This window comes from Gossypium hirsutum, chromosome A08 (assembly GCF_007990345.1).
Source record: "Gossypium hirsutum isolate 1008001.06 chromosome A08, Gossypium_hirsutum_v2.1, whole genome shotgun sequence".
In the NCBI taxonomy this organism is placed as follows: domain Eukaryota; kingdom Viridiplantae; phylum Streptophyta; class Magnoliopsida; order Malvales; family Malvaceae; genus Gossypium; species Gossypium hirsutum.
The window spans coordinates 2,021,739-2,162,811 of NC_053431.1; the positions used below are offsets into that span (position 1 = coordinate 2,021,739).

Here is a 141,073-nt window from a genome sequence, read left to right on the forward strand (position 1 = left end):
ATGCGCGACAGAGTTGGGAACAAAGGCTCCAAATCATCATGTGGTCATTATCTCACGCCCTAAGGGTAATGAGGTTAGGGCTCAGGTAACACCGAAAATTGTAATCCAGAAACCATCAAATTTCTCTTATAGGGATAACAAAATGGTGTCGTGGAATTACGGGTGTATTGTGACCGTTTGGGAAAAGAAGCAGAAAGAAATCAGGAAACAGGTTCTTACACGCGCAATGGAAAAAGATATGACGCTCAAGCAGAGTCGTCCAGGGAAGAGAATTGGAAGAAAGAACAGAGGAAAGGGAAGGCAGTAGAAGTTGAACCATTGGTAAATGAACCAATAAAAGAAGAGGAGACAAAGGAGTTTTTGAAGTTTTGAAACACAGTGAATACAGTGTTGTGGAGCAACTACACAAATAGCCAGCCCGCATTTCTGTATTAGCTTTACTCTTAAACTCGGAAGTACATCGGAATGCACTATTAAAGGTGCTAAACGAAACATATGTGGCTGACGATATTTCGGTAAACAAGCTGGATCGGCTGATCAACAATATTGGTGCTGACAATTTTATCTTCTTCAGTGATGATGAAATACCATCCGGAGGAAGAGGTTCTACTAAAGCCCTACATGTTACTGTCCGATGCAAAGGGTACACACTCCCGGGGGCCTTGGTTGATAATGGATCGGCACTAAATGTATTGCCTTTGTCCACTCTTAGTCGATTACCAATAGACAGTTCGCACATGAAAGCATGCCAGAGCATAGTAAGAGCATTTGATGGAACAAAAAAGAGGTTATGGGGAGAATTGAGATACCATTAAGGATTGGCCCAGTCAATTATGAGGTGGATTTCTTGGTAATGGATATTAAACCCTCCTACAACTGTCTATTGGGGAGACCGTGGATACACTCAGCAGGGCAGTACCTTCATCATTACATCAGAAGGTGAAGTTGGTATCGGAGGATCGGTTGGTAACAATAGATGCAGAGGAAGATATTATCGCAATGATGACTAGCGATGCACCTTATGTGGACATCAACGATGAGGCACTAGAATGTTCTTTTCGGTCGTTAGAATTTGTGAACGCGATGTTTATTGCGGAGGGAAATAGAATTCCAGTACCGAAAATATCCAGGACCACTGAGATGGGATTGCGATTGATGGTAGGAAGAGGAGCCTTACCCGGGAAAGGATTGGGAAAATATCTTCAGGGAAGGATTGAGGCACCAATGCCGAAGGAAAAGTTTGATAGATTTGGTTTAGGGTACAAGCCAGACATGAAGCAGAAGAAGAAAGAAATAGAGAAGAGACAAGAGAGAAGAAGGGCGCGTTTGAATGGACATGAAGCTAAGTGTGAGCCTTTAACCTTTCCCCACATATCTGCATCTTTTGTGTCGGGAGGATTTATCCATTCTGAATGTGGAGTGTCCGGTAGCGGCATGGGAGGAATGTTGGAAAATGTTTATACCAACGCCATAGAAGCAACGGAAAGGAGGGCTTTGTTGGAGATCTGCCCTTATGAGCCTGGAAGCGAGCTAAACAATTGGACTGCTGAAGAAATCCCTGTAGTCTTTAGGGCTTATTCGGAGTAATGCTCAAAACATTCCTGTTGTTTGTTGGCCTAGAAACAATATGAAATTTTTTGTGAATTAGGCATGGAGCCTAAATATCATTATTTTAATGGAAATACATGTCAACGTTCATCTTGATCAGTTTTTTTTTCTTTTTATATTTTTCATTTGGTTGATTGTCTTACAAATAATTCTTTCATTTGTAATTCTTTTGCACAAATATATTCATAAATTTATATTCTTGGTATATTCTTTGATATGCCTTCATAGGTCTTCAGATATCAATGACATGAGTGACGCTGCCTCAAACACGGAGCCTATTTTTGAGCAAGAGGTGTGTTCAGAAGGACCCCACGACTTTGAAAATGACGAAGATTATGATGCATCTCCGGACTTGTTAAGAATGATGGAACAAGAGGATAAGCATATCCTACCTCATAGGGAATTGTTAGAAATAGTGAGCCTAGAGGAGGGAAAGGAGGTGAAAATTGGAACTGAAATCACCGCAAAGACAAGACAAGACCTCATTAATTTGCTCCGAGAGTTCAAGGATGTTTTCGCGTGGTCGTACCAAGATATGCCTGGGCTAAGTACTAACATTGTGGTGCATCGTCTGCCCATAAAAGAGGATTGTAAACCCGTTCAACAGAAGCTCAGGAGAATGAGACCTGACATTGTGTTGAAAATAAGAGAAGAAGTCAAAAGACAATTCGACGCTGGATTCTTACAAGAGGTCAAGTATTCGGATTGGGTAGCCAACATCGTCCCTGTTCCCAAAAAAGATGGAAAGGTACGAATGTGTGTGGATTATAGGGATTTGAACAAGGCTAGTCCAAAGGACAACTTTCCACTGCCTCACATTGATACTTTGGTAGATAACACGGCGGGCTATTCATTGTTTTCTTTCATGGACGGTTTCTCTGGATACAATCAAATAAAGATGCATCCTGGAGACATGAGAAAAACCACATTCATTACCTTATGGGGAACATTCTGTTACAATGTAATGCCCTTCGGATTGAAGAATGCGGGAGCAACGTATCAAAGAGCTATGGTGACTTTGTTTCACGACATGATGCACAAGGAGATCGAAGTCTATGTTGACGATATGATCGCGAAGTCTAGAACGGAAGAAGAGCATGTTCAGGTCTTCAAAAGGTTATTTTTGAGATTAAAGAAATTTCAGCTTAAGCTTAACCCGGCCAAATGCACGTTTGGAGCCAGATCAGGGAAGTTGTTAGGCTTCATAGTTAGCAAAAAGGGGATCGAGGTTGACCCAGACAAAGTAAAGGCAATACGAGATTTACCTCCCCCGCGCACTCAGAAGGAGGTTCGAGGTTTCCTAGGGAGGCTGAATTACATTGCTCGGTTCATCTCACAACTGACAGAGAAATGTGATCCAGTATTCCGGCTCTTAAAGAAACATAATCCGGGTGAATGGGATGAAGAGTGTCAGAGGGCTTTCGATAGGATAAAGCAGTACTTGGCTAATACTCCAGTCTTATCACCTCCAAGTCCAGATAGGCCATTGATATTGTATCTGACAGTGTTGGAGAATTCCATGGGGTGCGTATTGGGCCAACATGATGAGACGGGAAAGAAAGAAAGGGCAATATACTATCTCAGTAAGAAATTTACCGATTGCGAAATGAGGTACTCATCAATTGAGAAGTTGTGTTGTGCTCTAATCTGGGCAACCCGAAGACTGAGGCAGTATATGTTGTATCACACGACTTGGTTGATTTCAAAGTTAGATCCTTTAAAATATATGATGGAATCGACTGCTTTGAACGGGAGAATGGCTAGATGGCAGATCTTGCTCTCAGAATTTGATATAGTATATGTCAGTCAGAAGGCCATAAAGGGAAGTGCAATAGCCGATTTCCTAGCTAGTAGAGCCTTGGAGGACTATGAGTCTTTGAATTTTGATTTTCCAAACGAGGACTTGATGTATGTGGCGAATACTGAAGAAAATCCTCAAATGGATCACGTATGGAAGTTAAATTTTGATGGAGCCTCAAATGCTACGGGTAATGGAATTGGGGCAGTTTTGGTATCCCCAAGTGGAGATCATTATCCTGTTGCTAGCAAGTTGGACTTCGATTGTACAAATAACATGGCAGAATATGAAGCATGTATTATGGGCATTCGTGCAGCCATTGAACGGAACATCAAAGTACTGAGAGTATACGGGGATTCAGCGTTGGTGATATACCAACTCAAAGGGGAGTGGGAGACTAGAGATCCTAAGCTAATCGGTTATAGAAAACTAGTTCTTGAATTGGCTAAGGAGTTTGACGATATCACCTTCTATTACCTCCCACGGGAGGAAAACCAAATGGCTGATGCATTGGCTACTCTAGCTTCGATGATTCAGGTGAATAGACTTGAGGCAATGAGGCCTGTTCAGATGAGTATCTCTGAGACCCCGGCTAATTGTTGCAATATTGAGGAGGAGGGAAAAGATGATTGTCCTTGGTATCGGAGTATCTTACAATATGTGAAGAATCGGGAATACCCTGATCAAGCGACAGAGAATGACAAAAGAACTCTGAGAAAGATAGCCATTGAATATGTCTTAGATGGAGAAGTGTTATATAAAAGAAGGAAGGATCAAGTACTGTTAAGATGTGTAGATGCGGTAGAAGCCAAGAAAGTTTTGGAAGAAGTCCATGAGGGTATTTGTGGGACGCACGCCAGTGGTTTCACGATGGCCAGACAGATCATGAGATTTGGGTACTATTGGCCCACCATGGAAGGAGATTGCATTGATCATGCCAGGAAGTGCCACAAATGCCAAATTTACGGAGACAAAATACACGCGCCTCCTTCACCTCTTCACGTCATGACCTCTCCTTGGCCGTTTTCCATGTGGGGTATGGATGTTATTGGGCCAATATCACCAAAGGCTTCTAATGGGCATCGCTTCATCTTCGTAGTAATTGATTACTTTACCAAGTGGGTGGAGGCTGCTTCATATGCAAATGTCACAAAAGCAGTAGTCAGCAAATTCTTGAAGAAGGAGATCATTTGTCGATATGGGATGCCTGAGAGGATCATATCCGACAATGCGATGAACTTGAATAATAGCACAATAGCTGAAGTTTGTAGCAAATTTAAAATTAAGCATCATAACTCATCACCGTATCGTCCCAAAATGAATGGTGCAGTGGAGGCGGCCAATAAAAACATTAAAAGGATTGTGGGGAAAATGACTGAAACCTACAAGGATTGGCATGAGAAGTTATCATTTGCTCTCCTTGCCTATCGAACATCTGTTAGAACTTCTACTGGGGCAACGCCTTTTTCTCTGGTTTATGGAATGGAGGCAGTATTACCCATTGAAGTTGAAATCCCTTCTCTACGGGTGTTATCTGAGCTACAGTTGGATGAAGCCGATTGGATCCAATCTCGGTACGATCAGTTGAACCTAATAGAAGAAAAGAGGCTAAGAGCTATTCACCATGGGCAAATGTACCAGAAACGAATGATGCGAGCCTATAATAAAAAGGTTCGCCCCCGAGAATTTCGTGAAGGGGACTTGGTACTAAAAAAGATTCTTCCTATGCAAAAAGATTTTAGAGGAAAATGGATGCCGAATTGGGAAGGCCCTTATGTTGTAAAGAAAGCCTTTTCTGGTGGAGCTTTGATCCTATGTGAGATGGATGGCAAAAGTTTACCAAATCCGGTAAACGCAGACTCCGTCAAGAAATACTTCACATGAAAGAAAGGGGAACCAAAGTGAAAACCCATAAAGGGCGCTTTGCTTCCTAAAAAAAAAAAAAACTTTGGAGAGGCTAAGGTGAAAACCCGTAAAGGGCACTTTGAGACCAAAGAGGGCTTGAGTCGAAAACCCGAAAAGGGCGACTCAAGTACTGGGCAGGATTGGAACATCAGGACTTGAGCGGATCAAATTTTGATCAGGGGCATATGATGATCTTGCTTTACCAATAAGAAAGGATATGCAACGTCTTGGAACATTGACAGAGTATTGCAGATCTCCTGAACACATGTCAAACTTAGAAGGGTCTTCAGAAAGTTTGTACAGAGAAACTCAAGCGGCGATAACTGGGGCACCTAGTTCTTATGTGTATTCTTGAAAATACATTTCTTTTATTTTCTTTCTTTCTTCCTTTCCTTTTGTGAAAACGCACATTCTCAATCCACTTCTTTGTTACCTTTCTTTCGCCATCTTTGATGTTTTATTCGAGTTATGATCAGAACTAGCTTTATTCTTATCCATTGTTATGGTCTTTTTGCAAACATGTTGCATAGGAATAATGATTAACGAACTAATAGAACTTTCAGGAAAGAAGTTTTGCATATTACTCTGAAAATTTCTAAATAATATAGGGACCTAAAACATGACTATTGTTTAGAAAATACCAAGTTTAAAGGGTGAAATAGCTAGGAAAGAAGAGTCTAAGTTAAAGACTCTCCTTTCAGATTTCGTTGAACAAGATGACAAGCTGTTGTGTTAATTACAAAGCTTAAATGAACAAGCAAGCAATGATCATCAGGCAATAGGAAAAGGTTACCTCGGAGAAGAGAGCCTTCACTTGCTCATAAGACTTTGGTACGACACCTTGAGAATGGTGTAGGAAACCAGAACGGTTCAGATCCTATATCCCCGAATTGTGATAAAGGAGGACAGAGGAAAAGCCACACATTTCCACCCTTAGATTGCTGTGAGAGAATGATGGTACAAATTTTGGCGTCCCAGTGGATATAACTTTGAGGTTTACAATAGGGACAGTCTGGCTAAATGTTTCTTCAGAAAAATCAGTCAAGCGAGAAGGCGTTGTAGCACATCAGTCACAAAACCTTGATAAACTTCGAGTAGTGATAACCTAAGCGAGATCATTCTCAGAAAAATAAAATTCTGCATTCATGCAAACACCATTCACATATGTCTAGTTAGGAGCATTTGTTTCATTTTGATCATGTCATCCTAATCATTAGGCATAATTAGGTTTATTATACAGGTCTTATCTCCCTGAGATTACAGTGGAACAGACCAAAGAATTTCAGATCTTATCTCCCTGAGATTACAGCGGAGCAGATCAAGGATAGTAATCCTATCTCCTTGAGATTACAATGGAGCGGATTAAAGGATCTTATCTCTCTGAAGTTACAGTAGAGAAGATCACATCAGGTCTTATCTCCCTGAGATTACAGTGGAACAGACCAAAGAATTTCAGATCTTATCTCCCTGAGGTTACAGTGGAGCAGATTGAAGCCAGAGATCTTATCTCCCTGAGATTACAGCGGAGCAGATCGAAGACACTATCCTATCTCCCTGAAGTTACAGTGGAGCGGATTAAAATAAGAGATCTTATCAGCGGAGCAGATCGAAGACACTATCCTATCTCCCTAAAGTTACGGTGGAGCGGATTAAAGGATCTTATCTCTCTGAGGTTACAGCAGAGTAGATCGCATCAAGTCTTATTTCCCTGAAGATGCAGTGGAACAGACTGAAAACAATAAGGCGTGTCTCCCTAAAGTTGTAGCGGAGCGGACAGAAGATAGTGATTCTTATCATGTCTAATCTTATTCCCCTAAAGTTATAGTAAAATAGATGGAAGCGAAGTCACAAATCTTGTCTCTCTGAAGTTGCAGTAAAGCAGGTTGAAGTCACGAATCTTATCCCCCTGAAGTTGTAGTGGGGCAAGTTGAGGATATGAGTCCGATCTCCCCGAAGTTGCAGTGGAGCGGGTCAAAATGATGGACCTTACCCCCTGAAGCTACAATAGAGGGATTGAAGCTACAAGTTTTGTCTTTTGGAAGTTACAGTGGAGTGGGTCGACGCAACAAGACACAGTGGACTAGAATAAAGTTACTTGAAAAGAAGCGTCAAGAGAAGTCGAGACTCGACGAGACCGGGCAAAATTGGGCTTTCTTAGTCTTTGCTCTGTTATCGTTACACGACAACGAGCAAAGAGGGGCAGCTGTACAAGCCCAATCTGAACTAGCCCAAACCCAAGACCCAAAACAGACCCAAACCCAATCTGAACCAGCCCAAACCCAAGACCCAAAACAGACCTAACCCCTAACCCTAGCCGCCGCACCCATCACCTACCCTCTGCCACCGCCACCAACTCCCTGCCACCGCCGCAACCACCACTAACCACTCCCATCAAAACACCTGCAAAACACGCAAAGAACAGCAACCAAAATGAAAAGAAAAGGCATGTAATGTTGGCTATAAAAGCCATGTTTATTGACTGTAAAAGGGGTTCGGCCCTTGTTTTTCCGGAGAGAAAAGAAATAAAAAGGTTGAACACTAATCTTTGACCGGTTTTCCTTTTTTTCCTATCTACTGTTGCCATTTTTTACGATTCTATTTCTTTCATTTTTTTTACACAAAAATATAAAGAAAAGATTAAGAAAGAAGCTTATTACCCTTTTCTTTACGTCGCCGGAGTGCTCAGGAGGCCGAGGAGAATCATCGGAGAGAAAAAGGGAGACTTTTGGTCTCCCCGCCGCCGTACACGGTGGCGACGGCGCCGGAGGCGGCGGCCGGTGCGGTGGCCCTCGGCCGGACCCTTGGCCGGCGCTCAGAGAGAAAAGGGGAGGGTTGAGAGGTTTTGGGTTTTTTTTTGAAAAAAAGAAAGAGGAAATGAAATTTTTTGGGAAAATTTTGAATATATAGGCGTGTGAAACGACGCCGTTTTGGCCCAGCTCCATAACGCCCAAAACGGCGTCGTTTTGCTTTGGATCGGGCCAACCCGACCCGCTCCTGGAGGATCCGCGTGTTTTCGACGGAAGGGCTAATTGCACCTTTAGCCCTTCCTCTTTTTAATGGTTTTATAATAAAGTCTTTTATTTTTTTTAATTTGGCCCCGCGTTTTTTATCTTTGTTTCGAGTTGGTCCACTGCTGCGCTGTGTTTTGGGGGCTTTGGGTTATTTACTATTTTGATCCCCCTCTTTCGGCGCGTCACAATTTAATCCTCTTTACTCTTTTTTTTATTTCGATTTTGCCCAATACTTTTGTTTTTTATTGCTATTTAGTCCATCTGTTTTATTTTTGTATCTTATTTTTTTACTCATCTATTCATTATTATATTTCTATATTATATTATTATTTTTGTATTATTATTATTATCATTATTATAGTTGCTCTTATATATACACGTATATTTCTTTTATATATAAATATATTTTTCTATATATTTACATGCATACTTTTTGTACTATATATATACATATACACTTATTTTTATACTTTATTTGTGCATGCATATATGTTCATAATAATCGTACATATTTCTAATCTTCGTAAATAGTACATATTTTTACATATATATATTTGTATTACTTCTATTTTCGTAATTTTTATGTATATCTATACACATATATATTTTTATGAATATATACACATACTTATGTGTCCCCTTTTTTATATATATGTAAATCTCCATATATTTTACATATGCATATAAATTCATATTTTTATATATTTTATAATACATACACGTACGTATACTTTCATATTTTATAATTCTCGCATACATACATACCTATATTTATAAATATTATAATGTTATTCATTAATCATTGTTTCATTTGATGGTAATTTATTCATTTATTTACATGCTCTTTATTATTTTACATAAGTGCTTTATTTATTTTATTTTATTTTATATTGTTTCACATATTATTGATTTGTTTTTTATTTATTTTATTTAGTTGTTATGGCCTGTACTATTTTTATATACATTTTCGTATCTATCATGGTGTTACCACGCATATCGATAATGGAATTAGTTTCCATCCCTTTTTTTATAACGACTATATATGTTGTTTTGCTCGGTATGACAAAATTTGTTTTTTTTAAGATGGCATTTCGTGTTTAGATTCGTGAGGATCGTACCCTAACTTACTGGGTTTCAATTTTCACGATAAATCTAAATGCACGAACCCTTTTAAACTCAAATTTTAAATGATCTCGGGATTAAAAAAAATCGCGTCCTAACTTACTGGTCGTGATCTCGTTTTTTAAAATCCGAGATGGCTAAATTTTTTTAAATAAGTATTTTTTCATTCGCGTATCGGGAATTCGAGACATTGTGTCCTAACTTACTGGATATGATTCTCTTTCTCGAATAACGTGAAATATGTTTCTTTTCCAATTTTTTTATTTTATTTTAACACGAGGATCGTATTTTTAATTTTTCCAAGGTTCTCAATTTTTGACATTAAGACATTAAGTAATCAACTAGGTACCAATTTTGGGCGTATCGAGGGTGCTAATCCTTCCTCGTGCGTAACCGACTCCCGAACCCGTTTTCTGAATTTCGCGGACCAAACTTGTTGTTTTAATAAAATCAAACCGTTTATTAAAAAAGACCGCTTTTCGAGGTGATCCAATCACACCTTATAAAAAGGATTGGTGGCGACTCCTGTTTCATTTTTTTCAAAACCCAAGTCGACCCCGTTTTCATCAAAAAAATGGTGTCAATAACTGTTTCAAAAGAAACATAGAATAGCTTAAACTTTGTCTGGCCTGTAAGCCTAGTAGATCTGGAATTTATAAAGTGGTTTACCTGTATTGTTTCAAATAGCAGTATGGATATCTGTCGTTCTTTTTTGTGTACCATCTGGGCTATCTGGTCGGCCAGAAATAAATGGATTCATGAAGGTAAAAAAATGTCAGGAGCAGAGACAGCACGATTCGTTTCAAAATACTTACATGATCTCAACAACGTTAAATGAGGTAAGCTTGCCTTTAGCCCGATAACTGCAGAATGGAGGCCACCAGACCAAGGTATCTGCAAAATCAATTTTGATGCAGCAGTAGATCTCAAAATGCAAAAATCGTGTTCGGGACTCATAGTCAGAAATTGGACAGGGAAAACTTTAGTCACTAAAACTACAAACCATGAGAATATACTTACGGGGTTTGCAGCCGAGGCCGTTGCATGTTTACAGGCAGTTATTTTGGGAAAGGATCTGGGATTACAGGGTGTTATCATCGAAGGGGATTCCTTGACGGTGATTAAAAAAGTCCAGAACAAGAACAACGATAAGTCGGTACTAAACGCATACATCCAAGACATTCAGGAACTATGCAAGTTTTTCCATGAGATTCGATTCCATTATGTAAGAAGAGGAGCAAATGATAAAGCACATGACCTAGCATCGAAAGCTTTAAGAATGGTAGGAAGTACTTACCTTACTCACGACCAGTGGTTGCGGGAGTCACTGAAGCAGAGGTAGTTCCGGGATGGGGGTGAAGCATACCAACAGTCTCTATGTTACAAGAGAAAATTTCTTGGGTTACCAGTCTTTTGTTCTTCTCCGAGAGCTGTAAATGAAAATGAAGATATTATTAGGGAGATTTCTAGGAAATAACAGCTCATAGATGCTGGGTTGTCATTCATGTTTTATTTTATTTTGCATAGTTTGGCGGTCCATTCATTGGGCCGATTGTTTAAAGATTTTATTTGGTTTATTTTATATCAATACAACCCAGTTCCTTTAAAAAAAAAGGTTTTTTGTGGTCTTATGTTAAAAGTTAGGCCTTCCATCTACTATCAATTAGTTTTAATCTGGATGCTAAACGACTTGCATAGCATGTTGATTTCATTGGTGTGCTCCGCAGTTTTACAAGGTGTTTGTTGCCTTCGACTATGCTGACTGCCCCTTATTTTCCCAAATTATGAACTATTTTAAGTAGCTTTTGCAGCATCTATAATCTTTTTTCTGCTTTATTTTCATTTTAGGAACTATCCCTGTGGTGATTTTAGTTTTCTTCTACCATCGTTTTTGTATCACCATAATAGTAAATTCACTGATATCTGGTTTTTTTACAACAGTATGGAGTTCCTTCCTTGGTTAGCTACGGGCGATAGTCCTCTTGTTGCTTTTGGTGGATCTGATGGTGTTATTAGAACCCTTTCAATGATGACATGGAAGGTTTGGCCTTTATTTTTCGTCATATCTAGCTAATATGTTGTTTATCCCTTTTTAGCTTAAAGTTCTAGTAGGTTTTATTATGGCATCATCATTATTTTGTTTTAAATTCAGTTTATTTTGGTAGCTTGCAGCAAGATGCATGGGGGGGCATAAAGGATCAATTTCTTGTATGATGACATTCCTGACTTCTTCTTGTGAGGTAGGTCATAGTTTTCAGAGCAAAATCAATGCAGCTATTATTTGTTTTGGAAATCCTTATTGTTAATGAATAACAAATTTGCCCAACTATGAACAATAAGTGTTAGTTAATTGTAACTTTATCATGATGTTAACACTTAGGTGGCCACAAGGTTATTGCAAATCTTATCCTTGATATCAAATCGAGATAGCCATAAAAAAAAGAAAATAATAAGAATGCTGATTTATGAATGAATAAAAATATATGTAATTTGGGATGTTTTTGAAAGTTTCCAAGAGAGCTTTTTGATAAAACTATTCTATTATTATTAACTAAAGAACTGAACTTAAATAGAGAAAACAATCCTAATCCTAATTCAGAAAATAGTTCCCTTATTCTAATAAACTACTAAAACATAAGGGAAAATAGTTTCCCTTATTTTAATAAACTACTAAAACATAAATAAAAATATTCTTAGAATATGAATAAAATTTATCTACCTAAATAAATTAAAAATGTATACATATTTCAAGACCCTCCCTCAAGTTGGTGCATATATATCAATACACTTTGTTTTTTGCTTCGCCAAGTCACAAGGTTTCCCCAAACAATGTACAGTATCTTGATGTAGATTTTCTATCTCTTTTTTAGCCTGCCCAATCTGCATCTGTATAAGCTTCAATTCATTTTTTTTCGGATTTCTTGAAGAATAAGCCTTTTCCAGGTGAACTCTTCAAGTATCTTAGAATTCGAAACACTGCTTCTTCATGTTCCTCCATTGGAGAGTGTATAAATTGACTAACTAAGCTCATTGCAAAAGCTATGTCTGGCCTTGTATGTGATAAGTAAATTAACTTACCAACTAATCTTTAGTACAACCCTTATCAACTAATCGACCTTTTTTATTTTTGAATTTTACATATGAATCAATTGGTATGTCAGCTGGGCAGCAACCACTCATCCGAGCCTCTTTTAAAATATCAATCACATATTTTCTCTGAGAGACTACAAGACCCTTCTTTGATCGAGTAACTTCCATGCCAAGAAAGTATTTCAAAAGACCCAGGTCTTTGATCTCAAACTCCAATGCTAGATGCTCTTTGAGACGCCTTATTTCATCCACATCATCTATTGTAAGAATGATATCATCGACATAAACTATAATAACTGCTATTCTACCTTTTTGTGAATGTCGATAGAACATTTTGTGATCAGCTTGCCCTTGTGAGTAACCTTGTTTTTTAATAACTTGAGTGAACTGTTCAAACCAAGCTCGAGGAGACTGTTTCAGACCATACAAAGATTTCTTGAGTTTACATACTCGAGTTCTAAATTTTTCTTCAAAACCTGGAGGAGGATCCATGTAAACTTCTTCTTCAAGTTTCCCATTTAGGAAAGCATTCTTCACATCTAGCTGCTGTAAAGACCAATCAAGATTAACAACAATTGATAAAAGAACTCTAACGGAATTTAATTTGGCTACTGGAGAAAATGTTTCAAGATAATCTATCCCGTATGTTTGAGTTCACCCTTTAGCCACCAACCGAGCTTTATATCTATTTAAAGATCCATTTGATTTGAATTTGGTTGTGAACACCCATTTACAGCCCACTGTTTTTTTTCCTACAGGTAATTCCATTGTTTCCCATATACCTGTTTTTTCAAGAGCGCGCATCTCTTCTAAAATAGCCTCCTTCCACTCAGAAACCTATAAAGCATCTTTCACATTTTTGGGTATTTTTACAGTATCGAGACACGAAACAAAGATTGAGAATGTCGAAGATAAGGCTTTATAGGATACAAAGTTAGACATGAGATATTTGACAATATTTTTCTAACACATTTTCTTTTGCCAATTGGGATATTTAAATCAGAAAATTCATTGGCTGAATTATGAGCTTTACATGGACTTTTGACAGGATCTTGCGGGTCAGATTCTTGGTGATGAATCTGATGGATTCCACTTTCTTGATTTCGATTTTTTCTTGAGTAAACAATTAACTCATTTGTTTGTTATTTATTCTCATGATCAGACTCTACACCTTCATACTCATTTTCATTAGCATTAACATTATTAATTTCTGTCTTAATCATAAATTCGCCTTCCCCATTATTAGAATACCTATGTTGTATATTCCTAGTCTTTTCTTGATCAATTATAGAATCTTCCTTAGTATAATTCCCTCCCTAAAGATTAGAATCAAAATAAGATTGTGTTTCAACAAATGTGACATCCATGGTAACAATAATCTTCCTATCAATTGGATCATAACATTTGTAACTCTTTTTATTAGAAGCATAGCCAACATAGACACATTTTTTTGCTTTAGGATCTAATTTACCTTGGTTGTGAAGATGAACAAAAACACTACACCCTAAAACTCGGAGGGATAAATCTGTAATCAATTTAAAGTTAGGAAAGTTATCTTTAAAGAGACAAAAAGGAGTTATATAGTTTAGAGTTTTACTGGGCATTCTATTAATAAGATATGTAGCTGTTAACAAGGCTTTGCCCCAAAGGTAACGTGGTACCTGACTAATGAACATCAAGGCTCTAGTTACTTCCAAAAGATGTCGGTTTTTTCTTTCTGCAATCTCATTTTGTTGTGGTGTATTTGTACAAGAATTTTGGTGGACTATTCCATGTTAGGTTAAGAAAACACCTAATTGGTCGCTAAAAAATTCCCCACCATTGTCAGTCCGAAATACTTCTATTTTCACACCAAATTGTGTTTCCACCATAGCATAAAAAGACTGAAACACATTTTTAACTTCAGACTTATCTTTTAATAAAAACACCCAACAAATTCGAGTATGATTATCAATAAATGTGACAAACCAACGTTTTCTTGAAAAAGTTGAGACTCTTGAAGGTCCCTAAACATCACTACGAATTAACAAAAAAGGTTTGGAGGCTTTATATTTTTGAGGTGGAAAGAATGACCGATGATGTTTAGCCAATTCACAAAATTCACAATGATATGAAGAAGAACTTTTATTTTTAAATAGATTAGGTAACAAATATCTTAAATAATAAAAATTAGGATGTCCAAGCCTATAATGCCAAATCATAACCTTATCAAAATCAGAAACAGAATTTAAACATAAAGTAGTTGTTGGTTGACTTAGATGGTCGTCTTCAAGAAAGTAAATTCCACCAAATTCTTTAGCATTGCCAATCATCCTCCCCGAGACCATGTCCTGAAACTTACACATAGAGGAGTCAAATATAACAGACAATTTGAGGATTGGGATAATTTACTGAACGATATGAGATTACAAGCTAGATTTGGTACATGTAAAACATCATGTAAAGCCAAGGAAGACGAAATTTTAATAGTGCCTTTCCTGGCTATTACTGAGAAGGACCCATTTGCTACTTTGATCTTTTTGTTTCCTGCGCAAGGTGTGTATGTTGAAAAAAGAAAATGACAACTAGTCATGTGATCACTAGCTCTAGAATCAACGATCCACGTGTTTGTTTTATAAGGCTTGATACTGAAAAAACAGAAAAATCAGTACCTAATTGGGCAAAAGAGGAAGAAGGATTATTGGATGAGTTAGGAATAGAAGAATTCATCCGAAATTGTGGTGATTAAAAAAACTTGTGTAGATGCTCTAATTGTTCCTTAGTGAATGAAGACCCTTTCAGACAACTTTGGCCCTCATAATTTCCATTAGTTGTTTGGAAAGCTTTGCTATCCCCTGATTGTGAACCACGACCATTGCCACTCTTTTTCCTTCCATTTGTCGGTTTCTCATGGAGCTTCCAACACGTTTCTCGAGTGTGCCAATATCTTTTGCAGTGATCGCACCAAGGTTAACCATGATGTTAATAGAGATCTAACCTAGCTCAAATGCCATGAAAATTTCCAAGAGAGCTTTTAATAAAACTGTTCTATTATTATTAACTAAAGAACTGAACTTAAATAGAGAAAATAGTCGTAATCCTAATTGGGAAAATAGTTTCCTTATTCTAATAAACTGCTAAAAGATAAAATAAAAATATTTCTAGAATATGAATAAAATTTATCACCTAAATAAGATTTATCTACCTAAATAAATTTAAAATATATACATATTTCAATAGTTTTTGGATTTGATAAATTCGAGTGCCGTACCAGTGTAACATGACATGACATGAAATTGGTATAAGAATGAAATTTAAATCTTTACATTAGGTGATATAGCATAGGATAAGGATTTACTTCTTTCTACAACATAACATTAACTAAACGTCTACATCCATTTCTAAAAACACTAAAAATGAAAATCCAACAATTTGACATTCAATGTTAACCAATTTCTTCACTCGTTGGTGCGGATCAGCATGTTGTAGGCTCAAAAATTGGGTCAGATTAGCTGTTTCAAGTCTGGTCAGGTTATGAAATATTTGCTGGGAATTACCTCTTTTATCAAATAGTACCTTACCAAGGCTGATAGGTTATGAATAAGACTTTCAAAGACCTTATAACAAGTTGAATGACATTATCAATCGAATAAACCTGTTGTTGGTAAAGATCTTAATGCTAATCCAGAGTTAGAATATCAATAAAAACTAGGTATAGTAATAATTTCCTACGTGATAAATAATAAAATAATACTTCATTCTTAGGTTAGACAAACTATATAAAAACAATAATTAATAGGCATATAAAGAAGAAGTCCATTTGCTTATTGACAACACGATCAAGATCAAGACAAAAGCGGTACAAGTTGTTGTTACATTTCTACTATTCGATTGGAACTTAGAAAATGAGTAGTAATTCTGGCGCTAATTCTATTCATTGAGTCAGGAAATAGTAAGCAATAATCTAAGAGCAACTTGACAGTCATGGATGGGAAGAGGAAAAAGAGGTAGACAGAGATAGACACATTAGGTGAAGATTGACTCATTTGGTGGTGGATCTAAAACATTGAAAATAATGGAATTCTTGGTAGAGAAAGAAATTAACCATGTTTTCAACGGATGAAATGGAGAAAGAGAAATAGGCAAGATCGGTAAAAGAAATGCTTTAATAGCATTTAGCAATGGTTTAATTTTTATCCACAGGTTAAAAAGAAGTGTCAAAACTTTTAAATTTGCATTGGTGTTATTCTCATTAGTGCCAGATTATTGCTTTGAGATCTTTAATTTTTTTTTTCGAGGATTAGATAAATTGAGTCTCTATTGTGTTTCAAGCCAACATGTAATTTCATGTTTAAAGATATTATATAATAGTTTCACATATCATATAAAATGAATTAAACACATTCTTGTCTACTTTCTATCTTCTCTAAAATTTGGTTCTTAAATAATTTCAAATTAGCTTGTAACATTGATATTGGAGTTATAGTGTGGTTGAATATGATTTCTCACTATCATGCAATATATTATGTATTTTTTTCATTATCAAGCAATAAATATATATTGTTTTGCCTTCGATCTTGTATATCTGAAGTTTGGTTGAATACAATTTTTTATTATCATGCAATATATATTTATCGTGTAATTTAAAAAAAAATCAATTGCAGGCACTTCTTATTTCAGGTGGTAGTGATGGTTTACTTATAATTTGGAATGCACTCGAAACACACCATGGTCATGGTGTGCGAGATCTTGTAGCCAAGCTAAGCATGAAGGTGCCTCCATCTTTAATTATTGACTCACCTACTTAAATGTTAATAATCAACACTAGAAATTAATCATTCATTAATTTAAAAAATCTGAAAGGAATAGCATTCTAATAGACATTAAGAGCCAACCTCAATTAAAGTTGCCAAACAAAGAATTATGTATGGTATGTATGTGTATGTGTTTGTGGTGTATATAAAATATGAAATTCTTTTTTTCGGCCGATATGCCTGATTTCCTTATGATCCTATCTTTTTTGTTAAATACTCAAAAATGGGAAGTAGAGTTTGATCCTTTAGGGTACATCAAATGAGAAGGAAAAAAAGGAAATTAAATAAATTTCTTGTATCATATTAATAAAATTTATGTTTATACTGATATCGTTGGGAAGATAGACGAATCCTGAACATGAATGGAACGAAGCTTGCGCCTCACCTGAGAGGGTTTGAAGCACTTTTATTGTCTAGCTCTAACGTGCAAGTACAGGCTCGCGTAGGCGTACCGATTAAGAATAAGGTGTTTTTTTTGGATTGTATAGGTTTCTGTTCTCTCCTTGTGAACTGCTGGAATGTTAATGCTCTATAATAATAAATGTTGCTTATAGGGTTACTTTTTCCTTCCTTAAAAAAATTCTTCAATCTATATATATTTTCTGTATTCACTTAAAACTTTTGGTACCTATTTTGTGTGCATGTTTTCTGGATGCACCTTCCATAGGAAACTTTTCATTTCTATATGATATCAAATAGGCACACGACGGTGGAGTTGTTGCTATTGAGCTTAATAGAGTGATTGGAGGCAGTCCTCAACTTATTACAATCGGTGCAGACAAGACATTGGTTATATGGGATACAAACAAATTTAAGGTTTTATACCGTCTCTTGAGAAGTTTTAATAGTTGTGAATAGCAGTTCCTCTAACCGAAATCTCCATGGTAAAGAGTTGCCATGTTTTCTCTTTTCATTCCTGTTAACTTCTCTGCTACAGGAGTTACGTCGAATGAAACCTGTTCCAAAGCTTGCCTGTCATAGTGTGGCATCTTGGCGTCATCCTCGAGCTCCGAACCTTGATATTTTGACTTGTGTTAAAGATTCATATATATGGTACGCTAAGTTTTTGGTTTTCTCAATGGTACCCACTTAATAGATTCATGTCTTCTTTCTTTTCTTTTTTTTTCCACTCTACTGCGGCTCTTTTTGTTACAGTATACTGGTGGAGGCTAAATGCTCTAAATAATGACAATTCAAGGCAGTATTATTTGTTTAGTTATTTCAAGGATATCATACTTTTTTGCAGGGCTATTGAGCACCCAACTTTTTCAGCACTTACAAGACCATTGTGTGATCTGTATTCACTTATTCCTCCTCTTCTAGTTGCAACGCATAAGAAACTCAGGGTATATTAGAATATACCCATACCCCATACCTTGCCCATACCTTTCCCATACCTACCCATACTTTGGAAAGGTCAAAGTTATGGGCACCAAATATTTTATTTAGTGTTGGGCATGGGAAAATAGCAATTTTTGGTCCCTAAGTGAATAGTGACTTTGCAAGGTGGCCCTTGAATCTCAACTATAAATAGGCCAACCATTGCTCATTCTCATCATCCCACATTTGCCATTCTCTACTTAAGGCATTGTTCTCTCTCCCTATTTGTAAAGTTTCACTTGTATTTTTGGAGTGAAATATATTTGGTAGTGCCCGAGGACGTAGGCAAGATTTGCCGAACCTCGTTAAAATTCTGGTGTTCTTTACTATTTATTGTTCATATTTTGTGAGTGTGATTGTAGTGATTTATTGTGCTATTAAATTACGATAGAGGGATATTCTGGCTAGGAAAGACTTGGTACTTAAGTGATCCTCGTGATTCACCTCTCTTTCCTGGGAATTGAACTTAGTGTGATTTTTTAGTACAATAATTTTACTCTTTCACACGCTTCCGCACAACAATTGGTATCAGAGCCAAATTCGTACTTGGGGAATACGACCGTTTACGGTACTATTCACGTATACGGCACTATTCACGTATACAGTACTATTCACATATACGGCACTATTCACGTATACGGTACTGTTCACGTATACAGTAGTTGGGATTGAGGAGAAAAATGGCAGCAGCATCGTCATCAGCAAGGACTACTGTGACAAATGCAAAATTTGAAGTAGAGAAATTTGACGGTACCAATAATTTTGGTATGTGGCAGTGTGAGATCCTGGATGTCTTATGTCAGCAAGAGCTGGATATAGCCCTTGAAGAAAAACCTGACAAGATGGATGACAAGGAGTGGGCCAAGATCAATAGACAGGCGTGTGGTACAATCTGCCTATGTTTGGCCAAAGAGCAGAAGTACTCCGTCATGAGGGAGACATCAACGAAGAAGCTGTGGGATACATTAGAAGAAAAGTTTCTAACGAAAAGTCTTGAAAATAGGCTTTATATGAAAAAGAAACTTTTTCGGTTCACGTATGCACCCGGTATGTCGATGAATGACCATGTGAACTCATTCAATAAAATTTTAGCAGACTTGCTAAATTTGGATGAGAAATTTGAAGATGAAGACAAGGCATTATTGTTGTTGAATTCCCTTCCTGATGAATATGATCATCTTACCACCACATTGCTTCATGGGAAGGACACGATCACATTTGATGCAGTTTGTAGTGCGTTGTATAGATCTGAGACTCGGAAGAAAGATAAAAGAGATCACAGAGATACAATTGCAGAAGTCTTAACAGTAATAGGTCGTTCACACAGCAGCAAACCTGGTAGAAGGGGTAAGTCCAAAGGGAGACCCGCCAAAGATGAATGTGCCTTTTGTCGTGAGAAAGGGCATTGGAAAAAGAATTGTCCTAAGTTACAAAAGGGCAAGTCTATTTCTAATGCATGTGTAGCGGAGCATGATGAGGAGTCAGACTTTAGCTTGGTTGGCATGGCAATGGCATGTCAAACGGATGAGTGGATATTGGATTCGGGATGTACTTACCATATGTGTCCTAATAAGGACTGGTTTTCTAGTCTTGAAGAACTAGAAGATGGAGTTGTTTTTATGGGCAATGATAGTGCCTGTAAGACAATGGGTGTAGGTACAATCAAATTGAAGAACCATGACGGCTCAATCCAAGTTCTGACAGATGTTCGCTATGTACCCAGCTTGAAGAAAAATCTCATCTCATTAGGGGCCCTAGAATCTAAAGGGCTCACAATCACTTTGAGAGATGGATTACTAAAGGTAGTAACTGGGGTATTGACGGTGATGAAAGGCACTAGAAGAAATAACTTGTACTATTTAAATGGAAGTACAGTTATTGGATCAACATCAACAGCTTCTGCGAAAGATGCAGATTCAGAGGCTACCAGGTTATGGCATAGGCGATTGGGACATGCTGGTGAAAAAGCTTTGCAGACTTTGGCGAAGCAAGGCTTGTTGAAAGGTGCAAATTCTTGCAAATTGGAATTCTGTGAACATTGTGTTCTGGGCAAGCAGACGAGGGTAAAATTTGGTTCAGCAATTCACAATACGAAAGGAATTCTGGACTATGTTCACAGTGATGTGTGGGGACCTACCAAAGTGGCTTCTTTGGGAGGTATGCACTATTTTGTCACTTTTCTTGATGATTATTCAAGAAAAGTATGGGTGTATCTAATGAAAAGAAAAAATGAAGTTTTGGATGCATTTCTGAAGTGGAAGAAGATGGTGGAGACTCAGACAGGTCGAAAGGTCAAACGACTTCGATCAGATAATGGTACTGAGTACAAAAACGATCCATTTCTACAAGTATGCCAAGATGAGGGCATTGTGCGACACTTCACTGTTCGAGATACACCACAGCAGAATGGGGTGGCAGAACGCATGAATCGGACTATACTGGAGAAAGTTCGATGTATGTTGTCCAATGTTGGATTGGGCAAGGAATTTTGGGCTGAGGCAGTTACATATGCGTGCCATCTAATTAACCGATTGCCATCAGCTGCAATAAATGGAAAAACTCCTATGGAGATGTGGACTGGTAAACCTGCTACTGATTATGATTCTTTACATGTTTTTGGTTCCACTGCATATTATCATGTAAAAGAATCTAAGTTAGACCCAAGAGCAAAGAAAGCATTATTCATGGGTATAACTGGTGGTGTAAAAGGATACCGTCTCTGGTGTCCTGATACAAGGAAGATTGTTTTCAGTAGAGATGTAACTTTTGATGAATCAACCATGATGAAGAACGAGGATTCACAAAAGGATGACAAAACCAGTAGTACTTTGCAGCAGGTGGAGTTTGAAAAGGTTAATGATGATCCAGCTAATATTGAAAGAACAAATGATGAAGAAGTTTCGACCCAAGAACTTCTACAGCAACAAGATTCAATTGCATATAGGAGGCCAAGAAGAGAGATTCGTAAGCCTGCTCGCTTTGACGATATGGTGGCCTATGCACTTCCAATTGCAGATGATGATGTTCCTTCCACTTACACAGAAGCAATAAGTAACTCTGATGGTGTAAAGTGGAAGCAAGCTATGAATGAAGAAATGCAGTCTCTTCATAAAAATAGGACTTGGGAGTTGGTGAGACTGCCCAAGGGAAAGAAGGCAATTGGATGCAAATGGGTATATGCAAAGAAGGAAGGATTTCCTGGTAAAAATGAAATTCGATACAAGGCTAGATTGGTAGCAAAGGGTTACGCTCAGAAAGAAGGAATAGACTACAATGAAGTGTTTTCTCCAGTTGTGAAGCATTCGTCTATTCGGATTTTGCTAGCCTTGGTTGCGCAATATGATCTTGAACTAGTTCAGCTTGATGTGAAGACCGCGTTTTTACACGGTGATTTGGAAGAGGAAATCTATATGACTCAGCCAGATGGATTCAAGGTTGCTGGAAAAGAAAATTGGATTTGCAAACTGACAAAGTCGCTTTATGGATTGAAGCAATCTCCGAGGCAGTGGTACAAGCGATTTGATCAGCTCATGAAAGGGCAAAGGTACACAAGAAGTAAATTTGATCATTGCGTGTATTTTCAGAAGCTACAAGAAGGAACTTTCATATACTTGCTCTTATATGTTGATGATATGCTAATAGCATCTAAGAGCAAAGTTGAGATTGAAAGATTGAAGACTCAACTCAATCTCGAGTTTGAGATGAAAGATCTAGGAGAAGCTAAAAAGATTCTCGGCATGGAAATATGTAGAGATAGAGCTCATGGCAGAGTTAGCTTGTCTCAGAAGCAGTATTTGAAGAAAGTACTACAGCAGTTTGGTATGAACGAGCAGACCAAACCTGTAAGTACCCCGTTGGCTTCTCATTTCAAGCTTTCTGCACAACTATCTCCTTCGACGAATACGGAACAAGAATACATGTTGCAAGTTCCGTATTCTAATGCAGTGGGTAGCTTGATGTATGCAATGGTGTGTACAAGACCCGACATTTCACAGGCAGTTAGTATAGTGAGCAGGTATATGCATAATCCTGGAAAAGGACATTGGCAAGCTGTGAAATGGATTCTACGGTATATTCAGAAGACCGTGGATGTTGGATTACTGTTCAAGCAGGATAGTACACTTGGTAAATGTGTTATTGGGTACGTTGATTCTGACTATGCCGGTGATTTGGACAAGCGAAGATCAACCACCGGTTATGTTTTTACACTTGCTGGAGGACCAATAAGTTGGAAGTCTACACTACAGTCTACAGTTGCATTGTCAACCACAGAAGCCGAGTACATGGCTGTAACAGAGGCTGTAAAGGAGGCTGTTTGGTTACAAGGTATGGCTAAAACCTTGGGGTTGGTTCAGGAGCATATTAACGTGTATTGTGATAGTCAAAGTGCTATTCATTTAGCAAAGAATCAAGTCTATCATGCACGTACAAAACATATCGACGTACGATTCCATTTTGTGCGGGAAATTATTGAAGAGGGGAAAATTTGTCTTCAGAAGATCAAGACTGCAGATAATCCCGCAGATATGATGACCAAGGTGGTAACAGCAACCAAGTTCGAACATTGTTTGAACTTGATTAATATCCTGCAAGTTTAACAGTTGAAGAAGGCACTATTAAGTATTGTTGTCAAAAGCAGAAAGAATTGTGTGAAGATAAGATTATCCTAATCAAATCTTCAAGGTGGAGATTATTAGAATATACCCATACCCCATACCTTGCCCATACCTTTCCCATACCTACCCATACTTTGGAAAGGTCAAAGTTATGGGCACCAAATATTTTATTTAGTGTTGGGCATGGGAAAATAGCAATTTTTGGTCCCTAAGTGAATAGTGACTTTGCAAGGTGGCCCTTGAATCTCAACTATAAATAGGCCAACCATTGCTCATTCTCATCATCCCACATTTGCCATTCTCTACTTAAGGCATTGTTCTCTCTCCCTATTTGTAAAGTTTCACTTGTATTTTTGGAGTGAAATATATTTGGTAGTGCCCGAGGACGTAGGCAAGATTTGCCGAACCTCGTTAAAATTCTGGTGTTCTTTACTATTTATTGTTCATATTTTGTGAGTGTGATTGTAGTGATTTATTGTGCTATTAAATTACGATAGAGGGATATTCTGGCTAGGAAAGACTTGGTACTTAAGTGATCCTCGTGATTCACCTCTCTTTCCTGGGAATTGAACTTAGTGTGATTTTTTAGTACAATAATTTTACTCTTTCACACGCTTCCGCACAACAGGGTATGTAGATGTTTTTGTAGTTGTGATCTTAGGACCTCCATTGGTTGGGATTTTTTTCATAAAACGTAAGTTTTAGGTTTAATTCGATGTTATGTGTTCTTAATGTTATGTTGAGTGTCAATATCACTGAAGCCCTAATTAGTAATCGAATGAGCCATAGAGGAAAGAAATTTACATAGATAACAAAAATGGTCAAGCGCTTTGGGTAATTTACTAGTTTCCATTTGCTTGTACTAGATCCCAATTAAGGGTATAGAGGAATGTGTTGGATCCCCATTGATATAACCTTTGGTAGCTAGACTAGGCTTGTGCAGATGTGTTAAAATTCCTTGCGATTATCTCTGAAAATTCAGAAACTATAGTACTAGAAGCATTAACATATCATCTACTTACTCTATGAAGAAATTAAATGTTATACCTATTCTTTTCCCTTGAATGAAATTGGCCTTTATATGATTGTCATTCTTTTCACTTAGTATGATGTTTCTTTTCCTTTGTTCTTCCTCCTCACCTCCGAATATCTTTCCAAAGATATCTGTTTTGACTATTATAAGTTTCTACTGCAGGTTTATTGCATGGTTGCACATCCTTTACAACCTCATCTTGTTGCTACTGGGACCAATGTTGGTGTTATTGTCAGTGAATTTGATCCAGAATCTCTTCCTCCTGTTACTCCTCTCCTAATGTCAGCCGAAAGTCGAAACCTTTCTGCTGTCTGCATTCTTGCCAAGGAGCTGAAGCTATTAAACTTTCATTTGTCCAACACAACGGATCCATCGCTTGGAAATAATAGCTCTTTATCCGAAACAGGAAATTTAAAGGGAGATTCACTTGAACCATTGCATGTGACTCAGACTAGAAAGCGCATTAATGCACCTGTTCCTCATGATTCATATTCAGTTCTTTCAGTAAGCAGTTCTGGAAAGTAAGTACTCTTTACTTTTGTTTCGATTTGATTGTTGATTTGTTGTTTCTTTACTGAGTGCCCGTTTCAGCAATAAGTGTAGTAGATGATTTTGGATGCGGACATGCATTAAACTTTGAGGTCTGTCTACATGCTATTTCATCTCCAGTTTGGACAAGTGTTTCCTATTCTTCTCTCCTCCCAGCCTGGAAGAGAAAAATAGAACACTATGCCCTTGTCCCAGTCAACTATAAATACATCCTACTTTGCCTTGTGCATACACACATCTTATGAGTGTAGACAGATATTTCAGCTGGAATATGCAGCTCTTTAACCATACTGTTTATAGTGAGACGTCATCTTAGTGAAGAACTTCCGTGCAGGTATGTTGCTATTGTGTGGCCTGATATTCCTTATTTCTCAATCTACAAGGTTAGCAATTGGTCCATTGTTGATTCAGGGAGTGCAAGGCTTCTGGCTTGGGATACATGTTGTGACAGATTTGCTATATTAGAGTCTACTTTACCTCCTAGAATGCCCATTATTCCCAAAGGAAGTTCATCAAGAAAAGCTAAAGAAGCAGCTGCAGCTGCAGCTCAGGCAGCAGCAGCAGCAGCTGCTGCTAATTCTGCTTCTGCTAATGTTCAAGTCCGCATTTTGCTAGATGATGGAACATCAAACATATTAATGAGGTCCATAGGTAGTCGCAATGAACCGGTATTTTAATCTCCTTGTGTAATGTATCTGTTACTTCATTTCGGTAGAATTTGATTCATTCAGGATGCATTGGTTCTTCAAATATGAGAGATGATTTCTTAGCGCCAGTGTGTATGTAACAAATTTTTTATACAAATTATGTTTTCCTTCAACAAATCAATTTTTTTTTTCTTTTAACTAGGGGAGAGATTCTGATCATGTTAGTTGTGTTTATTATATGTGAAAAATAACTGGATAGATTCTTTGCTGCTGCCGACTATTTCTGGAAATTTCAATGACTTGCTGAAAGAATTTATACTTCCAGCATTAAACAACACTGATAAGATTTCGTATTGTTAGATTTGGATGTGTTTCTCAGAACACTCCATTTTTGCTGCACAGCACAAGGTTAGACTCCTATCATAATTTGCAAATTTCTCTACTAGGTCGTTGGCCTGTATGGAGGGGCACTATTTGGTATTGCCTATCGAACATCTCCCAGGAATACCCTTGGTTCTGCAACAACTATATCAACAATTCAGTCTATGCCGGTGTCCGGATTTGGTTCTTATGATGATGGGTTTTCTTCTCAGAGATCTACTGCTGAGGCAGCGACTCTAAACTTTCAGTTTTTCAGGTGAAAATAGTTATTATCATTCCTGTATGCCAGTAACTTGATTTTGTCTGGTATAATAGTACAACTTTTGGTTGGGTTCCAAGCATAAAGCGTTGAATTAAGATATTTGAGAGACTAATTTTGTAGGGATTTGAATAATTTCCACTCATACTAAAAAAGATGATTACATAAGTTTTTATACAAAGAGAAAAATAAGGCATGAAATAATATACAATCCCTAATATCAAGTATATCTAATCTCTAATTTACAGAGATTGAAAGAATCTCATGGCTATCAATATTGCTGTCGTCAGCTAGTATTTAAAGTTGTCAACACTCCCCTTCAAGTTGGTGCATAGATACTACATATACTCAACTTGCAAATCAGGTTCAATTACTTAATCCTTTAGTGAACTGCTTGTCTGATGTCACATGAACTAAGTCTAAGAGATTGAGTTCAATTTTTCTCTGATGACGTGGTGATCTATGTCAATATGTTTTGTTCGATCATGTTGGACTGAGTTTTGAGCTATGCTAATGCAGCCTTATTATCACAGTGCAATGGTAATTTTCCTTTACTTGACAGTTTCAACTCCTCCAACCTTCTGTAGCCAAATAAGCTCACAAACACCTTGAGCCATAACCTTGTATACACCTTCTGTAGCCAAATAAGCTCACAAACACCTTGAGCCATAACCTTGTATTTTGCCTCAACACTCGATCGAGCAACTACATTTTGCTTTTTATTTCTCCAAGTGACTAAATTTCCCTCCACAAGTGTGCAATAACCAGTTGTAGACCTTTGATTGTTTAAAAATCCAACCCAATTTACACCTGTAAAAGCCTCTATCTAGAGGTGACCATTTTTAGAGAAGAAAAGTCTCTTTTCTGGAGTAGATTTTAAGTAGCATAGTATGTGAAAGACAGCCTGCATATGGGGTTCTCAAGTGTCATGCATAACTTGACTCATCACACTAATCGAGTATGCTGTATGCTCTGTCTGACAGATTTTAAGAGAGCTTTGAATAAAATTGTACTTATCTTATTAACTAAAGAATTGAACTTAAATAGAGAAAAGAGTCCTAATCCTAATTGGGAAAATAGTTCCCTTATTCTAATAAACTACTAAAACATAAAAAGAAAGATAAAATAAAAATATTTCTAGAATATGAATAAAACTTATCTACCCAAATAAGATTTATCTACCTAAATAAATTTAAAATATATACATATTTCAACACCCTCCCTCAAGTTGGTGCATATATATCAATCATGCCCAACTTGCTTACAAGAAAATCAAAGCTTGTCTTTGTGAGTAACCTTGTTTTTTAACAACTTGAGTGAATCATTAAAACCAAGCTCGAGGAGACTGCTTCAGACCGTATAAAGATTTCTTGAGTTTACATACTCGAGTTCCAAATTTTTCTTCAAAACCTGGAAGAGGATCCATATAAACTTCTTCTTCAAGTTTTCCATTTAGGAAAGCTTTTTTCACATCTAGTTGCTGTAAAGACCAATCAAGATTAACAACAATTGATAAAAGAACTCTGACAGAATTTAATTTGGCCACTGGAGCAAATGTTTCAAGATAATCTATCCCGTATGTTTGAATGTACCCTTTAGCTACCAACCGGGCTTTGTATCTATCTAAAGATCCATTTGGTTTGAATTTGGTTGTGAACACCCATTTACAGCCCACAGTTTTTTTCCCTACGGGTAATTCCATTGTTTCCCATGTACCTGTTTTTTCAAGAGCACGTATCTCCTCTAAAATAGCCTCCTTCCACTCAAGAACCTGTAAAGCATCTTTCACATTTTTGGGTATTTGTACAGTATCGAGACACGAAACAAAGGTTGAGAATGTCGAAGATAAGGCTTTATAGGATACAAAGTTAGACATTGGATATTTGACAATATTTCTAACACTTTTTCTTTTGGCAATTGGAATATCTAACTCAGAAAATTCATTGGCTGGATTATGAGCTTTACTTGGACTTTTGACAAGATCTTGCGGGTCGGATTCTTGGTGATGAATCTGGTGGATTCCACTTTCTTGATTTCGATTTCTTCTTGAGTAAACAATTAACTCCTTTGTTTGTTCTTTATTTTCATGATCAGACTCTACACTTTCATCCTCCTTTTCATTAACATTAACATCATTAATTTTTGTGTTAATTATAAATTCGCCTTCCCCATTATTAGAATCCCTATGTTGTATATTCCTAGTCTCTTTTTGATCAATTATAGAATCTTCCTTAGTATAATTCCCTCCCTGAAGATTAGAATCAAAATAAGATTGTGTTTCAACAAATGTGACATCCATGGTAACTATAATCTTCCTATCAATTGGATCATAACATTTGTAACCCTTTTTATTAGAAGCATAACCAACAAAGACACATTTTTTTGCTCTAGGATCTAGTTTACTTTGGTTGTGAAGATGAACAAAAACACTACACCCAAAAACTCGGAGGGATAAATCTGTAATCAATTTAAAGTTAGGAAAGTTATCTTTAAAGAGACTAAAATGAGTTCTATAATTTAGAGTTTTACTGGGCATTCTATTAATAAGATATGTAGCTGTTAACAAGGCTTCACCCCAAAGATAACGTGGTACTTGACTGGTGAACATCAAGGCTCTAGTTACTTCCAAAAGATGTCGGTTTTTTCTTTCTGCAATCCCATTTTGTTGTGGTGTATTTGTACAAGAACTTTGGTTGACTATTCCATGTTTGGTTAAGAAAACACCTAATTGGTCGCTAAAAAATTCCCCACCATTGTCAGTTCGAAATACTTCTATTTTCACACCAAATTGTGTTTTCACCATAGCATAAAAAGTCTGAAACACATTTTTAACTTCGGACTTATCTTTTAATAAAAACGCCCAATAAAGTCGAGTATGATCATCAATAAATGTGACAAACCAACGTTTTCCTGAAAAAGTCGAGACTCTTGAAGGTCCCCAAACATCACTATGAATTAACGAAAAATGTTTGGAGGCTTTATATTTTTGAGGTGGAAAGAATGACAGATGATGTTTAGCCAATTCACAAAATTCACAATGATATGAAGAAGGATTTTTATTTTTAAATAGATTAGGTAACAAATATCTTAAATAATAAAAATTAGGATGTCCAAGCCTATAATGCCAAATCATAACCTTATTAAAATCAAAACAGAATTTAAACATAAAGTAGTTGTTGGTCGACTTAGATGGTCGTCTTCAAGAAAGTAAATTCCACCAAATTCTTTAGCATTGCCAATCATCCTCCCCGAGACCATGTCCTGAAACTTACACATAGAGGAGTCAAATATAACATGACAATTTGAAGACTGGGATAATTTACTGACCGATATGAGATTACAAGCTAGATTTGGCACATGTAAAATATCATGTAAAACCAAGGAAGATGAAATTTTAACAGTGCCTTTGCCGGCTATTGTCGAGAAGGACCCATCTGCTACTTTGATCTTTTTGTTTCCTGTGCAAGGTGTGTAAGTTGAAAAAAAGAAAATGACTGCTAGTCATGTGATCACTAGCTCTAGAATCAGCGATCCATGTGTTTGTTTTACAAGGCTTGACACTGAAAAAAATAGAAAAATCAGTACCTGATTGGGCAAAAGAGGAAGAAGGATTATTGGATGAGTTAGGAATAGAAGAATTCATCCGAAATTGTGGTGATTGAAAAAACTTGTGTAGATGCTCTAATTGTTCCTTAGTGAATAAAGACCCTTTCAAAGAACTTTGGCCCTCATAATTTCCATTAGTTGTTTGGAAAGCTCTGCTATCCCCTGATTGTGAACCACGACCATTGCCACTATTTTTTCCTTCTATTTGTCGGTTTCCCATGGAGCTTCCAACACGTTTCACGAGTGTGCCAATATTTTTTGCAGTGATCGCACCAAGATTTTTTCTTTTTTTCACTATCATCATTATTTTTAATAGTTACAAGAGCAGAATTATCATCATTAGCTTCAAACCCTGGCTTTAACATTACTTTTCTCCTTGTCTCCTCCCTTCTAACCTCAGAAAAAATTTCACGAAGTTTTGGAAGCGGTTTTTTCCCTAGGATTCGAGATCTCACTTCATCAAATTCTTTATTTAAACCAGCCAGAAACAAATAAGCTCTTTCATTCTCTTCTTTTTTCATAGCTTTTACAACATCTCCGGGACACTCTCATTCATCATTATAACACTGATCCAGTTCTTGCCAAAGAGACATCATTTCATTATAATAAAGAGTAACTTCTTTTTCCCCTCGCCTAGCTTTCCACAGTTTTATTTTTAACTCAAAAATTGAAGCGTTTTGTAAATCTGAATAGGTGTTTTTCACAGCGTCCCAAACATCTTTAGCAGTTGGGAGAAAAAGAAAAGGTTTACCTCCGGATGCTTTCATGGAATTAATAAGCCATGCAATTACCATAGAATTTTCTGACCCCCACTTGCTCATCTTTGGATCGCCCACCTGTAGTTGCTGAACTTCTCCATTTAAATGACCCAGCTTGCCACGCCCATCAATTGTTAATTTTACGGACTGCGACCATTCCGAATAATTCTTGCCATTCAACTTGTGAGATGTCAGTTGAAAAGAAAGGTGAGACGCCTCTGTCCCTTGAGTCATTGTACACTCGGTAGTTGTTTCAACTGTAGAACTTTCTTCCTCTGTTTGATTGCTGGATCTCTTATCTCCAGTGAAGGCTGTTTTAACCATGATGTTACTAGAGATTTTAACCTAGCTGTGATACCATGAAAGATTTCAAGAGAGCTTTGAATAAAATTGTACTCATCTTATTAACTAAAGAATTGAACTTAAATAGAGGAAAGAGTCCTAATCCTAATTAGGAAAATAGTTCCCTTATTCTAATAAACTACTAAAATATAAAAAGAAAATAGTTCCCTTATTCTAATAAACTACTAAAAGATAAAATAAAAATATTTCTAAAATATGAATAAAACTTATCTACCCAAATAAGATTTATTTACCTAAATAAATTTAAAATATATACATATTTCAACACTGTCTGGTCTAGTTTGTGAGAAATAAATCAAATTCGCCACTAATCTTTGATACCTCTATCCACTGTTTCTCTGATCCCAACTTGCAACTTATGATGCTCTCTATGGGTGACTCTACAAGTTTGCAACCCACCATGCCCGTTTCTGTCAAGAGATCAATGATGTATCTGTTTTAGGAGATGAAGATTCCTTTATTTGATCAGACAAACTTCAATTACCAAGGAGTACTGTAATTTCCCTAGATTTTTTATTTCAAATTCTTGGTCAATCGTTGCTTCAGTTGAACAATTTTTTCCTCGTCATTTCCTATTACCACTATATATATCATCAACACAAACAATAAGAATGACGATCTGATCTTTATGATGTCTTATAAAAAAGGTATGGTCCGCATCACTCTGCCGATAGACAAAAGAGATATTGACTTTATTGAATCTGTATAACCATATTCTAGGAGACTGTTTTAGCCCATATAGGGTTTTTTTATTATTGAGATTTAAGGGTAACTCACCAGAAGAAGAAGATTCTTGGCGCATAGTAGGTTGCATGATGACATTTTTTGTTCCATGCCTCCTTGAATACATCTTCAAATCCGGTCTATTGAATCACCCAACAATCTCCTCCTCAACATCAATCTCCATTTCTTCTACAATAGCCTCTTCTTGACCTTCTGGAGTTTGATACTCCATTCTTTCTCTTGAGACAAGTTCTTCCAAGGTTATTGAGCTAGGTATCACTTTTTCTCTATCATTCTCCCCCTAAAGAGGTGATTTGTGTAGATCATAGTAAGCCTTAGTTTCTTTGAAAGTGACATTCATACTAACAAAGACTTGTCGTGAAAGAGGCCGATAGCACTTGTATCTTTTTTATGTTGGGGAATACTCAATGAACACACATTTAAGTGCTCGTGGGTCTAACTTTTCAGCTTTCCGATCATGAACATAACAAATATATCCAAACACTCTTGGAATAATATATTCATTTTTACCTTTTAAGATTTCTAAGGGACTTTTGTAATCAAGGGCCTTTAGAGGCATTTTATTTATAAGGTAACCAGTTACGAGTATTGCATCACTCCCAACATGGTTTCGGCAGATTTATAGTGAAGATGAGAGATCTGACTCCCTCAAGCAAATGTCGGTTCTTCCTTTCCCCTAATACATTTTGAACACTAGTTCTTGGACAACTAGTTTGATGAATTATCCCAAAACATTCCAAATAGTCATCAAAGTTGTACTTTGTACCAAACTATATTTTAGCATCAAATTGAGTATACAACATTTTATGAAAAGATTGAAAGTATACAAACACATTACTTTTCGACTTCAATAAATATATTCAAGTCATTCTTTTACAACAATTAATAAAGATGACAAACCATCGATTACTAGACAATGAGGTATGCCGAGTTGGTCCCCAAACATCAAAGTGAATAGTAATAAAAGGAATGATACTTCTGTTATTTCTCAAAGGATAAGAGTTCTTACTATATTTAGCATACTCACAAACTTCACAAAACAACGAATTAAACTGAGTCTTTGAAAATAACTTGTTGAGCGCTTGAATAGGCTAATCATGTGCAATTGCTAACATTGCCCGTGACTTATAACTTGTTAAGGACCATGAGTTGGACCTCAACATATCTGGATATTGTTTTTGGTGGGGTTTTTCTCCTGTGAGCCTGAGTATCTGAGGAGATGGCGATTCATAGAGTGAAGTGCCTTGTTGGGTGGTTATATAGGCTAATCATGCGCAATTGCTAACATTGCCCACATGTTGACAACCTCACCTAGGGTTGTTGACCTCGTATGCTGTCAGGCAGGAAGAACAACACAATATAATTTGGAATCTAATCCCTAGTTAAAGCATCCAACTTAAAATCGATCGGTATTGAATGGAGGGCCCAGCTTTAATATAAAATGCTAGAAAACCCATAATAGATGTGGGATAACACCACTTGAACAATACTCCCGAATCGACTACCTAGAAGTCTTGTTTAACTTGAACTCCTGAACCAGCCTTTGTATGTGTATTGTATGTTTAGTTCCAAATTTTCTGTTACCCTTAGTCCTGAAGTAATTGCTTTGAGATATTTATGTTACCTAATATCCACTTCATTTTTATGCATATTTTAATTTTACCATAAGTTGACAAAAAGATAGAATGCCATTTCTTTTTCTTTAACATAATAATTATTGAAGTGATAATGTACAGTTGGGAAACTTGTCAACCAGTAGGTAGTTTTCTCCCTCACCCAGAGTGGACTGCATGGGACCAAACCGTTGAGTACTGTGCTCTTGCTTATCAGCGTTATATTGTCATCTCTACATTGCGCCCCCAGTATAGATACCTTGGAGATGTTGCAATTAGTCATGCCACTGGAGCAGTTTGGCAGCGGAGACAATTGTTTGTGGCTACACCAACTACTATCGAGTAAGATAAGGTTCCTTTTTCAGAAATTTTGTTTATATTAAGTTGGAGGTTTGTGGAAAGTTACTTATTTCAGTTGAGATTTACATTCTTTGCTGGATAATTATCCCCTTATTTCCTTCTTTGAGCAATATAATGAAATTGATGCCTATTTCAAGCATTTATGTCAGTCAAAGCACTGAAAATTATTCATAAAGCTCCATTTCTTTCTGGTTGATGCCCTAAGGCCTAATACACTCCCCCCCCGGAATGCTACACGGGCAGAGTAGTAGTTTTGCAGTGCGTATCTAATATGCTGCATTTTTCAGATGTGTTTTTGTGGATGCTGGAGTTGCACCCATTGACATAGAAACAAGAAAGAGAAAAGAAGAGATGAAGCTAAGAGAGGCACAGGCAAGAGCACTTGCTGGTCATGGAGAGTTGGCTCTAATCAATGTAGATGGTCCCCAAGCTGCTAAAGAAGAAAAAATAACACTGAGACCACCTATGTTACAGGTCAGAATTCTGATATAACTTTTTGTAAATTTTCTGTTGGTTGTCATTAGTGTAGGTTGTGCTTTGCACACTCCCTGTCAATGTTGTCAAGGTACATGCAGAGGCACTATGGCACAACATGAACAATCCTTCAGATGAGGCAGCTTTAATTAGGCACATGCTTTTTGCGCCTGGGTACATTTTTTAAAGTCAAAAGGTGCAGAAAATTATGCTTGACTTAATTTGTCCTTTGGTTTCATTAGGTTCTTTTTCTTGTTGTAAATGGAAGTAAAGAAAACTTGGAACTTTGTTTGATGATGTTAGTTGTGATACTTCTTGATCTTTGGAACATTAAGCTGTGTAATGTTGTACAATATGTAATGTTTATTAACAAAATCATATACTTTTGGATTTTAGCATTTTAGATATTTTAAATACAATATATTATTATTCTTAGAAATGAGCACCTTACTTCACTCGGGCAAGCACCTTTTTGCATCTTCCCCCTTTACCGTTGTAAGGGTTCTAGCATGTTAGTCTGCACCATGCACCTTTGACAATGATGCTCTGTCATGCTAAAGATATTCCAAGCTAGTCAAAAGAACAAATTACAGGAAATACACTCTTAATAGCTAGCACTCAGTTGACTTCTTATTGCTGTAATTAATTATCTCTTATGGTCTCTAGATAGTGGATTATTCAGAATGCTATGCCTTAATGTCTACAATTTGATTAAGGTTCTTTATTTTGCATCTATGTTTTTTCTTGTCAGGTGGTTCGACTAGCTTCTTTCTAACATGCTCCTTCTGTGCCACATTTTCTGTCGTTGCCAAAGAAATTTCAAGTTGGTGGGGATGACATGGAAGAAAGAAAGGTTAATGGGATAGCTGTTGGTGGTGGAGGGGTCTCAGTAGCAGTTACTCGTTTTCCAACTGAGCAAAAGCGACCAGTCGGACCAGTAATTGTGGTTGGCGTGAGAGATAGAGTCCTTTGGCTCATTGATAGGTAGCTTGTCCTGCAACTCTGAGATATTTAATGGCTTGCTAAAGCATTCATTACTTTACTTTTATAGGTACATGACCGTGCATGCCTTGTCCCTAAGCCATCCAGGAATTCGTTGTCGGTGTCTCGCTGCTTATGGAGATGCTGTTAGTGCGGTGAAATGGTATAGCTTTCTTTTATATTTCAAATGAGACCAATTTTGTGCAATCTCATTATTTTCCTTTGCAGGGCAATTAGGCTTGCCAGGGAACATCATGATGATTTAGCACAATTTTTGCTTGGAATGGGCTATGCGAATGAAGCACTTCATTTACCTGGCATATCTAAGAGGTTTGCCTTACCTGTTTGTATTTGATTTCTTTTATGGTTGTTGTGTCTGTTTTTTTTTTTTTCATTTTCAAATTTGAAATTCAAATTTGACATGAGCTTTTAGTTCAGTCATAATAATTTTCAATGTTAAGATTTTCTCTCCCTTTCACATACTCACATGCCTTTGCATTCTTGCTTTCATATTTGCTATCGTTTCATGTGGCTATCTGTAAATTAACCTGCAGCAATGCCGCTGCTTGCTAAAAAATGTAGGGAAGGAAGTTGATGGTGGAAGGCCTGTACCAGTTAGAGTTTAGATTAGATAATCAATCTTGATACACATATTAAGCCGTCATCCATGTTTGTGCCAATTAGAGTTCACCAAGAACCACATGTTATTCTTGCATTGCATTCTGGTCCATGTTTTTTCAATTACATTGCTATTCTATGTTTACAGGTTAGAGTTTGATTTAGCCATGAAGAGTAATGATTTGAAACGAGCTCTTCAGTGTCTTCTTAAAATGAGCAACAGCAGGGACATGGGACAAGATAATCCAGGACTCGATAAGAATGATATCCTTAATCTAACAGCTAAGAAGGAAAATTTGGTTGAGGCTGTTCAAGGCATAGTAAAATTTGCAAAGGAGTTTTTGGACCTTATTGATGCAGCTGATGCTACTGCCCAGGTTGACATTGCTGGTGAAGCTCTTAAAAGGTTAGCTACTGCAGGTTCAGTGAAAGGAGCTTTACCGGGGCATGAGTTAAGAGGACTGGCTCTTCGCCTTGCAAATCATGGAGAGTTGACACGCTTGAGTGTAAGTTGGTGATATTTATAATAATTCTTGCTATCCAAATATATATCTCCTATGTTATTTAGGATCGGGTGTGAATGTCGGAAATAAGTATGTGTCCAACACAGGAATGTTCACTTTTTCTGTCTTTTTCATGTATTTGGAGTGACCTTTGAGGACCATAATCCACAATCATGTCTGAATGTGTTAACTGTGGGTTATAGACATAGATACTTTAAGAAAAATGAAGAGTCGATGCAACATTTTTATATCCATATCCTTGTTTAAAGCAATTTTCTAGTTTTAGTTTTCACTTATGAGAAAGGTCTTTAGCAGTTCTGTAATAGTTCGAATGAGTTTACTAATTTTTCTGTTTACCATTATCATCTTTGCACTTGGCGTTCTTGATTTGATCACTGTTTGGTAAAGATATTCTATGTTATTGCAGGGTTTAGGAACTAACTTGATATCACTCGGATTGGGACAGGAAGCGGCGTTTGCAGCTGCATTATTGGGAGATAATGCTCATATGGAAAAGGCATGGCAGGATACTGGGAGCTGTTTTACATGCACATGTATGACGTGGTTCATGTCGACAATTTGTTACTCATCCGAACCATATTTCTTGCATTTCCTGACCAGTCTAAAATTTGTTTCAGGCTCATGGACGATCAACATTGAAGAACCTGGTTGAGGCTTGGAACAAAGCGTTACAGAAGGAGGTGGATCACATTCCAACGGCAAAGACAGATGCTACTGCTGCATTTCTGGCTGCTCTTGAGCTGAAACTTTCGAGTTTGTCAGAAGCAGGGAAGAAACCACCTATTGAAATCTTTCCTCCTGGGATGTCAGCACTCTCTTCTTCAATTGTTATTAAGAAAAATCCTGCTCCTGCAACGCAGACTTCCCAGCAACAATCGAACACACCATTGGCAATAGAAGGACCACGTCCTAGTGGACCAATTGGAGCACCAATAGGTGCACCATCTCCCAGTGCATCAGCTGCAGTACCAGGCACTCCAATAGGAGCACCAACTCCAAGTGCACCAGCTGCAACACAAGGCACACCAGTAGAAGCAGCACCTCCTGGGGAAGCAGCTGCAAAACAAGGCACACCAATAGGAGCACCATCTCTGGGTGCAACAGCTGCAACATCGGGCATGCCAATAGGAGCACCACCTCCTGACACAGCAGCTGCAACACCGGGCACACCAGTAGGAGCGCCACCTCCTGACACACCAACTGCAACACCAGGCATGACAATAGGAGCACCACCTCCTGGCACACCAGCTGCAACAGCAGGCATGGCAATAGGCGTACCATCTCCTGGTACATCAGCTGGAACACCAGGCATGGCAATAGGAGCACCACCTCCCAGTACATCAGTTGCAACACCAGACATGCCAATTGGAGCAACTCCTACCAGTGCAGCAGCTCCAGCAGCACGCACACCTATAGAAGCACCACCACCTGGCGCTCAAGCTGAAACATCAGCAACACCATCAAGAGGACCACCTACTGATGCATCAGCTGCAACTCCAGGCATGGCGACAGGAGCACCACCTCCAGCAGCAAAGAAAGGCACAACAACAGGAGCATCACCTCCAGCAGAAACATCAGGCATGACAACAAGAGCACCAACTCCTGATGCACCAGATGCAACACCTGGCAAGCCAATAGAAGCACCACCTCCTGGTGCACCAGCTTCAAGACCAGGTACGCCAATAGGTTCACCACCTCCTGCTGCGCTAGCTGCAACAACAGGCATGCCAGTAGGAGCACCACCTACCAGTGCACCGGCCGGAAAACAAAGCACGCCAAACTGAAGCACCATGTCCCGCTGCACCAGATGCAAGACAAGGCTCACCAATAGGAGCACCAGCAGCAACACCAGGAATGTCAATTGGAGCACCAGCTGCAACCTCTGGCACACCGATAGCAGCATCAACTCCTGGTGCACCAGCAGCAACACCAAGCACATCAATAGGAACGCCACCTCTTTGTGCACCGGCCACAACACCAAGCACGCCAATAGGAGCACCACCTCCCAATGCACCAGCTGCAACAGTAGGAAAGCCAATTGGAGCACCACCTCCTGGTGCACCTGCTGCAGCAGCAACAGGTGCACCACCACCCATATCAGGAGCAAGTGAACCTGGTTCAGATGATAAATCTGCTATTTCCTCATCAGGCAATCAACATACGACTGCTTCAGTAGAAAGTAATCCAACAAAGTCTATCAATGACAAACCAGCAGATGCAACACCAACAGATAAACCATTGGCAGATGTACCATCTCTAACACCAGATAACCAAGAAACAAGTGTTCCAACTACAGACCCAACAAGTGAACCACTTGCTTGAGTCTGTTAGGACTAGGACTAGCACATAATGAGTTCATAGTAATTCAAGTGATTCCAGACAACAACAATTTGATTTCATTCATATGAACTACCGTGATCCTTGATAGGATTCGGAAAAAGAACCAGCAGCAGGAGCCCATTTTTGTGAATGCATCAATGTGAACATATTTGATTTATCTAGACTTCGGTTTGGCTTGATCGAAATCTGTAAGTAGGGATTATATTTGTTCTTGATTTGGCTTTTCCACTCAAGAGCTGCCCATATGAGTAGTTTAATAGGATTTGTTGTAGAATTGTGCTGTAAGCCTTGCTTGTTATCGAAATTTTATCCAGAATGCATATTAAAGTGCAGAGCTTGCAAAATGATGATGTTATTTAATCGTCGTGGGGCTTTGTTTATTGTTTTTTCTTTTGTTACACTTAAATTTACACTTCCATCTCCGGTGGTTGATCTAGTGGTTAAGGTTTGAGCATCCAAGGAGTAACTCATATGTCTTTTTTGAGCAACTCTCTTTAAATGTAGTGTATGCATGTGTAATGAAAGTATGTTCCTATCACCACAATCATCTTATAAATAATTAAATATTTAATTTGTTAAAAATTTAATATATAATTGTTCTTTTGTATGTAAGTATTTGCTCGGCTCACAGAAAGTGATCCTTTTTTAAGATGAACCAAGTCTGCCGTATTGGCACATTTTAGTCTGTCGCTTTTGACACGCTCTTTTTTTCTTTTTTCTTTTTCCTTTTAATCTTTCGTTAGGGTACTGTTCCTTCTATTGTCTCCGTTCTCTGCGGTTTTGTGTTCGTGGGTGCTTTAGCCATTGAGTATATTCAGTTGCTTTACTGTTGAATAAAATATGGAGAGAGATATGGCAGGTTTGAGTTTGGATGATGGCGAGGAAGAGGCGTTATCGTTACTGAACGACGCAGAGGTTAACTGTGATGTGTATAGTTTTTGTTTGGTGGGATGTTTTCTTACTGCCAGCGTCGTCCATTTTCCAGCAATGAGAAATACAATGACAAATATTTGGCATCCTTTGGGAGGTGTGCAAATCACAGATAATTTTTTAACGAGGTTTATATTTCAAGGGTTATCAATGGTGCTCCTTGGTCCTTTAATAATCATCTCTTGATTTTACATAGGAATGGGGAAAATGAAGATACAATGTCTGTTCCTTTGGTGTATTCTAACTGGTGGATTCAGATTCATGATTTGCCCCCAGGTCTCTTTAGAGATTCCATGGCTGTGCAATTTGGTAACTTTATTGGAAGATTTCTGGAGTATGATACGAAAAAACTGGCAATTGGTAATATGAACTATATGCGCATACGTGTTCAGCTTGATGTTCGAATGCCCCTGCAAAAACGTAAAAAAGTTATGATTTCGGCAAATAAATCCACTTATGTCAAGTTTAAGTATGAAAAATTAACATTATTTTGCTTTTTATGTGGATGTCTTGGGCATGGGGATAGCTTTTGTCCGAGGAGGCTTCAATATGGATTGCAGGAAATTGAGTTGGGATTTGTCGCTAAGGGCACAAGGGAGTAAAGCTTCCATTGCAAACAATATCTGGTTGCGGGGCAGTGAAGACGATAGTAATTTTGGAAAGTACGGATCTCGGCATCAATCGAGCCAACACTCCAGCTTTAATCGTGGAAGAAATTATGGAGTAAATTTTAATTCTAATTTGGGAATTAATCTAGAACGTTCCAACTTTTCAGCTACTTTAAATGAGTCTCAGAAAGGAAAAAATTTCAGTATTAATGATAGAGAAGATTTGACGGGTGGAAAATATCAATTACTTGGAGTTTCAATGGACGGTGCTGTCCCAAAAACAATTTCTAATGGGCTGGGCTGTTTGCAAGGTTTGGGGGTGGCACATATGGACTGTGAATTGGAAGAGGAACCTTTCTCTCATAAAGACGGGAAAAAAAGACAGCGGGTTAATATTTTGGGTTCTAATGTTTCTACGAGTCGGGATTCATTAGAGGCTGTGGATGGGCATCTCATTCATTTTAATCAGATGAAGCGACTAAATAGGAGGCTGGAGGAATTAAATCGTAAAGAGAGTTCGGAGGAGATTTTAGGAGAGATTGTTGAGGCCAAACTCCATCTGAATACGGAACTGGATAAGGAGGAAAAGTATTGGCAGCAGCTACCCCGTGCCAACTGGTTAAAAATGGGTGATAAGAATACTGCTTTTTTCCATAAGCATGCATCCCAGAGAAGGCGTATTAATCAAATTCGGGACCTTCAACGAAACGATGGCTCTTTTGCTTTAGGAAGTAAGGATGTAATGACCCGAATTTTGCTGAATTCGTAAATATTTATTTAAAAATATTTACGAAGTAAAATGATTAATTAATTAGATTTTAATTAAGTGAATTTAGCTTAATTAAAAATAATTAAATAAAAAGATTAAATTGAATGAAGAGCGAAAGTTTAATTATAGAATAAAAAAAGTAAAGGACTAAAAAGGCAAATAAGCCAAAAAAAAAGTGCCAAGTGTATGGCAAAAATAAAATACATGTATAATTAATATAATACATACATTTGTAATCATGTATGTATTAACTTATTATTTAAGTAAATAATTAATGTATTTATTATTATTTAATTAATATTATTTGATAAATAAATTAAATATAAGACAAGTGTATGATAAAAATAATTTATGTGTACCAATAGTATACATATACTTGTAATACACATATATGTTTGCTTATTATATAAATATATTATATATTATTATATAAGTATATTATATATTATTATTAAAAGTAAAGTAAATAAAAAAAGAAAAAAAATAAAGAATTAGAATGAAAAAGAAACAGAATGTGTAACGAAACAGGGGAAGGAAGAAAGAAAAAGAGAAAAGAAAGAAGAAAAGAGAAAATTCAATGTTTGATGCTTGAAAGTTTAATAGTTAAGTCAATTTAGTACTTTTTTTTTAATTTTGATGTTTTAGAAGCTTTGGAACAAGATTTTGATGAAATTAAGTTGATATTTTAAAAGTTATTAAATTTCTAGATAATATTCATGTTGAGTAAAATGATGAATTAAGGACTAAATTGATACAAATTCATTGAATTGTAAAGTGATTCATAAGTTTTATGCTTTAAGGACTAAATTGAAAAAATTTTAAAATTATAGTTTTATGATGAAAAATAGATAATTATGTCTAAATTTGGTTAAAAATTGAGTAGAAATAAAGTATAAATTAAGATTAAAAAAGTAAGTGAGTTTAGTTAGGATTAAATTGAAATTAGAAGTAAAAAATCAACATTTTGCTTATGAACAGCAGCAGTACTCTTAAGTTTGAAAAATCTCCAAAAATTGTATAAATTGAATTAGAGCCTAAGACACATTTCGCAGGGGAGCCGGGAGGTTTTTATAAAGGCCGTTTTGCAAGCTATTCCTACTTACATGATGGCTTGTTTTCTATTGCCAAAATCTCTGTGCATGGAATTGGAAAATATCATGGGGACTTTTTGGTGGAGGAAAAATCAGGGCAAGCGAGGCATGCATTGGTGTGATTAGAAGTCTTTGTGCGCGCTAAAAGAAGACGGCGGTATGGGTTTTCATAATTTGAATCATTTTAATATTGTTTTATTGGCCAAACAGGGCTGTCGTTTATTACGTAATCCTAATTCTTTACTAGGGCGTACTTTGAAAGCCAAATATTTTAAAGAGTCTGATTTCTTAAACTCAAGGTTAGGGAATTTACCTTCCTTTACCTGGCAGAGTATTTGGGCGGCCAAGGGATTACTTCTGAAAGGTTTGGGCTGGGGGATTAGTAATGGCAAGCATGTCTCTATTTGGGAAGACGCTTGGATCCCTGGTAATGAGGATTTCAAAATTCAGCATACAAATGTTAATATGAGCATATTAAAAGTTGCTGATTTAATTGAGGCAAATGGTAGAAAATGGAACTCTGAGTTGATCTGTAATACCTTCTCGGAGCAGGAAGTGGAGCAAATTCTATGCATTCCTTTGTCTTTGTATGAGCATGAGGACTTTGTTATTTGGCGGGGTGAGCCGACTGGAGAATATTCGGTGCAGAGTAGGCATAAACTTCTCTTATACAATGATCAGAATGACTTACAGACAAATTACAAACAATTTTACAAAAAGCTATGGAACTTAGATCTACCCTCTAAAATAAAGATTACAGTTTGGCGTGTTTCACGTAATTTCTTCCCTGCTTTCAGTAACCTACAATATCGGAGATTGAGAGGATCTGCTACTGTAGTTGGTGCCAAAACGGTGTGGAATCGAGGGAACACTTGTTCTACGAATGTCCTACAGCAAAAGAAACATGGGAAAATTTGGGCATCAGATGGCCTCTCCCTGAAGATAATACTGATTTTAGAGACTGGTTAAAGCTTATTTTTCAATCTAGCTCTACGGCTTTTTGCAGAATTATTGTCTGTACTTTATGGGCGATTTGGACTTCCAGAAATAAATTTATCCATGAAGGTGAAGTTAAAACAGGTTCTCAAATTACTGTTTTTGTTAAAAATTTTATGCTGGAACTGGATGGGTTGAAATTGTTCATACCTGTTGAACGTCTCTGTGTAGGAAGTTGGGTTGGTCCGGTTGGATCGAGACAAAAAATTAATTTCGATGCCGCTTTCAACAAACAACTAAAGGAATCGTGTTCTGGGTTAGTTATCCGAAATGATAAAGCGCAGATTATTGGTTCTAAAATAGTAATGAACTCGAACATACCATCCGCCTTTGCTGCAGAAGCGGTGGCGTGTCTTTATGCGCTGCAACTTGGTTTACATCTTGGCTTGAAAGAGGTGGAGATCGAGGGTGACTCCCGGACGGTAATTCGTAAGCTGCAAATGGAGCATGAGGATAGATCAGAGGTTGCTGTGTATATAAATGATTCTAAAAAACTAAGTCTGGGTTTCCAGACTTGTGTTTTCCTTTTCACAAATAGGGATGCTAATAAGGTTGCACATCTCATTACTTCAGAAGGAATAAGAAGGAGAGAGTCAACTTATCTGGCGAATCAAGTATTTTCTGGCGCGGTGGAGACGGTGGCTGAGGATCGAAGGAGGACAGAGAGCATGAGGGACTTGAGGAGTCGGAGGAGAGGTGAAGAAGATGGAAATGTTTCTTTGAATCTATCTGTAGAAGATTTTTCAAGAAGGAGGGAGTAATCAATGTCGTTGTTGGGTTTTGAAACGGTCAGAAGGTAATTTATTGTTGACATCTTATTTACTGACTGCTGCTGCTCACACGTTTTGATGTTTTGAAGAGGGGTTTTTTGGGTGGATTCCAGCTGGAGTGGAAGGCTCTAGAGCACCCCTTTTGTTGTTTTACTGGTTATATGTTTGGGCTATTTTTCTTTTGTTTGGACCTGTTAGTTTTTTTATTTCCTTGGGTCTTTCTATTTTTGCTTTGTTTTCCTGCGTTTACTTTGTGCTGGGCAAGTTTTGGGACTCCCATGTTTTGGGCCCTTCCTAGAATTGTTCTGTTTTGGTTTTTGTTTTGCTTGTTTTAGACTTGTTTTAATATAACCAGTGAATATTTCTTCAAAAAAAAATTTAACATATATAAATACAATTTAAATAAATATGACATAAAATATCAACAGAACCACATATGTAGTGATAAAATATTTGTGTTAAAATTTTTAGTTGACATGCCTCGAGTTTCCTCATATAAAAAATCTGGCATGAAATATAATAAATAAATTATGCAAAGCTTAATACCTATTTCGGTCCTTGTACTATAGTGAATTTCTCATTTCAACATTATTTTAGGTCACTTTATCTCCTATTTTCGTTTCATCCATCATGTTAGCCTCTTGATTATTTCCATTAAAAAAATACATGGCTATTAAAGCAAATTAAATGTGAACACGTGGACAATAATAAAAGGGTTAAGGTGAGAATTTCACTATAGTACAGGGGCAAAAACATGTATTAAGCCTATTTTCAAAGGGCGAACATGTGAGATTTTTTTGAACGAAAATGGTCAAGGGACTAATGTAATGGATAGAATGAAAGTAGAGGGGGCAAAGTGACCGGAAAAATAGTTAAATGGTCAAATTGAGAATTTCACTATAGTACAAGGGCCAAAACAAATATTAAACCATTATACAATTATAAATTATACTTAGATTTTGTACGTATGAATGGATCGTAATTTGTAAAGCCCAAACTTTAAAGAGCCCAAACCCGAAAGGTTCCAAAATACCCAAAAGTAAGTCCTTTACTAGTAAGGCAAAACTGTGAAATAGAATCACAGAGACCGGCAATGGCGGCCGATCCCACAGCCACAACTATGACAAGAATACATGTTGGAGGTTTGGGGCAAAGCGTTAACAGCGATGATCTGCGGAAGATATTCTCCGCCGTGGGAACGGTGGAAGGAGTGGACATCGTAAGGACCAAAGGTCGCAGTTTCGCATACGTCGATATCCTCCCATCTACCTCAAACTCCATCTCCAAGCTATTTAGCACGGTGGGAAATCTTTGAACACTGTATGTTTAGGGTTACTGCTTTAGAAATTCATGGTTTGATTTGTTTTTGAAAATTAATACAGTATAATGGGTGCGCTTGGAAAGGGGGCAAGTTGAAGCTTGAAAAGGCTAAAGAACACTTTCTTACTCGCCTGAAACGGGAATGGGCTGAGGCAGAAGCTGAAGATGAAGCTAATGAAGGAAGCCATCAAGCTAAGCCTTCTTCTTCAGATAGCAACAATAGCAAAAACAAAGTTCAGGTTTCTCAAAACAACCAGCTTCGGATCTTCTTTCCTAGATTATCAAAGGTTAGGTTTCTTTTTAATTTAAATTTTCAATTTTGTATTGCAAATTGCTCTCTTAAATCGGTTGTTTGTGTTGTTGCTCCTATATATGTGTGTGTAAATTGTAAAAAAATTAAACATTCCCATTTCCTTGTGTTGGATATATACCAGTCCCAAATTCAAGTAACATTGTTCTTTGTTATGTTATAGGGAATTGTTTAGCTTCAGCTGAAACCATAGATGTCATTATGGAACCGGATGATTCTAACCATAATTACCTGAATCCAAACCCAATTTGATAATAAAAAGTCAACTGAACTAAGGGTGAAATCTAGCTGAGCCCGGGAGCTCAAGCTCTGCTCGAAATTTAGAGCTCGATACTTGGCTTGAGTTCAATTGAGCTTGAGCTCCGCTTGAGATATATTCAAGTTACTTGAGCTTGATTAAGGTCATTTATCAATTTTCATACTCAAACTTGAACTCAAGCTTGACTAAGCTCATATGTGTTGAAGCTCGAGCTTGGCTTGATAATTAAGCTTAGAGTTAATAATATATATTAAGGACAATAAAACAAGCTTGATAATTTGGCTCGATTGATAGCTCAAACTGCTTGAGCTCCAGTTCAGCTCGATAATTACCAAATTGAGTTTGAGTTCTATTCGTGTTGAGTTTGATTAGCTTGTAAGCACCGGTATCTCATTTACATTTGAAACCATCCAACCCAAATCCATATTGACTTTAACAAATAGCCCAAAATGACAAAATCCAAAGTGATCCAAACCGGTAATAATTTGATTGGCAAACTCAAATGACCCTAAACCAAAACAACCCGAACATGAAATGACCCAAACCCGAAACAACATGAACATGAATTGACCTGAATTTGAAATGGCCCAAACTCAAAACTAACCAGGGCTAAAATGACTTGAAAATTTTAAAAGTGGAATTAATCCGATCCAAAACCAACTCGACCAGCTCAACTGACAGGTACTTTCATGTTGTGCAGATAAAATCGTTGCCATTTAGTGGGACTGGAAAGCATAGATACAGTTTCCAACGTGTTGAAGCCCCTGCTTTTCCTCTACATTTTTGTGATTGTGTAGAGCACTCTGGTCGTTTCAATGCTGTGAAACAAAAAGAAGTTCGACATCATGGGGAAATAAATGATGGCATGAATGAGGAAGAGCTTAGCTTGATGAGCTCAGTAATGAACAAGCTTTTTGAGAGGGAAAATATTTCCAACATTAGCAGGTCCGCCATAGTAAAGGAAAGAGACAATTTCATTGAACCAGTTGAGGATTCACCCTCCAATGAGGAGGAAAATGACGACGACGATGATGATCTCATAATTAATGTCGTTTCTAATGCAAAAAAACGAACAGCTATGTCTGGGATCAGAGAGTCGAAAAAAGTCTCCACTGAGGTATAATCTGATGTTAGTTACTGCAAAAAGCTGTTTGATTTCATGGTGTGTTAGTGTTTTGTTCTCCTTGTAATTAATTTCATTCTCTTGCCATATTTGACACACAGAAAACTAGACTTAGTGAAAACAAAGTTTCGAAGGATGGAGCAATTCCGAGTGCAAGCAAGTTGCAGAAAAAGAATGCTTTGCATGCTGAAAAGAAGAGGAAACCGAACAGAGATGATAAACATGAAATCCCTTCTCTTTCATCTCAACTGAGAATGAATTCGCAGTGTGATGAGATTGAAGCAGGTTTTGAGGAGGATGATGAAACTGATGATGACCTCGTAATTAATGTGGCGTCAACGGAAAACAAAGGGAAGGCTTTGTCAGGAAGCACAAAGCGTGCTAAGGTATCACCAAAACAGGTATACCCTCTCTCTTGGTTGGTGCAGAGTAGATGCTTTCTTATATGCTACTAGGATCATGTATATACGTACTATCGGGTCCTAATTTCTTCATATTTCTATGACACCTAGAATTTTAAACTGAGTGAGACACAATCAAATGAGAATGAGTGCGAAGAGAAGAAAGATCGTTTACTTCCTAGAAAGAAGATGAAACTAATTTCTACCAAAGAAAGGGATGGAAATGAAGCTGTCTCCACTGTACCTGCTGAGAAGGGACCCCTCATTGCTCAAATGACTGAACAAGATTGTAGTCTCAAACCGTCGAGTACTAGTTGTTTGTGGTCTCAAAAGTCTTCATGGAAGGCACTTGTTGGAGGTAGAGGCGACAGTGCATTCAGTCTCTCCAATATTCTTCAAAATGCTGATACCACTGAGGAACAACACGTTTTTGATGATCCCAAAGTGGACAACACTCTTGATAGCAAGAATGACAAGTTGTCAACACCTGAGAACTCGGAAGGGATGTCAGACAAAATGGAAATAGCGAATGCGATTGCAGAAGCCCAGTCAAATAAACCTAGCATGACTTCAAGTAATACAGGAAGAGGTTCTTCATGGCTCCACAAGTCTTCATGGATTCAATTGGTAAGTGATAAGAGCAAATCCTTTAGTATCTCACAAATTTTGCCTGGCACTACTACTTCACAAGAGCTTGCAAAGCCCACTGGTGAGGATGTGGTGCAGTCTGCTGATGGAAATTATACCAACGAAATGGACCAATTTACGACTGAAGGTGTTGGAAAAGGAGACTTTGTTGAGAGTATTCCGGAAACCAACCCTCAAACTCTTGAGGGCAGTAACGATACTTCTCTCCCAGCTGTTGAGAATATAAGCAACTTTGAACCAGTCAAAGGTTTTGCTGTAGATACTAGCACAGTGGGGACATGTTCATTTATGAGAAGCTCTACTTCATTGAAAGAATGGGCTAAAACTAAGGCTGCCCTAAAAGGGTCACGGAAGAAGAAAACAAAAGGCGATTCAATATAGTAGCATTGAGGTATGTTGTTCGGATTTAAGTCTCATTGATGAATACATGTATGCTTGGATTTTTTTAAAGTTTTTTCATGTATTTGGAGGATCCTTGAAGGGTCAAAATTTCATACTCAGATATGGATTTTGAAAGAAAAAAATGAATAGTCGGAACAACATAGGTGCTGTGGTTCTAGTGAAATGATTTTGTTCTGATTATTGAATGACATTGTGTTCCATAGAAATATACCTAGAAAAACCATCTAAAGTCTTTTGTATGCTTTTGTTGGTATCAATTAAACCAAGGATTTCATCATTTTCATTTGTGATATTTGTTCATTTCTTCAAATATTCTCAAATCCATTGCTTTCTATTCATTTATCGTCCTATATTGAAGTCCTGTCCACCCTAATTACAATTTATTTCTTTACAATAAAGACACTTACAAAAGAAGTCTTGCATCTCTTCTAAACATTATCAATTCTCATCACAAACATGACCAAAATTATCAAAAAAAAAAATTGACAGAAATACTAAAACAAAAGCAGGAACTGTTTTCAGTCATTGCAAAGATTTTTAGCGTAATGAAAACTGTGGAGGGATTTCTGACTCTTTTGGGAGAAATCTTCTAAGTATTGTCCGTCCAGAGCTAGCGGACTTCCAACACGTTCAGTATTGTTACAGGTGGGGGTTTTGTATCCCAATTTTGTCGAGAGCCCGAGCTGGAGGCAGGATTCACGGAGCGGGAGTGTTCAATTTGATGAGGTACTCTCACTCTCTGAGCCCTTCACCACCCTCGATGAAGTCAAGAGACAAAACCCTGGTTTAGGACAATACCAAACATGTTGAGGAGTCCGCCACTCTAGGTGGACAAGACTTAAAAAGACTTCTCTCAACGTGTTAGAAATCTCTCAACAAAAACAAAGAAAGTATTCTTATTCCTATTTGTTTTGGGATGTTGGTTTTTAGCTGCTTTCTCCTCTGTGCCGCTTTTGACAGTGTTCAGATTCAGTAGTTTCAGAGGCTTTATGTTTGGGTGAATGAGTTGAAGAAGAACAATCTGTAATGGACTTAGCTGATCCAGATTTCTGGAAGAAGCTGGCAGTTTCAGATGAAAATAAAAATGGATTTTCACTTGGAAACATTTTCTTATTGGCCGACCCAGATTTGTGACGACGTTCATCCATAAGCTTTTTCAAGAGCTGTCCTTGTTGCTGTATTTGCAGCTGAAGCTCCTTTTGCACCTATTGAACCCCAAAAGAGAAAAACACCGGTAAAAAGTGTTTGCAAGAGCATGACCTGTCGTTACTCGGATTCGAGTGTAAGTGTTGGATATACATATAGAAAAAAAACTCAAATGGAATAACTATGAGAAAACATTAACACACCTTCAGCTGTTCATGCAACAGCTTTTGAACTTCAATTTGCATTTTCAAGGTCTCTACTACATCCACTTCCCTGCAAATAAATGCCATTGAAAGGATGATATTAGTGCTTAATTTTGTGCCATAAATTAATGACTCAAAAACAATTATAAGTTACTTGAATTTGGATCACACCTTTCTATGTTGCCATCACTTTGATGATCATCACTCTCAATTAAAGTTGCTCTCTCTTCTTCAAATCTGGAACTTCCTTTATCTACTAAGTGTAAAAGCAGTAAGTGTTGATCTTGGCATATGCTTAATCAGCAGATTGATTTATGAAAATTTTAAGGGGAAAAAAAGTAAAATGGGAAATGGTTTGTGTGCAATATATGTTATCAGGATTCTTTATTTTCTCTTAAGTATCTGTGTTTGGGATTCATGACATTTTCTTATGTGTGTGAGTTGAGAGAATAATCTTCCAAATATGTGAGAAAATTTAAGTGAAAAGTCCATATATTTATTGTTGGAAAAGCTGTATCGAAACTCACGTGCAAATATTCTTTAAATTATATTCTAAATACTTAATCAATCATTTTAGTCCACATCATTATTCTTATTTAAATTCTAATCCTCCTAAAATTTATCCAAAATCTACTACAAATATTATAATTATCATCATATCTAGAAATCTAGTTTAAATGAAAAACTACTTACAACTATTATAATATTTTAACCAATAAAAGAACATTATATTCAACCCTGCTCGTTAGCTACACTATAGTGGTTTGGTACCTCTCATAAAAAACTTTCCATCTAAATCTTCAACATCATCTTCATCATGTTATCGAGGAAGAGCATTGCTAATATGTTTGGTTTCTTTAAACCGCCTAATTCCGTGCAATATAAAAAATTCTTCAAATTACTATTAAGTGTTGAGTGCATTGATAAATCGTATTGCATCTCTAATAAGAGAACTTAAATTCAAACTTTAAGAATAATATAAAAAAAACTACTCTTCAAATTTATCCAAGGTGTCCTTATTCCTATTGTTTGATCTAATTAGTAGTACCCCTTCAAGTGATGAACAAGATGAATATTTTCTCTTTCCACCATCTTTTTCACGGTCTTCGTCTCTTCCTTGTTTCTCTCTCTTATCACAAAAATTCTTTTTTTTTCCTTTGTTAGAAAGACATCCATCTTTTCTTGTTTGAAAGACTCTTTTAGCATGCTCTTCTTGTTTATTTGCTCTTTAGTGTAACCAGTATTGATTAACTTTCATAATGAGATGTTGGCTAAATATTTTGAATCTTCAAAAGGTGAAATTTTCGACTCATATCAATCTGGTAAAGTTATAATAACTTTTCCCATAATCCTCTTATCACAAAACTCATCTTTAAGTAACGTAATATTGTTAAGAGTGACCATAATCTTATTTGAATACTATTTGACAATTTCATTATTTTTCATCTTAGATTCTCCAGAATCTTTTGATTTAGTTTGTGTTGAACCTTAGAACTCCTCTTTTTGCTTATCTTAAGTTTGATTTGATATCTAACAAGTCGATCCTTGTGAAAAAAACATAATAAATTCCATTTTACAGACATGACATTACCTTATATATTTTTTTGTCACACTAATTATGTTGTTTGACCTGAACTATAATTGGATTGGTCCTCGATGGTGATTGATCTCTACCAATTTCCACTACTTCCTAGAAGACATGTGCATTTTCACCAACCAATAAAGGAGGTGGAGAAAAATTGTTTGAGCTCACAATTCTAGAATTTGACAATTTAGGGTTGTGTGCTAACAAAGAAGATAAAATTTTCTTTCAAAAACTCCCAAAAAGTGCATCTAAGAGCTTAGGTCCCCAAAGCTAATTGTTTTGATACCAATTGTTGGGCTTCAGAGAGAGAATATTTATAAGGGTATTATAAACTAGTCATTTTAGTTTTTTATGTTAAAGTTTATTCAAAATTCGCTACAAAATTTATGATTGGTCGCCAAAAGATAACTACAAATTTAATTAAAATAAAAAAAGCCGATCAATATAATATTTTAACCCGAAAAACAACATTATATTCAACAAATATACAACATAAAACATAATTCAGTTTTCTTCAAAGAATAGTTGGATATTTACCATTTTTCAGCTCTGAAACACCCTTGGCAAGTCTATACTTCTGCAAATTAGATATACAAAGAAACATTATATACAATCACCACTATATATATACACACACATTCATGAAGATCCCATCATATATACACAATTTACCTCAAAATTACCTGCAAATGGCTCTTGACATGATAGATACTCAAACCCTCAACATTCATAAGTTTCAAAATATTCTTTGGTGTAGCACCTATATATGATTTCATAGAGAAAAAAATTGTTAAGTTTAAAAACAAAAGAATACCCAGATATCAGCTCATGATGATTAATCAAAAGATGGTTTATATATATGTTCTCACAGTCAGGGCCACCAAGTTGATCCACTGCATTTAAGAAAAGTTCATGAAGCTCAGGTATCCACCTTATTCTTTGTTTATGTGCAGCCATAGCATCAGTATATTGTTGATTCATTGAATGTATATAACCATCCATGTTAACAACTGAGGTAACATGATTTCTTTTAAATCCCAATTGATGTATCCCTTGATCTGAAGAAACTTGTGGAGTTTCTTCATGTATTTCCTAATTATATAAGATGGATGTTAGATTTCGAATACATGGGTAATATACCATGGAGTCCTCATCTACTCAAGAAATGAGCAAATTAGTTCATATACGTTAGTTTGAAAAGCAATTAAATCTTTTTTTTTTTTGGTTAAAAATTGGTGTGACCAACAAAATAACTAGACAGTGACACGTGGCGCACCATGTGTATCTCATGTTGATATAGAAGGACTAGTTTTGCATTGTGACCCATCTACTCAAAAAATGGCCAAATTAGTCTTTTTACGTTAGATTAAAGAGCTAATTGATCTTTTTGTTAAAAATTCTATCTATTTTTACTGTTAAAAATTGGTTCCTATATGTTAGCATGAGGTACACGTGACATGTCATGTGTTATTGTCTAGTTATTTTCTTAGCCATGCCAGTTTTTAACAAAAAAAAGATCAATTTATCGTTTGATGTAACTTACAAAGACTAATTTAACAATTTTTTGAGTTGAGGGAGATAACATGCAATCTAAGGGCCTCCATGGTACTTATATTGTTAAACATGATATATATATATACACATTTACCTGATCAAGGCCAAGAGGTGAACTTTCACTCACATCAATCTCAAGCTCTTTAGTCAAATATTGCAATTGCAGCTTCTCTTTCAACGTTAAACTCTGCTTTGCGTACATTGAACCTTGAGACATTGAACCTTGAGGGCTGCCACAAGGACTTGATGCTGGTACATGAGTAAATGCCATGAAATCATCTTTTTCACCACAAAGAGATGGGTCACAAACTGCAACTTTTTGATTATATCTTCGATTTCCATCATGGTTTCCGGTCTTTGAATTCGGTAACCATGACTGGTTTAAACCGGTATTGAACCTATAAGGATGGGGCTGTGACATTGATGGTTGTGATATTGGTGCAAGGGCTTCTTGTTGTTGGTGCTCTGGCATAAAATAAGGACTTGGTGAGTTCTCATATGCTGAATAAAGCGCTATTGGGTCACTATTGAGGAACTTATGAACAGAAAAAGGTCCAGGATAGCTTGTTTGCATTGCTCCTTTTACACTTGTGATATACTGCAAAAGAACAAAATACCATGACTTGAATTAAGCATTTTGGATTATCATATATATATGTGTAATACATGAACATATATTATTGATTTGATGCTTAACAAAAAGAGAGAAAGAGAGGAAAACAGACCTTTGAAGTTGAAAGCTTAATTTCAGGAAAAAGCACAAACACAGATTCTTCAGCTTCTGCTACAAGGTTTTCAGGTTGAGGTTATTTATTGAATTATAAAAAAAAACGCAAATGGCATACACAGGATTTGATGATTGTTTTGTATTTTAGGGGCAAGATAATATTAAATTATATATATATAAAAAAGTTAAAATATACTTTTTAATTTATGTATTAAAAAAATGAGTTGTAATGAGCTTAAATTTAACAAAATAATCAAAGGCAAATTTAACTAATTTTTTTTTCAATTCATTTCTCTTATAAATAAAAAAATATAAACCCTAAAAATGAAAAAAAAAATTGTTTAGCCCTTCAAAAATAATAAAATTATAAATTAATACATGATAAACTTATATTTTGATCTATTAAAAATTTATAATCAAATTTCTGAATTTGCCCCTAAAAATATTTTAACGATATTAACAGTTAGACCTAAATTTTAAAATTTAAAAATTCTTAAAATTAAAATTACATCAAATTTACTTAAGAATATTTTAATTCTATAAAAAAATGATGATGAATAATAAGGATATAGGTTGTATAGGTCCACACGGTTGTTGATTAGATTAGTGTGGATAAATAGTAATGAAGTAATGAAGTAGTTTCCCATGAAATTTCACAAATGTTTGTGATTTGTCTTTTTTGTTCAATTGAATCCTCAAATATTTAAAGTACGTAGGCGGAGATTCTAATGCCAGATTCAGAAGCTTTTCATTGGGATTCTTTTTATAAGACATAAACAAACGGCCATTGACTATATATATATGGTTTCAATAAACAAGTAGAATAATATTGTTGCAATATTGCAATTGCCATTTCCCAACAGGTCATACTCATAGGTGACAATGACTTATATCGCGGCTTTTTATTTGTTTCGATTCGTTTTAATTTTTATATTTTTTATTATATTTTTATTTGTATTTTTATTTTTATTGTAATATTTGAATTTAATTTTTTGAATAGTTTAGTAATTTAAATGAAAATTTTCGAATAATTTAGTGATCAAATTATAATTTTTTAGTTAAGTGACTTAAACAAAAACTTATCCGTTATTTAATGACTAATAACATAGTTTACCCTTAAGAAAAATGTCTACAACTCTCATTTAGAGGTTTTTATAAGTCAAGTCCATACATAATATCAGTATCATATATAATTATCCAAATCTCACCCAACTTGAAATGACTATTTGAGATATAAGACTCAATAATAGAATAATAGCAAAACAACAACAAAGTAGCAACAAAATAGTACTAAAAACAACACCAAAACAGTGACAAATTAAACAGCAGCTTATTTGGGTTGAGATATTGACTATAGGTAAGCTTACTTGAGCTCTGGTGTAATGAGTTTAATTATTCTTGAGTTTGTGGCTAAATAGAAATATTTATATTATGAATATTTTATCATTAAGTCTTTCACTCATTGTTATAAACCTTGCGTATAACATTATTATAGAGAACATCGGTATAAACCTTAACCGACGGTAATGTATACACTTTCTTCGTCACTAAAAGTGTTGTCGGCTATTTTTATCCCATCATTGTTAATAGTCTTTTTGCCGATGATTTTACTACTTTCAATATATTACTATATAATTTTGTGACAAACATTTAACTCAGTTGATATAGCCTCTGTCTTGGGGTAGTAACCACCATAATAATAATAATCACAATCAACAGAAATGGTGGTTTTAAAATGGAGCAAAGCATCTCTTTGGTGTGGGAGACATAAATGAGAGGATGGAGGGGAACAGAGGAAGACAAAGCCCATTAAATTAAATTAAATTAAATTAGTAAAAATAAAATTATACTTTGACTATAAAAATTTTAAAACAAATGTAAGTTGTACCACAAAATTCTATCCCATTTTAGAAGTTAGGACTTACATATTTTCTTCATTTCCCATTTCATTCTCTACTTTTCATTTTGCACCAAAAAGTAACTTATTTAACTTTTTTTTAATTGAATTAAACTATTTAATTTAGTTAATAATAATTTATTATTTTTAAAACATTTTTATACATTTCTATTTATTTGATATTTAAAATTTTAAGTATAATAACGCCCCTAGTCTTTGTACACTTTAATTTTTTTTAAATTTAACCTCCCTGCTTTTAATTTCAATAATTTAATTATCTACTAGTATGATTTAAAAAATTAAAATCCAATTGTATCAATGTTAATTGATTTCAATTAAATTTAAATATGTTATGAATTGGACCTTAAGTTTTAAATCAGATCTATGAATACTTAAATACCGCATATTCAAATCTAATGGAAGATCATTGAGTGTTTTTAATTAGACTTTAATTTTCAAATTAGAAAAATAGAGGTACTAATTTTCAAAAGTCTGAAGAATACAAGGAGTGGGGTATAATTAAACTAAAATTTTAATATAATTTTCACCTTTATTTTCTTTTATTGAAAAGGATCATAGGTTTTTACTGCGACTATCGCTTGCAACAGGGAAAAAAAGGGGGGGGGGATGACCGGAGAGAATAGGTCCAAAAGAGCTGACAAACAAACTACCGGCAAATTCACTACCAAGGAGGGGCCAAAGCCTAGGACAGAGCCACCAAGACCATCGTCACCCCTCGACAGCTGTAGATCCAACGCCTTAGAGAGGGTCCAGTGCAACTCAATCAACATCACCATGTTCGAGCCTTTAAGGTCAAACAGAAACGGCGCACCACCTTGTGCAGTGACCTTGCCAAGCATTCAAAACAAAAGTCGAAGAAAATTAGAACCGATCCAGCAACAAGAGAAGTGGAAGAGCACCCGAGGAAGCAAGCCGCCGCCTTTCGCCAACAAAAAAAAAAGGCACAAAAGAAAGGACGACTACTCGATTTATTTTGCCAAAGAGAAAGGCAAAGGGAAAAAAATACTGACTACAACAGTCGAGATGTGAGCAATACCAGCCCCAAGGTCGAGGGGCCACTTAGGAGAAAAAAAGCAGGGCTTAAGAGGGAAGGGAGAATAACTTTTCCTGTTTGTTACGGATCTTAACTTCCATGGAAGGGGATTCTTGGTTGAATTTTACTCATGAAACAATTTAATTTGCAAATTAAAGAAGATGAAAAAGAGAATTTTTTCCAACAAATTGAGCATTTCTCTCAAAAACCGATTCAATCCAAATTGATTTACCGATCAATTCCCAATCTAACCGACTGGTCCAATTCCAACAACAGATGAATCTAAGTGCAAAGAAAACATACTATGAAAAATATGTGGAGGATTTCAATTAAACAGCTACCATTGCAGGCAAGCAAATACTATTTTTTGATCTAAACATTAGTGGCACACCTAAACCATATATGAGCGAAGCCATTTGACTCCTCAACAATCTTATGTCCCGTTACATAAAATTCCAATAAAATGCAGTCGCTAACAACAGATGACAGAATACAGTTACAGTTACAGTCTAATAATAAATTTCAACAAAAACCAAAGTTTAAATGGAACAGAACTCGAACCCTTGCTACCGATCTTTGAGTTCCTGCTCAAATTGAAGCAATTTCTCCCGGACAGGCTGCAAAAAACGCTTCTTCAAGTCCTGGATAATCTGCTGCTTGTCTTGCTGCACGTAATCCTTTTCTTCGCTAAGCTGTACTGCCATCTATCGTTATCCAAAATGGAAACATTTTAGTTAGCTTCAGTCATTTCTGCCGAGCTCTATAACGGTTCTAAAAGTCGATAGATTACCAATGCCTAACATATAACTATGGAACGAAAACAATTGCCCTACCCTAAGATTGGTTTTAGGGTTCAAAATATCATGTTCTCTCCTGAACCTGCACCTACAAATCATGTACTCTTATTGCATTCTAGTCATAATCGTGACATATTTATACTATATATTTTATCATGTTAATAATTCATTTATATAGCTATTGACGCATTCCTATATTTATATAATGTTAATGTTATTTGTTTATAGGTTAAAATATGCCATAACTCCTTGTAATCTTCACAAATTTGGAATCTAGTCGCTATAATTTTATTTCCAAAAAATTAATCTGTCAACTTTTCAGATTTCAAAATTCAGATCTAGTAATTAACTCTTTTTTTTTTTTGTTAAATTTGATGATGAGACATTTTGAAAAAAAAAAATACTCACTTGGTAGTCAAATAACTATAACAATAATGATGTAATGAAAGTGAATTTAACAAAATAATTTTAGCAGTGTTAACAACTGGACCTAAATTTTGAAATCTGAAAAGTAGGACTGAATTCCTAAAAATATAAGTATAGGGACTAAATTCTAAATTTACAAAGACTTATGGCATATTTTAACCTTGTTTATATTGTGTTGGGGTTTTAATTGTAATCTACTTTTTTTTAAATCAAGATTAAGTGTAGTATCCAAATATTTTAAGCGTACCTAAAACAGTAAATTCTATCAGTTAGAATTAATATTTGGTCAAATTATATTTCAAATTCAATAGTATACTCTACTGGTTTATTGTTTCAACTTCTCTCATTAATTCCCACCATTATGCTTCTCACTATTTTGTTACAACCTCTTTTCTACAATAAACACCAAACACCAATTCTTTGGTTCATCATTTTATGCCATTTTTTGCAACTTGGCAGTATTCATGTAAAAGACATATTCTACAGTAAACACTATCCTAGCACTGGCAGTCATTGAATTTATACCGAAGGCCTATCCATCATAACATGTCATAGAATTTATACGATAGGCCCATGCATCATAACATGTTTGCAATTAGTTATACCAAGAACTATTCAATAAGTTTATCCTCTTATCTCTTCTACACCAAATAGTTATCTCTAAAGTGGCACTCAATTCAAGCATACCTGCAAGTCGTCGAGCTCGCCAAATGAAAATTCTGGGATATCAATATGGCCATTAACCGTCTTCTTCTCTTCCCGTAGATGCCACTCCCCTGATTTCCATTTAGATCCCAATTTGATCAAAAAAGCGATAAATAAGCTTAGAAAGAAAAAGCATAACACCATATTTAGACCCACTTGCCTTTGATTTTTAATGTCAACTCATACGTATAGCCAACACGCTTCTTGTTTCGTACAGTCACCAAAAAAGCCTGCTCAAACAAGAAATATCCACCATAAAATAAGGTAAATATCTATGTATACAGCCATAGGTGTAGTTTAGTTAAGCTTACATCAATGGTGTCCAATAACATTATAAGACAAAAACACAAATAAAAGTAAGAAAAATAACTCACATCGCCAACACACTTGGTTACATCAGAAATTTCAGCCTTGCCACAAGATAAATCCAATGAACCCACAGATTTAAGCAATTCCTGGAAAATAAAACTGGGTTTTTCAGTACATCTCAAGCTTTTAAACATACATATTGTTGAGGGGAAGTTGGCCTCAGACCTTCAACGAAAGGTATTGTCTTCCTAACTCTGTGAAGCCCTTTGGGCTCTCCTTGGATTGCAGGAGACAGAACTCCACCACAGGACAATACCTTCCGTTGAGGGTCCGAGACCAACCTCCACTCAACACATATACATTACATATATCAAAAATCAGGGTTTTGCATATAGACCTTTAATCTTTGAGTAGCCCAGTTATTAAGGTTTTTCTCCTCCCAAGTTCCAGCCTATGGTGAACAAGGACCAAAAAAACATTAAACGAAATAATTGAAATGTACGAAAAATCTGAAATACCCATTAATAAAACCCTAGATCAGATCACAAACGTGAGCATAAAAAACAAAAATTTAAAAAAAAAAAAAGCATTACCTTATTCCAAACAGAACCAAGAGATGTAGGCTGAGATTGAGTTGAAAGGATGTCTTGAGCAGTGAGTTTCTTAGGAACAGGGAGCGGAGCAGCGTCCGCCGTCGTTTCTCTTACCCAATAAGTATACGACGCAGCCTGCCCATTGCCGTTGCCGTCGCCGTGGGCGTTCTCTACTCCTCCGTTCTCCATCTCTTTATATGCTAATGGTATGGATCCAATCAACTTCTCGCCGAATTTAATTGAAAATTTGCTGGATGGAAGGATGAATGGGAGAATGGAGAAGAAGGGAAGATTTATTTATTATTTAAAATTCAATCAAATAAGGATTTTCTGGAAGCTTCTTCCAATATTATGGCTTTTGAAGTTGAAACCTAGAGTCTTCCTCATGCTTTTCACCTTCTTTTATTTATTTTTATGGAAAATCTCACCATTCTTATTTTTAGGGGAAACTATTTTTATACTCTATTTTCTAACACCCACAACGTGGGTGAAAAGGAAACAAAATAGGTTAATAAAAATAAATAGATAATTTTTTAAGTGAGGATAGCTTCTACAATTTATTGATTAAATATTTTTATTTTTATTTTTTATTAGGAGAAATAGGGGTTTGTTTTAGATTTTAAAAAATTAAATTTCTTATTAAATTCGAACTACACATAATCAAACCGAATCAAATTTCATTATAATAAATAGTTAGTGATATCAATTGAACATCGAATTATAAAATTTGAATAATTATAAAAAAAATAACTATAAATCTAAAAAAATTAACTTAATTTGAATAATTACAATTTTCAACTTAAATCAAAAGAAAATACATATTTAATTACACTTAAACTTATTCCAATTAAAGAATTATAAAATTTTAAGCTTTCGTCGGTTTAATTATAGCAATTTTAGTGATGCAAATTGAGGAACATTGAATTAATTTTCTCTATCTTTTTACTTTGTCTTAATTTTAAGGAAGTTAAAAAAAATATTTATTAAATCTCGAATAGATTTATTTTATGTGATATCAATTTTAAAAAATATTAGTATAAATATTTTTATAACCAAGATCATTTATTCACTTGTTAACCGAATTCCAATTCTATATGTAAAACTTTAAATTTATACAAACAATATATAATGCAAAATATGCAATCTAATAATATAAAAAAATTTAAATTGTCTTGTAATTTTTATAGTACATTTTCATTAATTCTTGAAAATTAATTCATGCAGAGATATATTTATTACATATTTCAAAAATAAAAATCAATTCTTTCTATTTTATTTCATTTTTATATTATCTTAAAATAAAGAAAGAATATCCATTTCTATTTTCATTTTACGATCCATAAATATTAATATTTTCAAAATTTGTAATTTCCCTCACAACAATATTAAGATTTGAACCTAAATTCCTTTGATGGTACATAATTCTATTAATGTGTGCCAAAAACAAATTCTAAATCGAGCTACAACTCAAATCGATTTTTGGTTTTTTTTTTTTCTCAACCCTAAAAGCAAGTAGAGGAAATCTCATTCTACCAACCAACCAACCATGTCATTCATTCCCTACGGCAATTGGAAAGCTTAAAGCAGCTGAAATTGACTGAAGAAGCAGACAGTATTGACTTTTCAACTTTGTATTTCATGTCAAACTTTGCCTTCAATACTCAAAACAAAGACCTAACACTAAATGCTCCCACAATTTTCTGATTTTTAAACATCATCCATCACCAATAACCAATCACTATAATTTGGTCCTCTAATCCCAATTTTCAGATCAATATACTCATTAAGAACAGTACAACAAAACCTTACAACTACATCAAAATTCAGTTTTCTTAATATAGGACCTCCATGGTACTTTTACCAATAAATAGAAGAGGTACGAAATATAATTTTCCCATTACATCAAAGTTTAAACCTCAACTTGAAATCCCATTATTATTTTCTTTTGTTTTTGTTTGAAGGCAATCAGACCTAGAAAGCTCATAATAATAATAGTAATGATAACACACAATGCATGTATGGAGTGAGGGATATTATCAGCAGAAGATAATTGAATACTAAACAGCTGACTTGAAATCCCACCTCGGCTCGGCTCGTTTCATCTCATCAGGTCAGGTAGCTGACGACAAGGGTTGAATGGCAGCAAGCGGATTAACTTGGTATGAAAATGCAAGTTCCCATAAGTCTACCAAACACTTCTTCACAAACAAAGCTTGTCTCTTAACAATCCTATTAACAACAACAAATATATATCATATACAAATATACATGCATTCATTGTCAATAGAATATATATATATAAACATTTCCCTTTCTCTACCAGAAAGGCATTCATGAACTTCTAACCTAGGACCGTAATTAAGAACATTAAGTAAGCTTCAACAATTGAAAGTTATGAACAAATATTTCAGGGTAAAAGAGCAAGAAGAAAATCTTACCTCTGTAAAGAAATTCCTCTCCTTCTAAGGATGTAGTATACGATTAGGACCAGACAGCCAATCAAGATTTTACCATTTGATATGACCACCCGATGATTACCAAACTTCAAAGTGATATTAGAAAACCAAGATAGAAAGCCGTGGGGTTGTCTGTACAGTTTCAAATTTGCCTGCTTTGAATCTCTCTCTCCATTAAGCAGGCTGCTGGTCTTTAAGCCTTTTAGTGTCCCCTCAGGCACATTTGGACCCTTATTGGAAGAATGAGAATCATGGTTTGCCAGAGGCAAATGTGACGAGGAGCCTTGTGGTAAATGAGTTACCTTTGTGGAATATAGGGAGTGCAATCTTCTCAAAAGATCCTAGAATAATACATGTAAAGATGGTAAGTTGGTGCAATACTCATATATTCCAAGAGAAAACAAAAATTATTCCCTCATAATTAATTAAATCAAGCACCATCAAGACCATGACACGCAAAGTACAAGAAAATAAATTGTTCTAAAGCTTGTCTGGTGTGAAATTGCATGATGTGAGAGAGAACCCCCTTGTAGATGCAAATATATCAGTAGTCTACCCTATGAAATAGATTGCATTTCAAAGGAATAAAAGATACATGCATATAAATAGTTGTATGAACTAGGAACCTAATGATTCAATTAGGAAATGCCCAAATTTGACTTAAAGCAAAGCCTAACTAAACAATGAAAAAATGTTCAAGACACTGGACTTAATTTTGCAATTTCAAGATGACAGGAAATTTTCAATGTACACGACTCTTAAAACAAGAAAAAAAAACGATCTTGAAACTTAAACCTAGAAGTTAGGACTGAAAAACAACAGATAAAGCCTATTCAAGCACCCAACTAAGATACTCAGCAGTGGAAATGTGCCAAGTTACAGTCTGGGCATGAGGACCAGCCTTAGCCCACCATTTAATGTTAAGCATGAACCTAAAACCAATCAACAATATATTGAAAGGCAGAACCTAAAGATAATGCCATAGCAAATCCAAAACTTAGCCAATGTGAGATAACATAATTTAAAAATTCCCTCTTTCTCGTAGGCCCATTGTTAACAAGTAAGCATAAGACTTAGCATCAATAAATAAGGTAACAAAGAACTAGGGCTCTAATACCATGTTAAGCGCAAAAGGCCACTGGCTAATTCTAAATTAACTGATGCAGAGTGACGCCGTCATACTTAACACTGTGTAAAGCTCTTCTAACAGTGCTCCACCATCAACACAAATCATGCTGAATTTCAACTACCAAAAATTCGTAAACAGCTAGATGAAGTATATTTATGTACACAAAAGGCACAGACTCAATCTAACAGTGTCCTAAGACATTTCTACTTAAGCATATATTACCTGTCGGTTTTTCTCTGGCAAAGCAGCTTGCTCAACCCAAGAGATTGCAAGATCGACATCACTGGAAACTGTTCCCAGAAGCATGACAGCATACAACTCAACAACTTCAATATACTTATCAACTCCCAAGACAGAATAGCTATCACTTCCACCCTTGAAATTCGAACTTGTTTCAGCACTAGCAAGAACATAGTATTGTTCATCCACATATCTCCACTTGCTAAGAAACTCCTCAAGAAACTCTTTGCCGCCTAAAGCTGAAGCTTCTGATATTTGGAAACATACCCTGAAGATTCAATAATGGAAGGAAATTTAGCACCACTGTCCTAGAGGTTCAGATGCCTATCCCAAGGCAAAATGTTATTGTAGCATTGAAAGTAGAACTTATATAATATAATACGGGTAAGCCTGGATATTCATCTTCCATTCAGAAATGAGACCTCAGCAACACTAGCCTCAGAAAATAAGAAAGAAGGGACGAAAGCTGTATACCCATCAGGCAGTAATAGTAAAACAAAAAAAAGTTCGAGATAAAAGAAAAGGGATAAAATTAAACATTTTTGGCCACCTACGAAGCTGGATTCAGAATGGGATAAAAAGTTGGAAGCAGTATATAAAACAAAAATAAGAATTGTTCAGTGAATAGTTACGTTAATCTCTTCATCATCTCTAAATTCATACATAGGAATTGAGGCATAATCCTCAAAATAAATATTAAAAAATATAGAGCATAACACAAATTCATAGGTAACATAGATGAATAGAAGAAAGAAAGGATTACCCAGTAAGAAGAACTTGAACAGGGATTGCTTCAATTGAAACAAATAACGTTTTGAGCTCATTCAGAATTGTAGATGTCCTGCAACGAATAGCATCATAATCAGCTAAGATAAGCAAAAAGAAAGCTATAACATGTTCCTATTTCAATTTTCCCTCCTACCAAACAAAGCTATACCTGGAGAGTTGTTTCCAGGACTGAACCAAGACCATACCAGCAGCCTCCATCGCTTCATACAAATCAAACTCAGAATCATCATCAATGGTTACATTGGGGCTGCCTCTTTGCTTTATTATGGAAGAAGCTAAAGATGCAGCCTCCTCATACATGGAGCAAACCAAGAAGCTATTACAACAATCAAAACCAAATTCATCAGTAACTTGTCACAAAAAAAAAATTAAAAACAAAAGTTGTCAAATTCATCATTGAAATTACCTTTCGGAGCGTTCAATCTCTGCCCAAATTGCGTCAGCCATTTTGGGCGTCTGATAAAATTAAGGTAAAAATGAAGATAACGCAACGAGCTTTATATTCAAGCTAACCCAAATGTGAAGTTATCTTCACTCGGAATCAGAATTGATTAAATTCGAATAAATGACTCAAATATACAAATAAAAACTTAAAATTATTGAAATGATTTCTTTTTTCCAATAGTTCATCCGTTCATTTTCCGTCCTCAGTTTATGTTTTAGGGTAAATTGTACTCAAGTCTAAGACTATTAGTAAATTTATATTTTGATTACTCAATTTTAAAAAATTATAAATTGGCCATTGAACTATTTGAGCCGTTAAATTGCCAACAAATATCTAATGGTTGTTAACTCACTATCCATTAAAGGGAGCGGAGCAGCGCCCTGAATATTTCCAAAATCTGCCTATTTTTTTAAATATAAAAAAAAGAGTACACTTTTCTAATTATTTTTAAAATCAATAGTTTTTTAAAATTTAAATTTGATATTTTTTGTTTTTCTATTCAAAATCGGCATATTTTTATAAATATTAAAAGAAAACAATGTATTTCCCTAAATATTTTTTAAAATCAACATTTTTTTTAAAATTTAGTTTTTTCTAACACCCACAATAAAGAAAAAAAAATTTGAACCCTTCCTATTAACACATAATTTTAATAATTTTTTATCTTGAAACCTTAAACTTTGAATTATGGATCTCAAACCCAAATCAAAAACTCAAAAACCCAAGCGTTAAACACAAACCCTAAACTTAAACCCCAAATCCTAAACCAAACATTAAGATTCGAGTTTATAATATGGGATTTGTGATTTAAGGTTTGAATTTAGGTTTGAGGTTTAAAATTTAAAATTTAAAATTCAAGATTTATGATTTGAAATTTAGAGTTTGATGTTCATGATTTAAGATTCGAGATTTAAGATTCGAAATTTAGGATAAAAAATTATCAAAATTATGTAAATATGAAAAAATTGTTAAAACCCCGTTTAATAATTAGAAAGGAATTATAAATGATATCTTTATTTTTATATTTTATGTTTTTCCATAAAAAGAAACTCGAACTAAGATCAAAGATAATTAAATCAAATCAAAATTCAGTAGAGTATACTGTAAGTTTAGTGATTTTTTTATAACAATGTTTATGTAATATTTTAAATTGTTTTCACTATATTAAATATTAAATACTTATTTTAAATTATAAAAAATTAAATATAAATATAAATCCAAAAAAAACTAGATTAATTTGGATAATTACAATTTTCAACTTAAATCGAAAGATGAAATATATTTAATTACACTCAAAATCTCAACCTCACACCTAATTAAAGAACTATAAAATTTAAAGCAATTCGAAAATTTAAAGCAGCTGAAATTGAATGAAGAAGCAGACACTAATGACTTTTCAACTTTGTATTTCATGTCAAACTTTGCCTTCAATGCTCAAAACAAAGATCTAACACTAAATGCTCCCACAAATTTCTTATTTTTAAATATCATCCATCATCCATCCCACTACAATTTGGTCATCTAATGTCAATTTTCAGATCAATTTACTCTTTAAGAACAGTACAACAAAACCTTACAACTACAAAACTATATTTTTCCATGTCTTCACCATTTTTGCCACTTTCTCTTCTTTTTATGAAGCTATCATTTCTAGTACAGCTTTGTTGTTGTGAAGGCTAACCTGTGTGACTATCGCGGGGGAAAATTTTTTAGTCCTTCGTGAGATGGTCTACAATAAGGCTTTGAGCCGATTACTGCTACCGTTTTTGCAACCATGACTTTAACTCAGTTGATCTTAGGTTTTGGTCGTCTTGGCTTTAGCACAAGATAGAGAATACCTAAAACAATCAAGAAAGCAGGTATTGTTGTTGCGTCGAACTCTAATTGCACTTTCCTGTCTTTTGTGCAATGAATCGGATGAAGAAGGGCTATGGTTGCATTCACTTGATCAACAAACCTGCATTTAAAATCAGATTTAAGAAATCAAAGGATATTACCTACAAAATTGGACCATCCTCCAATGAAATATCAAAAAGAATTTAAATCACATTGACCTGTCATTTTCAATACAACAGAAATATCACACCATCAAAAACTTAATTTTAAGATATAAGATATTACCACATAGTAGGGCATTGAGGAACACTGGAAAATCATTGCCGACCATAATGTTAAGTTGCTACCAACTATGAATTCAGTCAATTGATACAACAGTAAGTCCACATCTTCATCAACAAAACAACTGCACAATATATTTGCTACTTGAAGAGATTTATGTGCTTCACCTCATTTCTTTCCCATTATTTACATGTTAGAAAAGATATCCATTCATTTCCTCGGCAGGGGTTTCTTTAACATTGTCTTTTACAAAAACTAGAAGTTTTTCATAAGAATTTCACGACACTACTTATTAATGTATTAGATGCTCAAAGAAAGAAATTGCATCAGTTGCTAGTTTCAACTGCCTAAAACCTCATTAGCACATTCATCATAAGAAGCCTTCTTTTCTGGCAAGATTACTGAATGCAAAACAATGATCTGAATTTATCTGCAAGTCTATTTTTGAAACTTAACCAAATAACAGAAGGGCATCAAAATAAAATGAAAATTTTAGCAAAAACAGACCCTTTGGTTGCGTCCTCTAAGGTATATAGCAGTTTCATGGCATCTGTGTATCTCAATTCACCAGCAATAGTTGAAATCTGAAAAGGAGAACTGCATGTTAACCCGTAAACAGTCACCAGCATCATGACAATACAATGTGGCATTACTTGAATTAATCAAATAACAACATCAACAATGACAATAAGCAAATGCACTTACTCTTCTCCATAAGCTGACAACATAATTATACTTGTTCACTAGCTCACGCTCCTGAGATTGGAAGTGTTTAAAGGTTTTCTCAGCTGCTATTGGTTAAGTCTCACTTCGTAGCAACTCCATTTTTAACAAGTCAGGAATGAAAACAATCTAAAAGCAGATCTTAATTCAAAAGATGAACACAATAAACCACAGGAAGATTTTTGAGCATCAGAAGTTGACCAGGAACCCAATCAAACAGCAGAACATTCTTTCACGGGAGCAGTCATGGCTTTAATCCCACAGCCATGGTTATAACTTAAATCCCAAGCTTTCTTTTGAATACTCAAAAATGAAACATTAACAATAAATATTATTTTCATAGAAAATGTAAGAGATATATCAAATATCTCAATAAAAAATTTGGACGAATCCCCACGATACTATCCTTGTTTCAGATCTTTTAGCTGTATGCCTCCTGTGTCTTCAGTTCCTTATAGTTGACAGGTTAGACTGACACTTAGATACATACATGCACCTACACACAACCATACTTGAGTTGAAGCAACATAAATCCCAAGTCTATGGGGTTATGAAAAAGCCACAAGAAAAGGATACTTGTACGCTCCCAAAGTAGAAGGTGCATGGCTGAATTGACCAGTTTTATCGACTCTTCAAGAGTTGAGATGATGTAGCTCCGAGCAATTGTATCTGATTGAAATTTTGATATCTGCCAACCTTGAGAAGTAATGGAGAAAGGATTGCATCCCACGGACCATATCCAATCCTGTAAAATATAAGCAACAAAATATGCATAAATTATATAGGGCGACCTGTCTCAGCCAACATGCTATATCCACATCATTGTAAATGTCAGCCATTTGTAAGTACATGGGACTCACATGTTGAGTCAACATGACATAATATGCATTAAACAATCAAAGTTTATGCAGAAATACGGTATCCCAGATATTTATCAAGTATTGAAATCCACACATCTAGAACAGAATGCAATGTTAGTTTTCCTGTCTGGTGGGTTCGCTAGGTTCTCAATGTATTGTCATGTAAGGAGAGCAACACTTAGGATACCCCATTGGAGCTACTATTGCAGGATCTTACTCATAGTGGAATTTCATTTAACTGAACCTGTAGCTCACATGTTATTAAATGATAGGAGAAATTGCTACACTTTCGTTTCTTTTATAAAAAGTTACCAGATGTTGATACGAATTCATGTGAACCTATATCAGATTGCAAACTTAAGACAGATACACTAATTATTTCTGAAAGTTATCAAATACCAGACTTCATCTTATTCAAAAGCCATGTTAATACATCCTGTATCTGATCTGTTGTTTCTGAGGCATGTTTCAGAGGGATTGAAACAGAACATGTCACAAATAGCAGACAAACAAAAATAGGGCCATTAATATGCATAAATATCCTGCATTCATGCATGCGTATACACGTTTGTGGTCTGTGAGTTTCAGAGAAGAGGGACTAAAATAAAATAAAATTTATAAGGATGAAAATAAAAAGAAAATGACAAACATGCATAAACGCACCAGGCCAAAGCATAATGGGAAGAAGGAACAGTCAGATCATTATTCACTTTGTTTAAATTGTAAACATTTAAAAGGACCGAATGTTAAGATTGACTGCAAGCATCAGGATTGCGTAATCATAAGTAAGATTTCAGTTGTATATCTAAACTATCAAACCTCAATTGCAGTTCCATGAGCATGACTGTAGACAAGCTGAAGGGGAAGCAAACCAGCCAGATGTTCAGAAACAGCAGCCAAAGCAGGCTTGATGGGTCTCCTGAATCCAGGTGAAAGAACAAAATCAGTAGAACACAAAAGGAATGCATTCTGATTGGATGATGAAACCCCTCCTTTTATTGGTTGGAAGAGAAAGGAATGCCAGAATCACAAACCTCAAATCCCACAAAAGGGATTTTCCATTACACTGCAGATGGCTTTCCCAGGATGACGGCTCTGATTGGACAACAATAACCATATCGGAAAGCGCTTTGGCCTGATAATGTTTGTCCACTAATAATGGATCGGTATGAATGAACCAGAAGATTGGAACTTCAAGAGTGGACCGGCTATGAGCATGTGATCCTGAATGAAGAATTAAGGGCAATGTTAAATCCAAATGAGAAATGAAACCAACAATCTACAAGTGACAAAAATGATACACAAGGCATCATGATTTTACATAATGTACACCATCAATTCCATATACTGTCCACATTAAATTGGCACACAAATTTGGGAACAAAAAGTCTATGTTTTAATAGTATTGATGTACAATGGGTTTAAATTCCAAAAACATAAAAGTAATTGCTGAAATTTATTTTCAAATTAGAGAACTGAAGAATTTAAAAATGTTCAAACAGTTGTAAGATGTTGCAAAATAGAATGTTGAAGAGTTAATTAGGAATACGGGAGTTATAGAATTCATGCTTGTGAAATAAAGGAACAAATATTTTAAGAACCGGTGACTGATAATAAAACACAGAAACTGATACCAGAGTTTTGAGAATACCTAGAATGAGACCATTGGAAGAAAATGAAAAAATAAAAACTATTTCAACCTTGTTTTTTTTCCTTTCTTAGAAAAACCAATTAGTCAGACAGAGAGAAGCTAAATTCAGATTCAAGTACAAATGAAACATATCAATGTTATCAAGATAAAGAGTTCTTAATTTTGCTATAGGTAGTCATCAAAATGACAGCTCCAAAAAAAGGATTTTGTTTTCCAGCAAGCATTATAAACACGGATCTGACCTTTGAGAGATCCATGAGTATTCAGCCTCCGCAACTGATACTGGAGAATTGAAGAATCAATATAGGAACGGGTACTTTTCCTGTATGTTCCATTAACAAGCAAATATGGGACAGCTGCTGCTCGTCGCGCCACAGAAAATGCCATTGCCAAAGCAGGATCCTCTGAAAGTGCTAACCTATAATTTGCAAAACAAATTAGTACAGCCAGGAACCAAATTTACAAGCCAAGAAACTATTACGAAAGAAAGTTAAAAAAGAAAACAACAAAAAGTCTTCAATAACATTGGAATAGAAATAAATGATGCATGGAATTTCCACAGAAGCATCTCATGCAAACCTAAAGATATAGAAGAATATGGGCAGCATCACCACGTAGGTTCAGTGAAATGACTGGGGGTGAGGATTTGGTAGACTCTCTCATGGATGAGGATTTGGGATCCCAAAACTTAAACTATAGTCACTCTCATGCAGAATGCAGGGAAGCTAATCGAGAGATCACACTATCTCAGATTTTACTTTGTTCATTTGTTGTATCTATAAGGCTTAAGTCTGAGAATTATGTTTCTTCAAGTTAGCACTGAAGGTTATTTGGTGTATGTTTATTGAGTTTGAGCATCAAGGGAATTTTTGCCGTTTACAATTTGTTAGAATGTCAGATAGTCTGATTTGTAGTTTTGAGTTTTCTTGATCAAAATAGTGTAAAATCCTTATAAGACTAGGAAAAGAATATTATTGTAAATGAATAAATTATTCATTTATTTATAAATTATAAATTAATATTTATCAGTTAATAAAGAACCTTATGTTTTCAATCCATATTCAAGTACTTATTATTTTGTTTTAATAAGATAAATGAATGACTTATAAATGACAAACACCAAATACAATTTAAATCACCCATAAGTGATGAAGTTATTCAAGGATCATGAATATAGACTCATAACCAAAATCCAGATGGCAATTATAATCAGTAATTGCAATCCAAAAAGTTCTTGCTTATCTTATCATCATCACAAAACTCCTCATTAATCCCCATTTCAGAGAATAAAGAATTACTCTTAATTTAATTTAAATTTACTTCCATTCATATCTTCCATTTCCTACAAAGTTAAAAGAAACAACGGATCATATATAACAAAAAGACAACCTATCTTTCTAGGACGGGAAAAAAACAAAAGGAAAAATAAAACAAAGAATAGTTCAGAATGCGTACACATGCTGACTGAACATAACTTTCTGTGAAGGTATCAACAAAGAGGAAAGCCCATCCTGGAGAGCCCTTAGGTCCACTGGCAATCTTTTAACATGTCTAACCTTCTGTCTCCATGAAAATAAAAGAAAATTTAGTATTTTAACGAATGATCCTTGAAAGCTTTTCCCATGCATCATACCTCCTTTGTAATGAAAAACAACTGATATGATATCTTCTCATAATAATGGAAAGCACCATCAGCAACTGAAGGAGATATGATGTGTCTCACAGATCCCCACAGGGTTGCACCAAGTTGTGCAAGGAAAGTATCCCGAGCAACTGTGTAGTTTTGGAATTCCTGCACAGAAACAACTCAATTCCAAATAACTGCAATTGTCGGATTTCAAGACAACCATATTTTGAATAGCAGTGTGGTTACTAAAGATGATCCCTACAAGTACTAAATAAAATGTTATACTGGCATTTCTTCAAGGAAATAAACATACCTCATGAGTATCACTAAACAAATTCCAGCTCTCCATCCGTTTTAAAGCATCTACAGCCTTCCTACGGTGGCTTTCATCATACTCTTCATTTTCAAATGACTGAAGCTCATCTTTCAAATCCCGCATTCTCTCATCAAGCTCTGAAATCATAAAAATTGTAAGTGGAGAAACTTACCCCATATTTTTCATTAGAAGCTTGCAGCATATAAAATTGCATAGCACTTCAACTCGTACAAAAAGACAATATTAAGACTAAAAGGATATTGATTTTTTATAAAACAATTATCTTTGATGTTCACGGCCTGACAAATAAACAGGCAAACCAATAAATACATTAAATATGTGAGAAACATTTAGGCAGTTAAAATCTCAAAGAACAATTTTACCCTTCAAACTATATATTGTTCCTTTGTAACAAAAAAAATAAGTGACTCAAAAGCAAAGTTCATTGCAAAAGCATGAGACACCAATAAATCTTAAATTAAACAAACTCGATAAGAATGGTCTGCTTTAACACTAACCAACTACCCTAATAACCTATGTTGTTTTGACTCTTCATGTTCCTTAAAGCGACTCTGCTGGATGCATATTCAAGACCCCAAACTGGAAGTTAGAAGAAGGTATAATCCTCCAATATAAGGGATGCATATGATAATGTCCCCAATCCAAGCAAAATACTTCATGAATCCCCTGGAAGCTTTCCCCAAAAGTGGAACCACAAAAAGAAAATTAGAAATGAGATAAATAACATGAGCAGTACCATCACAAAGAGCAAGCTTGACCTTCCTTCCTTTGCAATGCTTGAAAGCAAAAAGCTCATAGATATCAATCTCCGCCAGAAGAATATCAATTGCCTGATGATCTTTCTACAATATTAAATGTAGAGTCAATTAAGGCAGGAAACGGCATAAACCTAATAGAAAGAAAAGCTTCAATTGCCATGTATAGCTAACATACATCACCAAATACGGCAAACTTTTCCTGAATTGCATCTTGCAAGCGATCTTCAGCTTCATCTTCGGAAATTTCTACTTGCCACAATGAGAACAGAAGTTCAGCTAAGAGATAAGGGCATAACAATAACAACAACAATAATAATGACAGAGCACTATGAGATGAAAAGCACAATATTGTAAAATCTAGTGACATTTGACACATGAGATTTAAAATTTTTTACAGATCCCAATTAATAAAGCCAGCTCTCACAAAGATATCAAGCATAATAAGGGGAAAAATTCCACTAAACTTCGGTAGCCATAATAAACTAATATATCAATGCTGACAAGTGAAAACCCAATACTAAAATCACCATACTAACAAAAAAATAGCAAACACAGATGTCAAAGAAATTACTGACAACAGTTGATAACAAGCAAGCACATTAATATCACCTTCAACAGCACCTATGGTCTTTCCCACATTAGGCAAACTTAATTCTGTTCGCACACCTTCTCCACCAACAGCAGGTCCCCAAGAAAAAGGTCCAGCAGTCAAATCAATGAAAGCCCACCTGATACAGTTGTAATAATAACATATACACATATAAGAACATCCTTTGTTTGTGTTTCTCTCTGTACTGCAGCGTAAATGGGAGAGCAAAGGAGAGGGGGGGACAGAAGGATATTTAGATGTTGGAACCTGTCCTTTCCAATCCATGTATCTGTTAGACATTCTTCATGGTAGTCGTTGAAGTCCCCAGACTTTAAGTCCTTTTGAAGAAGAAGCTTCATATCTTCGTTCTTCCCATTTAATAACTTGAGATATTTATCATACATATATTAACAAAAGGAAAATGTTAAACAAATTATGCAGATTTTTCAAAGTCTAAAGCATCTTGGTAATGCATCAAACAGAAAAGATGTGAAAGAAAAAAACCAAGTACCTGTGAAACTTTGTTCTGAATTGTTTCAGCAGTGGTCTTTCCTTGATACAACTTCTCAACATTCATCAGTGCATCTAAGCAAATATTGTGCCATTCCACCTAAAAGTTCATCAACCAAATTTAAAAATTAATAAATTAATAAAAAAATTGAAAAAATTAATAAATTAATCAGTAGCTTCTTTGTGAACAACAAAATGATATAGCACATATGATAATTTACTCTGAACAAAAGCAAAATACGAATTGAATTTTCCAGCATCCTTTTGGCACTAGCTGTAAATATTCAGCTATCAACACTGAGAAATCAGTATTACAAGTTCACCAAAAATAACTGAGATTACCAAGTTAAAGTCTAAGGAATGAAGTGCATTTTATGGTCATAACCAGGAGAGAATATGGCCTACAATTACTATTGTATAATTAACCAATCACAATACTGAATTGCGTAGGGCCCACAACATGTAATGCGGAACCATGCTATTAAGTAGTGGACCCCTATATCATTGTAGTAGAAAAAAATTCTAGATCGGACACTCCCCACACCAGATATCCACAATAATACAATAAAAAGAATCAAGGAAGAAGAACTAGTTAAAATGCTGGGATTGAGCAAGTTTGTGACCAATATGCTCAGATTAACAGATAAAAACCAAAGTAATTACACAAATACATTGCATTAGGACAAGGGGCAGACCGTGTCAGCTTCTTCTGTAACTGTCCATGCAAACTTTACCATTGGATGCTTTCCATACAAGGGTTTCTTAATATTATCAAGAGCTGCAATTATTCAGCAATTAAATATATTAATTCTAGAAAACAAGTAGGAAAATTTTATAAAGAATCCAAACAACTACAAAGAAAATAAGAACCAGTCAATTTCATACCCAGAACATTTCCCGGAGTATTCCCTGCCTGAAGAATTTTACTTTGCAAGTCCTTATCCTGAAAAATAAAAGTTTTAAGTAAAGCAGGAATCCAAGTATGAATGTACCAGGGAAGACAATAATGGGGTAGCAAGTACTCTACTACAAATTTACCAGGCAAGAAAAAAAGTTAACAAGTACAGCAAGATAATATATTACATTTTAAAATAAAACTCAAAGCTGATAATTAATAAACAAAGAGAATGGAACTGGAACATATATAGAAACAAAGAAACCCGTAAGTACCTTTTTGAGTAAAGTTATTTCCGACTCGGATAAACCTCTCCTGCCAATTCATTTTTTTTAAAGTAAGACTTCAACAAAGAAACTGAAAACAAATAAAAAGCTGAATAGTTGATAAAATATGTAAATCAGTTGAGGTATAAATTGGCCTAAAAGACATGCATCTCTTGTGCAGCGTAGCCAATGAGTAAGTAAGGTTACAATATAGTAATTTCTACATCATAACTTCCACAAAATGAATTTTAGGCAAAAACAGCTTCAAATAATTTATAGTCATAAATCAAATGATTGCTTGAGAAACCGGTCCATCCTTCACAACTAAAATTGGTTTTCCTGGTCCCCAATAGTTCTATGTTAAACAGATGTTTCTGTCATAGTCAAAAATCTAAATTTAAATAATACTTTCTACTCTGTCCTTATACAGTCTACTGCAACATCCAAAAAATAAACTACAAGGTAGAGCAACACTAGTTTATGTTGGAACCATGAAATGTTAAAAGCAATAGCTGGAACTAAAGGCAGAAGTTGGGAGGGCTAGTTCATACAGATGGTTTTACAACAATGGTTTTGCTTGACCTAAAAACATAAAGAAAAAACAAAAAGAGAAATTTCCTCTTAAAATACGCACCGGTAGCCATATTTAGCTATCCTAGAATCACGACGAGGATTCAAAATGAAGATGTTATATGCATCTTCAAGTTGAAGGTATTCAACAAGGCTAGCAAAAAGAACATCCATCATGTCTGCATCTACTTGCCAGAGAGAATCAGTGTCATTCCTGTCAAGAATTAGCCATATTATTACTGAATAAAGCTAAAGACATGAGATTCAAAAAAAAAAAAAAAAAAGTAGATATTGAAGAGACATTTAACAGTGTAAGAAAATAATCCGCAGAAGGAGACTGAAAAGGTCGAACATTTAATTATAGAAAGTTCCCATCAGAATATTCAATCATTGAATGTTTTCCTCCTCTCAAGATTTGAATTATCTTTAAAAGCATGCTAATACAGAAAGGGATCCTAAAGCCGCACAGTGTAAAAGCAATACTAGAATTCGTCCAAATGGTGTAACAGAACAATTGACTTGCATCGGTAGATCCTCCTATAATTTTTTTTTTAAAAAGTAACCTTCTATAAGTTTATAAATGTATTGGGAAAGCAATAATCTATAATTTTATTTTCTCCATCTAAAAAAAAAAAATCAAACAAAAGTGAATTTGGGTCATGACTTGTTTCACCTGTCACCAGAAACATCATCTTTGCGGGCTAAAACATTGATGGCACGCTCAAAGACAGTAGTCACCTTTTCACCCATTTGAATGGCATGGACAGAGAAGCTGCATGGAAATTCCAATACAATGATATAAAAATTTTAGTTTGAGAGCTTCTAGGTACAAATCATGAGATGTATATAAATCAGCAACAAATTAATATTAAAAAGGACACAAAGTATTACTTGTAATTTACATGGCTGATGACAGGAAAATGGTGATGTTGCTTTTTATCTATGATAACTCTTTTAACTGCGGTGATAAGTTCTCCAATTTGTGGAATTCGTGTATGTGCAAAGACATGATCTATTTTGGTGAACCATCGCTCAAGTTCTTCTGGACGAAGTGTGAACTCTATTTACATACAAAACACAAAAGTGATCCAGGAAATGAACAATCAGAATTCAAGTATTAATAAAGTGAAAAATGAGAAAAGAGTAGTGAGTAAAGAAATAAAAGGAAAATTAAAGTTTTGCGATACCTTGGTTCCCCTTTCCATCAAAACCCATGAAAATGAAATTGACAGGAACTGGAAGGTACATAGAATCTACTTCCATAAGGTTTAAGTAATTTGCAATGTTACCTGAAAGTATGAGAGAGACAGATAGTGAATTGAAATGCAATTCCCGAAATTGAAATTTTAAAGCAAATTCATAACCAATTTAATCTACAAATTTGTCTAATTACCTGCCTTGGTGTAATTATAAACACCCGTTTTAGAAGGGCTGCTTGCTTCTAAATCATCGAAATCTGTTAATAATAAAAAAGGATGAGAAAATTTTAAACAAACAAACAAACAAAAACCTAGAAAAGAAATTGCGAAAGTAATTTCAAGGAGAAAGAAATTGGTACCTCCACGTATAACAGCCTCACTCCAAAACTTACTCTTTTCTTTAAGATTGAACAAAGAAAAAACCGAAGAAGACTTGCCACTCCTACGACTTTCGACGGTGCCGATTGATACTAACTGATTCAATTTCCATTCCCCAAATCAATACACGGATAAAAGTAATAAAATCAATACACAAATCAAATCCTTGTGAAAATTACCAGTAAGATCATAGATACAAGGAGCAGAGATCTAATTCCAGCCATCTCCATTTCCCGGAGGATCTCACTCTCAGTACACGCCGCAGGCCACACTCTGATTTCGTTTTTTTTTTTTCCTTTAACGAGTTGACAAAAGCGAAGAATTACATGTCGAATGTAGAGATGGCAATTCGATTCGTGTTCGGATCCATTTTCGGGTTTGATTCTTTTAGATGGGAATAAATAGTTGGTAAAAACATCTTCCAGATCCCTTTGAATTTTAATATTGAGCAAAATGGTCTCTCTCAAAAAAATTTGTGCAATATAATCCCTATAAATTTTGAAAGTGAAAAATCATGGACAATTAATCACTGCGTTAATATTTTATATCAATTGTACATAATTTTAACTGATATAATAATAAAATTAGCCTCAATATTTATATATTCTATGTAAATGATGGCAAAATATGTCCAAATTAATATACCAATTGATTGTGGATCAAACCAATCTGAATGACCAGTCCAATATAGTTCATACAACAACAATTTCAATGGGATTAAAAATAGGGTAAATTCAATTAGAAATCCTCAAATTATATCCAGATTTTAAATAAGCTTTTAAACTTTAAAACGTTATAATTGGGTCTTAGAAATATTAATAGGGTATTAATTTAATCATTCTAACTACCTAATAAATTAGATATGACATGGAGGATATTTAAAATATTTAGATTAAATTATAAATACATGTGTATTTATTGTATAAATAATTTAGATATGACATGTTAAAAAAAATCTCTTCTAAATTTTATTAATATTTTTTAATACATAAAATTTAAATTGTTCATGTAATAAAAATATATTTTAAAAATATATGTGTGACGCAGATTCGAAATGCATTTAAACCAAAACTAATGACTAAAAGGAGCAAATGATAGAAGAACATGTTTAATAAGCTATTAATAGTTTAAAGACTCGATTATAATATTTTAAAGTTTAAAAGTTAATTTAAAATCTGGATAGAACTTGAGGACTTCTAATTCAATTTATCATAATTTTAATCCCACTAAAATTATTTAATAGCCCATTTAGATTAGTGTAAAAACATTGATGATAGTTAGAATAGATTCGTTGCCCCTTTTCTATTCCGTCTATGTCATAGGGTTAAAATCAAAAAATATTTGTTGCTTTTCCGATGTTTTCTTACCTTATTAATAAAACATTCTCATAAAAGTATTTTAATAATGTTTTCAACGATGTTAGTAGATTGTATTTGAATTGTTCATTTTCTATTTATATAAACATTTCGCATAAAAGTTATTATGTCAGCAATAGTGTCGGCATGAGACAAAAAAAAAAAACTAAACTCACGTCTCTGAAAGTAAAACACCTATCCAAATAAAGCTTAATTGAGTTTAATCCCGAATCAATTGGTATATTAATTCGACCAAAAAGATTGAAATGACCTACTTCTATGATGAATTATTTGAAATTTGGAAAAATTCAAAAATTAATTATTGTTGAATAAGTTTGTAAATTTTTTTAATATTTTTTAAATAACTTATTAATTTTTAATTATTTTATTTAATTAATATTCTGTTTTTAAAACAATGCTAAACATTAAACTGACCCAAATATATTAGTGGGTGTTGGGTTTTGCTGTTACTTGTTCTAAACTTCCAAAACCTTAAAACCCTTCCAAAACCCTTGCTCACCCTCTCATTTCTACATTCGCCGCCGATGAAGTTTCCGAACCACGTTATACACAGGCGCCACCGCGGCAGCAGGACCTTCATGGACGGTGCCGCCGCCACCACTGCCATCAAATTCGTTAGAGACCGCGGCCTAGACCATGCAGTGGAGCGAGAGAAGAACCTTCGTCCACTCCTAAACGTTAAGAACCTCATCAAATCGGAGCCATCAAAGTCCCTTCCCATCTCCATAATCGCTCAGAACAAAGACTCACTCAAAATCCCTTCTCGACCCATCGAATTCATCCGCAAATACCCGTCGGTCTTCCACGAATTCCTCCCCGGCGGAATCGGAATCCACCCCCATATCAAGTTGACTCAAGAAGTACTCGATATCGATGTCGATGAGCATTTGGTTTACGAGAGTGATTCTTACAGGCAATTAGTAGCTGATAGGCTTTTGAAACTGTTGATGATATCGAGAATGAACAAAATCCCCATCAACATCCTCGATAAACTGAAATGGGATCTAGGTCTTCCTCAAAATTACTTGAAAACCCTCGTCCCGGATTTCCCTGACTGCTTTCGGGTCGTCGGGTCCAATGAATCGGGTCAATTAGAATTGGTTTGTTGGAGTGATGAATTGGCTGTTTCGATTCTTGAAAAGAAGGCTATGGAAGGAGGGTCTGGGTATTCCAAAGGGATGCCTTTAGCATTTCCAGTGAAGTTTTCAAAGGGATTTGAGATGGATAAGAAGGTGAAAAAATGGTGGGATGATTGGCAGAAATTGCCTTACGTTTCACCATACGAGAATGCTCTTCATCTTTCACCAAAAACTGATGAATCTGATAAATGGGCAGCTGCTGTTTTGCATGAAATTTTGAATCTTTTCGTAGCTAAAAAGGCAGAGAGGGATGATGTGTTGTGTATTGGGGAGTATTTGGGGATAAGGTCAAGGTTCAAGAGAGTTTTGCTTCACCATCCACACATTTTTTACTTGTCCAGTAAGATTGGAACCTATACCGTTGTTTTGAAGGAGGCTTACAAAAGGGGTTTGCTGATTGAGAATAATCCATTGATGAACATTAGGAACCGGTATCTTCATCTTATGCACACTGTTAAAGAACATGGTAAAGACATTTCTATGTCTTCAGGAACCAATCAAGAAAAGAAAGCAGCGAGTAATGCATCCAAAAAGGTAGCTGGTGATGATGATAGTGAAGAGGAGAATAATGGGGTTTCTGTTACTTTTTCTGGTTCAGAAACTGAGAATGGTGATAGTGATGAGGAAGAGGATCGATTCAAGGGCGGCCGGCGTGGTTCTCGTGAAGCTGTTGCAGTTAGTAGAAGAAGAAGAACAGCAACAACAAGTAAGAGGAAGAATGGGGACTTGAAAACTCATTTGGGTGATGGTGAAGGTGAAAGGGCAATAGGAAGAAGGCATAGTAGGACTAAACCCAAAGTTCCACAACCACTAAATGCTTCTACTAATGTCCATAGGAGATCTCAACAGAGATCTTCAAGTTGACATCAGAGAAGCAGTAGGTAATTTGCCAAAATAACTTTTGGGCCTAGTTTGCCACTTTCTCTGATTCTTTTGATATGAATTTTGACAAGAAAAAGTGGGGCAAAATGACCAGTTTGAGCCCCAAAGGAAGGCCTTTTGTTGGAATTCAAATGAGTAGGCAGAGAATTTGTTGAGTTTATCTGTATTATCAAATTTACTAGAAGCAAATTGTCTGAAAATCAGTTTTATAATATTATGTTGCCTTTCCTTATCCTCATTTTAAGTACACCATGCATGTATCTTTTTAATGTAATTCGAACATGCACAATTACAAGTAAACAAAGTGTTTTAATCCACTTCATCTCCATTTTGATATGAGGTGAAAGTAAATGTAGACTTTCAAAAGTCAAAAATCAACCATGGTGCAGTTGTCTTCAACATTTGTTATGATGTCAAATTTGGTTAGTCTGTTAATGTGGTTTTAAGTATAACAATTTTATACAGGTTCAATGATAGCAGAGAAGTAAATGTATTCATCTATAGCAGGGAGTCTGAGCCTCCTCCGGAGATGGTGGTTAAGGGGGGAGGTGAGTAGGTTGTCTTGGATGCTAATGGGGGAGTTAAAGACCAAGGCTTTGAAAATAGTTTTGGTTTACATACCAAGAGCCGGGGGTGGTGATGACAATGGCAGATGGCTAGGGCATGGCCCTATCTACCTGCAACGGGTTGCATTAGGCTTGTCGGGATGGTGGTTTATCGGTTTTCTGCTGGGATTGAGCACATAGCATCAGCCTCTAGGTTAGCAATTTATACTTGTTCGGTTGACATGTGATGCCTTTCGGTTGAAAGTTGATGATCAACTAATTAAGATACACACGATCTTGCTCCAATGGTCAAAATGTTACATGGTTCTCAACGTGCCAGACATGTTAAATATCGGAGAAGCTCAAAAAGATGAACTTGATCGCTAGACTTTACAGGTTGTGCTATGCTCCAAACCACCAGCCCAATGGCTCCAAGAGGCAGAATTGGCTTTGTAACTTGACTCCATCATATAGATGACGGCTATGAGGGTCAACAATTAGATGAACAAAATCAGAGGGAACACATATTTGTCAACATTTCCTGCCAAACTCGTAGTTTATGAATGCTTTGTCAACATTTCTTGCCCAATTATTACGGTCTATGCTTTAGTCAAATTAAAATATTGATTATATTAATTATTGTAGTCAAAGTCATCATAGTAAGCCTTTTTCTCCATTTGTTTCTTGAATTCAAGCTATAATTATTTGTTTTTCAGAAGATTTTCGTCATCTTGATTGAACCTTCTGTGTTTGGAAAGATTAAAGTTGAATTTTTCAAAACAACTTGCACCTTTAAGCAAACCCTTCTAGTTTAGTAGTTTAGTGTTCACGTTTATGAAAAAAGTGGTCAAATTAGTGTCATTTGATTGATTTCCAGGCACCCCAATCCTTCACCATAACCTTTGTTTTTTTTGCGTTTTCTCGTCTCTATCTTGGTGGTCTGAAATATGGCCGCCTTTTCTATCTTTGTCTTCTTGTCCGGGTTGTTTATTACCTCCTCAGGTGATCTCTACAGTCACTCCATCCGCCCCAACTTCACTGCTTCATTCATCAACTTGGTTGACAACAGTGGTGCCTTCTTGCTATCTCCCAACGCCACCTTCCAAGCCGCCATTTCAAATTACCCAGACCAACAGCTCCTTCAGTTCTATCTCTCAATCATCCACTTATCTACCAACACCATCATATGGACAGCTAACAGAGGCAGACCTATTTCAGATTCTGCCAATGTTTTGCTAACTGCCAATGGACTTATCATCACCAATAACTCTGATCAGATTGTGTGGTCAACACCAAGCCTCAACTCTCCCGTCGCATTCCTTCAACTTGATGACTCGGGAAATCTCATTCTGCTTGATCAACAAAACATTTCGTTATGGGAAAGTTTCAACTACCCTACTGACACTCTTGTAAGGGGGCAAAGATTGCCTGTTGGTATAGACTTCTTTGCCGGTGAATACCAGCTTTTGCTCACCAGTTCTGATGCTGTTTTGCAGTGGAATGGGATGACGTATTGGCAGTTGTCAATGGATAACCGAGCTTTCAAGGAGTCGAATGTGCCGGTGTCTTTCATGGCGGTTAATGGCAGCGGTTTGTATTGGGTCGGAGATGATGGTTCAACCATAGTCTTTAAGGCTCCATTGGCTCCTATTGACGCTGCAGGATTGGAGTTTATATATGCAAAGTTGGGGTCCAATGGGAAGTTCACCATTAGCAGCTTTGATGGGAACAATTCGGTCCAAAACTTACAAATTCCGGTTGAAAATTGTAGAATTCCTTCCATTTGTGAGAAAATCGGTTTCTGCAACCGTGACAAAAGGCCCGAAACCTGTTTATGCCCATCAGCTTTCCACAGTGGAATCGATGGTTGTGTGCCAATTAACCCTTTGTTCACTTTGCCTAAAGCTTGCAATACCAGTAATTCTTATGGTAATGAAACCAATGGTCAGGTTTCCTATATGAAAATTGGGGATGCCATAGACTATTTCTCAACAAAATTCATAGAGCCACTAAGTCTACGGATCAGTTTATTGAACTGTCAACTGCTATGCTCTCGGAACTGTTCTTGCTTAGGGGTTCTCTATGGAAATTCTTCTGGTTCTTGTAATCCGATTTGGAACAATGTCGGATCCATCTTTTCAAGCACCTTTGATCTTGGCCAAGAAGACTTTTCAGGCTACGTAAAGGCCATGACTCTATCTTCTAATATAAACATAAGTTCTAAGACCGATGCTGGTCATAAATTCTCAGTACTGGGTTCGGTCCTACTATCTTCATTAGGGGCTTTTGTACTGGTTGTCATTGTTATAGGATTCTCATGGTGGAAAAGAACAAAAGGGCATTCCAGAGCTGCAGTGGTAAGATTAGGCTCGAAAGCCTCATTTTCAATGGAGATCGATTTACTATCTATTGCAGGTTTACCAGTTAAGTTTGAGTACGAGGAGCTTGCAACTGCAACAGACAACTTCACAACACAAATCGGTAGCGGTGGATTTGGAACCGTTTACAAAGGTGTTTTACCAGATGAATCAGTTGTGGCAGTGAAAAGGATCACCAATTTGGGAGTTGAAGGAAAGAAGGATTTTTGCACTGAGATTGCAATCATAGGAAACATTCACCATATCAATCTTGTTAAACTGAAAGGATTTTGCTTGCAAGGCAAGCAACGGTTTTTGGTATTAGAATACATGAACAAGGGATCACTGGACCATGTTATCTTCAATAATGAATCGGTTCTTGGATGGAAAGAAAGATTCGAGATTGCAGTCGGAACCGCAAGGGGACTTGCTTATTTGCACAGTGGGTGCCAACACAAGATAATCCATTGTGATGTGAAACCAGAAAACATTCTGCTACACGAAGAAAATTTACACCAAAATTTACAAGTGAAGATATCAGATTTCGGGATTTCGAAGCTTCTAACACCCGAACAATCGAATATTCTTACGACATTGAGGGGAACTCGAGGATATCTAGCTCCCGAATGGCTAACAAGCTCAGGTATATCAGAAAAGAGCGACGTTTTTAGTTATGGGATGGTTTTACTTGAAATTGTGAGAGGAAGAAGGAATTTCTCCGTACAAACTTGTGCGCCATTATCGGGTACGGAGCTCAAGAGACTGTATTTCCCATTACTGGCATTAGAAATGCATGTGCAGAAGAGATATATGGAGCTTGTGGATCCAAGGTTGAACGGAAGGGCCGAGAGTGAGGAGGTTGAGAGACTTGTACAAGTGGCCTTGTGCTGCGTGCAAATGGAGCCACGGCAGAGGCCGAGTATGTCAAATGTGGTCGGCATGTTGGAAGGGAATCTGCCAGTGGAGCAGCCGAGAATTGAATCATTGAACTTTTTGCTAATCTACGGCGGAAGATATGCTTCGGTATTGACCACTTCCACCGATGGATGCAATGAGCAAAATGAGTACATTATGGCCTATCATCAGTCATCAAATGACTGCTAGTTCATGTGCCTAATGGTTCGTTGGACTATACTTTTTTCATTATAATCATTTATCATTACATAAATATGTTATATACTTGAATCTATATTAAAAACTTATCAATCAATCATCTAGGTTACATATGAACAACAAAATTCATGCAAGTAATTCAAAATGACCAAAAAAGAGCAGTAAAATACCATAAAAGCCCCTACACTAAGAGTCAGATTGCATTTTACTTCTAGTCAAAAAATAGATAAATTAGTCATTGTACATTAAACTAAAGAATAAATTAGTACTTTCTATTAAAAATTTCATCCATTCGAGCTATTAAAAATTGACATAGTTGACAAAATAACCCAACATGCCACGTGTACCTTATGCTTACATACAAAAACCAATTTTTAATAACAGAAATTGATGAATTTTTTTAATAAAATGACTAATTTACACTTTAATCTAACGTATAAGAACTAATTTATCTTTTTCTAAGTAGGGGGAAAAATGTAATTCGACTCCTAATATAAAGACCTCCATGGTACTTTTACCCTGAAAAAACCTATGATCTTGACTCAAAAACCCTAACAAACAAATCCCAACAATACGAACCCAAAATGATTCTAGTCAGAAACAATCCAAACTTAAAATGATCTAAACCTGAAAATTTAAAACCCAAAATGACCTAACCTAGATTGATTCAAGCCCAATTTTCAGGTCTAATGGAAACCATAACCATAGAGCAATAAAACACACAAAAATCTGATAGGAATTCCAATGTAACAAAAATCCAACAGAACATACACTTGACCTTTATATGTTTTCACCAATTCAATGCTTTCCGTGTATGTTCAAAAGGTATTAAAAATGGTCCTAAAAAAACCAAGAAATTATCCACTTAATCTTCAACACAATTTTTTCTTCCTTTTTTGTTTTTGTTTTTTGGGTTGTATTATACAATAGCTTAAAACTTTGAACCACAATAAAAACCATTTCCATTCTTCATTGCTTTCTTTTTTCTGCCTTTTTTTTTTCCAGAACACCCACCCAAACAAGAAGAATAAATTAAAACAGGGATGAACTATTCTCTCCTATGATAAACGAGAGTGATGGGAACGGTAGCAGATGAAATTATCTGTCACTTGCTCTCATCCATGGGGTCATTACGATTACAGGATTGAGGTCTTACATCTTTTTCATCTTGTGTTTCTCCAGAAGTTTTGGAAACAGAATCTTCAAGTGCCTCAAGGAAAGATAAAACAGTGAACTTATCTGCAAAAAAAGGAATGGTTAAATAAATTAACCATGAAGAACCATCGCAATGTCCGATACTAAAATTTATTTGGAACTGCAGACTACTCACATTTACTTGGATCAATACCGAACTGAGACAAATCTATCTGTCCGGTTCGAAGTACCTATAACAGAGAGAAAGCAACCTCATGAAATTGAACAGTGCATTGAGAATTCACAAACAAACAATAGTGTGGGTTCTAATTCCTCACATAGGTAAATGAATCTACTTGCTGACGGAAAGGAGGACTCTGCAGCAACTCTAACAAATCCTCAGGTGTCCATTGACCCTGAAACACCAATAACTTCATATTCGGAGAACATAAAATATAGAAAGAAAACCGAAACAGTGCAACTATTATATACCTCTGGTAAATATGAAGCTAATCGCTCTTCCAATGACAATGTCTCAATTAATGGCATTATCAAATCTGGCTTCAAAATATCATCCAACCCCAAGCCTGGTAGGATAAAAAAGGGAAGGAGGTGGAGTCGTGTCAAAGAAAAGCAACAGAAAATGTGAAACTTCACGTCAAACCACTTCCTAACGGTATGGTATCAATTGAGAATACCAAAAGTGGACAGCTCTTGAGAAATAATAGACTCGTCAAATTTCTTTGACTACAAACACAAAGGTTGACGGATATGGCTTAACTCTGAGAGCAGCATCAAGCAGAATTGTTATTTCAAGGACTGCATATCAGACTACTCTCACTCTTAAAAATATGTTACATTAGCTGGTTAAAGTATTGGATCAAAAGCAAAATCACTAGCTTTACACTGATAATATCACAACTACAATTTTATTATTACTTCTACAAATATATTGGAAAAAAAAATACTTCACACGTGGAAATATAACAAAGAAAAAAAAATTTCCCTAGAAACTTAACAGGTTCAATTCCAATATTACCAGATGCTCTTAAATATAAAAAGAAAAAAAATCACCTCCATCTGGCTCACCAGCTACCTCTGCAACAGATACAACCACAAAACAACGGTGTTAGAGCTCAAAATGATCTAATAACAAAATAGTAACAAGCATTCTGCAATTAATGAACTACATACCTGCTGGACCAATATTGCTCAGTATTCTTTGCAAGTCTTCCAATTTAACTGGCCCTGATGAAGAGGTTACATCACTAATCGCTTCAGCACCTAAGTTTGTAACAGTCAAGTTTCCAGCTCTGAAAAGTTTGGATAAATAAAAACATAAGAATTTTGAACAAGTGGCTAATATCTTGAAAAAGAATAGAGCTCAAATTTCTAATTTTCTTTCGGTCTAAGCCAACCAAGGTCTATGAATAGAGGAACTGAAAGAATAGAGCTCAAATTTCTAATTTTCTTTCGGTCTAAGCCAACCAAGGTCTATGAATAGAGGAACTGACAGGTACTTCAATAAAAACAACACTCATATATTCAATTTAAAATTGATTCTAAACCTCAGTCCTCTTCCTAAAATTTTTACAAACAATTTAATTTCTAGAACTAATCGACCACAAGCCATGTAAGTGCATTCATCAACATGCCTAATATTGTTTTATTAATACTAATTTTAATTATAAAGTTTCACAACATTGACATGTATGACACAAGGATAGGCTGGACCACAAGACATCTGAAAATAAAGTAGACAACATTTAGTTTTTCAATTTTGTGTTTGCAAATACCATTTATAGTAATCTTTCTACATGAATGAGGGGTATCCTTATAACAATGGCTTTACCTTGATGAAATATCATCTTCAACCATGTCTTCAAACGCTTGCAAAGGCTCAGAAGCATCAGGCTCATCTACACCAAGTTCTGTTGAATATTAAAATAATAAAATAAAATCAATTTCCGGATAATTCCCCCTATTCCACCCACATTGAGCAAATAGCCATTCTTCAAATATAAAATTGGTTAATGTATGAAGGCCTAGTCCACTAACAGAGTGGTTTTGATACATGAGGAGTTAACACTGAAATATTAAGACAAAGGAAGAGAGAGAAGAGGAGGGAGGAGGGGGAGGGGAGGGGAGGGGAAGGGAAGGGAGGTAGAAAGCTAGATATGGTATCTATGCATGCAGGGGTTTCCAATTTTAGATACTGAAATATATTGCAAAAGATAAAGTTAAAGAGTGAAGGATGACAATTAAGGGAAACAAGAGAGAAAGAGAGAGAGTGAGACTGTGATCAAGAAAGCCATGTTTAATGATGTGATTGCTTACATCAGAGCAGCAGGAACCAACACACACACAGAGACTGGTTAAGAAAGCCATGACTGATATGATTTTATCAACATAAAGTAAGATGAGGATGCTTCAACAATAATAATAGAAAAAAGGGAACCATAAAAGCAAAAATATAGGACCAAGTAAACCAAAATTGGAAGAGCAGATAACTCATATGGGAAACTAAAAGCAGGATAAATATACAATCTATTAAAGTTAAAAGGAATCCATAAAACAAAATTAAAAACATAAAACAAAGAGAGAGAGAGAATATGTCTTATTATAAACATACCAAAGCAATCCATGCAGAAGGATAACCTTGATGACTAGAATGCATATTTAAACCCTAAACTTAACCAGAAAATGTGATCCATTTATACCTAATGGTTGATTGATGAAATTATTGACCGCGCAACATAATTGTGAGTCATCTTCAGCTTTCGGCTCCTGAGCGAATAAGAATGAAAACAACTTAGCAAAAAATAGCAGAGACTTAGCTACACAGGAAGCAAATTAACAAACCTAACCTGCATCCAGAAAAAGAACTTCCGGTCGTCGGTATTGAACTTTAATATGTAAACCCTGCCTGATGCTTGATTAACCTATGTTATCCAAGTACAATAATATTCAAGATCACTTAAAAAAGCTAATATAATCCAATTTGATAATCAACGTATTTTAAAAGATTTAAATAGTTCAAAAGACAATTAAATACCTTCTCAAAAACAGCCTCATCGGGGAAAATAATCTGATCCTATAATATGTCATGTGAAGGAAAAGGGAAAGGGAAAGAAAAAAGAGTACTCACATGTTATATTAACATTTTTATGAATCAAGCAATAATAACAGGGTAAAGTAGGCATAGAATGTTAATCACAGGTCTGAATATTAACAATGAAACTAAGCTATTAAAGGACAAGAATTAAAAATCAATTCTTAACCATATCAGTTAACCAGATGGAAACTTATACATAAAATAAAACAATGTGACCTATCAGACAACATTGCTTCTGACTTCTAAATAGCAAAGATGGACAACATAGCAAACTATTCCAGACATTAACAAGATGAGAAGATAGAACTAATGTGACTAATAGTTAACATGAAAAGTATACACATACAATGTGTTAACAAGCATACATGCTGAACTTATATTAAACTCTAAAAGACCCCCAAACTACATTTTAGAATGAAATGCATGCATATACACAGACACGTACATGCAAAATTGATTCCTAGACTACAAAATCAGAAGCAGCATATAAAAGTCAAAACTGAAAGGCTGCTACGATAAAACCTGCAAGCCTCAATGTTCATACAGAATAAAATATTTTAAGTAAAACAACAAAAGCAAACTATAGGAAGCGGGATACATCTTCAATAACATTTTGAGTCCGATCAAGCCACTGAAAATGAACCAGTCCCTCCTCACCCTGGAACAGAAACGTGGTAAGCTCACAACAGTTTCAGATAAAAATAATCTAAAACAGATAACAATTCCATTATCTAAACACATAATGTAAAAAACTAATAAAACCCAAAAGATAAAATAGGTATAACCAAAAGTTCTTTAATTGATAATACCCTAGCTATGCGAATGAGCCCTTTACGTGTATCAGGGACAACCCTTTTTCCTTCCAACATCATTTTACCAGCACGAAACTCCAGCAAAGTTTCCTGCCAATACATAAATGCCGAATTGAGTTCAAACACGATAACCTAAGACATCAATTCATTTCAGAAAATTTTTCGAAAACTCTAAATTTGATTTTAAAGTATTTAGCTGAGACAGTACCTGCATTGCTGGAAAAGCTTCACCGAAAGACGAACCCATCAGCTCCACTTCTTTCAATAGCTAAAAAAGAAATCAAATTCAAAAGAACCCGAACCCCAAAACAAAATAATAAATTGATTTCAAGACACAAGACGACGAATAAAAGCAAATAATTAACGAAATTTGTTCGACAAAACCCTAAAATCAGAAATAATAAAAATTAAACAGTATAATTTTTTTCCTCAATCGGTAAAGATTTAAAGGCAAACCACAAATATAATACCTGCTTTTTATATATATAGCTTTATTTTTCGCAGAAATTTGATCAAATTTTCTTTTGCATGTAAAGATTGGAAAGCTCAGATTCTGTATATCAAAAGCGGCCGAGTTTCGGCTTTGCAAATTCAGGCAGTAACTTTTGCTAATATCACGAAACTGACACTCTTTTTTAGGCCTAATTATGGTTTTAGTCCCTTTATTATGCTAAACTTTTTTATTTAAGCTTCATACTTTAATTTTATGTAATTTAGCCTCTTTTCTTTTATAATATTATTATTTTATTAAAGTTGATAACTTTCTTAGTTGCTATTGTTAAAATGATAATATAAACTTTTTTTAGAAAAAATTTTAAGCGTAGGGTCGAAATTAAATTAAAAATTTTAGGATAATTAAAACATATTGTAAGTTTAAAACTTTATAATTTCTAGAAATCATAAATCACAATTTTAACGTTTTAGAGGGGAAATATAATGTTACTATTTATTAGTTTATAATTTTTTTTAATTTCAAATGGGTTAAAACACAAATTTTCATTTTCTTAAGAGTCGGGATCTTACCTAACCCTTTAGTGTTGTCCCTAATTGGTATTTTATTAATAAATCCAAATCGATAGCACCGCTAGATACTATTATTATAGTGATCACTCAAATTATGTTTAGAATTAGTTTTAAGCATTCGATTCACATGTAAATTATTATAAATCGAACACGATCGATTTGATTTTCACGTGGTCCAGATTACGTGATCAAATAATAATAATAAATTTATATCATCGCCTTAATAACAAAAAGTTATGTTATCAATTTGGATCTATTAATAAATTTTATAATAATAAATAAATAAATTATATTGAACTAAAGAAGAGGGGTGAAATCTTAAATTTCAAATTAATAGAGATACAAAACTGTAATTATATTTTTTTATTATTCTTTATTTATATATTTATTTTGGCATTTAAGCGGCAAACTAGTGAGCTAGGGTTTGAGCATATTCAGTTTGGGTTTAGGTTAGTTAACCCAAATGCAAAATCTAAGGCCCTTTAGATAGGTACTATGGTTCAATGCATTTAGTTATCTTTTTATTTTATGCTACAGTAATTAATTTCATTATTATTAATAATTTTATTATAAATTTTGATTATATCTGTTCTTTTTAAAATAATACCTAAAACTATCCATAACTCCTCCTAACGCATAAATAGAAGGATAATAAACTTCAATACATTCGAACCCACATCCTTCTGCATTGACAATAATGTTCATGCCAATCGAACTAAAACTCAATTAACAATTATACAAATTTTAAAAACAAATCAATCTAATTATATGCAAGTTTGAAGGAATATAATGAATTGTATAATAAATAAAGAGGAATATAATCAATTATATGATAAATAAAATATCAAATTTATATGAAAATTAAATTAGAATCTCATATATATATATATAATTACACCAAAAACAAATTTTACATTTTTAAAGTTTATCCCAAAGCGTTTTAAGATTTTAGATTTTTACCAAATCCGTCCTAAGCTATTTTGTATATTTTTATTATGTATTTTTTGTTTAAATTTCATGATTTATCATGCTATTTACATCATCTACAAATTACTTTTATTACAATAATTTTCTTTATTGCAATTTTAAGTTTTATTTTATCACCATTTTATTTATCATAGTTGTTTCATTAACGAATAATTTGTGATTGACCAATAAACTCTTAAATTACATCAATAAGAACGAACTTAAAAAAATTACTTATTCACTATTTGACTTTTAAAGTATACCCGTTTTCTCATTTTGATATTTAATTTTTTTATCTATTTTGACATCCAAATACATTCACTTCCTAATTTGGTATTTAAAGTATAACTCTGTTATATTTTTTTAGTCCATTTTTCGATAGAAGTTACAAAATATATTATAACTAATCACAAAACACCACATGACATCTTTATGTAAAAGTAAAATATATTCTTTTATTAAATATATATACACATTAAACAATATGAAAAATAGAAATAAAAATATATATAATCTAGAAAAAGCATATAAATTATAAAAAAAATTAAAAATACAATAATTGAAAAGAAATTAGTTGAAATTAACATTATTTATTACAAAATTTGTAAAAAATTGTAAAAAAATATTTTTAAAAGTTTAAAAAAATTATAAAATTCTAAAATATATAATTATAAAATTCTAAAAATTATTTAAATTTCAAGTTTTTTTTTTTGCTTTTACTTGAAAGTTAAATACCTTTTTTATAACATTTTTTATATTTTTTATACATTATTTTGACTTTTTACAATTTACAATTATATATTTTATTTTTTAAAATAACGTTTTAATTTTTTTAATTTTATATATTATATATACTTTTTACATTTTTAATCAATATAATTTATATAATATTTTTTTTTAAAATGACACATGACTTGTTCTAATAGCACCACATGACTTATCAACGTCGATCAATGTTGGTTAGCAATCAATCAAGTGTTTTTTTTAATATTTAAGTATTTAATATTATAATTTTTTTATTTTTAAACATAAATTTAATATTTTTATTTTAAATAAACTTAATTACCACGTGACATCTTTTTCATTAGCCAAAACATGCCACGTGGCTCATTTCCATTGGCCAAAATTGTCTAACAATTTTTTTAATGTTTGTTACAAAATAGACCAAAAATAGAGAAAATTGATACTTTAGATATCAAGTTAAGACAAAAATTAGGTACCAAAGTAAGAGAATTTGTATACTTTAAGAGCTAAATCGTGAATTAAGCTTCAAAAATTCAATGGCAACTCCATTTGTAAGATTTTAAAATTACATCACAAAGGTCGCAAGATCGCTTGTACACGCCACTGTTCAGAAAGGCATAAAATTAAAAATAAACAAATAACAAAAGGAACTTTGAGATAAATAAGTTAAAAGTAATATAGAGGCCTTTATATCAAAAGTTAGATTGTATTTTGTCTTCTTTACAAAAATAAAAAAAAATCATTATATGTTAAATTAAAAAGCAAATTAGTGTTTTCAGTAAAATTTTCCATCAAATTTTATTGTTAAAAATTGATTCTTATACGTCAGCATATTGTACACATGAATTGTCTGGTTATTTCGATAACCAAATAAGTTTTAATAGAAGAAATTGATGAAAATTTTAATAGAAATGACTAATTTACATTTTAATTAATCTAACGTACAGTAACTAATTTACTTATTTAATGACCAATTTACTTTTTAATCTAACGTATAAGAATTAATTTACTTATTTTTTAAATAAAAAAATAAAATGTAATTTAACTATTAATACGAAAACTTCTATGATGCTTTTATTGATAAATAGAAAAAGTATGAAATATAATTTTCCCATTACATCAAAGTTCAAACCTCAACTTGAAATCCCATTATTATTTTCTTTTATTTGTTTTTGTTTGAAGGCAATCAGACCTAGAAAGCTCAAAATAATAATAGTAATGATAACACACAATGCATGTATGGAGTGAGGGATATTATCAGCAGAAGATAATTGAATGCCAAACCGAAATAGCTAAGTTGGAGGAGCAGTAATTAGAAGCTTCATCAGTACCCACCTCGGCTCCGCTCGTTTCATTAGCAGCACACAAGCGTTAAATTCGGTAGAAATAAAATTTAATTAGATTCGAAAAAAATTAAATTTTGAGTTACTTGAATTATACAAACCAATTTGATCAATTTGAGTTTTGAATTGGAGTTGAGTTGAGTTGAGTTGAATTTTATAATTGAATAACTCTAATTATTTAAATAACAAATTTGTATAAATACTATTTTAATCCCTGTTCTCTCACAAAAAAATTAAAATAATTTTTAAAATTTAAAATATTTATAAAAATTTCAAATTTTATATTTAAAAAAAAGTATAAAAAATTCTAAAATATATAAAAAAGGTTAAAATTTTAATTTTTTTCTAAAATAATAATTATTTTGGGACCTAATTAATTATTCAAATTTATCATACTCAACTATTTTATTTTTTTATTATTTTGCTTTGAATTTTTTTCAAATATATATGGTTTCAAATTTATGTGCTTTAATATGAAATTAGTTATAGTACTGTAACAATATTTCTTATTTGACATGTTTAATTTTTTTTTAATTTAACTCAAATAATTTCACTTGATTCGATTCGACTCGAATTACATTTCACTCGATTCGACTCGAATTACATTTCATCCGATTCGATTTAAAAAAATTTCAAATTGAGTTAGAATGATAAAATAGGCTCGAAAAATGGACTTGGGCAAAAAAAAAGGCTCGTATATAGAAAATGGGTCAAGCCTCAAGTAAGCTTTAATTTGCCCGGGTCCAGTCCGAATTTGCCAAAAAATTGTTTTTGTTTTTCTACTATTTTGCTGCCATTTCACTATTATATTGCTACTATTTTATTGTTATTGTTTGAATATTGTATAACTCTTGTTTTATTATTAATTTTGCTACTATTTTAGAGTCATTTGCTTGTTAAATTTTACCCTATCTTAGTGTTATTTAAATATAAAGATTTTTTTTATTTTCAATTTATCGGAAAATATTTATTTGATTTTTTTACTATATTTGATGTATTATATTTTTAAATTTATTTTTATATAAAAATTTATTACAACGAGCGAGTCGAGCTTGAGTTTTAACTTTTTATCCAGATCGGATTTAGGCAAAAATTTAAGTCTATTTTTTGCCCAAACCTATCAAATAGGCCTGAAATTCTGTTGTGACCTAGCCAATGATCAACTCGAGGTCAACATCAGATCAAATTATAATTTTTTTTAAGAATCAAAATAAAGTTTATCATTTTCGAGTAAAAATTCTATCTACCCTTATCCCCTCAAATCCGAGCCACATTCATCTTTATCCCAAAATTCTAGCTACTCAACTAACTAAAACATTGATCTATAAATGTTAAATCAACATTCATTCCAGAATAATAAACCCTAAATCTTAAACTATACCGAGCCAATCAACATTCATTCGAGAATAATAAACCCTAAATCCTAAATTATACCAAACTAATTCTAAATGATTGAATTAAAATGTGAAAACTTTTTGCCCAAAAATTTTTAAATAAAGGAATTGCATGGCAAATACGTAAGATGAAGACGTTATCAACGTAACACATGCAGAGCCTTCCATTGATATACACCTTTTAGCAACTCCTATTCTTAGTAACTCAATCTTTCCTCTCTTTCAAAACCATCCAGATTTTCACCCACCATTTTTCTTTTTTGTTTTCTTTCTCTTTTGGGCCCATCCTTGGGCTCAAAACCCCATCGATATCCCCCGCGTTGTAGGCCCCGTGGCGAAGGGCGCGCACGCGCCGCCGCCCTCCATCACCGTGCATAAAACCCTCCGCCATGGCCACCTTTCACCTTCGTGTTATATTTTTAATATCCATGCTTTTCACTTCTTCTTATTAATTTTCCGATTCTGAATCCCTTTTGAAATTCGAAGCTTCTTTAGTCAATGCCTCTAAATTGGACAGTTGGAGAAACAACCCAAAGCCGCCGTGCGATGGCAACCGTGCGAATTGGGTCGGTGTCCTTTGCAAAAAGGATACCGTTTTGGGTCTAAAACTTGAGAAAATGGGATTATCGGGAACCATCGATGTGGATTCCTTATCCGGGTTTTCCAAATTAAGAACCCTAAGTTTTATGAACAATAATTTCAACGGCTCCTTACCGGATTTTAATAAACTCAGTGGCTTGAGATCGCTTTATTTGTCGAACAATCAATTTTCTGGAGATTTACCGAAAAATGCATTTGAAAGTCTGGCTAGATTGAAGAAATTGTATCTTTCGAAAAATAAGTTTACGGGTGAGATTCCGTCGTCGATAGCTAACCTTCGTAAGGTTATAGAGATTAAGTTCGACGGGAATAAGTTTTCCGGTAAGATACCGGATTTTAAACAACACAACTTCACACTGAATCTTTCAAATAATGCATTGGAGGGTTCTATACCTGCAAGCCTTAGTAAGATGGATCCCACCATATTTTCCGGTGAGTTTTTCGTGTTTATCGTGATTGCAAAATGCTAATATAATCATTTTAACAATTTCTTTGTCATGATTTCATTGCAAACTTCGATCATACAATCATAATATATAGTCTAGAACTCTACTGTTTTTTTTTTTTTTATGTTGAAGGGGTGGACAGAAATTTTAGTAAATTATAAATATTTAAGAAGGTTAAAACCATTTTATCGTATATTAATTTATAATTTTATAATTTTAAAAGAATTTTAAACCAGTTAAATTATTTTTCTGTTTAAGGACAGTGTTTGTTTCTTAGTGGTGGTGGAGTTAGAAAATTTTTTTGAGTCCAGAATTAAATTTTATATTTTTATGATAATAAAAATGTAATTTCACTATTTTAATAAATTATATATTTATAACTTTTAAATATTAAATTAAATTTTTATTTTTTGGGTCAAAAGTATAATTTTATTATTATTAATTTAAAATTTTATTAAATATAAAATAACTAAATAAAAAAATTTTCATTTTAAGGGATCGAGGTCTGCTAACCCTCTGGCTTCGCCACTTTTGTTCCCTGTGACTTGTCAGTCATATTTACGTACTTTCAAACCCTATTATTTCCAATCATATCATGTTCATTCAAGGGTGAAGTTAGAAGAAAAATTTTGAGTCGGAATTAAATTGTATATTTTTACCATAATAAAAATACAATATCCTCATTTTAATAGTTTATATCTTCATAATTTTAAAAGGATTAAATCAAATTTTTATATTTTTTTGACTAATTATGTTGTATGAAAACAAAGAATTTAGTCCAATAGTAAAGAAAACTTGAATTACTGGTTTTTTTTTGTTATTTATTGCATAAAAAAATTTGACCTACTAATTACTAATTTTTACTATTTAAGATTAAAGTTTAATAATGTTATTCATTTGGATTAGTTTCTTAATTTTCGAAAATTTTATAAATTAAAATTTGTAATTAACTTTCCAATTTCTGTAAATTTAAATTATGGTAAAAATATTATAAAGGTCCCTATATTAAAAATTAAATTGTATTTTGTCTTGTTACTCAAAAAATATATAAATTAATTTTTATATATTGAATTTCTTCTATTGAAAATTTCATTCATTTCTATTATTAATTAAATGATCTCTGTATGCAATATGACACTTCAATTAATGACACAATATGTTATTTAAACTAATTTATAAAGTCTAATTTACTATTATTTGAATAATAGAAATAAAAAATAATTTAAATTCTAATACAGTAACAATTATGTCACTTAGATGGGATTTAGATAGGTTACATGTGATGCGTTTAGTTTATTTTTTTTCTCATACTACAATATCGTTACAGTATCTAATTTTACTGTTATTAATTAATATTTTTACATTAATTACATGTAAACGCACCGTACATCCAAACTAAACCTATGTATTTTAATGATTGAATGTTTGATTAATGTATAGTTTAAAAGGCCTATAATTTTCTTGGTTTACACCTGCAGGCAACAAAGGTCTATGTGGAGCACCATTGAAGACTTGTGACTCTCCAACTTCCCCTCCCACAATCCAATCCTCCGCCCCTTCACCCGCCCTCCCCACAACCCCTTCCCCCGCTCCTTCCCCTGCCCCTCCCAAAACACCCGCCATTTGGCTTCCCACCATCGTTTTTTTAGTCGTCACATCAATCATTTTCGCCACTCTCACCCTCCTCTTAATCTGTTGTCGCAGCAGAGTGCAACCGCCTCATTCCATCGAGGCACCACCACCGACGTCGGGTGCTTCGCAGAAAAACGACGTAGAGCTCTCTTTCTTGAGGGATGATAGAGAGAGGTTTGATCTGGCGGAGCTGTTGAAATCAACGGCGGATGTGTTGGGGAGTGGGAGCTTTGGGTCATCGCATAAGGCGGCTCTATCGGTAGGGTCGTCAATGGTGGTGAAGAGACATAAAAAGATGAATAACGTTGGGAAAGAAGAGTTTATAAAGCATATGGAAAACTTAGGGTGGTTGAGACATGAGAATGTGCTTCCTCTCGTTGCTTATTGTTATAGGAGGGAAGAAAAGTTGCTAGTTTATGATTTTGTGGAAAATGGAAGCTTGGCTGTTCATCTTCACGGTTAGTACTCTCATTACTTAAATTCACAAATTTCAGCTTCTAAGAAGTGTTGCGGAAAGGATCGTTTCGAGAACTCCGATATGACTACAAGTAAATTGACCGGAACGAAAAATAAAGTGAACACAAGGATTTACGTGGTTCGGCTTTAATGCCTACGTCCACGGGCAGAGGCGAAAAGAAATTTCACTATAACAAGATGAAGATTACAAGTGTTTTACACTCAAGACACAACCCGAGAACCTCACAACTCTCAACCCCTATAGAAAACCCGAAAGCTAAAATCCTAGCTTTCAAAGAACAAGCTTTGCTCTCTCTTGGTTTGGGATGATTAATATGGCTAATGAACCTCTCTATTTATAAGAGAGTTCAAGGACATAATTGTCCAAAACTTTGGCAAAGATTTGTGGTTGAAAATGGACACCAACAACCATCCACTAATCCACTACCACCAACAACCCACTACCAACAACAACAATCCACTACCAATTTTAAGCCATTTCTTAACAAATCTCCACCTTGGCTTGAAATTTACCAAGCTGAACATCATAGTGAATTCCTCGAACTGGATCACCTCTTCCAAACGCCTCTCTGGCGCTAATCAATCCCGAATACCTATCAAGTCCAAGCAATGCTTGAACTTATATGCAGGGATCACCTTAGTTAACATATCTGCAGGATTCTTCTCGGTAGCAACCTTGCTGATAACAATGTCACCTTGCGTAACATGTTCCCGAACAAAATGATATCTGACATCAATGTGTTTGGTCCGTTCATGAAACATCTGATTTTTAGTCAGATGTATGGCACTCTGGCTATCGCAAAATACAACAGTGAAATCCTGTTGTAAACCCAAACTGCTTACTAGACCTTTCATCCACAATGCTTCTTTCACTTCTTCTGCTAACGCCATATATTCCGCCTCAGTCGTAGATAAGGCTACGGTAGACTGTAACACAGCTTTCCAACTAATGGCTCCTCCAGAATAAGTGAAAACATAACCCGTCAGAGATCTTCTTTTGTCCAGATCTCCAGCATAATCAGAGTCCACATAGCCCGTGACACTGCTAGTGCAGTCACTCTGATCATATACCAAGCATAAATCTGCAGAACCTCTCAAGTACCTGAGAATCCATTTCACGGCCTGCCAGTGTTCCTTGCCAGGACAACTCATGTATCTGCTGACCACACTAACTGCATGTGAAATGTCTGGACGAGTGCAAACCATTGCATACATCACGCTTCCAACTGCACTCGAGTATGGAATGTGAGACATTTGCTGCTTTTCTTCATCAGATTGTGGTGACAACTCTGCAGAGAGTTTGAAATGTGGTGCCAACGGAGTACTCACAGTTTTCGCTTTATCCATGCCGAAGCGTTGAAGAACCTTTTCAATGTAGTTCTTCTGCGACACACGAAGCTTGCCCGCCTTGCGATCTCTGTGAATATCCATGCCCAAAATTTTCTTGGCAGCACCCAGATCCTTCATCTCGAACTCACCACTCAACTGCGACTTTAACTTGTTGATTTCCGACATGTTTTTGGAAGCAATTAACATGTCATCAACATACAGCAACAAATAAATGTGCGAACCATCTGAGAGCTTCCGATGATAGACACAAGCATCATAGTCACATCTTGTGTAACCATGCTGAATCATGAAGCTATCAAACCGCTTGTACCACTGCCTTGGGGATTGTTTCAATCCATATAAAGACTTCTTTAATAGACAGACATGGTCTTCTTTACCAGGAACTGTAAAACCCTCTGGTTGACGCATGTAGATTGTTTCCTCGAGCTCACCATGCAAGAACGCCGTTTTTACGTCAAGCTGCTCAAGTTCTAGATCAGACTTGGCCACCATGGCAAGTAATACACGAATGGAAGAATGCTTTACGACTGGGGAGAAAACTTCATTGTAGTCAATCCCCTCTTTCTGAGTGAAGCCTTTAGCAACCAATCGTGCCTTGAATCTAGTTGCTTCAACCCCTAGGATGCCTTCCTTTTTCTTGAAGACCCATTTGCAACCAACTATCTTCTGGTTACTTGGCGGCTTAACCAACTCCCAAGTATGGTTCTTGTGAAGAGATTCTATCTCCTCACTCATAGCAATTGCCCACTGTGCCGACTCATCACACGTGACAGCCTCATTATAACTGGAAGGTTCTATACCAATGGACTCCGCCACACTGAGCGCGAAAGACACCAGATTAGCGTAACGCGGATTTGGTTTGATTTGTCTCTTCGTTCTTCCAGTGGCAATGCTATATGGTTTTTCTTGAGGTGACTCATCTTCATCGGAATCTTGCACCTCAACTTGATCATCCTGGACTGAAGTACCTTCCGTAGGAATTGGAGCGTCCACCTGACACTCCACCTGCTTCTCAACACCGTGATCTCCCATTCTATCTGACTCCTCCTTTTCCCGGGAATTTGTGGTGGATCGAAGCATGGATGACTCATCAAAAGTCACATCTCTGCTGATGATGAACTTGGACGAAACCGGATCAGGACACCACAACCTGTATCCTTTCACCCCTTGGCCGTATCCAAGAAATATGCATTTCTTCGCCCTCGGTTTGAGTTTTCCCTCATTTACATGAGCATACGCAGGGCAGCCAAACACTCTTAAACCAGAGTAATCAGCAGGAGAACCAGACCATACTTCCTCAGGAGTCTTCAGCTCAATAGCTGTTGACGGAGATCTGTTAACCAAATAACAAGCAGTATTAACAGCTTCAGCCCAAAATTCTTCACCGAGCCCAGCATTTGATCGCATGCAACGAGCTCGCTCCAAGAGAGTTCTATTCATGCGTTCTGCAACTCCATTTTGTTGTGGTGTTCGACGAACAGTGCGGTGTCTCACTATTCCTTCATTTTTGCAGAACTCATTGAATTCACCTGAGCAAAACTCCAAGCCATTATCCGTCCGGAATCGCTTGATCTTCTTTCCTGTTTGATTTTCGATCAAAGCTTTAAATTGCTTGAAGTTGATGAGAACCTCATACTTGCTCTTCAGAAAATACACCCAAACCTTTCTCGAGTAATCATCGATAAAGGTAAGCAGATATCTGTAACCACCTTTAGAAATTGTCGGAGAAGGCCCCCAAAGGTCAGAATGGAAGTAATCCACTGTGCCTTTTGTCTTGTGAATCCCAGTGCTGAACTTTACCCGAGTCTGCTTACCGAAGACGCAGTGCTCACAGAAATTCAACTTTCCTGTACACTGCCCAGACAATAATCCTCGTTTGCTTAGCACCGATAAGCCTCTCTCGCTCATATGCCCGAGCCGCATATGCCATAACTTCGTGGTGTCAGAATCTAGATCATCTGATGATGACACTCCCGCAACACCTGTAACCGAGGAACCATCGAGGAAGTAAAGGCCCCGCTCCAAATTACCACGTATCACAGTCAAAGCACCCGAGAATACCTTGAGAACTCCACCTTCAGCAGAGTACCGAAAGCCTTTCTTGTCCAACGTACTCAAAGAGATCAAATTTTTCTTCATTTCTGGAATGTGCCGAACATCAGTTAGAGTTCTAACAATACCGTCAAACATCTTTATACGAACTGTGCCAATCCCCATGACTTGACATGCGTGGTCATTTCCCATTAGTACTGAACCAGAATGCTTCTCGTATGTTGAGAATGCATCTTTCGAAGTACTTATATGAAATGTAGCTCCCGTATCAAGAATCCATCTCCCACCAGCGTAAGAGTCGGATACTGCAAGAACGATCTCGGCATCACTTGAAGAATCTGCATCAGCTACATTCGCACGATCATTTTGTTGCTCCTGTGATTCTGATTTCTCCTTCCTTTTCGGACAATCTACCTTCATGTGCCCGTACTTCTTACAGTAGTAGCACTGTATTCTCTTCTTGGACTGCGATCTAGGATGGCTTTTACTTGAACTTCCACCCTTTGCCTTGGATCTTCCTCGAGCAACCAAGCCTTCGCCTTCATTGTTTTCGACCACCTTACCAGTGATTTTCTTCCTCAACTCACTGGAACTTAAGGCATTTTTCACCTCCTCTAGAGTCAGGTCATCACGACCGTACATCATTGTATCAACAAAATTCTCATACGAGGGAGGCAAAGAACACAAAACAATTATTGCTTGGTCCTCATCATCGATTTTGTTATCGATATTATTCAAATCCATGATAATGGAATTGAATTTATCCAGGTGCTGGGAAACAGGTGTACCTTCCTCCATCTTCAGGGCATAGAGTCTTTGCTTGAGGTAGAGCCGGTTCGTCAATGACTTCGTCATGTACTTGCTCTCTAACCGGAGCCACAAACCGGACGCGGTTTTCTCATCCGCTACTTCTCGTAGCACTTCATCTCCTAGACATAGCAGAATAGCACTATGTGCTCTTTCTAGCATGTCATCCTTTTGCTCTTCCGAAAGCGTGCTTGGTAATTTATCTTTACCAGACAATGCTTTTAGCAATCCTTGTTGAACCAGCACTGCCCGCATCTTGATGCGCCATAAACTGAAACTATTTTTCCCGGTAAATTTCTCGACATCATACTTAGTCGATGAAACACTTGTAGCCATAATTTGGAACCTTTGAATGAATGATAATATTTTCTTCCTGATGTGAAAGATCAGACAAAGCTGCAGTCACAGGGCAATTCAGAAAATATTATCACTCCTTCAACTAAGCTCTGATACCAATTTGTTGCGGAAAGGATCGTTTCGAGAACTCCGATATGACTACAAGTAAATTGACCGGAACGAAAAATAAAGTGAACACAAGGATTTACGTGGTTCGGCTTTAATGCCTACGTCCACGGGCAGAGGCGAAAAGAAATTTCACTATAACAAGATGAAGATTACAAGTGTTTTACACTCAAGACACAACCCGAGAACCTCACAACTCTCAACCCCTATAGAAAACCCGAAAGCTAAAATCCTAGCTTTCAAAGAACAAGCTTTGCTCTCTCTTGGTTTGGGATGATTAATATGGCTAATGAACCTCTCTATTTATAAGAGAGTTCAAGGACATAATTGTCCAAAACTTTGGCAAAGATTTGTGGTTGAAAATGGACACCAACAACCATCCACTAATCCACTACCACCAACAACCCACTACCAACAACAACAATCCACTACCAATTTTAAGCCATTTCTTAACAAGAAGCTTAACACCAAAAATTGATTAAAAAAATAAAAAAAATAAGATAAAATATTTACGTTTAAACTGGTCAAATCAATTAATTTGAGATCTGATGATCTAAATGATTGCTTAATCCGATTCCTGAGAAGGTTTAACTATACCATAGATTCAAGTATAACAATGTACGTTCCATATGATTTGCCTTCTAATCACCCGATTAGGCACACCCATCTTGTCTTTAGACCACTTCTTTAGACATTCGAGCTTTCAATCTATAGAGTTGTGACATTTGAGACAACTTCCAATGAAGACAATATTAGACTTTAATAGATTTTTCTTGAAGAAATCGAAAAATCTTTTGACATATCTAAATCCGTAAATATACCTCACGTCTTACCTAATTTTTTAAGCCTAAAACTATAAACCCTAACATAAAAACATGCCATATTACACCTAAAGATGAAGTCAGGAAATTAGTTTAAGAACAGATGGTAAATCTACCATTTTTGAAGGGAATCCTGAAAACTCCTTTAAATATTTAGAACCCTAAATTGCTCTTTAACTCAATAATTTCGTATATATTTCTTCTTCTTTTTTTATTACTGTTAGATAACATTTCTTTTAAATCTTTTCAGGTTACCAGACACTGAGAAAACCCCACTAGATTGGCCAACACGATTAAACATAGTAAAAGGAGTAACCAAAGGTCTCGAATACCTCTACAACGAACTCCCAGCTTTAATCTCACCTCACGGTCATCTCAAATCTTCAAACGTCCTTCTCAACGAATCCCTTCAACCTTTACTCACAGATTACAGTCTAATCCCATTAATCAACCCAGAAAGCGCCCAAGAACTCATCGTAGCTTATAAATCACCTGAATACATCAAACATGGAAGGATCACGAAGAAAACTGATGTATGGTGCCTTGGTGTATTGATTTTAGAGATCTTGACCGGCAAATTCCCTGCAAATTTCTTACAAGAAGGAAAAGGAACCGAAGAACAAGATTTGGCTGTGTGGGTAACATCGATTGTGGGTGATTACGAAAATAATAACCCAGAAATTATGTTGAAGATTGAAGAGGTTTTGGATAAAGATATGGGGGCAGTGAATAATGGTGATAAAGAGATGATGGTTGAATTGTTGAAGATTGGGTTGAACTGTTGTGAATCGGATTTAGAGAAGAGATTAGACTTAAAAGATGTTGTTGAGAGAATTGATGGATTAATGAAGGGTAAAAAAGCTCATGGGATCGATGATGATGTCTCATCACTTGCAACTAATAATTAATTTTCTCATTTAGGTTCAACTATTCTTTTAATCTTTTATTGTATTCATTTTATTTTAAATTTAGTTTAGTAAAAATTTTAATGAATAAATGATGACTTCAAAATAAGATTTATTTTATTTTCATTACTTTAAATTTTTATTTAATAATTATGCGAATTAATTACTTTTATTGAAATTCCGATTATCATCTGATAGATTGTACAAATAATTTATCTAATATTTTTAGTAATATTTCTTTTCTCTCTCTTCCGTTGACTATCACCATTGTGTAAAATAAAAGAAAATATATTATACTCTTTATTAAATTTGATCATGGGTTAAGTCGAGTCGGATCAATGTAAAATTTTATGTTCATTTTTAGGATCGAGTCTGACCCGAAAAATAGGTCTAAAAGTTTGCCCAAAATTGATCCAAATAAAAAATGTTAAACCTGAGCCTGACTTGCCCATATTAAACTTTTATATTATTTTTTATATAAAAACAAATTAAAAACTATAATACATCAAATACACAAAAAAACAATGAAAGAAATGTTTCCCAACAAATTAAAAATACATTAAAAAAATATTTATACTTAAATAACACTAATATAGTTATAACTTATTAAGCAAATGCCTCTAAATAGTAGCAAATTTAATATTAAAATAAGAGTTATATAATATATAAACAATAAAAACAAAATAATAGCAATATAATAATAAAATGTCAAAGAAACAACATAAAAAAAATCAAAATAACAATTAATGAAAAATTTTATACAAATTCAGATAGGGTCAAACCCAAGTCAAAAAATTACCTGAGGCTCAACCCATTTAAAATACGGGTCTTATTATTTTGTCCAAGCTCAGTTTTCAGGTCTATGTTTTTACCCAAACCCTTTTTAGACAGGCCTTTAGGTCAAGGCAGGTTGACTGATCCATGTTTAGGTCACTCTCTACCATATATCTTCTTCCTCTTATCATTGCCGCCATAGTTTCTCTTGTTGATCTTCTTATGCCATCAAAATCGTTGTTGAAAATTTGATCAACGATCCTGATTACCCACCGATGGCTCTTAGGCTTAAGAAACAAGTTACGTATTGCCTCTAGGTTCCACCAGTTCATCGTTGCCATTGCTTGGGTATTCAATTATTAGCTTGCTTCTAATGATTTGCCGCTTAATTTCTTTACAATTTGATTTGGGAGACTAAACCTAAGTTCCTTATTGGCTTCTTTCATAAGTGACCCAAAAAATTGATTAATTATGAAAATGATCCAAGTACAAAATATTATACAAAAATGATCTGTTTTCTACGGTGTTTGTTAGTGCTATCAACCTAACTGGTGGCACCCCTAACTTTTTTTTAAATAATTTTTTGGGTGCCGCCACTATGTCTGGCAGCATTAGTATTTTTTTTGGTATTGTCACACAGCTTGGTCGTACGAGTGTAAGCTCAAAGACACTAGGCAGAAGGTATTGATATATTTAGGTCGTGGTATTGATACCAGGAAAAAGGTATCGATGCTTAGATCATGGTTTTGATACCTTTTGTCTAGTATCGACACTGAAATTTGTTGTTCATTCTCTACAATGGAGACATCGATCCGGTGCGTCAACGAAGTTGATGCGGATGAGGAAGCATCGGGGAAGATGACCATGAAAATCAAAGGGAAAGATGAGGAAGCATCATCGAGTGAAAAAAACATGAGGAGAAAATGAAGAAACGCCATCACCATTTCTGAAATCCCATAATAAAACTAAAAAATGACGCAGATGAGTAAGCATCGAGGAAGATAATCATGGAAATCAAACGAGAGGGAAGATGAGAAAGCATTGTCGAGTGAAGAAGCATAAGAAGAAAGAAGAAGAAACGCCACCACCATGATGGAAGCTCAAATATGCATCAAATATATCTATACCTTTGATAAAAATGTATCAAAAGTATCAATACTCCATTCCTAGCATTGATACTAATATTTACACAAATGTAGTCACACAACCTGGCAACATAAAAAAAATACATATTAGTGTCGCCAAATACAACGAAGACACACACAAAAAAAAAATCTTTTATAGGGTGATCGGTCAAGTTGGTGGCACCAACATCCACTATAAAAAACAGATCATTTTCATACAAAGTTTTTCGCCTGAATTATAATTAATCCATATTATTAGGTCACTTTTTGAAAAAAGCCTTCCCTCTGCTTTTAATATTGTTTGCTAAAATGGGCTTGCTTGGTTTTCCAATATTTCAAAACCAAGCTTTGACGTTTAGAGTCAAACCTTATAATAATACACCAAGAACCAATATTTTCACTGATGGATTACTGAATAATAGCATTTCTGTAAAATCTGCTTATGCAAAGGAAATCAAAGATTGCCCATTTTCAAAAATAGAGAAAAAAAAGTAGCAATTAAACGCATATAAAGGGTATAATAAATTATGGGTATATCGTTCAAGCTATTAATAAATATATATATTTGAAGTTTGTGTCTAATGAATAATTTGATTTATTCAATATATTTAGGTATCGTTTAGATATAAGGCCGATTGAAAACGGAGCCGTTCATTGGCAGGTAATCGAGATCGTTGATCAATTTCCCGACGGTAGTTTTGATGGCATGAGAAGGTCCGCAAGAAAAGTAGTGGCGGCAATGATATGAGGAAGAAGATGGTAGATAGTGTAATAATTTTTTCTTCTCTTCTTTATTTAGTCAATGGTGATAGTCAACGAAATTTTTTTACACAATCCCTAATTTGTACAATTATTTGATTTTAAGTAATTAAATTTAAAAAATGATTAAAATAAGATATTTTTTTTTAATTGTCGTTTACCCTAAAAAATTTAATATATATTAAATTAATTGAACTTGAATAAGGAAAATTTTATTTTTCACGATTTAATTTACACTCGAATTTGATATACGAGAAGAATTAGTGACGGTACTTTATATTAAGATTTAAGGTCTAAATAAATTTTTTTAATTAAAAATTTTAATGACAACCTATTTAAAATTTTCAACCTATTTAAAAGATTAATGAGAATTTTAAAAAAAATAGAGTGATCTAATTAAAACTTTTAAAAACTTGAAGGGTTTAATAAGATTTTTTTTTTTAATTTGGAGGGGAAAGGCTTCTTAGACCCTTATTACCAATCCCTGATCGCACTCATTAATGTCAATTGAACTAGTACAATCAAAATGTAAATAAGTATACGTTTGAGCAGCCATAAAATGTAGAATTAAACTTTTACAGATAAAGGGACTAAGATTTTCTTTGGATGAGAGGTGAGAATTTCGATGAGATAAAAAATAACAGTAACGGTGAAATTAATTATTGTATGTGTAAGATTAAATCTAGCAATAAGACGTTTGTTTGATTTTAAATGCAGCAATAATCATGAGATCAAAAGCGAAAATGATCATTAAAAGACGTTAAATTGAAATATATGTATGCATAACAAATTACTAAACAATATATTTAGATTAAATAATAGAGGATAAACTACCAAAATAGTCACTATTGTTTCCTTTAAGTTACATTTTAGTTACTCATGTTTGAAATATTATGATTTAGTTATTTATGTTATCGTGTTGTAATATTTTAGTCATTGAGTTTAATTGTTGTTAACGGTGTAATGGTAAGCTGACATGGCACGTTAAATCATCATTTCAAACGAAAATTTTAAGTTAAATTATACAATTGGTCCCTATATCTTTTTTCATTTTGAGCAATTTAATTTTTTTTCATTTATATTAAAAGAGATGAAGGAGAGAGGAAAATAGAGGTAGAAGAAGAAGAGAATGGAAAATAAAGAAAAAAAATGTTAAAAGAACATGAAAGAAAAAAATAAATTGCTCAAAATGAAAAAAGATATGGGGACCAATTGTATAATTTAACCTAAATTTTTTATTTGAAATGATGATTGAACGTGCCACGTCAGCTTACTGTTAACGGCAATTAATGGTTCAGTAACTAAAATATTACAACACATTAACTTAAGTGACTAAAACGTAATATTTCAAACATAAATGACTAAAATATAACCTGAGTGAAACAAAAGTGACTATTTTAATAGTTTACTCAATAATAAAACATATATATTCATTTAAGTTAAATTGTGATTCAAAATATATTTAAATTAAAGTTAAAATTAAATGTATAAAAATATTTCAAATATATTTATGTTAAATAATAATATTATTAAAATTATATTATATTAAATCTTAATTAAAATAGTATTATATCCAAACTCTTCCAGATCGGCTTGCTTTCCGATTGAAAAAAATTTCTAATGCATGCAAAGCGAGCCTAAGGACTAAAATATAAATCCTAATCTTATTAGGGTTTTCTCTGTACTAAAATTTATTGAATCAGAGACAAGTAAAATTTATCAAAAAAAAAAGATCAGATTTTATATTTTGTTTTCTGATTTTTTATGACGAAAACCTATAAAATTTGATTAAAAAAGAAGAAGAAAACCTAATATCTGTTATCTAACATTCAATGAAATAGTAAAGGAACAAGGATTTCCTGAACGTATGCTGTTTAACCGCCATGTAAAGCACAAAGACGTTAAAAACAGAAAGCAAAACCCAAGGGAAATTGAAAAACAGACCTTTCTCCATGGCTGTGCCGCCGTAAGACGGCGACAAGGAAAGGAGACGCACGACGATCACTAAAAGCAAAGAAACCAGAAGGAGAGCCCATCGCGCTCCCAGTTGAGGTATTATTTTGGCGGTTCCAACCTCAAAAACAGCGGTTGAGTTCACGACGGCGCAAGCGCAGCGCGGGGTAGAGAAGTGTAGAATGGCAAAGATGGCGGCCAATGCCGCCATAACTGGAAGCGGAACTGGTTCTTCAAAAAGAATCTCGAACATGTTCCCACAATTAAAATATTGCTTTCTTCAAAATAAAAATAAAAATAAAAATCTCAAAATTTATCCACCGTCACGATCAACAATGAAATGCAAAACACGATCGATCAGTTTCTTATTTGATAAGATCTTTCATTCAACGTTAGATTTTTGACGATCGGAGTTAGTTATCTCTTGCCGCTATATTCAAATTTGAATTCTAAATGGGATCCCTTGTGGTTTTTTTTTTTAAATGAATATTTATAGAAATCAAATAAGTAAATAACATTTAGTTTATAATTTGATTTTTTTATAAAATTAATATTTAAAAAATTAATTAAATACAAAAATTGGAGTGTGAACCGATTAATTACAAAAATAAAATATTTACTATAATCATTTTAGGTTCCAGGACACCAATGAACTTTTTAAAAAAAAATAAAAGATATGTTCGACAAGAAAAAGAAAAGATAAAAAAGTAAAGAAAAAAAATTAGTGCTGTTTAAAATATTGGTGGTATTTATAAATTGAAAAGATATATAATAAAATAAAATAAATTATTGAAAGTTATGGTTCCAAGACAATAAATGACTCATTTCAATGCTTTTAATATCTTTTCTTTGGTAAAAAAAATATATGAGGATGAAAAAGGAAATTTAAAAGTTACGTTTCCAATACCAAACAATTAATACCTCACTTTTTCAGTTGCCAATGCCTTATTTGTACACTTTTAACGTCTTTTCCCTGCATTTCCATTTGTCAAATCAAGCGAGAGAAAAAGAAAATTAAAGAAAATTATTTTTTTATTTAATCAAAGGAATACTACCTGACATAATGGTGACACTAGCTAAATTTTTCACTTTTTAAATTATTTTTTTCTTATTGACCAATGTGTTAAGCAGTACCCATAAATACCGTAAACAATACATTATTTCGTAATTAACTATTTCCAATTTTCTAGTCACTTTCTTCTATTTTTAAGTTTTATATAATTTTTAATGACATGGTATTTTTAGAATTTATAAAAGTATCATAGAGACTTTTGTACTATATTCAAATTACATTTTATTTATTTTATTAAAAAATTTGATAAATTAATCATTATATATTAGATTAAAAACTAAACCGATTCTATCTATTAAAATTACATTTATTTCTACTATTAAAAACTAATATGAAAAAAAAATTACCGAATATTTACATATGACATGCCCCATGTACTTTATTCATGTACTTTATTCTGACATACAACAACTAATTTTTAATAGTGAAAATGGATAAAATTTTAGATAAAAAAATTAATTTGTTCTTTGATTTAATATATAATAACTAATTTGTCCATTTGAATAATAGATAGGATTATCTAACTCTTAGTACAAAAATTTCTACAGTACCTTGATCTCTCAAAATATCAAATTGTCACATCTTAATAGAACTTAAATTTAAAAACTAAATTGAAAAATCAAGTTCTAAATTAAAAAAAAATTATCAAAATCAGAAAATCATAAATTTAATCGATATTCTCCAATTAATTCATATAAGAAAAAGTTATTGTCTAAGTTACACAACAATTGAACGGTCAGCTAGAGAAGTTCAAAATTTTGGAAAATTTTCATGACTATTAAAAGGTTTTTCGAGATGTCTAATGTAAGGGTGAGCGTTCGATCGAATCGAATTGAATCGAATGAAAATATTTCGAGTTAATCGAGTTGACGAATCATATTTTATCATCCTAATTTGATTTGAAATTTTCTCGAATCGAGTCGAGTGAGATGAAATTCGAATCTAATTTATTTGTTCGAGTTAAATTTTAAAAAATAATTTTGGGTCCTTGTAATCACTGTCACCCATCATAATAAAATTTATCTACCTTAATCAAAATTTTTATTAACTTTCATCACCTCACAATTTATTTATTAATCTTTTATATACGGGTTAGCTTATTTGCTTGCTTAGTTTTTTCAATTATCTCTAGATTATTGTCACTATGTATTTTGGAATTAAAAAATATATTAAATGTAAAAATATGATTTTTTAATAAAAGTTATTTTAAAGATAAAATGTGAATATCAATATAAAATTTTAACATGAATATTTAATGTCATAATTAATAATTTAATTTTAATATAAATGTTCAATATGACTAAACAATTTAATAATATAAATAATACAAAATGTGAAATTTAATTTAATAATATAAATAGTAGATATAAATAAAATTATTACTATTTATGTTTAGTGGTTTTTTTTGGATAATTTTGATTTTTTATTTGAGAGTAAAAGGTGAGAAGTAAAAATTTAAGGGGAAAATAAAAAGTTTTGGGAGATAAAATTTTGAGGGAAAGTAAATAGAGGGAGTAAAATTTTAGAGGGAAAATATTAAAAAAAAAATTGGGGGGGATGGATTTGGGGAAGATGGGAGGTGGGATTGGAAGGAAGTAAAAGTTTTAGGGGGAAAGTGGGAGGGAGTAAAAATTATGGGGGAAAATAAAAAATTTTGAGAAAAAGTAAATGGGAGCGTAAAATTTTGGTGGGAAATAGATTTTGGGTAGATTGGGGGTTTGGGATAGAAGGGGAGTAAAAGTTTTGGGGGAAAGTAGGAAGGAGTAAAAATTTCGAGGGAAAAGTAAAAAGATTTAAGAGTTTGGGGTAAAAATGTAAAATACTATAGTTTAATATTCGAATTATTCGAATTATTCGAGTTATTCGAATTCGAAAACTCAACTCGATTCGAACTTGAAATTCAAAAAAAAAATTCAAGTTGACTCGAATAACTCGATTCGTTTAACTCGAAATTCGAATTTTTTTAAATTTTTTCGAGTCGAATCGAGTTTTGCTCACCCTTAGTCTAATGTTGAGCTATTGAAAGTGTGACGTAGAGCTACACTCCGGTGCCACTTTTCACAAGAAAAGAGAACAACCGCCGGCAGCAACTTGGGCTGAGGAAGAAGACATGAAAAACATACCAGAGGGAAAAAAGTATAAAAATAAAACCTGGTATAATTATTTTAAAGTCCTTGGACTTTGACTGTTTAATTTTTCCCCTCCAAGTGCCAACCAATAATTGGACCAATTAACGCCGTTAAGGTAGCAGAGACACGAACAATTTTGAAAATATTGAAAATACCAGTACCACATTGAAAGATTTGGTACAGTATAGGGGTAAAAGCTGCCGTTATCCCTAAATATATGCGCGATAACTTGTGTGCACTGGCAAATTATTTTTTCAAATTAAATGGAAGTAGTTCTAAAATTTTAAAAAGTGCGCAAATCCCGAACAACATATCGAAGAGACAAAAGACAGATCAAAAAAAACGAAACTGGGAACATTTTTAATTAATGAAATCAAGAAGACATCTGCAGTTCTTTATTTTTATCTATAAATAGCACCCTTTTTTTAAAAATAAAAAAACAAACGAATAAATCAAATATAGGGAAAACGCAATAGGAAAGGATTTAGAAACAGGGGTATGATGCTTTGGTATTTACCAGCTCTAACTAAAATATCATCATGTAATAGAAAAACAACTCCAATTCAAGACTTCTGTTAAAAGGAAAAAAAGAATCCGAAACATGTGAAGCCGGCAGTCTTGAAATTCTCCGTATGTATGTTCAGTTTTTTTGTGTTAACATTTGTTGTCATCCGAAAAGGAGGGGGAAAATGGCAAAATACATCAGTATCACACACACCTATAGACAAACATTCCCTTTTCAATTTCTTATAGATGTAGCATTTGAGTCCTCATGCTTTTGACTACCTGAAACATCTCAGTTCAAATCAATAAATTAAGGCATAATGATCTTAAATAAGAATAAACTACGTCAACTTGCTTTTAAATCCATCCAATCTTCATTGGATCATTTTAGGTTTGTGTAACTTCGGGATTTCGGACTCGGATCAGTTCTGGTGGGGTCATTTTAAGTTACTTGCACACGTGCACAATAGGTTGTGCGACTCGGGTTGAAGTTGGGTAAAATTTTCAAAATAACCCAGGATTCAGATCATTTTAGATTTTTATTATTTTTTGATCAGTTTTGATTGTTTTCTAGTTGATTTTTCTCAAGTTACTTGTTCAGGTCATAATGGGTCAAGTTTGGGAAATTTTGGGTGGGCTCAGGCATTTTTTTATATGGATTGTTGGCGCCCTGTGGTGAAATCGGGTTTGGATCGGGTTAATCAGGTCTACTTTTGGGTTCCAGGCCAAAATTCACATGTCTAATATATACAGAAATGGAGATCCTTACTTTGATTTCTTCGACGGTAGAACATCCTAGAAAAGACCCGACTGACTGGAGTTTCTGGAACCGGTATGAACTTCCCAAGGATAGCAAGGGGCCAACTGATTTAAAAATGAAATCAATAGTAAGATGATGAACTTTGAAGAACATGATTTTCAAAAAATAATTTTAACTTTGAATCTGCCATTGGAAAAGCCACCAACCTGATAAAACCGATACCAATCGATACCAGCCACAGCTGCCAGCTAAGCTTCTCAGTTTTAGCAAACTTCCCAAGAAACTCAACGATAATAGCCTGCACAACAAGATAAAACAACGTAGCATCAAGAACAATCTAAAGTAAATGCCAAAACAGATCAATTACTAACAAATAAATTTCACCTGAAGTATTATGGTTATCGCCACTATTCCGATGAACAGATAGTTTTTGCTAAGTCCACGGAAAATGTTCACTTCTTCCGGCTTCCGAGCATTGAACTCATTAAAGATCTGCGATTGACTTAAGTTATTGCATGTACAAATTCAAGCTGATTCGGGTCACTAGTTTATGCTCCATTCAAATGCAAACAACCAGAGCCGGAATTTAAATAAAATAGAACAGAAGGACCGGACTTGAAAGAAGTAAGAACCAGTTATAGTATATTTAATCCAACTGCATCAAATTTTGTTAACTTCTTATTCGAGTAGTAGCGGCTTACTTGACAAAGGACAAATGCATTAAATATCAGCGTATTCTTCACTCTTTTAGCATGCTCCCTGCTTTCATGCTCCAGATGCAATATCTTCTTACCATCAAAATTGAGGACGAGTAGAACGGTCACTTGGTATATGGCCTGAAATTTCCATAGACAATGCCAGCTCAGAAAAATCGCCATACTTTTGCTATAGGCCACAATAACCAGGAGAAGAACTTTAGTTTACAAATTTACCAAAATAAGTAAGAATGTTACCTGTATAAGCAAGTTCCTCCACATGATATTAGTTATAAGAGGTTCCCTGAAACACAAACCACGAAAAAAAGAAAAGATGAGGAACAAAATATAGACAAATGCATCATACGATCCGTCAACACAAGATTTGTCAAGGCGTATCCTCGGCATGTGCTAATGTAGGTTAAGAAACAAGATTTAATCAAAATCTCATACCTACGACCAACAGGGGGCCGGTGCATCAAGTGGTCGGTTGGAGGCTCAGTAGCTAATGCTAATGCTCCAAGAGTATCCATAATAAGATTGACCCACAGAAGCTGCATAGAGTGAAAGAAAAATACAATACTCATCTCCATTCATATGTGTTGACACATAAATGCATATAGGCATATGATGAACAAACCTGGACCGCATTCAGTGGAACATCACCAGAAGAAACTGCGGCTACAACATTTATAACAAGAGCTGCAACATTAACTGTAAGTTGAAACTGGATGAACTTTTGGATATTTGCATATACAGATCGACCCCATCGGACAACCTAAATTCATAAGATGTTCGTGATTAGGTTTGTTTAAGAAAAGAGATCTCAAAGTTAAGCAATGGGAAGAAAAAAATACAGTACCTTCACAACTGAAGCAAAATTATCATCCAAAATGATGATATCTGAACTCTCTTTTGCAACTTCTGTCCCTTGAATACCCATTGCAAGACCGATGTCAGCCTGTAGTCCAAAGACTTGAAATTAAGAATTTTAATAATAATCCAATGTAACCATGTTTTATCCTGACAACGGGTAAAAAGAAAAGAGAATGACATACCTCATGCAGGGCAGGAGCATCATTGGTGCCATCTCCAGTTACAGCAACAACATGTCCCTTCCTCCTTAATGCTTGCACAAGCAGAAGTTTATCATTTGGTGATGATCGGCCCATCACCTATCCATAAATAGCATAATTTATTTAAATTCCATGTTCTTGTTTTTAAGCTTCAAGGCAAATTCAGAAAAATGGAGAAGCAGTGCATACAGATATTTTCTCCGCAACTTCTTCCCTTTCTGAATCAGATAGTGAACGGAAAACTTTCCCTTCAATGAGACTAGACTCGGGAGCATCTGATGATAATATCCCACACTCTAAAGCAATTGCCCTAGCTGTTTTAAGATTGTCACCAGTGACCATGCGTACCTATGGCACACGGATGGAAGAAGACCAATGGTCACCATGTAAGCAAAATGAAAAGAAAGCAATTTGTAAATTTACAATCGCTATCAAATGCCACATTTGTAGGTTAAAAGAATTACCACATATAAATAATTATACCTTTACACCAGCCTTTTGGCATAACTGCACTGATTTTTTGACACTAGGACGACAAGGATCCTGCATAAATCCCCAATGCGAATTACAAATCAAGCAAAAACTAAATTCATAACTGTACATGAATGTTGAAACAAGAAATGTAGGTTTTAGATTATCTAACTTTGTAAACTTCAAAATATAAGCCCACAAGGACCAAGTCTTTCTCAGTGTGTAAGGTTAGCTAAATAAATCATATTAGACCAAGCTCAACTCAGAACAAGGTGAAATCATTTTTACAGTTTCCAATCATATCCTCCTTGCTCTTCCCCTCCGTTAACAGGGGTGTCATCTTTCTAACTGAATCTTATGATGAGATTTTGAGGTCTCCTTTTTCATGTCCAGACCGACTTATTTTCTGATATTAACAGCAGAGGATCTGACGTACTGTTTCTCCCGAGCGCACTTATTCTAAATACATCCTCTAAACCTCTACCAAGCTCATTTTTTCGTGAGTGTTAATACGTAGCCACTCAACATTCAAACTCATTATTATCTTTAATCTTTTATTTAACTGCTCACATTTTGCAATCCAGCACAACTGGAGACAACACGCTTCACTGACCACAAGACATAAATCTACAATTTAAGGTTTAAGACGGGCTGGGGATGAAAATATTCACCATAAATGGATAAAAATGACTTCATTTTAAATAGAGAAAAAGAAAGCATAAGAACTCCGATTAGAAAAACAAATTTGTTCTCCATCAAAGGCAAAATTGGCGAAGGGTGAGATACTATTACAAGGAAAGCTATTTCATATACCAAGAAGAATGAAAAAGAGCTGCAGACAACAAAGAAACAGTACAGATAACATTGAGGACAAGGAACAATCATTTCAAGAAGATAATGAGGAGTAGCAAATGACAAAGCGATGGTGGTGCTTCTATCACATTGTCTTACCTCCTCCATTTATGAGCACAGGAGTAAACATAAACTATCTCAAACAATAATGACCATTCACCATATGCAAATCATAATAATATATAAACTAAGAAGATGACACAAAAACAACACATAATTACTCCCAGAGATAGATACCTTTATGCCAACAACAGCCAGTAAAACAAGGTCATCCTCAGGTAAGGCCCATTTAGCAAGCTCTTCTTCATTAGTCGGAACCTTTTCACTGTCATATGATCTGTATGCAATTGCAACACAGCGCAAACTACCAGCTGCCATAGTTTCAATCGCCTTCTCGAAAAAGGCCATCTGAAGAGGATAATTTCAAGAAATACATTTCCTTCAAAATGTTAGCAACCGCAATCCTAACGATATCAAATTACAAGCATTATGAACTACATAGTTGAAAATTTTAAAAAGTTTAATCAAATACAAAAATAGAGTAACCATGATTCAACTAAAGAAAAAAGGAGGCAACAATGATGTTTAATAGGCAAAGTTTCTCAAACCTTTTCTTCATCCATTGCTACAGCTTCACCATTAGTGTCAAGGTACCGAGTGCATGCAGCTAAAACTATTTCAGCTGCCCCTTTCCAGTGAATATGAACTTTAGAGTCCGGCTGGAGACAAAATATCATAAAAAATTGTAGAATCAGAAGAAAAGTTGTTTAATTGGCTTAGAAAGAAGATATTATGAATATAAAAAATATACGTAATTATTTCTAAAAGTATTCACCACCATCTTTCAACCCAAGACATTTCTAGATTCAGTTGCAGCCTGTAATAATATTTTTTTATCATACGATTGATGTTGTTCTAAGTAATATGATCTATAGATATACAACAAGGGGAAAAAATCTAGAAAGAAGTCTTCAGCAGTATTGTTGTTCTTAACTAATTTAATCTGAAGCCTTGGGTTAAAGAAAACCTTCGAGATGAAAATGGGGTTACTATTTGAGGCTTGAGCAGCTGTTGTCACTAATCTTCCTATAACAGTCATTATCATTAGTATTACAACATGTTCAACTATTAATATTACTGTTAGGATCTTCCTAAATGTCATCAGTTACCCAGAAACTTCTCAAATAATGACCATAAACTCAACTGCAACCACAACAACAAAGCCTCAGAAGTACACCCCCCACCCCCTCACCTCCCCACCCAAAAAAAGAAAAGCAACATCAACAATCTGAATGGAACTTCAACTGATTGCATATGCATGCATAGATTAAAACTAGAAGGAAAGAAGGGAGCCATAGATGTTTAAGGCATATAATGAATACCCATTCAAAAGAAGGGTCATATATCACCAGAATTCTAATTATCCTTGCTTGAAACTTGATCACAAAAAAGGGTTAAAATTTCAGTCAACATTCAAAATGCAGACGTTGATGATAAAATTGCTCATAAAAGTTAACAGTATAGTGACACTACCAATCGAATTGCAACACCGCCTCGTTTTTTCTCTGAGTTGAAGGGGAATACATGAACAATTGAAGAGCCTGACCTAACAGCATCAAAATCCATACCAAGCTACAGGATTCAAGGACTAAAGATTAGTATTAAAGTTAGAAACAAACAAGGACAAGAAGATATCATGAGGTTAGATATGCAACCTTGATCCCCCAATTAAGAATTGCTTTTTCTGTTGGTGATCCAGAAACCTCTACATCTCCACCTCCCTAAAGAAACCAAAGAAAGTAAAAACGGAAGACATTTACTAAAGACAGCTCAAGAAACATAATTCAAAAAAAAAAAATTGAGCTACTGAGACATGCCTCTGGGGTGAAGACACTGCCATTTGCATTCACTGCGATGCCCTCAATAAGTAATGAGACTAGTGTATCAGGTAACTCTGAGCGGCTTTCTGGAGGATCATTTTTTCTTCCACCAGCATAAGCTTCAACCACAGTCATCTGTGCAGAAATAAACTTTATAATTAGATGGATAAAGCATAGAGAGAGTTTTTATTACGGCCATTCTCCTAACATCTATCCCACCCAAGTGCCACCTCTGGAACCTGTCTGTTTAGCAATCATTTAGCTATAATTAATTTTTAAGTTGTAAAAAATTTTGAATCCCCCTTCATATAAACGCAAAACCCATCAAGTGTGGTATTTTTCTTTCATCAATATTGCTAGGGAAGAGACTTTGGTGCTATCCTAGGATGGGAATATGCCTCAATAAATACATTGATATTTTTGTCAAAAGTTCAATTGATATGCATTTAAAGGGTTGATCTGAAAACGTAAAACTACAAATTATAAGATTTTTTTGATGTTACAAGAATTAATTTTAAAGTCATAATTTGTGAACTAATGTCCTTCCATGAGTTAAACAGTTGTTCAATAATTTAAAATTAGGACCAAAAACTACAATAGTAAATTAATCGCAAACCATAAATAATTTTGAAAGGTTTATGAATCGAGACAAACCAATGCCTTAGTAAGTGCAATTTGTTCACCAAATAATCTAAAATATCTTTCAATTATCAATTGATGTTCTAGATACACATAATAAATCAATGCAGTATTCATATTATATAACCTTCATTATTGTTCTAATTTTACCAATTTTACAAATAGCAATTGATTTAACATTTTATGCCGCACTGTATCAGCTCTATGCTTGAAATTTACCAAGAGCACTTTATTTTTTTCAGCAAATAGGTTTAGAGTCCCACATGCTGACGTCAATTTATGCACGTTATTAAAAATTATTAATGTATAACAGCAATTCTTCAATGAAAACAGTGAAAAATATTCAAAAGGAATGATGTTATATTCTTAAAGTTCAACTAAAAAGAAAAACAAAACCCATGAAAATCACTCATGTACAAAAGAAAACACATCCTAACTTGCCTGATTCAATGTCAAGGTCCCAGTCTTGTCACTGCAAATTGTTGTCGCAGAACCCATGGTCTCACAAGCAGAAAGCCTGCGCACCTGCAGTTCAAATCCTATTAAGCAGCATGAAAAACAGCTATTCCACAACAATTTTTCATGAATGTCAAAAAAAAACACATAAAAAAAACTCATTATACGCACCAGAGCTTTATCAGCCATCATTTTCTTCATCGAGTAAGCAAGGCTGCATCATAATCACACAACTATTATATTAAAAAAGATAATGGAATGGATAAATTGAAATTACACATATGAACATAAGAAATAACTTTTCCTATTATTTGCACAATTACACTTCATAAACTGCAGCATCAGCCATACGAAACAAAAGATGAGATATTTGGAATTTATATAACAACAGTACTATGAAGCGTTAGCACAACTAACATAACTAAAACAACTAGGGGAAGACATAAGGAGACAGACCAACTCGCAAGAGAAAACATATGGCCTCTATACAAAATGCAACCCGATATCAAGATATCCAATAAAAAACAATGAGGATCCATAAATTTTCTGGATTTCAAATACTTTTACATATAAAATGAACTTACGTTAAGGTGACGGCTAAAGGAAGCCCTTCAGGCACCGCAACAACTACAATTGTGACCTACAAAGTTCAAAATGTCATACACACACAAACACATATCCCCTTAAGGGTGCACATAAGATGAGGACAAAGGATCATAAATAAGGAGCACATACTGCAACAGTGACAATTTTAATGGCTCCATCTATAGCATTTCCCACACTAGTTTTGCCTGCAACAAATTGTTGTCTTCCATTCGAGTCTTCAGTATGGCCGGTGAAGTACCTGAGTGAATAGGAAAATTTTAAGAACAAATCAAACAGCAATGGGACTAAAAAACAGGGAGTGGGAGAAGCAGAAGAGATTGTCATTAAGCCAAATTTTACCTAACTAAAAGGACGACCAAAACAGCAAAAGCTACACTGAGTCCAACAAAACCAATGAAAGTCGCAACCCCATTCAAGCGCACCTAAAAACAATTAATTGAGGTGAAGATAACAAGTACAACCTAAAATTTCATAAATTGCTGTCACGGGGAAACTGAAACCTGCAAGGGTGTTTCTTCACCGGTGTCTTCTGACAGATTAGCCATGAGTAAACCCCACTCAGTATTAATCCCAACCCCTGTTACCTGAGATTTAAACAAAGATGATCATAGTTGAGCTATAAAGAGAGACACGGTTTCAGTCTACAATGCACCAAAAAGAAGATGTGAATGGACAAATATAGGACACTAAAAGAGTGATTTCATCTGCATGAAATATACATTTGTTCCCAAGGAAGAGAGCCAAAACTGCAACCCAAAAGTTTCTGACTAAAATGTTAAAAGACCAGGTATTAAGAAGAGAGTTCGTGTACTCCAATACATAAATACAGCTAGTTGTGAGGAACAGAAGAATTGACAGTATTAAGTTCAATAACTTTACGACCCAGTGTCTAAAGTCAATATTAAAAAACTGGAACAGGCCACTTGCTGTAAAAAACACAATATAATGGTTTCGAGATACAAAAGGAGTAAAGTTTACCAGCATAGTGCCACTTCCATCCGCCACCTTGCAGCCAGACATTAAAAAAGGCTGCTTTGCATCCTTCTGAACCTAAAGCAGGATGAAATAGCAATTTCAAAGAATGCGCAGTGCAAGAATTTCAATGAATAGCACGGCAAGTCATAAGGCTTACTATATCACTCTCTCCTGTCATGCTAGATTCATCTATTGCAAGTGAATGACCAGAGATTAGAATTCCATCAGCAGGGACCTAAAGAGAAGATTAGAACAACAGTCAAATAATGCATTAAAAAGATAATAAGGTAAAAGAGACATGATAAAAGCCAATACCTGATCACCAATATTGAGGGGTATGATATCACCAACAACAATATCATATATTGAAATTTCAACCCGTCTACCTCCTCTAACAACCTGAAATACATTCAATTATAAATTCCAGAAGAACATTGTTTGTACTCAATTCAATGGTTAACCGATCATCACCAACCTCCAAATGTATGTTTCTCTTCTCTTCATCAAGTTTTTGGAACTGAAGAGATTGTCTATAGTCACTAATAGCTGCAAATTTAAAACCTCATAAATAATAAGAACCAAAAGGGAGAAAATTTTCATGCATTACACAAAACTTAAACAATTAGTTCAGCACCTGTCACAATAATAACAAGGAAAACCGCAAATGCTATGCTACCCCCATCATACCAGCCTTCCTTGGGACCCTGTAAATGAAACATGCAACATGGGACGTGTAAACTAAAAATTATTTCTTAAGAGGCCCAAAGGCTTAGAACAGAAGAAAGACTTGAAGAAAAAATAATCTTAAATAATTATTCATCACATCCAAGAATATGAAGCTATTATACACTGCAAGGTAAATGTTTAGCAATACTACTGGACCTCATGTTAATAACTAGTTAAGAACATATAATTCAATCCACATGACATTCTAGTTTTAAAATCCAAGTAGTACATCGAAGACAAAGATAATTTGAATCCATAAAACTAAGTGATAAAAGACCAGCATTACACATGTCATCCTCCTCTAAGATTTTAAGAAACAAAAGACGATCCCTTCTATTTACGTTACTTCCATAAAGTGTAGTTTTATAAAAAAAGCAACTCTAATTGACCATACACAGAAGAGCTCACCTCTGTCTTTATACCCAAAGCCAGAGAAGCTACAGCAGCTACCACCAAAATCATCAAAGTAAGATCTTGGCAAGCTTCCCAAACAAACCTCTGTGTGAAAGAAAGTAAAGATTAACATAGATATTCTACTCAGAACCCAAAAAAGAGGTTCTTTAAGAAAAGAATATAAACAGGGGGAACCAAGAAACAACAAAGACAGAGAATAGATATAGAAAATGAAACCGATATATATAGATACCCACCCAGAAACTCCTTCCTTTTTTCCGAGGATATGTGTTTGAACCAAATGCATTCCTCCGTTTCAGTAAGTCAGAGTCATCCCCTGGAATACCTTTCTGCAAATTTGTTTTTAGTGACTCTGCCAGCCCATTAACCTGAATTAGAAAAAAGAAAAAAACTAAATAAGAGAAAATTAAAACCAAACATAATATCAATCAACAAGTTTAGTTTTCACAAACTTACCCCTCCATATTCCTGCAGAGCATTAAAATTATGATCCCTAGTCACTGAAGCAAGTTGCTCAGGTCCAAAAGCAAAATCACTGCCAGGAGTTGGGTGTGGAGTTGTTGTACCTACAAATCAAAGCACTGTGATAAACATCTACATCGAAATGCTGAGCTTTTATAAGCAGCAGCAGCGCAAAAAACCATTGAGTAGAACAGAGAATACAATACATTTTAACAATTTTTTTGTGAAAAAATAAAAAGCAAGAAAAGAAGACAAATGACCAAACAGAGATCTATATCAACTCAATTGCACTGCTAAGAAAAAGCTCAAGTTGATTAGAAAAAATGTAATCATTGGCTTTGTACATTAGTATTGAACAAAATAAATGTCGAGACACTGATTGAAACTGTATGTGATAAAGAAAGGAATTTTATAATTTATGGTATTAAAGTTATTAAACTTAATACCATAAAGAAAGGTATATTATCATTTATGGTTTTTCAAAAATGAGAAATTCACAACTATATTATCATTTCATTTTAGCAGTACATGCTGCTTCTGTCTAAAAACTCTCAAACACCCTATGGGCAAGTTACAGAGAAATGGAAGGGAAAGTCACAAGGGTTGGAAATACATTTGAGATGAAGCAAGATAGTGAAGACTAAAGAGAAATGACAGCATATAATCTGCCATAAACGAAGAAACATGCAAAGAACTGAACCTCAAACTCTAGCTGTGAAATATAAACATTATCCTTAAACACCATTCTACAAAGTTAAAGATAGGATAAGTCGGATAGATTACCATTTACTTGTTCCCCAGCTTGTTTGAAAAGATATGCTGCCTAACATAGCCAAAAACAAAAAGTTACAAGGAAGAAGATGCAACTTCTCCGATGAGAAAACTAAATTCAAAAATAGCATACTCGTATAGCTTGCGCATGTGCTCTAATCTTCCTTAAAATTTGTTTCTTCTCTTCTTCCTTTTTCAAGTCTAAGGTGTATCTAAACCGACGAGATGCATTGAGCACTAGTGCAGCTTGCTACAAAAGAGAAAAAAGAAAGTTGAATACTATTCAGTACCCATGAGAATTATCACCTTCTCAATAGTAAAGAAAAAAGAAGCCCAAACATAACATAAAGAGCGTGAAAAAAAAAAACATATATGACACCTACAGTTGTCAAATGGGTGGATCTAGTAGAGCTTGGGATAAGATTGATACTTCAGGTTGAAAAAAATTACTGCCATTTGGGGTTTGAATCATTCCGATGTAGCATCCAAGTTATGAGGGTTCAAAAAAATCATGTTTTGATCGTTCAAGTCTGCATTATTGTGTTTTAAAGTCGAACCAATTTAACTTTGGATCACTTCAACTTGTTTGGATTTTGATTAATTCAAGTTAAGGTTGTTTCAAGATCAAATAGGGCATATTTTGGTTTAATTTGAGTCAAGGATGGGATCAATACTTCAAGTCGAAATTTTTTACGGTCATTTGGAGTTTGAATCATTCCAGATGTAGCATCCAAGTCATTAGGGTTCAAATAATTCGAGTTAAGGTTGTTTATAGTTCAAATAGGGTGGATTTATATTGTTCAGGTTGTTTGCATAATTTTGGATTCTAGGTAATTCCAGTTCAAATTGTTTTTGGTTTAAACTGGATGGATTAATGCTCAGGATGTATGGGTAAATTTGGATTCTAGTTATAATTTGAGTTCAGGTTGTTTTGGTTCAAATTGGGAGGGTTTATATTGTTAACTTTTCTTGATCAAATTAGGTTGGGTTAAGGCCAGGATTTGGGAATGTTATTAGGATTCAGTTCAAATTTGCAGCTCAACAATACTCAGATGTAAATAATAGGCCAAGCCACCTGCCCAAGCGAACAAGTCACAATGGCCACTAGCAAGTGGGTGAAAATCTTTGTTATTGCTACTTGTTTCTGCAGTTACTTTTACACATAACTATCTCACTTGCCATCCTAAGCTTTACTCATGAGGGTGCTGTTTCAGCTATCATTTAGTCACTTTTACTACAGTAATACTTCGTTTTCGCTTCAAGAGAACAAAAACCTAAAAGGGAATGTTTGGATATAAAAGTACCAATTAAAATCCAAAAAACAGATGGGCAAAATACAAATTTTAGGATAATTATGTTAAAGTTGGTGATACGTATTAATCATAGTGCTACATATCATTCCCTTTTGCCTTTTGTAAACCGTTTAATAAGCAATAAACAGAAAACAAGAAAGCAACTAGAAAAAGCAACAACATGAGAGCAAGCCACCGAAACAATTAAGCACTGCTCTATGATTCAAGACAGGTGAGACCAATCTATCCTTTCCTTCTGCTTTTTGTAAAACGTTATCACTAAGCAAGAAAAAAGCACAAAGCAAATCAAGCCAGCGAAACAATTAAAACATAGCTCTATAATTCAAGACAGGTGAGACCAATCTATCATTTACTTTTGCTTAGGAAGAAAGAAACAGAAAGAAAATAGAAAAAGCAACAAGACACGAGAAAACGCCAGCTAAACAATTAATTTATTGCCCATAATTCAAGAGAGGTGAGACCAGTATATATTTCTCTTGAATAGGAACGGAAAAGACCAAATTAACTTTCTGGAATGAAAGAGAAAGAAAAAAATGACAGGGAAGGATGAAGTGAAAGAAATTCAAGGGTAGGAGGAAAAAAAATCAATTAGCAGTTCAGTTGCCCCTCTTTGATTCATTTGCAGGAAGCCCAAAAAGAAAGCACGATTAACCCTCGATATTACGGTTTGTCTCTAATCCGTCTAAAATTAGTAACCTAAACCGCCAAAATCAAAGGCATAAAATAATATGTTCGCCTTATAACACATAACAAAGCACAGAATATATCAAATAATATATATGTGAATTATATATATTTCTAAAATTTAAAAAAGAGAGAAATTAGGGGATTACCCTCCAGCGGCGGAGTCGGTCGATTGGAGCATTCTTAGTACTTGTGATGTCAAATGGATCAGCACACGACTCATGGTCTTCATCGTCGGAATGAGCGGAGCGACTGCTACCCGCCTCCAAGTCATTAGGCCGCCGGTATGGCGACCCCTTGAATATGCTACTCATCACTCTGTTATGTCGCAGGAGAGATGGCACAGTCACACTATTTCTTACTAATACTACTATTAGTTCTCATTCAAAATCAATTTTCTTTCATTTTTCAAAGCTCCCAAGAATCTTTGATTTATCGCTTTTTTTCTCTCGTTCTTTTTAACTTTTTTTTTTCCGGAAAGAGAGGGCAGAGATATTTCTTTTTCAACGATTTTCTCTTTTTTCTTTAAAGTTAAAACTCATCTAAAAGAAAATTTGCTTCGAAAATCAATTTAATTGTTGAAAACTCGACTCCACCGTAAGCGTAAATTCCACGTTTTAACACTTCAACAAAAGTGATGTGAATGGTCCTTTTGGAAACCAACAAACAAAGTGATTCTAGTTTTTACTATTTATTTTACCCCTTCTTTTTCTCGTATTTTCCGGGAAAAACCACTGGCGAACAAACCAAGCGAGTTCACAAGTCACAAAAGAAAATTTTAATTATACAAATAAATAATAATAAATAAATTTAAAATAATAAAAACGATATAAGATATCTTAAATTAAACAAAATTAAAATCACCTGATCTACTCAACAAATAACAAAACGCGATCTTCGATTTTAATGCACCGAAAACCGTTAATTATAAACTTTAACCGGCTCTTATTTTTTAATAAACGCAAAGAAAATCGATGTCAAAACGACAAACCGACCGACCGACAGACCGGCCAACGAGGCGAACGCCATGGAAACCATGCACGGACTCTCATCGAACAACGAAAAACAAATAGAGAGGGAGAAAGAGCAAAATATATACAGACATATATATCAAAACGAAGCAAAATGGAAATGGCGATTTATTTTATTCAAAGTAGTTGTTACCTGCGTTGAGTGTTTTTTTCAGGTTTTTCTTCTCCGAGAGGAACTCGTCGAATAGCACTTCGGTTTTTAAGCTTTTACTTTCTCCTTCTTCTTACGCTTTGAATGGTTTTGCTTTCTCTCGAATTTACGAAACGAAGGCTCTCTGCCTTCCGAAAATGTTATTTGATTTTTGAATGCAACAGTAGCCCAGCCTGCCTGTGTATTGAAACTTAACTTTATACGAAGGGGAAAACAATCAATTCTTACGCTTGAAACAATAAATATACAAGTTAAATTTGCTTTAAGCCTTGTACCTTTTTTTTATTTGGAATTTAAAAATATGTCTCATTGTTTGATTCTGATGCATGTGTTTTATAAGGATTATACCTCTATATTTTCATCCGAGGGGACTTGCTTGCCCTTTGGACCTTCCTAGTCATATGCAAACTAATATTTAAAGTTTCTAGAGAGATAATCAACTATTTTCGAGAGAAGTCTTAGAAGCATCGTCTCCACAACTAATTTAAACCCTTATCAGTTGAAGGAATTGTTCTTGTGTCGAGGTTTTGTCCCCAGCTTCAATGAATAGTCGTGTAAGTTCACGAATGGGAGTCATGTACATGCAAGACTCAAGAAAGGTGTTAGTATTGAGCATGTAAATAATGATGGTGGTACCTAGGTTTGAGCTATGGCGCTCCCAGGTACCTCCATTATTATTTACGCGCTCAATATTAACACTTTTCCCAAGTTTTGCAAGTACCTATCTCCACCAACCAATGCGCCCCCATCCACGAATTGTACACGACTTTCCGTGGAGGTTAGGTAAAAAATCCTGACACTAAGATAATACATTCGATTGTTAGAGGTTCGAGTAGGATGCCAGAAGGAAGACACTTTAAAAGACTGATCCTAAAGGGAATCAATGTTGGATCTGGTGCTGTGAGTGTAGTATTTTCGTCTATTTGCACTTGTAATTTTTTTAAACAGATTGGTGAAGAAAATTATTCATGAATTACATTAATACCTTTTGTAAACTGCCCTCACGTAATTTTTGCATGCAACACAAAATAGAAACAAATATTAGATAGCTAATTGTCTAATGTTTAAACTAATACTAAGCGGTATTACGTGGTCAGGTTGTAATACGGAAAGATAACTTATATTGGTAGAAGAACCTAAACATGTCATTAGTTTAATTGGAAATGAGCAAACAAATTAAAAGACTAATATGTTGTCTATCAAGTCCAATTGAGGAGATGTTTTATCTTAGGCATCAAAGTGAATGACTCCTAAAAGATAGAGACATAGATGTGACTGACTAGACTGACAATACATTGGACTAGACTCAAGAAGAATAGATATTGAATTCGTTTATGAATTTATTAACTCGTGACGTTCAAAGTGTGACATACATTAATCCTGAGTGGATGACAGACTATGTATACGTAACTCGTATACTTTGATGTAAATAAAAGTCTGAGTTCAAATAGATAAGGAATCGAAAGTCGATGTGTTGGTTATACGACTTTAGCAATATGTAGCGTCATTCATAATAATGGAATTTTTAGCCTGAGATATGGGTAAACGATATCCTCTTATTGGCATTACATGGTTGATAAAAAGTAAACGTGTTCACGGATCATTCGTCTTTGTGATGAATGACTTGATTAATATTTGATAAAAATTGACTTTTCATGAAGAAAGATGTAATGGTTACCATGAGATAAAAAAGATCATATTGGAAGAACGGGTTTATCCCAATAAGATTAAAGATATCCCATGAGGTAACACATAATGACAATGTCATTGGACGAGTACTGGTCGAATTGCTTTCGTAATGGTATGTCGTCGGAAAGAGCTTAGTCACTATACTTTAGTGGAATGACTTCATAACTAAATAAGTTTTTAATTAATAGGTGAAAAGTTAGAATTTAATTATAAATCACTTAACCCCTGATCGCATATATCTAATCGATCCCTCCGCTAGCTCGTTAAAATAAAAAATGAATTGCATGTTGAATCAAATGAATAGAAATAGATAAAAATGGAGAAATGAGAAACGTTTGAAAATAGATGTGGTTTTTTCCAAAATGAGAATGAAAATGACATTTTCAAATTAAATAAAGTTCGAAAATGGAAATAAACTGTTTGGCCATAATAAATTCGTTGCATCCAGAAATATGAAATATATATTATTATATATTTTTTTATGATAAAGTTGTCATGATTTAACGAAATTAGAATTGGGTTGAAAATTTTATTTAATTGATATGCTTATTTTGGGAAATAAAAAAAAATATCGAGTTGGATCGAATTATAAAATACTAGGTTAGTTCAATGAGTATTTATAATTGGATTCTATATGGGAGAAGCCTAAAAGCCCCTCATGTTTAAGAGGGGGACAATAAACCCTAGTTTGTTTAACTAGGGTTGCCTCCCCACCTACTCCTAGTTCGACTAAGAGTATGCTTTTCTATTGAAATAGGATTTTACAATTCAATAAAGGTTTTACCTCTTCTCCTTATAAATACATAGCACCGATAAAGCTAGATATACAATTTGAAGGTATTGTTACACCGATAAAGCTAGATATACAATTTGAAGGTATTGTTACTTTGCCCAAAAATAATGAGAGTTTATTCTCTAAGTATTAAATCTATTTTCTGAAATAACAATTCTATCGGTTTCTATTGAGAAGAGATTTTGCTTTCACACTGAAAGTAAAGAAAACTATTTCTGGTTCTGTGTTTGATTCGAACCGTTTGAGCCCATACTTGAAGTAGTTCGTAGTACGATAATAACGGAAAAGACTATTCGATTGAAAACCAAGAATGACAAGGATTTGTCTAGCCAAAAAGACAAGTGTGATTTCGATAAAAGGTTTATTGCTTTAAACACCACAATCCAACTCGGTTTTCAAAAAAAAATTCCGTTGTGCAAAAAAAACCATTTTCTAATCGTATTTTTTCCAACCGTCGATCCTCCCCTCAACAATTCCTAAATCAATAATCAAACTAATGAAATGGCTAGATCAATACAATATCGACACTCTGAATATATCTAATATCTAATACTTATATTAAGCACTTTACCAAGTCGCTATCACATTTATCTCGGTGAAAATATTAGTTATGAAATTAAAGAAATATCACTTCTTTTAAATTATAACTAACATTATTATTATGTTACTTTTGTCTTCCATTTTTAAATAAAACAATTGAAAATTACAAATTCAATAATCAAACACATGTTTAATATTATTAAATTGCATATATTCATTATTAAATAAAAAATAAAAAAAAATTTAATATAAAATATTTTATTTCACCCATATAAAATCTAGTTTAATTAAAACATTTTAAATTTTAGAGGAATCATTTATATTTGTTTTTTTAATTTAATTTTATAATAAGGGTTGGAAGTTTTATTTTTAATTTTCCAATAGGGTGAAAAATAAAAAAAATGAAATATTTTAAAGGGTTAATGCCATATGAGAAGTACCTTTCATATTTCAATATTTCATAATATGGGCATGACAAGAGAGAAAGGAAGAGAGCAAATTTTGGATTTAAAACGTGTGATCACATGACATTGATGTCCTTCCCATCTACATCTTAATTTTCATAGATACACACCGCTCCTTACTCTCTTTTTTTAATATTATTTTTCTCTCTCTTACCAAAAGCAATCTCTTAACTTTTTTATTTTTAATTTTATTATTATTCAATTAGACGATCAGTACTCACACGTACATGATTGAGACATATTTGTATTATTACGCGTATACTACATTTAAAGATAATTATTTACATGAAGATTTACTATTTATTTATTTTAAATATCAAATTTGAATTATAAATTCTTAAGAGAATTAAAAATAAAAATTTATCGTTGTAATTTTTTATTTTTAAATAGCACATAAATAAATTTTAAAATTTAAGAAGGATTGAAATATAATTTTACCATTAAATTAACTCAAAACATTGCAACTACGCTACATTTGCTCCATCGAAGGCTTGAACCTAAATAAATTTTATTGGTAAACATTTTGTTGATCAGTGGGCCAAACATAAGTGTTAAACTTTTTATTTTCAATTTAAAATTATGATAATAAGTCTCGCTGTTGTTTGTAAAAATATTTCTTTTTTTTATTTTAAAATATTATTTTATATTTTATATTTTTTATAATTGAAAAACATATTTGGTAAATCCAAATAAAAAAAATTGTTTTCAATGATTAATAAAACATGTTTTGCACTTGTTTTGTTACAATTAGAGGTGTACATGGGTCAACCTGAGCCGAGTTCAATTAAAAATTTAGATCCGTTTGTTAGGCTTGTGCCCGACCCAAAAAATGGGCTTAAAATTTTGCCCAAGCCCGATCCTGATAAAAATGTTCAAATTTGGGCCCAAGCTGGCCCGCCCATATTAATTTTATATAATTTTAAAATATATATAATACATCAAAAATACTAAAAATATCAAAATAAATATTTCCTAACAAATTGAAAATAAATTTTAAAAAATATGTATACTTAAATAATACTAAGATAGATGTAACTTAACAAGCAAATGCCTCTAAAATAATAACAAAAGTAACAATAAAATAAGTTTTATACAATATCTAAATAATAACAATAAAATAGTAGTAACATAATAATAAAATAGGGAGAAAATAGGAAGAAAACAATAAGAAAATAATATAAAAAACAGATTTTTCTGTCATTTAGTGAATTTGGGCCGGGCCAAAAATGCATTACCCGAGGCCTAGCTCGTTTTTTAAACGGGACTTATTTTTTTGTCCAATCTCATTTTTTGGGCCTATATTTTTGTCCAAACCATCCCACATTTCGGGCCGGGCTGCAGGTCTAATTATAACAGAAACATGAAAATAAAATAATTATTACATTTATAGAGATTTGAACTAGAGTAAAATATTTTATATTTAAAAATTGTTAAAGAAAAATAATTTGTTTACTTTTATATTAGTTAAAAAAAATTAATGTTGTTGATTGAGTTTTAGCTCGATTGGTATGTGTATTGTTGCTAATATAAGAAGACATGAATTCAATTGTGCTGAAGCGCATTGTTTTCCTATTTATGAGTTTGTAGAGGGACTGTAGATAGTTCTGAACATTATGTAAAAAAAAAAAAGCAACAAATTTCACAAAATTTAACAGTTCAACAATTTATATGCAATAGATTAACAAAAAACTAATTATTTAGTTTATTTACTAGGTATATTGTTTTCAAATTTTTTATTTTTAATTCATCTTTTTAATTAAAAATATATTAAAAATTGACTTATTTTCTTGAATATCTCAAAAATCGACTTAAAATCCTAAATATTTTTTTTAAAATCATTTTTTTCAAATTCGACCAAATAAATGTTGGAACATTTCAACAAACAACAAGTCAAGAATTTGCAATTTCAATTAATAAATATTCGATAATGATACTAATTATACAAAAAACGAGAATAGAGTCTAAAAAGCAAGCAGAAACTAATTTAAAACAAAACAGAAAAATGAGATAAAAACAGAAAACAAGGATCACACCACCAAACATTTTTAATATATATATATTTAGTTGATATTATGAATAATATTGCAAAGGGCTGTTGACTGTTGTAACATTTTGAATACTCATATTTTAGTAACATCTTATAAAAAAAAAAGTAAATTGCACCAAACGTTCCTAAACTATTATTTACATTTCAATTTGATCTTTGAACTTTAAAATGTTCTGATTATATTTCTTTGAATTATTAAAGTTATATCAATCAAGCATTTTTGTTATTCAAACTGTTAGTTTCACTGTTAAGTGAACATTAGATCCCATGTAGCATAACTTTTTTTTTTAATTTTAAATTATGCCACAAATGATATGATGTGTCACTTAACGGGGAAATTAACGGTTTTAATAATGGATGGACTTGATTGATATAATCTTGATAGTTTGTAGGATATAATTAGAAAGTTTTAAAAGTTATTTGGACCAATTTAGAATGAAAATAATAGTTTGGAAGCGTTTGTTACAATTTAATTAGAGTTGAATTAATTTATTCAGTTCAGTCCGATTAAGCTTTTGTTCAATTGGCACTATTGTTATTGCAACAACTAAAAAGAAGTGAGTTCAAATCCGATTTAAGAGCTAGGAGTGATTATAGGCATAAACAAACATTACTTAAAAAAGAAAAATCAATTCAATATTTATAATGAATAATTCTAATTAAAATTGTTAATACAATTAATCAATTTGTTTAATCACTTAACAATGTTGTAATTTTACTTGTAACAAAATAAGAGTTGAATATAGACACGAACTTTATGTTTTGGATATAATGAAATAGCGTAGTCATTAACATCTTTAATGGCCGACTGTGGGTCGGTGGAGGCGCGTAAGCAGGTGGACAAGGCGTGCGGCATGGACTAAATACGCCTCAACCATGCTGCCGCACATGCCTGGCTGGTCGGCCGACACATGCGCCCAAAAATAACGGTTCTTGTCAAGTTTTCTTTCGGTCTTAGGTGTGAGGTTATTAATCATTAAAAAATTAAAATTCATTATTTCAGATTAAATCCAAGTTCTCGTGCCTACAATATAATACTTTTAGTTAAAAAGTTGTTAGCATTTAAATACTATTATTATTATAGGTAAGTCGTGAAAATTAACCTTTATAAATTTGATTAATTTTAGTTATTTTTCATTTGAATTTTAAATTCTAGTCGTCGCTACAAGTGTTTATAGGTTAGATAGAGACTGGGTTTCCAAAAAAATTTTGCGTGTTGTATAGACCCATTTGATTGTTCAAAATAAATAAAAAGTACTTTTTATTTAAATTTAATTATAAAATATATGAATATGAATATTTTTTATATTTTATAAAGAGTAAAACAAGCTAAGTCACTCACGGTTGAAAAATGTAAACCCAAGCCCAATTCAAAGCAAAATTATGTGAAGTCAAAAATCTTTTGCGACAAACATATTATTATGTGAGTAATTCTATGTTAACTTGTTATATTCAGGTATTATGAGTAATAGATCACAGTACTAAATTTTGGGGCTAGTAAAATTTAAAAAAATTTAGGAGTTTAATAAAAAAATTTAAAAAACTACGTCTAATTAAATTTTTTAAAATTTTTGTGAGATTAATGAGAATTTTCAAAATTCTCTAGGTTCCTAATTAGAAAATTTCAAGAGAAAAATCATAATTTCCTAGTCCTTTTAAACATTTTGTCTCGGCATATTATCAAAAAGAAATAGTTAATAAATTTAACTATTATTGTTTGTGTTAAAATTAAAATTTCAAATTTCAAAAAGTATAAAGATTGTTACGATGCATTTATCACTTGTCTATTTTCAACAAAAGGACCAAAATGCAATATAATGTATAGTATATGAACGGTTATGGTAGTTTTTCCATTTTTTTATTTAAAAAAAAACCTTTCTTGTTGTTACATGTACGTGTAATAATTTTTAATAAAACTGAACCAACTATGGCAGTTAGAATAAAGTTTAGATTTTCTTAATTTTTTGGAATAGATTTGATTAATATTTGGGTAAACTATTAAAATAGTCATTTTTGTTTGTCTCAGGTTACATTTTAGTCATTTATATTTGAAATGTTATGTTTTAGTCACTTACGTTATTGTATTATAATATTTTAGTTACCGAACGTTAATTATCATTAACGATATAACAGTAAGTTGACTTCGCACGTTAAATCATAGCTTCAAATAAAAATTTTAAGTTAAATTTTACAAATTGGTCCCTATTTTTTTTCGTTTTGAGCAATTTATTTATTTATCTTTATTTTTCATTCTCTTCTCTTTCTCCCTCTATTTTCCTCCGTTCTCTATTTATTTTAACGTAATTTTTTTATATTTTTCATTTGTTAAAACTTTTTTATGAGGACCAATTATATAATTTAACCTAAAATTTTTATTTGCAATGATGATTTAACGTGTCAATCAACTTACTGTTACACTGTTAACGGCAATTAATGACTCGGTAACTAAAATATTACAATATATAAATATAAAAGACTAAAACGTAATATGAAATAAATAAAAGTGACTATTTTAATAATTTTACTCATAATATTTTTAACAAACTTCTGTTTTTGGTTGTTATATGTACGTGTACTCATTTTTAATGCATAAACAAATAAAAGAGGAAACTTTGTCTTAAACGTAATTAAAACTGCTAAAAGCGATATAAGCACTTTAATAATTAAGAATCAGTTCAAATTAAGAATCGAGTTAATCCATCAAATCGGTTTGAATTTTAATAATTAAAAAAAAAAGAAACCAGTACAAGCTAATACCTGTTATGACAAAAAGTGGGCACGTGTTGATTAACCGAAAGATGACATGAAAGGTCTGTCATGTTCTGTCAAAGAGGCTAATTACGTGTCATGTCCTCAAATAGATATCTGTATTGCGGTCTCTACAAGAAAAGGTGTCACCCACTTTCTTTTTTTAAAAACTAATTAATTGTTTTTTAAATTTATTTCGAAACGATTTTATCTGAATATTACTCTTCCTCAAATAAATCGAATCAAGACATTTAGAGTGGAGTCCGATTATAAGGTTTGAAATAGAGGGTAAAAATTAAATAGTATATTTTTATGATAGTAAAAATATAATTTTGTTATTTTAATAATTTATATTTTTATAATTTTAAAAAATTAAATTAAAATTTTATCTTTTTTTGAGAGGAATAAAGTGTAAATTTATTATTATTAATCTAAAATTTTATAAATTATAAAGGACATGAATGAAATTTTTTTCATTTAAAAAGGGGTGGGCCCCAACTAATCCCCTTAGGAGGCTCCGATCCCCTCAAAATGGAAAATTTTTCATTTAGACTCTTTTATAGTTTATAAAATTTTAAATTAGTAATGATAAAATTGTACTTTAGCCTTTAAAATGATAAAAAATATTTAATTCAATTTTATAGTTTATAAAATTTTAAACTAATAATAGAACATATACAATTTATTTCCGCTCTCTCTCAAAAAAATTTCTGACTTCGCCCCTAGTTTAAAAATGAAAATTTTCAATTCAATTGAGTTCTTTTAGAAATAATAAAATTACAAAATTATAATTTGTCTCTTCAAATGTAAAAAAAAATATTTAATTTATTTAAAATAATAAAAATTTAAATTATTATTTATTAAAATTACATTTTAATCTCTTAAAAATTTTATAATTTCACTCGATTTAATATATGTTTGTACTTTTTGTTTATTTGTTTTATGTTGATCCAAGCCTTTTTGTTTTTGTTTTGAGAATTATTAGTGTAATATAAATAATAAAGTGGCCCGTGGGTTATAAAAAAAATAAAAGAAAATGAATCTATATATGTTCTTTTTTCTGCTTAAATATAAAATTGATTCTCAAGTCATATTGTTTTTTTTAGATATTTATTTATTTTTATTAAAAGTGGTATCTAAATTATCAAGTTTATTTTTTATTTATGTTATTCATGTTTGTTTTACGGTCCGTTTTCGAGATTTATGATTGTTTCTTTCAACAATATTATATCCAAAGTTCAAACCCGCATTCTCTTATTAGAAGTATAATGTGCCTTATCATTACGTTCAACACTTGTTAGTATCAAATTTTTTTTATTTTACTAAATAATATATGACATCTACTGAGAATTCGACATGTGTTATGCTTTTATTGGCCGGTATTATATTTTAGGGTAAAATAAAATAAAATTAATAGTTTAACTATTTGATAATAAAAAGGGTATTAAGTAGAAAAAAATGGTTGGAGAGCTAATGTTGCATTTAAGCCTCTTTCTCTCCTCACTTTAAATAATAGGGTTAATTGCATCAAGGGTCTCCAAAGTCCAAAACTATGCTAAATTATAAATAGGTCCCAAACATCAATATATTTTAATTGGGTTTTTCAAGTTCTAATATTATTTTAACAAATCTTCTTATTAGCCTAACTATCAACTTAGGTGTTAAATTCTAACCCGAAAACAATGTTAGATCAAAGTTGTTTATATTGAATTGCTTGTTTTAAAAATGTTTTACATCATATTCTAGTTTATATAATTTAACAACTAAATTGATAGCTGAGCTATAAATAATACTTAATGGGTATAACATTGATATTTCAAGAGCTCGATCAAAACGTTTTAAAGTTTAAAAACTAACTTAGAACCAAGATCAAGGTTTGAAAACGTTATGATATAATTAACCCTAAATGACAATAATTCACTTAATTAATCCCCCTATGCCATAAATTCCATCCATTTCACTTTTTAATAAAAAAATTACTCCATTTCTTCCTTTAAAAATCTAATCCATCGTGCTTGAATTAATCCCTTCATGTTAGTATAGAGTATACATAACACACCAAATGTCACTATTTTGTTTCTCCATTAGTCGCATCAGTACTTACCAATAAAAATAGATGAAATTTTTAACAAAAGAACTGATTTACTTTTTAATCTATATATTTTTTTAATATTAATCTCATTATAAATTCTTATCGTATCGAAATCACATTTTTCTCCACCCGCAACATTCTTACTCACATGAATAGGACTTTTATTCATTTATATATATATATTTGGCCGACAATCCAAGTTGCAGATTTTTGAGGAAAAAAAAGGATAAATAGTTAGAATATTTTTATTTATTATATTTTTGTTGGTTGAAAAAGCAAATTCTTTTCTGGAGTTAGATTCTATTCGTTACAACTGGTGCAACCACTTTAGACTCTAAGAAGCTACCGTGTGATAATAATGTATATTCACCAGAAAAGGTCTTCGATCTTAATCTTAATTTATCAACGAATCTGACCCATGATTTTATTCCCCAATAATTTTCAAAATAGATGTAGAAAAACATCGTATGGAACCTAATATCACCATCACACACGAGAGTATTCTCGTATGTTAAAAATATTGTAGAAGTTTTTATACTATAAGTCGGATTATATTTTATTTTCTCTAGTTAAAAAATGGGTAAATTCATCTTTGTACGTTAGATTCAAAAGCGCATTAGTCCATTTGTTAAAATTTTTATCTAATTTTACTTTTAAAAATTGGTCTATGTAGGTCAGTTTAAGGTACAATGGCACGTTGTCATGTGTAACTGTTTGATTATTTCATCAACCACGTCGGTTTTTAACAATAGATATGGATGAAAATTTTAACAGAAATTACTAGTTTGCTCTTTAATCTAACGTATAATGACTTATTTACCTATTTTTTTGAGTAAATGAGACAAAAATACAACCTAACTTATATTATAAGAGCTTTCATGGTACTTTTACCCTTTTCTTTTGATAAAATTTATTTCGGATGTCAAATTTATTACTCAACTCGGATTAGAATTAGATATGATTCACGTGTTTAAAAAATACTCAACCTCAAATTCAAATTGGTATTTAACACTTAAAACGAGGTTTAGGCTAATAGAATGATTAATTGGTAAAATACTAAATTTCTAATATTTGAGGACTTAATTAAAATGTTTTGAGATTTAAGGATCAATTTGGCATATAAATGATAGTTTGATGATATTTGGTGAATTAACTCCATTTTTGTTAATTTCGGCTTGTTTGACTTATTCTCTTGGTTAGACTTTATTGGACTTGGTGGCCAAAGAAGAAACTAGATAAAAAAATAAAATTACTTCATTAATTTGAATTTTTAATAAAAGTGATGGGACAAATATTATATTTATTAAAGATTAAATAAAATATTGGATCAAATATTAAAGTTCATTACCCCAGGTGTGGCCTGGGTTCGAGTCGTATAAATTGCGTTGGTTGTTCGGGCTTTGCCCTGTTATTGTAATTCACAAAAAAGAAAACATTTATAGTATTTTTTATTCAAATTTTTCTATTGATGAATTTTTATTAATTTATAGAAAATATAAAAAGACAAACATTATTACTTCGTAAAAAAAGGGTCTTTTGTCATTTTTCAATTGAATTGATGCTTGGTGAATTTATGACACCGGCTCAATCAAAGGCTTAAACAATATGAAAATACAAGCATGTTATCTCAAAATCCCAATAAAGAAGCAAATAAGGTGATATGAAAATACAAAAGTGTCCTTATAGTGATATCAGTATTTTGTAAAATGAATGGTCTCTTTTGTCATTTCTTAATTGAATTGACGCTCAGTTGACTCATGACACCAACTTAATCAAAGGCTATTAAAAGTTTAGATGATAGAATCGATATTGGAGAAAGAAAGCATATTATCTCAAAGGTTAAAATATGTTAATATTCTTTGTAAATTTGGAAATTAATCTTTATACTTTTATTCCTACGAATTTAAGTATCTATTTTTGTATTTCGAAATTCACGTCAAACAGTTAATATTGTTAAAATTATTTTGTTAAATTCAAGCCTTTTAATTACATTTCTAATAAATAAATATTTTTTATTTCAAAATGTCCCACCAACAAATTTAACAATATTAACAATTTGACCCAAATTTTAAAATTTGAAAAAATAGTGAGATTAAGGCTTCCTTTTGATACGATTTGACCCATGGTGAGATGGAATCAATAGGGTATATGCCCTTTTAAACGGTGAAGCAACTCCCTTTTTACTCTTGTGGTGAAGTGCGGTGTGCTAGTTGAATTGCACCACACCCCTCAATTTTGGCTAGTGTTTTATGCTCCGGTGGGAGTAAAATTACTAAGATGGAGAATTTATTTCAATTTTAGTACTGTTCTTAATAGTCATTTTCTGTTTTGACTTCATCGATAAAGTTGCATTTAAACTCAATTACATACCCCATCGTTATTTCTAATTTCACTGTCACTATTATTTTTAACCTCACTGGAGGTAAAGACATTATCTATCCAACTAAATTCCAAAATTCCTAGAAAATAAAAGTAAATTGATTAAATTCCAAAACTGTGAATGGTACAAAGACCTATATCATATTTTTATCCATCTCGAAACCAAATCAAGAAGCAAAGATGGTGTGAACCAAATCATATTCTTCATATTCTTCTTGTTATTATTATTATAATAATATAAAATTGTGTGAAGTGTGGAGACAGTCAACTGAAGGCATAAAATAAAAGAGAATAAAGGCTATGTGCCAAAGCAACAAAGTAAATCCATGATATTAACTTAATATATGAAATAATAAAGTTTATAGTAATATGCTTTACTTGTTGCCTCTGCATGTAATCCAAATACTTACGTTTAATGCTGGATAAGAATCACAGCCATTTGCTTTTATATGCCATTTCCTGTCATATTCGTAATTTTTTTTTCATTTTTTATATCGTAGGTAAAATTTAGTTTTGGTCCCTTTATTATACTCAAATTTTAAAATTTAATCTTTGTACTTTTAATTGATATGATTTGATACGTATACTTTTATAATGTCATTAATAAAACAATTTCATTAAAAAAAATAGAGTTAATCATGTCAAAACTAAAGTATAGAAATTAAATCTCAAATTTTGGACATAGTAGAGGGATCAAAATCACAATTTGACATATATTTTTGTATTTTATAAGTTTCAAGATAATTTTATTTTGTATGAATCTTGACCTTTTTTTTGTATTTTATTCTGATAATATATATGTTGATCTAATTATAAATTTTATCATTTCACTTTTAAAAAATTGAGAAATTAATCCAATTCGGTAAAATTGTTAAGTTTTTACATTGAATTGTTAACTTAAAATTTTAGCAGTTCAACAATTTATATATGTATAATTGTAATAATTATCTGTCCAAACAATTCATATGCAACAAATTAGTAAATATTAACAATTCAAATTCACGTGTTTACCAATCAATTGACTAACTTATCAGTTTTCATGAAGTATGAAGACTAAATTCTAATAAATTAAAGCAAAAGGATTAAATTCTTAAATTTCAAAAAGTAAAAGGATTAAATTTAAAATTATACTATTTTTCATCGTTGAAGAAAAACGGGAGAATTTACTTTAAAGAGCCCTTCCCCGTTTTAGCACGAAAACAGATGGCCATTGACAAGAAAAAGTGAGAAAGGAGTGAAATTTACTTCTTCCACAAAGTATCTATGTCACGTGAATTCTTTATAATAATTATCATATTTTATGTTTTACACTTTTAAGATAAATATCAAATTTATATATTAAATTTATTTTAATGTGTAATTTAATACATAAATTTTAATTTTAATTTAATTATGTATATTTTAAGAAATAAATACGCTAATTTTTTATATTAATTAAATATAATTATTTATGTATATAATACATAAATATAAAATAATACTATATTAATAATTGTGTTAATGATTTATAAAAATTAAATAAAATTAAAATTTAATGTATAAAATCACACAAAATTAAAATTTAATCCATTAATTATTAATGTCAAATCACTATGTGTGGAGTCAATTTAAATTTATTAGTCAGTTGATTCTACTTCTAGTTAACCATACACATATTTTTTTAATAAGTAACCCAATGTTTTGTCAAATTAAAATACAGATATCAAACCTTCAAGTTAAGTTTAATACATAACAAAAATCATATTTTGAACATGCTTATATTTATAGTCAACTGTATAATCAAAATTTAAAAATGAGAAAATATTTGATGCAT

The 141,073-nt window shown here is 33.9% G+C and overlaps 14 protein-coding genes and 1 long non-coding RNA gene across 32 annotated transcripts in view; 7 read left to right on the forward strand and 8 right to left on the reverse strand.

Annotated features, from left to right (window-relative positions):
- Positions 1 to 10,933, reverse strand: part of LOC107926238 (uncharacterized) — a 44,233-nt gene extending 33,300 nt beyond the window's left edge. The window contains exons 1-4 of one of the 3 annotated variants that reach the window (XR_005900022.1): positions 10,742 to 10,933; positions 10,465 to 10,554; positions 10,260 to 10,338; positions 10,114 to 10,176 (exon numbers count right to left, since the gene is read on the reverse strand). This is a non-coding gene — a long non-coding RNA (uncharacterized lncRNA). Of the gene's footprint in view, positions 1 to 10,113; positions 10,177 to 10,259; positions 10,339 to 10,464 lie in introns of all 3 variants that reach the window. The other 2 variants (XR_005900023.1, XR_001692176.2) reach the window with 2 other exon arrangements.
- A 7,285-nt stretch (positions 10,934 to 18,218) lies between these two features.
- Positions 18,219 to 26,257, forward strand: LOC121204869 (uncharacterized). Of its 2 annotated transcripts, XM_041075578.1 has the most exons (4): positions 18,219 to 18,380; positions 18,574 to 18,673; positions 24,519 to 24,877; positions 25,240 to 26,257. In XM_041075578.1, the coding sequence occupies exons 1-4, from the start codon at positions 18,277 to 18,279 to the stop codon at positions 25,580 to 25,582; spliced, it is 906 nt and encodes a 301-aa protein (XP_040931512.1). In that variant the 5' UTR covers positions 18,219 to 18,276; the 3' UTR covers positions 25,583 to 26,257. The 2 variants fall into 2 exon arrangements, with proteins under 2 accessions (XP_040931512.1, XP_040931511.1); XM_041075577.1 differs by lacking the exon at positions 18,219 to 18,380 and having other exon boundaries at positions 18,401 to 18,673.
- Positions 26,258 to 32,756: 6,499 nt separating this feature from the next.
- On the forward strand, positions 32,757 to 38,730 carry LOC121202846 (nascent polypeptide-associated complex subunit alpha, muscle-specific form). 4 transcript variants are annotated; one of them, XM_041075576.1, is made up of 9 exons: positions 32,758 to 33,208; positions 33,400 to 33,618; positions 33,924 to 34,110; positions 34,862 to 35,094; positions 35,162 to 35,254; positions 35,320 to 35,421; positions 35,858 to 36,215; positions 36,640 to 36,766; positions 36,851 to 38,730. In XM_041075576.1, exons 4-9 carry the CDS (start codon positions 34,949 to 34,951, stop codon positions 36,883 to 36,885), a joined length of 861 nt encoding a protein of 286 aa, XP_040931510.1. In that variant the 5' UTR covers positions 32,758 to 33,208; positions 33,400 to 33,618; positions 33,924 to 34,110; positions 34,862 to 34,948; the 3' UTR covers positions 36,886 to 38,730. The 4 variants fall into 4 exon arrangements, with proteins under 4 accessions (XP_040931509.1, XP_040931510.1, XP_040931508.1 ...); XM_041075575.1 differs by having other exon boundaries at positions 32,757 to 33,618; positions 33,924 to 34,306; XM_041075574.1 differs by having other exon boundaries at positions 32,758 to 33,618.
- On the forward strand, positions 38,088 to 38,555 carry LOC107926169 (mucin-1-like). Its single transcript, XM_016856968.2, has one exon. It carries the CDS (start codon positions 38,088 to 38,090, stop codon positions 38,553 to 38,555), a length of 468 nt encoding a protein of 155 aa, XP_016712457.2.
- Positions 38,731 to 39,647: 917 nt separating the features above from the next.
- Positions 39,648 to 43,852, reverse strand: LOC107926236 (uncharacterized). Of its 3 annotated transcripts, none has more exons than XR_001692175.2 (6): positions 43,289 to 43,852; positions 43,118 to 43,203; positions 42,711 to 42,859; positions 42,511 to 42,599; positions 42,295 to 42,395; positions 39,648 to 39,913 (listed from the first exon to the last, which is right to left on the reverse strand). XR_001692175.2 is itself a non-coding variant. In XM_016857028.2 (5 exons), exons 1-5 carry the CDS (start codon positions 43,289 to 43,291, stop codon positions 42,372 to 42,374), a joined length of 351 nt encoding a protein of 116 aa, XP_016712517.1. In that variant the 5' UTR covers positions 43,292 to 43,852; the 3' UTR covers positions 42,132 to 42,371. The 3 variants fall into 3 exon arrangements, 1 of the variants encoding a protein (XP_016712517.1); XR_001692174.2 differs by having other exon boundaries at positions 42,285 to 42,395; XM_016857028.2 differs by lacking the exon at positions 39,648 to 39,913 and having other exon boundaries at positions 42,132 to 42,395.
- Positions 43,853 to 44,771: 919 nt separating this feature from the next.
- On the forward strand, positions 44,772 to 49,548 carry LOC121204870 (protein REPRESSOR OF SILENCING 3). Of its 3 annotated transcripts, none has more exons than XM_041075580.1 (6): positions 44,774 to 45,037; positions 45,120 to 45,344; positions 46,327 to 46,743; positions 46,851 to 47,150; positions 47,262 to 48,189; positions 48,846 to 49,548. In XM_041075580.1, the coding sequence occupies exons 1-5, from the start codon at positions 44,831 to 44,833 to the stop codon at positions 48,177 to 48,179; spliced, it is 2,067 nt and encodes a 688-aa protein (XP_040931514.1). In that variant the 5' UTR covers positions 44,774 to 44,830; the 3' UTR covers positions 48,180 to 48,189; positions 48,846 to 49,548. The 3 variants fall into 3 exon arrangements, with proteins under 3 accessions (XP_040931513.1, XP_040931514.1, XP_040931515.1); XM_041075581.1 differs by having other exon boundaries at positions 49,161 to 49,548; XM_041075579.1 differs by lacking the exon at positions 48,846 to 49,548 and having other exon boundaries at positions 44,772 to 45,037; positions 47,262 to 48,477.
- Positions 48,282 to 53,526, reverse strand: LOC107926252 (myb family transcription factor PHL6). The gene is made up of 8 exons (XM_016857050.1): positions 53,414 to 53,526; positions 52,783 to 53,286; positions 52,004 to 52,226; positions 51,818 to 51,894; positions 51,672 to 51,711; positions 49,721 to 49,802; positions 49,550 to 49,619; positions 48,282 to 49,405 (listed from the first exon to the last, which is right to left on the reverse strand). Exons 2-8 carry the CDS (start codon positions 53,260 to 53,262, stop codon positions 49,127 to 49,129), a joined length of 1,251 nt encoding a protein of 416 aa, XP_016712539.1. The 5' UTR covers positions 53,263 to 53,286; positions 53,414 to 53,526; the 3' UTR covers positions 48,282 to 49,126.
- Positions 53,527 to 56,666: 3,140 nt separating this feature from the next.
- LOC107926331 (uncharacterized) lies at positions 56,667 to 59,696 on the reverse strand. The gene is made up of 6 exons (XM_016857165.2): positions 59,197 to 59,696; positions 59,001 to 59,054; positions 58,669 to 58,749; positions 58,455 to 58,524; positions 58,277 to 58,365; positions 56,667 to 57,070 (listed from the first exon to the last, which is right to left on the reverse strand). The coding sequence occupies exons 1-6, from the start codon at positions 59,383 to 59,385 to the stop codon at positions 56,933 to 56,935; spliced, it is 621 nt and encodes a 206-aa protein (XP_016712654.1). The 5' UTR covers positions 59,386 to 59,696; the 3' UTR covers positions 56,667 to 56,932.
- Positions 59,697 to 60,789: 1,093 nt separating this feature from the next.
- Positions 60,790 to 64,550, reverse strand: LOC107926333 (protein APEM9). The gene is made up of 6 exons (XM_016857167.2): positions 64,217 to 64,550; positions 63,959 to 64,126; positions 63,785 to 63,862; positions 63,004 to 63,289; positions 61,635 to 61,993; positions 60,790 to 61,425 (listed from the first exon to the last, which is right to left on the reverse strand). Exons 1-6 carry the CDS (start codon positions 64,255 to 64,257, stop codon positions 61,308 to 61,310), a joined length of 1,050 nt encoding a protein of 349 aa, XP_016712656.1. The 5' UTR covers positions 64,258 to 64,550; the 3' UTR covers positions 60,790 to 61,307.
- A 1,071-nt stretch (positions 64,551 to 65,621) lies between these two features.
- On the reverse strand, positions 65,622 to 77,105 carry LOC107926270 (uncharacterized). Its single transcript, XM_016857075.2, has 25 exons — positions 76,916 to 77,105; positions 76,718 to 76,832; positions 76,553 to 76,615; positions 76,347 to 76,448; positions 76,051 to 76,219; positions 75,833 to 75,931; positions 75,224 to 75,373; positions 74,599 to 74,638; positions 74,314 to 74,371; positions 74,124 to 74,206; positions 73,430 to 73,528; positions 73,186 to 73,301; positions 72,939 to 73,057; positions 72,505 to 72,575; positions 72,308 to 72,413; positions 71,548 to 71,687; positions 71,241 to 71,399; positions 71,063 to 71,166; positions 69,850 to 70,025; positions 68,991 to 69,180; positions 68,776 to 68,875; positions 67,673 to 67,841; positions 67,079 to 67,161; positions 66,881 to 66,957; positions 65,622 to 66,212 (listed from the first exon to the last, which is right to left on the reverse strand). The coding sequence occupies exons 1-25, from the start codon at positions 76,964 to 76,966 to the stop codon at positions 66,041 to 66,043; spliced, it is 2,811 nt and encodes a 936-aa protein (XP_016712564.2). The 5' UTR covers positions 76,967 to 77,105; the 3' UTR covers positions 65,622 to 66,040.
- A 1,445-nt stretch (positions 77,106 to 78,550) lies between these two features.
- LOC121204872 (protein WHAT'S THIS FACTOR 9, mitochondrial) lies at positions 78,551 to 80,511 on the forward strand. Its single transcript, XM_041075583.1, has one exon. It carries the CDS (start codon positions 78,637 to 78,639, stop codon positions 80,113 to 80,115), a length of 1,479 nt encoding a protein of 492 aa, XP_040931517.1. The 5' UTR covers positions 78,551 to 78,636; the 3' UTR covers positions 80,116 to 80,511.
- Positions 80,512 to 81,094: 583 nt separating this feature from the next.
- On the forward strand, positions 81,095 to 84,748 carry LOC121204871 (G-type lectin S-receptor-like serine/threonine-protein kinase At5g35370). The gene has a single exon (XM_041075582.1). It carries the CDS (start codon positions 81,626 to 81,628, stop codon positions 84,137 to 84,139), a length of 2,514 nt encoding a protein of 837 aa, XP_040931516.1. The 5' UTR covers positions 81,095 to 81,625; the 3' UTR covers positions 84,140 to 84,748.
- Positions 84,749 to 84,895: 147 nt separating this feature from the next.
- Positions 84,896 to 89,797, reverse strand: LOC107926275 (26S proteasome regulatory subunit RPN13). Of its 4 annotated transcripts, none has more exons than XM_041075585.1 (14): positions 89,680 to 89,797; positions 89,418 to 89,477; positions 89,207 to 89,299; positions 88,996 to 89,055; positions 88,338 to 88,376; positions 88,150 to 88,224; positions 88,003 to 88,069; positions 87,135 to 87,201; positions 86,477 to 86,595; positions 86,357 to 86,380; positions 85,775 to 85,869; positions 85,621 to 85,698; positions 85,479 to 85,533; positions 84,896 to 85,387 (listed from the first exon to the last, which is right to left on the reverse strand). In XM_041075585.1, the coding sequence occupies exons 2-14, from the start codon at positions 89,454 to 89,456 to the stop codon at positions 85,254 to 85,256; spliced, it is 945 nt and encodes a 314-aa protein (XP_040931519.1). In that variant the 5' UTR covers positions 89,457 to 89,477; positions 89,680 to 89,797; the 3' UTR covers positions 84,896 to 85,253. The 4 variants fall into 4 exon arrangements, with proteins under 4 accessions (XP_040931519.1, XP_016712572.1, XP_040931518.1 ...); XM_016857083.2 differs by having other exon boundaries at positions 87,135 to 87,213; XM_041075584.1 differs by having other exon boundaries at positions 87,135 to 87,213; positions 88,338 to 88,370; positions 89,680 to 89,790.
- A 5,175-nt stretch (positions 89,798 to 94,972) lies between these two features.
- On the forward strand, positions 94,973 to 103,710 carry LOC107926161 (pollen receptor-like kinase 1). Its single transcript, XM_016856962.2, has 3 exons — positions 94,973 to 95,711; positions 97,204 to 97,815; positions 103,577 to 103,710. The coding sequence occupies exons 1-3, from the start codon at positions 95,297 to 95,299 to the stop codon at positions 103,603 to 103,605; spliced, it is 1,056 nt and encodes a 351-aa protein (XP_016712451.1). The 5' UTR covers positions 94,973 to 95,296; the 3' UTR covers positions 103,606 to 103,710.
- Positions 103,711 to 112,525: 8,815 nt separating this feature from the next.
- On the reverse strand, positions 112,526 to 126,811 carry LOC107926244 (calcium-transporting ATPase 10, plasma membrane-type). 5 transcript variants are annotated; one of them, XM_041075588.1, is made up of 36 exons: positions 126,784 to 126,811; positions 126,491 to 126,685; positions 125,476 to 125,644; positions 123,463 to 123,579; positions 123,342 to 123,381; positions 122,553 to 122,662; positions 122,333 to 122,464; positions 122,091 to 122,180; positions 121,591 to 121,660; positions 121,432 to 121,502; positions 121,272 to 121,355; positions 121,114 to 121,191; positions 120,960 to 121,031; positions 120,482 to 120,565; positions 120,321 to 120,403; positions 120,111 to 120,219; positions 119,960 to 120,015; positions 119,547 to 119,589; positions 119,361 to 119,444; positions 118,278 to 118,415; positions 118,116 to 118,181; positions 117,934 to 118,032; positions 117,009 to 117,119; positions 116,638 to 116,808; positions 115,561 to 115,620; positions 115,267 to 115,425; positions 115,060 to 115,176; positions 114,864 to 114,962; positions 114,642 to 114,779; positions 114,455 to 114,555; positions 114,260 to 114,305; positions 114,008 to 114,142; positions 113,691 to 113,798; positions 113,513 to 113,604; positions 113,316 to 113,410; positions 112,526 to 112,828 (listed from the first exon to the last, which is right to left on the reverse strand). In XM_041075588.1, exons 3-36 carry the CDS (start codon positions 125,638 to 125,640, stop codon positions 112,782 to 112,784), a joined length of 3,270 nt encoding a protein of 1,089 aa, XP_040931522.1. In that variant the 5' UTR covers positions 125,641 to 125,644; positions 126,491 to 126,685; positions 126,784 to 126,811; the 3' UTR covers positions 112,526 to 112,781. The 5 variants fall into 5 exon arrangements, with proteins under 5 accessions (XP_040931522.1, XP_040931521.1, XP_016712525.1 ...); XM_041075587.1 differs by having other exon boundaries at positions 112,526 to 112,837; XM_016857036.2 differs by having other exon boundaries at positions 126,491 to 126,811.
- Between the last annotated feature and the right edge of the window lie 14,262 nt (positions 126,812 to 141,073).

What these genes read in the sequence shown, in the direction of transcription:
- LOC121204869 (XM_041075577.1), top strand. Translation starts at nt 18,428, where the DNA reads ATGTCTTCTTTCTTTTCTTTTTTTTTCCACTCTACTGCGGCTCTTTTT. An exon ending in CAACGCATAAGAAACTCAGG is followed by an intron (nt 18,674 to 24,518) that starts GTATATTAGAAT and finishes TTTCTACTGCAG; the next exon opens with GTTTATTGCATGGTTGCACA. An exon ending in TCAGTAAGCAGTTCTGGAAA is followed by an intron (nt 24,878 to 25,239) that starts GTAAGTACTCTT and finishes ACTTCCGTGCAG; the next exon opens with GTATGTTGCTATTGTGTGGC.
- LOC121202846 (XM_041075573.1), top strand. Translation starts at nt 36,713, where the DNA reads ATGCTCATATGGAAAAGGCATGGCAGGATACTGGGAGCTGTTTTACAT. An exon ending in GAGCTGTTTTACATGCACAT is followed by an intron (nt 36,767 to 36,850) that starts GTATGACGTGGT and finishes AATTTGTTTCAG; the next exon opens with GCTCATGGACGATCAACATT.
- LOC107926169 (XM_016856968.2), top strand. Translation starts at nt 38,088, where the DNA reads ATGTCAATTGGAGCACCAGCTGCAACCTCTGGCACACCGATAGCAGCA.
- LOC107926236 (XM_016857028.2), bottom strand. An exon ending in TACACAGAGACGTTCAACAG is followed by an intron (nt 42,860 to 43,117) that starts GTATGAACAATT and finishes CTTTTGCTGTAG; the next exon opens with GACATTCGTAGAACAAGTGT. An exon ending in TGTAATCTTTATTTTAGAGG is followed by an intron (nt 42,600 to 42,710) that starts GTAGATCTAAGT and finishes AATATTCTCCAG; the next exon opens with TCGGCTCACCCCGCCAAATA.
- LOC121204870 (XM_041075579.1), top strand. Translation starts at nt 44,831, where the DNA reads ATGGCGGCCGATCCCACAGCCACAACTATGACAAGAATACATGTTGGA. An exon ending in TCTCCAAGCTATTTAGCACG is followed by an intron (nt 45,038 to 45,119) that starts GTGGGAAATCTT and finishes AAATTAATACAG; the next exon opens with TATAATGGGTGCGCTTGGAA. An exon ending in TCTTTCCTAGATTATCAAAG is followed by an intron (nt 45,345 to 46,326) that starts GTTAGGTTTCTT and finishes CATGTTGTGCAG; the next exon opens with ATAAAATCGTTGCCATTTAG.
- LOC107926252 (XM_016857050.1), bottom strand. Translation starts at nt 53,262, where the DNA reads ATGCAAACAAGCTATCCTGGACCTTTTTCTGTTCATAAGTTCCTCAAT. An exon ending in ATGTCAAGAGCCATTTGCAG is followed by an intron (nt 51,712 to 51,817) that starts GTAATTTTGAGG and finishes TCTAATTTGCAG; the next exon opens with AAGTATAGACTTGCCAAGGG. An exon ending in AGTGATGGCAACATAGAAAG is followed by an intron (nt 49,620 to 49,720) that starts GTGTGATCCAAA and finishes ATTTATTTGCAG; the next exon opens with GGAAGTGGATGTAGTAGAGA.
- LOC107926331 (XM_016857165.2), bottom strand. Translation starts at nt 59,385, where the DNA reads ATGGAGAACGGAGGAGTAGAGAACGCCCACGGCGACGGCAACGGCAAT. An exon ending in TAACCAAGTGTGTTGGCGAT is followed by an intron (nt 58,525 to 58,668) that starts GTGAGTTATTTT and finishes TTGTTTGAGCAG; the next exon opens with GCTTTTTTGGTGACTGTACG. An exon ending in GCGAGCTCGACGACTTGCAG is followed by an intron (nt 57,071 to 58,276) that starts GTATGCTTGAAT and finishes GGATAACGATAG; the next exon opens with ATGGCAGTACAGCTTAGCGA.
- LOC107926333 (XM_016857167.2), bottom strand. Translation starts at nt 64,257, where the DNA reads ATGGCTGACGCAATTTGGGCAGAGATTGAACGCTCCGAAAG. An exon ending in TCCTGGAAACAACTCTCCAG is followed by an intron (nt 63,863 to 63,958) that starts GTATAGCTTTGT and finishes TATTCGTTGCAG; the next exon opens with GACATCTACAATTCTGAATG. An exon ending in TGCCAGAGAAAAACCGACAG is followed by an intron (nt 61,994 to 63,003) that starts GTAATATATGCT and finishes GTATTATTCTAG; the next exon opens with GATCTTTTGAGAAGATTGCA.
- LOC107926270 (XM_016857075.2), bottom strand. Translation starts at nt 76,966, where the DNA reads ATGGAGATGGCTGGAATTAGATCTCTGCTCCTTGTATCTATGATCTTA. An exon ending in AAATAACTTTACTCAAAAAG is followed by an intron (nt 74,372 to 74,598) that starts GTACTTACGGGT and finishes TTTATTTTTCAG; the next exon opens with GATAAGGACTTGCAAAGTAA. An exon ending in TTAGAGGACGCAACCAAAGG is followed by an intron (nt 66,213 to 66,880) that starts GTCTGTTTTTGC and finishes TTTTAAATGCAG; the next exon opens with GTTTGTTGATCAAGTGAATG.
- LOC121204872 (XM_041075583.1), top strand. Translation starts at nt 78,637, where the DNA reads ATGAAGTTTCCGAACCACGTTATACACAGGCGCCACCGCGGCAGCAGG.
- LOC121204871 (XM_041075582.1), top strand. Translation starts at nt 81,626, where the DNA reads ATGGCCGCCTTTTCTATCTTTGTCTTCTTGTCCGGGTTGTTTATTACC.
- LOC107926275 (XM_016857083.2), bottom strand. Translation starts at nt 89,456, where the DNA reads ATGGGTTCGTCTTTCGGTGAAGCTTTTCCAGCAATGCAG. An exon ending in ATGAGGCTGTTTTTGAGAAG is followed by an intron (nt 88,225 to 88,337) that starts GTATTTAATTGT and finishes TGGATAACATAG; the next exon opens with GTTAATCAAGCATCAGGCAG. An exon ending in AGTTCTTTTTCTGGATGCAG is followed by an intron (nt 88,070 to 88,149) that starts GTTAGGTTTGTT and finishes TTATTCGCTCAG; the next exon opens with GAGCCGAAAGCTGAAGATGA.
- LOC107926161 (XM_016856962.2), top strand. Translation starts at nt 95,297, where the DNA reads ATGGGATTATCGGGAACCATCGATGTGGATTCCTTATCCGGGTTTTCC. An exon ending in GGATCCCACCATATTTTCCG is followed by an intron (nt 95,712 to 97,203) that starts GTGAGTTTTTCG and finishes TTACACCTGCAG; the next exon opens with GCAACAAAGGTCTATGTGGA. An exon ending in CTTGGCTGTTCATCTTCACG is followed by an intron (nt 97,816 to 103,576) that starts GTTAGTACTCTC and finishes AAATCTTTTCAG; the next exon opens with GTTACCAGACACTGAGAAAA.
- LOC107926244 (XM_041075587.1), bottom strand. Translation starts at nt 125,640, where the DNA reads ATGAGTAGCATATTCAAGGGGTCGCCATACCGGCGGCCTAATGACTTG. An exon ending in GCAGTGTCTTCACCCCAGAG is followed by an intron (nt 118,182 to 118,277) that starts GCATGTCTCAGT and finishes TGGTTTCTTTAG; the next exon opens with GGAGGTGGAGATGTAGAGGT. An exon ending in TGGCTGTTGTTGGCATAAAG is followed by an intron (nt 115,621 to 116,637) that starts GTATCTATCTCT and finishes GGATTTATGCAG; the next exon opens with GATCCTTGTCGTCCTAGTGT.